Here is a 113964-nt window from a genome sequence, read left to right on the forward strand (position 1 = left end):
TTGTTCGACACAGATTGAGAACTTCCGTAAAAGACAAGTAATGTAAGTGTCTGAAAAATTGAAAATAAATTGAAAAGGGCCCAGCTTTTCTTCGCTCCTCTGATTTATCTTTTACTTTTCTCTTTATTCTTATGTACTTTAACCTATTTCAAGGAATCAGCAACTGAAGGTTTATCAGCGCAATCCATGGTACAGCAAAATCCTAACAAAGACCAAATCCTTCAGAATGAAGACTGAAAAAATTCTCTGATATGATTAAAGCATCACCCTTGTCAAGCACAGGCTAGCTACAAAAACAACTTCACTGAACAATAATGTTACTGCTTTGTTGTGCCATTCTTCTTTCATTTACCTTTACACTTAGAATATGAGCTCCTTGAAAATGCAGCTTTTCACTGGACGTATGCTCAGACAACCTCAATGTATATGAATATATGATGCCCAACAACCCTGATTTAACAAAGCATTTCAGCACATGCTTAACTTCAAGTATGTGAAGAGACTCACTGTAAATAATGTGTAATCTGAGACCACCCACTTGGTGAAGCATCTCTGCCTATATCCTTTAGCATGTCATTTTCACTTACTGGAAGATATAAAATCCCATCTTTCCTCTGGAACAAACAGTACTTGCTTATTTGCAATTATAATTGACAAACACAGAGCAGGACATTAAAAGTCTTACGTAGTTCAGAAAGCTATGCTTTAATTTCAGTTAGTCCTTTCTAATACTGGAGGAATCTTTTGAGCTACACGGAGTACCACAAAGACCAAACAAAGCATGCTTTTAAAGTTGAGGGGGGAAAAAAAGCCAGGACAGATACTGTACAATGGATAAACAGATGCTCCAAAGCAATGATTTTTGTAGGGTTTTTTTTCAGAGAAAACATTTTTTTGGCATAAACTTCAGTGCTTCCTTTGACAAATTAATTCTCATTCCAAATTCATGCTGATACAAGTTGTTTTTAACACCTCAGAATTGCATTTCTCTTCTTCTTGATTTCCCTGGCATTGATCGGTCTTTATAAATTATAATAATTTCCAAGGTAAAAGATAAAATGCAGTTTCTAAAGTCAAATGTTATTGAAAGATAATGCCCAGGGGAGGTTATTTTTAAGAGTCTAATTTTTCTTTGGTGTCTGCTGAACATTTTAGAAAATTCATAGATCCGGACACTGCATACATTAAGAGTATGATTCCAGATGCAGATGATCCTGGGAGGATTGGCAGACATGGAAATAGAGCTTAAATCATTATTACCAACCCATATTCCTTCAATTATGCATTCCACTGATTTTGGAACTCAGAGACAGCCAATACTCTCTACCACAGCCACATGATGCTGAAATGGAGATGACTGAATAATTCCCAGGGGGAAAAAAGCATCTCCCTCACACTTGGCAAATGCTAGTGATAACATGAAGGCTTTCATACAATGTGTCTCAGAGAATACAGCTCCAGATATAAGAAACAGGTGTGATAAGCAAGACATTTCTTTTATTGCAAGGGGGTCCCACTGCAGTAGCAGCATGACTTGGGCCCCAGTCTGGAAGTCAGAAAGTCTGACTTTCAGCCCTGCTTCTGTAACAGATCTGTTGGGTGACCTTGGATGCTTATTTCTATCCTTCTAAGCCCCTGCTTCTCCACTCAGTTTCATAACAGCCTGTCCACTTAGACTGTCGTGTCTCTGATGTGACAACTGTCACTCACAGTGCCCATAAATAATCTCTGATACATTTAAACTCTGTGTTGTCTGGGGATATAAGGAGCAAATTCTCATCCTGAGCTGGCTTCTGAAATATCTAACCATCCATGAAGTTATGGCTAACAAAGCAGGGGGACCTTGTAAAGCATAATGTGAGACAGGAACAGTGCATGGCACAAGCTTTCTTTACAAGTCCCATGCTGGCCCTCAAACACTTTGAATCAATCTGTTGGCAGTCGGTGGCAGCTAGAATTCCAAGCTAAAGATTTTCATGCCTGTTCTCTGGAGTAGCTGCCTGACAAAAAAATCGTAGTGCAATTTTTATGCAGCATTAAGTGCACAAGGTGCTCTCCTTAAGTAAGAAGAGTGGTGTAAATACTGTGCTTAACAAGTCCAATAACTAACAATGGCAGGAGAGGCAGTAGTTGCTTGTGGAATCAGTAAAAGAAAGAGAAGATGCTTTCAAAAACCTGCCTGATTTAAGTTTTTGGATAAATTCATGCCTTTCCATGTTTCTCTATTTCAACAGACAGTGAATTACTCTACAACTAAAAATGAAGTGAACACACAAGGGAGATTAAAGATACAGATCTTGGATGTAGTGCTGGAAAGATGAGGTTTAGGGGCTAGAATATTGTCTTGAAAAAAGGACAGCTTAAATGATTAGAAGTGACTAAAACAGAAAAATAAATTAATCATTTTAGTCAATTTGTCCTATTCACTTGTCCTAATCTTCTGAATTTTGTTCATTCGTCCATTTTAGTAATGCCATATGAAGTTATGTTTAGACCCCCCAGCTCTTTAAAAGCTCTCACCATCGAGTTACATTTCTGTATTATACATTTCTATTCTAATATAATAGGCTTCTTATGAAACCATTATAAAACCCTGCTAAGATATGAGTAGGAAAAAATACATAGGGTAGGTATAATAGGAGAATGTAGGATTCCTCTATTATGGTCTAAAACATGCAGGACCAAGAGGCTTTAGGCAATTGCTCCAGATTTAGAATTACCAAACATGGGTCTACTATGAGTTTCAGAAAGACAGCAGAACATGTTTGATTTGATAAAAGCAGTAATTCCTTTAGTAAACATGTCCTTTAAAATGTAGTTATGATAACAAGGGCTATGGCAGCATCAAAGGTCAAGGGAAAATAACCCCATATCTTGTTGTCTCCCTGCAAAATAGTCAAGTTTAAAGGCTGAGATTTTCTCTATCACCTTCAACTACAGTCCCTATTTAAGATATGAGGTAAACTAGACAGAGTCATAACTAGGTGGGATCATAACTGAAATTAAACCTATCTGCTCTATCACTGTCTAGTCCAGCCATAGTGTTAGGGAGACTTCATGTACCAGTATGTCTGCTTAGTTAGCCTTGAAGACAGGGAACAATGAAAAACTACTCTTTTTTTTTATTGTCAATAACAAATTAATTTATATGTATTATAACCACATCCGATGCATTTTCTTTAGCACAATGTCATATTATAAAGCCTCATTTTAATTTCTCTCAAGAATTTAATTTGTAAATGTCAAATAAGCACTTAAAAGTACCTGCCTACATAGCACTTGAAAAAATCCTCCATTACATACTGTACAATGCATGTCTAACTTCTGTTTTCAATATAAGCAATTCAGCAATTACTTTAACTCAGGAGAGTTAAAAAAAACATTTTCAGCAAACACAGAAGGACCAAACACCAGGAATTACATCAGGTTGTCCATATAAGTGGAAAAATAAAGATACTGAATCCCTTAAAATGTTCTTTACATGTGAGGTTTCCGTTCAAGGTAACAGAAATGTGCCTCTCCCACACAAGGGCCCTTGTTTGGAATTCTCATGCCACACTCAGTGCTGGAAAGTCACTTTTACTGCACCGTGACTTCTGCTAAACGTGTCCACAAGACATTGCACAAGGATGCCAGAAGAGAAAGGTCACAGGGACAGTCTGAATGTCTCTCCTCACACCTCCATGTATATTACAAATTGGTTGAGTAGGTAACAAGACACCTCTGAACGATCATGACCGAAAGAATTCTTTGCTAAGCTGTGCACCCAGGGTCAAAACGAAGTTTTTAAGGGAAGATAGACAAGATGCAACATCTTTTACACAGAAATAAATATATATGCCTTTGCTGTACTGAAACTGATCTGATTTTCAGATGCTTTAGTCATGTATTTAGTCATGTATTCCAAAGGTTACAATAAGACTTTAACCATATTATTCATATGATTGAAATAAAAATCAAGCAGAATTAACAAGGAGAGGACGAAGTGAATTGTATGTAAATGAACACCAGAAAAATAAAGAAGATATCTAGAAGATGCCAGAGATTTTTGAAATTTTAGATCCTGGACCAAATGGTGTGTAGGAGCTTTGCAAAGTAATCAGCACTCATGAAATGGCTGGGATCCAGCAGGCATGAGAGTTCAGAGACATGCCTCCCCTCAGACCTCAGCATATAGCCACATAAAGAGGACACAGGACACTAGACAGAGAGTCAGCAATTTCATTTCCACGTTGGACATGTCTCTGCACAGATGTCACTGACTGAGAGCATGACCTTAGCACAGTCTTCATCCATGTCTGTACCTGTTTCTCATTTCACTTCTCCCTTATCCAGCTGTTCAGACAATGAATTCTGTGGAGTGGATCTGACCTGTACTAAGCCTCACAAAGTCCGAGTTAGGGATCTGCTTGCTCATAATAATACATGAAATTATCACCAAAGGCCCTTCACAACCTGTTGAACACAGGGTCACCAACAGTCCAGCTACCTCCCACTGGCAGTAGTGTTCTGCTCTAGTATCACACACAGAAACAAAATGGATTTGCTGCTAGTTACTTGTTATAACTCTAAACATTTTTTCTCAATTAGCACTTCTTTGGGGAAGGAGTATCATGATTAAAGGGTAGCACTGTCCCCTTAAAGTCTCTTGGGAAGCCAAATTCATATTTTCACCAGAACTGCAGAAAAATGAGCAAGACCCATAGAGCTCTCTTGATCCAATTCCTGTTTTTCCTCATTTTAGGAGTTCAAGGAAGAACCATTCTCAAATATGAATACTGGTGAAAATCACCAGCCTTTCTCACCCCAGCAGTCCAAACCTTCACAGGTCTGAGAGCCATGGGACACATATCAGCATGCACAGGGACAAGGAAGCTCAAGGAACTGCTTTCTTGCAATTGACAACAATGCTTATCTGGAAAGAAAGAAGGATGAAATGGAATGGACATGCCATGGGGTCCTGAGGTGACAACAATCTTGGTTTCAGGCAGCTGTTGTCTCATTTCCTCCCAAAGCTAAGGATTCCAATTACCCAGGAATCCCTGCATGAGCACAGCCCTACTGCCAGTTCCTGGAAAGGACACTTGCCCTGCCCTTGAAATACTTGTGAGTCCAGGCCACCTTTCTATGTATGAGGACTTAGGAGACAGCCTGGGAAACTTGCACTTCATGGAGTGCACTTCTTTTGTGCACTCAAAAGCACAAATGTAACATACACAGAGCAATAAAAAAAAAAAAAAAGGGGGGGGGGGGGGAAGTCTAACAGATATTACCATTCTGAATTTCAGAAGGGGGTTAATGATGTGCAAGAAAACTGGCAAAGAGCTCTGAGTTAGGCCAGGTTCAGGAAAAAATACTTTAGTGCTAATAAGGACTAGAAAACAATCTCTGGTAGTCTTAATACAGGTTATTTTAAAACCTGTTTTCTTCACAGTGCAATTGATACAATTCTCTTGCTAGCAAATACCATGTATTATGTTAGCCTTAAGTCTTAAAAACTAAAAAATAGATTGATTGTAGCAAAACAGTAGAAGTGTAATAAAATGGAAGGAAATTAACAACAGATTTGATTTTTTTATTTGCCAGCTGATTTCTTTGTGAACCTTATTAATCTCGTGTGCTGACATGTGTAGCAATATTTCAATTATTCTCCTTATCACTATTGTGTGAAGTCCTTACACTATGTGTGAAAAATTCTGCTATAAAGTCACACAATAGGTCACAACTCTTTTGGCTGATAACACTGGAAGACTATACAAGTGTAAGGTTGCAGACTCTTCAGACCTCAAACTTTTGTCATGAAAACACTTTTGAGATTCTGCAAGTGGCTGTCTTCAAAGAAAGAAAGAAAAATATAATTTGTAGCAAACGAATTGAAATCCTAAGCATTTTGGCAATCTACATCCTTGGATATACTTTCGAAAAAAAGTGTGCTCTTTTTTGCCTTTCTAAACTCACCTGTTCCTTTTGTTTAAGTAATGTTTCCTGTTAGGAATTCTAAAAACTCTCAAGCTACCACATGATGGGTCATCCCTGCATTACTTTTTTGCTGGGAAACCACAGCAAACATGCATACTATCTTTGCAACGTGATGTAATAAAAAGTGATGCTAATTCTTTGGAGAGATAACGCTACATTCACTTGACAACAACAGGAAAATAAGGAGCTTACTAGGGATCTCTGAGTCCCGCAGCAAGAAGGGCTGGCAACCTTGCTCCCACCATGGCCACGGACGGTAACCTTGAGGCACTCCCTTGTACTGCACCCAGTAGAGGTCACTAGAGGATTTTTTAATGGCAAGACAAAGCCCTCCAACTGCAAGGGAAGAAGAGATGCACCTTGCTGAAAAGTACATCATCTGCCTAGGATTTACTGCCGGCCAGACACAGATACTGCCAGTATGAAAGAGAGAAATAAATGCTGCTCCAGGAAAAAAACAAATAGGTTTAACTGGTTACATTCGAACACAAGCAGCATTCATCCAGTTAAACAATACTGAGACTGAGCAGTGAAATGTATCTAATTTATTAAAAGTATATCTACTACCTGTGCATTTCCAGGTGCAGGGATCCCTTTCTTTCTTCCACAGCTTAACACAGTCCACAAGGTGTGCCAGAGAAATGAAGCCAAAAGACAGAAATTATCTACAATCCAGGCAGCATTTCTTTGCAGGATTAGATCCATTCCTTTAATTTTAATCATCTGATTAACTTGGTTCTCCTGCTCTAGCAGATGCAATTTGGCAGGCACCCTCAAAACCCTCCCCAGCTTTGTAAGTACCACCTAGCTAGACAAGGTTCAGACACGCCGCAAGATCCCATCTCACACTTCAACGCATTCCCTGAACCTATAAGGAAAAGAAGTGATGGATCACTGACAAGCATGAAACAGGTGCAGGGATCTACACGGGATGTGTATTGCACGTACTTGAAGGCAATTACTCTGACATTCCAGAACTTCTCCAATGAAAGCAAACTCTTAGCACAATCCATTTGCAGTTAACATTTCAGGCAATTGAGAATCTTTTTATTTTTTTCCCTTTTAATAGACAAGAAAGGGAAAAAAATTCAAGGCAATAACCTAACATGTGTCAGGGTGCATGTGCATAGAAAGGTCAGTTTGAAATGCCATCGTTCTACTGTCTTCAGTGTCTTCTGTTCCTGTGATTGCAGTGTATCTCCATTGCTCCATATCCAAACCAACACCTTGCAGGAAGAAAGTCCTACCTGTCTGCCCTTTCATATCCAGCATCTGCTCACCCGCCAACCATCAATTCCCTGATCCGAAGGATGGAAGGTGCCAAATTATTTCAACAACATGGATGTGAAACACTCAATATTATCATAAAAGTATCTTCTTTCCCCTAAAATTCCCAGAAGCAGATATACTGCTTTAGTTGAATTTTCCCAAGCAATTCACGGTGATGAAAATTCTGCATGGAAAATATTTGCTTGAGCAGACTAAACCTGGGAAATTTATAAACAACTAAAAACAAGATATTAAAACTGGAAATGTTAAGTAACATTAACCAAAAAAATCCTGCTACAAGCCCCATTGTAAGCCCAGAGAGATTTATTTCTAGAGATTAAAAAGTTAAAATCTGAGGAACAAAGCATCCTGTGGCTTATTGTCTAATAAATAAGGATATAAGGATATATGTAAGGATTGTGAAGAACCATTACATAAGGTCTCAGGTCTATATTTATGGAAGGAATCCTTATATACAAGGATTATACATATTCCATGCAACTGCTGCCCATAATTACAGTGCACCAAGAGTCATTGAAGACGTAAGAAGAAACTGTGCCATTTATTCTCTGCTTGAGTATTTACCTGATCAGAGATGAATAAGCAAAAAATATAAACACCAGCAATCTCAAGTGCTAAAAATTCACAAATCAACTTACAAATATCATGCCATCCTTTGGAAAAAGAAGTCATGAGATTAAAAAAAATTAATGACTGTTGCCCTTTCTTTAGTTAGCTTCTGACTTCTGTGACTCCAGAGCGCTTCCAAGCCACTTTTGAGTTTGTACATAGCTGTTATGTTGGGAAGGGTCAGTGTAGTGATAGGGATTTTTTCAGTCAGGAAACGCTGATATTCCCTTCTTTCTTTCTAAGAAAGACAGGAAAATACTCTCACAAGCATGGGAGCCGGGAGCATTAGGTAAAACAAAGCTACATGAAGTCACAGAATCACACACACATTGCCACATGACAAGAGAGCGCCATGAACTTGGGACGTGAAGAGGGCACCACAAAAAGGATATTGTGTAAAGCTGCACCAGGCTGAGGTTGGCAGCGCGGTATCTCATGACAGCATTCCAAGCAAGCTGAAAAGGCGCTTGGTAAAACAAAATGGACCCAAACTTGGCTGAAGTCCATTTCCAATTTCCTGACCATACCAAGGCAAGCTTTAGATGTGTTGCTTCAATTTCAAGGCTAAAGAAAGTCTTGAGGGTTTAAGTTTTACTCCAAATGTACCATGTCCCTTACAGGGTTTTGTTTAAAAAGCCATTCTTGACTAAAACTGTAAAAGAAATAGGTTTCTGTCAAAATATATAGCTCAGTATCTTGAACAGTGTTAGGGACCAGAGGAGAGTTATTTGGAGTTCATTGTGTCACAGTGATCATTTCTTCTCTGTACAAAATACTGCCGTAACTCTGGCCTCCCCTGGAAAAAGGAACTTGTAAAAGTATCGTAACCACCACAGCCATTTCCAGCACAGAACCTGCAAGGAAAGTAACTGCTAGATAAATGGTGGTAGTGGTGGAGAAGGAGGTGACAGAAGGCTCAAAGGATACAGGGAATTAGAGGACAATTAGCTATCCCCAGACCTAGTTTAACTGAACATCAAATACCAAGGGTATCCAACAGCTCTAGATGAACTAAATATTTATAAATTAGTCCTTAAACTGTTTTCAGAATATCAGCAAAAAGATAGCTTTGCACAGAAATGCTGTAAAATTATCTTCTTCAGAGTCAATGACTTGTGTTTAAACCCCAGCTCCATGATTCACAAGTGCAACTTGGTTGTTTCATATTGGTGATGCTCAGAACTATAGAAGCTCCCAGGCTCCTCTTTACCCAGTTAACTCACCCGCATTGGATAATAATTTCATGGCCACTTTTTGCAGATAGCAATTCAAGATCCAACAATTTGAATTGCATTCTGACACCAAATATTACCCAAGTAAGAGCCAGAGGGAAGAGACAGCAGGTTTGCGACCAACACAACCTTGTGACCAGCACACAGCTTTGGTTGAGCCATCAAATGCAATCCAGGTGTAAAACATGGAGCTCATTGGGATCTAATGCAGCTGGGTCAATTGTGTGGCAGTTTCACAATCAATTTACATTTGCATAAGCTAGTGCTGTTGTCAAAAGGAATTATTTCACCTTCTCACACCTACCCTGTGCCACCCCCTCCCTTGGACCAGCACCTTCAGATATCTCCGTGTGTCTGTTCAGTGCAACGGGTCAAGGACAGGTCTGGATTTTTAGTCTTCTTTTAACTTTTTCCTCACACATGAAAACAAAATGTCTCTTATTTGCCAACGTCTAACTGGAAGCAAAACTTCACATTCACTGAAGATAGAACCTAGCCAAGATACAAAGACATGTGCTGCCAACAAGTGCAAATGGGGGACAAGAGGGCATTCTGAACAAAGCACACATAAAATACGTAAGGAGCAGCTCTGTCACTAGCTGTTTTGCCATCCTGTCCAAGAGGGAAGTGGTCGATGGAGAGCTGGAGTGGCAAAGGGTGCCATCTAGGGGGCACCGACAGCAGAACTGCTCAACAGCACCAACCACTCATCATTGATGGTCAACGATTGAGGGGTTTGCTTTCCATTGAAGAATAGCTATGAAATTATTACTATTATTATTATTACTATTATTATTACTATTATTATTACTACTACTACTACTACACTGTGGTTGGGATTGAGCTTTTTTTACAAAAATATACTGTACCAAAAGACAAAAATTGTGTTTGCTTCTTTTATTACCAAAAAAAAAAAAAAAAAAATCTAGAGAAATAGTTGTTTTGAGGAAGTGGATCATTTTCTTCAATTATAATTAGGTAGTTTCAGACAGAATTCTTTTCTTCAGCAAGTACAGGCTTGACCACTGTCCTCTATTCAGTCTCTTGAGCTCCAACGTGTTCCCATTTAAGTGAATGGATGTTTTGTCATTGCTTTCACCCACAGAAATTACATACACAAGGACATACATCTGGGCAAGGTTTACCATATTTCCTGCCAACACACTCTTCTTTTCATCCTTTCCTAATCAATATAATAAAACTGCTCTTCAGATGGGCGGACTACACTAAAATCTTCTAAGGGTAGGTTTTGGTTTTCCTTTTATCAATATTAAAAGACAGGACCCAATATTTTATCCCATTGAGAAATTCCTAAAAAAAAAAAAAACACACACACAAGAAAAAAAAAAAAACAAAACCCAAAACAAACAAACCAACAAGCTGTGTGACAGTGAAGTTTTAAAAGCTTAGGAGAAATATAACTAATGTTTACATATCTGGAAGGCTCACTCTGGTGAGGTATATTACTAGAGTTCAATTAGATTGTCTTTCATCTTTGAAGTTTAGTTCCCAGGAGCCTGAAGAGCTAAAATGGGAATACAGAGCTATTTCTCCAGCTGGCAACTAGCCACCAGCTGTTCATCTTCTAAATGTATTCCTTTCTTCTCTACTGCACCACCAAAACCTCCCTAGCCTTTCTTACAGCGTTCTTAGGAAAGGGCCCATTCCAACTATCAGACTAAAGCGGCAACCATCAAGACAATGAATTAAGAGACTCTGCAGCACAAACTGGCAAAAAATCCCACCACCTTCAGTTACTATCTGCAATTCAGCATCAAGCTAAGATACATTAACACAGGCAAAGTAGCTTTCAGTCCTTTTGCTGATCTTTATGATCACTGGAAGAGCTATGTGGCAGAAACAGCAGTTTCTGCTGTCTCACTTGTGCAACTTGTTATTTTCACAATGGAAGTATACTTTCTTAAAAGAGCCAATAATATCTTCCAAACCCCAAACACTCAATTGTGGGGTTTTTTTTAATTCTCATTTTCACTGTAACACTAAATGAAACTCTCTAAAATAAAAACATCCTACTTACATGAGATATGATTTGTTTGTTTCAATATAAAGTTCTCTTTCTATGTCTACCAAGTAAAAAATTGTAGTACTTTCCTGATGACTGGAATAATTTTGAACAAAAGTGACTCAACAGATTAAGGAGTTCCAAAATTCAGTTTCTTGATTTGATAATACAAATGGAAACAGCATTAAATTTACTTTACACCAATGCTCCAGGGTATCATCTGAACACAAAAATATTCAGAATCCTTGAAAAAACTGCTCTGGCCATATCAGCACAATCAGCATACAAACAGCCACAGCACAAATTTTTCAAGTCTTTTCACAAACTGGCATGTAAAATTAATCTCTCATTCTCCTACTGCAAGTGGATTTTCTCAGTTCTTATCTAAATGATGCATCAGTAAAAATACTGCTTCCTTCAGATTCTTGCATGGAAAAAACCCATAATACAAGGAAATGTGATGTTATTTCTAAATGTATTTTGACTGATCACAGAGGCATTTTCCTACCAGAGACCCCATATCATGATGGCCTAACACCATTCTTACTGGAGAAAGGTGGAGAACAGAGCTACACTGTTAACACTCAGCCCTACAAATGTGGCACGCAGCATGTAACCACACTCTGCTCGCCAGGTAGCGGAGAGCAAAGCAGAGAGCTGCCTCAGTTCCTCTGGAGAATCTGCTCTTTCCATGGGATTCAGTCTCCACTAACTCTAGAGCTCTTAGACAGGACAGATGCTTTCAAAACATGAATCCAACAAAATCCATGTTTACTTTCTGATTTTGAAGGGTGGTAGAACCACACAACCCTTCTACAATTTCTGAATATTAAGTCCAGTCCTAATTAAACCTCAGAGTAACAACACATGCTTGCTTCTATGAACACAAAAATTAAAATATGCTAACCAGTCTGTAAGAACCTGAAGATCACAGTTGCCTGTCCCAAATACTCTTAGGGCCACAGAAGGACTTTGCCACAAGATAAGCACAGAATGGAGCAACAATGTGGTGATAACTCCAGACCTGGTGGAGGTGAGATCTGGTTAGCACATACTTGGTAATTCATCCAGACAAAAATTCCCAGTGTGGCAAACTGTGTAAAGAAGCAACTGCTTTTATGTATATCACCAAAGATCACCCCATGTTATGGGACAGATGGCATCTGCCACCACCAAAGCCCTCCCCCAAATACTTAAACTACTGTGATAAGAACTTGAAATAAGATAACAATGTTACTATTTTCCGAGTGTTATCTCAGACTGAGGAGAAGGTTAACAAAGCAAGGGAGAAGAATGTATCACTGAAAATGGACACAAAGAATGCAGAATTTATGGACCACAAGGAAAGCTTACTCAGCAACTGTGATGAAATCAGTTCTGACTGGGTAAAAAATAATTCTGGCAGGGGGAGATTGAAACCACCCACAAGTCAAGAAACCCACCGATCTAAATGAAAAGACTCAGCATGTGCAGTAATTAGTATTAGAAGTAAGGCAATCATTTAACCAACAGAAGAATAGAATTGTGCAACCAATGAACATCAATTCCTTTCTCTGCTAAGATATATAAATAGTGAAAAGTTTTGAATGACCTCAGGATCTCCACCACTGAGAAGCCATGTGTGAAAAAGGACCAATGGAATGTCATTTGATCTACAGGTGATGACTAGCTTCTACTCAACCTCTTTCTCTCCCCCTCCTCTTTTCAATTTCTATCTCTCTACCTCAAATTCATTATTAAATAAAATCCATACTATTGATTTTGGCATATGGTCTCATTTGCACTTTAATTTGGGCAGAGGCATCTCTCAATAGTCAGATCTTAACACAGCTGCAATTTTCACAGATGATAATGAAAAATTCAAGTCTACTGGAAAATACACAGAGTAAATTCCTTAACTAGCTGAAAAAAGAAAGAGGCAGTGCTTTTGGGAAAACAAAATTAATTATCCAGTTAGTTAGTTACCTTTTTCTCTTCTGTTCCAGGATCTGATTCACTGAATTTTTCTTCCTGAAAGCTTCTAGTCATCTTCATTTTCTCCACACTCTGAAAAAAGGCTGTTTTTTCTAGTCTGCTTGTGCTGAATTGTGTATTTATTTCTTCCAGCCTGTTAATCTTAAGTAGCTTCATACTATGTCCAGTTAATTTGCTGTCTGTTCTTCTCTCCACCTTAGATTCATAAACCAGTGAACACTCGTAACTTCTGATTTCTCCTCTTTCTTGGCTGTTCAAAAGAAAGATAAATAAAAGGTCTTAGTGTTATTCATGCATTTTGACTTAGAAAATTATCGTGTTGTAACACTTTATATTTCAACTCTCTCTCCTTATACTTGCCAAACCAGAGCATACAGCACTGCCTGTTCACAGAGACTGTTCTACACTGAACACCAGATAATTCAAGAAGGCTACAAGACCAATATAATTTAATTCATTCATAGAAACTATTTAGCTCAACAAAATCAATACCTACTGCTGTTGCTGCACACCTTGCTTATGGAGCACTCCTCACTTTTTAGCCATCTCAGTGGTCCCCTGCTGCTCAACATGTTCTCTTTTTTGTTGCAGTTCCAGCAAGTTGATAGGCAAGGACCCTGCTAATAAGTCCAGAAAGATTTTCAATACTAAACAAAGTAGTACAGGCATGAACACAGGCCTTTTCTCTCTCTCCCCACCATCCTGTACCATAAAAATAGGTAGTTGCCAAAATGGTGGCAATTTCTGGCCCTCTGTTGAAGGCTGCAGAAAAGCACAGTTCCAGCTGGGCTCTTCTCTGCAGGCCCTTGTGATGTGCCTGGCAAGTACAGGACGTAGGATTACCGAGGCTTGTCTAAAGTAGGATTGGTTGGAAGGCCACTGCAAGTCAAGCCTTCTCTGTAGAAGGCTTTTATTCCACAGCAAGGTTGTGGGTTCCCACCTCAAGTAATCACTTGGCTACACTTGGAATATATGTCCTTCTGAACTACTAATTTTTTTAAAAGAGTACTCTAAAATTTCACTTAGAATCTCTTTCTACACCCAGGAAATAGAGGACTAAAATATTTCTATTGCTGTTATTGCAACCCTTCCTGCACCATACTGGAAATCCAGCTACAAAAAAACAGTGCTAATGCCTTACCTCTATAAAGCTGAATCTGTTAAATCTCATTACACAGCTCATAGTTTCAATCTAACTTGCATAAACACCATAAATTATATGGTGTAATTAAGAACTTATATACAACCTTACAGTCACTGGCAGCAGAGAGAAACAGCTTTCAGTGTACAACCAAAGACCCAATTAAATCAGTTATTTTTACCCAAACACCTTCCAACAGAAAATGTTTCTCAGTGTTTTGACCCCACATCTGTGCATGTGCAGCAGATCAAATGTGTACCTATACCAAGTAACTGCTCTGCCCACAGTTAGCCCTCCAAGCTTCCCAGATGTGAAAGATGCCACATGCTATCCCATGTGACACAAGAGACAGTTGGATAATGGTGACATTTAAAGATGATGGACAGCAAAAAAACATGTAAGCTTGCAATTTTCAAATAAGCCTTCCAGAGAGATTCCTGCTACCATGTTGTTGTAGACTGTGCTGTTAATATGGGAAATGCAGGCACACCGTCGTGGGCCTGTATGGCATTCATCATCTGAAGAAGTCGTGCATCCAGTATGTAAAAATGTCCAGTCTGCTGCATCTAGCATCTCTCACCAACTTTCAAAGTTCTGACATCCCTCCCTTTCCATCGCCATCAACTTAAAGAACACTTCATGAGATTTTCTTCCCCCATTTCTCAAAAGCAGGTTTGTGGATTTTCTTAAAGGTTCTGACAATTGCAGGTGAAATACCCAACAGCTCAGTCTGACCTTCAAGCCATTATTCTACAGATCGTTTTATCTACTCCACAGCAAGGGATGATAAGATGTAATCTAAAGCTGTGAAAAAAAATGGGACACGTTTCCAGGTGCCCTCCTGCTACCTCCATGTCTGCAGCTACTCAAATTCTATGGTGATTTAGAGTGGCCTGGCCATGAAGACCTTGTGGCCTGACAGGACTGCAACCAAGGAAAGCTGATTCAGGCTCTCCATAGCTCTTCAAGGAGCACATCATCCTCTATGCTTTGATCACCAAATGTGGCCATCTATTGAGTGAGAATGACATGTCCTAATTAAAGGACATGTTTCTTCAAGCTGACCAGTGAGTTAGTTATCTGGGAAAATATTAATGGGATATCAAGCTCAAATGTCTTACTGGGCTCTGTTACCAAGCAGAGACTAGGATTGAGTCCAAATGTGATTGTGCTCTCCACCATTATTATCTCAATACATCCCTGAAACAAAAAGCTGAACAGTGGAATGTGAAATTTGTTTGCAAGTGCCTCCTCCGAAGTGCCAGAGAAGAAATCTCACCCTGATAATGTGCCACTGAGCAATGGGAAACTATGACCTTCACATGGTGTGAAGCTCCATTTTCCCCCAAAGGAGGGTGAAAACCTTTCCTCAATCATTTACATTTCCCTGGAAGATACTTTCCTCTACTTTCTGGGTCATCTTCAGCAAGCCAATTGCTCACTTCAAGCAAAATATCTTGCTTCATGAACCACATCTTCACTTACACTCTCGGAGACCACACATGTCATAAAAGCACTGCTTAGCTGTAAGCACAGGCAGTGCATACCTATGCTCTGGCTGCTTTTTCTACCCTATAGCAGCAAATCAATATATTTGCATTATAAATATATAAACAATGTAGTAATTGTTTCTAAAACTGATCAGGAGTAGAAATGGGTAGGCAAATAGGTATTAGCTGAAAAGTAGAACCCACAAACACCTCATTTCACTTTCAACATCTGAGTTTAGATTGTAATCCCTTCAGTAAGAGCTAGGTTTACATGATGAGCTGTGAAGCACTTTGCTTCAAACTCAGTCCTTTGGTATCCATCATCAGTTCAAATAAAAATTTTATTTCTGACCTGTTGGCCACTTTATAACCTGCCATTTTCAAATTTTAAGCCTGGGGGTACTGTTAGCCAGTAGCCAGACTTGTTTACCTCCTAATACAGCTGACATTAGAGTGACCTGAATTTTACAAGCTGGGAACTATTATGTCACAGTGTATAATTAAACCTAAACATATACTTTAAGAAAGAAAACAAGATGTAATGTGGAAAGAATTACCAATGGGTCAAGTTCGGGTCGTAAATTAGGATGCGAATGGTACCGCTTACTGTGCCCATCTTTGAAATACAACCTGCCCTGCATTCTGCATAACACAAGAGTTCAGTTTTGAATATCATTTTTTAAAAAATAATAATTTATTGATGTTTTTTTTCCACAGAGAATGACGTTTCCACATATTTCAATGAAAGACCAGGTGGACTCCAAGTCCAGAGACCTAGGCGATGCTGCTCAGCTCCCAAGGGCAGAAAAGCCCGGATGCTGGGGCGGGGAGCGGGCCCGGGCGGACTACAGCTCCCGAAGGGCTGCGGGCGGCTCCGCTTCCTGCCCCGGCCGCGGGAGCCCATGGAGCCGACGGAGGGCGCCGAGGAGGAGCGGCTGGTGCAGTGCCCCGTGTGCCTGCGGGAGCTGCCGGGCGCCGACATCAACCCGCACCTGGACCGCTGCTTGCAGGCCGGCGGGGCCGAGGCCGAGCCCCCCAGCAAGCGGCCGCGCCTCGCCGCCGCCCCGCCAGGCAGCCAGGCCGAGGGGCAGCCGGAGGAGACCCGCCCGGCCGCCGGGTCCCCCGTCTTCTCCCTCTTCCAGAAGGGCCGCGGTGGCGGGCAGAGCCCGGCGGCCGCCGGCGGGAGGAGCGGCGCGGGGCGGGACGAGGCCGCCGTGCCTCCGGGCCATGGATGCGCGGCCGCGCTCTGCGGGGAGAGCTTGGCGCAGAAGCTGGAGGGGAAGCCCCTGGCCGAGCGGCTGCGGCCGGACACGCTGGGGAACTACGTGGGGCAGGAGCGGGTGCTGGGGACGCAGACCCTGCTGCGGTCCCTGCTGGAATCCCACGAAATCCCCTCCCTCATCCTCTGGGGGCCGCCGGGCTGCGGGAAGGTGAGTGCGGGCGGCAAGCGCCCACTGCGGGGCCGGGCCGGCGCTGCTTCCCGTGGCTCTTGAGGCCGCTGTACGTAAAACGTGTTAATTTTCGGACTCACTGTTTTCTTCGCCCTTCTGTCTTGGTTTCTTTTGTAGGTTCCTTATGTTGGCTGATGTCCACTAGTTTTCACTTAAGATTACAAAAAACACAACCTGCCTCATGAATAAAATAGAATTGGTCCACCCCCATCAGCCCCACTCCATGCAATTTGAACTTAGGTTACACAAGGCCTCTCTTGCTTTCAGGTAATTCAGATTTTGTAACTCCAAAGTCCGTCCCTAAAACATAAGCCGTGGTTTAGTTAATGGCTGAGAAGCTGAAAACCAGCAACACAGAATCTCTAAATATGTCTAGGAAACCAGTAGATTGATACAGCACAATTTGCGAGTGCTAGGTTTGTTTTAGCCTACAAATTCTCACCCCTTAGAGAAGGCAGCACTGGTGTGGAAGGCAGGTAGCCTTATGGCTAGGCACTCATCCACCTTCAACCACTTTTGGGCTGATGGGTCTTTGTGGGATCTGACCACTGCATCTTCATGTTGTACCTCCTTAACATACCAGGGGCCATCATGAATCCCCAAAGACCCTCTAGCACAGCAGTGAAGGGATCTACAGTTGTTGTGAGGGAAGGACCAAAGGAATGCCTCAAGTGTGCTTGAGCAGTCTTTAAGATCTTGCCTTAATTTTGTCCTATTGTTCCGCGTATTTCAGATTTGCGGTGTGGCAGGGCAAACAAAATACAGTTTTCTCTGTCAGTCTAGTGTGTTCACAGCATTTAGTTTCACGTATTATATATTTATATAATTTGGTGTGTTGGCTGTGTGAGAGTATATTTGAGAAATCTGGGATAGAGGAAGTAATTAATGCTTAGCAGAGAAGTTAAGGACAGAGCAACAGCTTGCTCTTGTCAACATACTTAATTGAAAATAGACTTGCTATGTGGTGTTTGAATAATAATGCTAGTTAATCACAGTAAATAAGGAGCAGGTGTTAGAATTAGATGACTACTATTAGCAATGATGCAGCAGGTTTTTTAGGCTAGATAACACAGACCTCAAAAGAACCAACTAGTGAACTTCAGTAATTGCCACTTCCTTTAAAATAACAAAGTAATTGCAGAAAGTAAGAGCTCAGAATAGATGCGGTAAAGAAGGGCTGTTTCTGAAATCTGATTAAAGGGGAAGTGGATTGACTGAAGTAAGATGGCCAGAGAGAGAAGTGGAATTCAATTCTTTCATAAATAAGAATTCTCCTTTCTGAACGAGTAACACATTCAGGGTCTTGCTTCTATGTTTTTTGTGTTTTCCTGCCTTTTGTTTCTTGTTATCTCTGGCAACAGCATGTGCTTGCTCTTTCTTGAAGCCCTCTTTGCTCAGGAAAAAATAGCTGTAAAAGTACAGTGGTAGCAAAGCAAAGGCTGCAGAGCAGTCTCTGCAAACTGGCACTGGCTTCAGTGGCCTTCAGGTTGTGATCTGATTAATGCACCTGGCTTTGACCATGGAGGTGCTTTTTCATGAGCATGTGACAGCTTGACAGTTGTGTTCCAGGTCTTCTTTAGGAACCTTCTGTGGTCTCTTTGAAACCTTCTGAAAGTGTCTTTGAGTAATGGGCGATCTGTTTTATGCCTGTAATGTCACAGCTTTCATTCTCCTTTCATGTGACACATCCTGCTCACCCATATGCTTTACGCATAATTGTATTTAGTAAGCTTGCTTTTCACAGAGTTTAAATTCTGTTGCTCCTCGGTTGTCTGACTTGCATAATTTCTGTGCCTTTTGACCCATCGAAGAACAGTTCCACAACTCATCTGTTATATTTTTGCTCACTGAGTACTTATACTATTGGGTAACTTGTCTGCTTTCTAGGTTATTCCTTCTCGGCAGAGTTTTGAGTGTGTGTGCTTTCAGCTAGCTCCTGATGAAACATCCATTATTAGCTGAACCAGAAATTCCTTCTGCAAAAAGTTGAATTTTACCCCTTCACGTTTATCAGTATTTCTAGCATGGTGCTAGAGTTTTATCTCAGGCCTTCTTCCACATAAATCATATTGTCTGTCTGAGTTTAATATCTGAAAGTTCTATTCTTTTCTTAGATATGTCCTTGTAAAATTCCTCTCCTGACAGATTTAACATGCAAGCAAAGTAGTCTGCCTGAAGATGGAAAAGGAGATCTGTTATTGCCTGCCTATCTCACTCACTTACTATTTGAGTTGTATGTATATAATGTGTCTAAGAAAACATTTCATGAGAAAGCAACTTAAGGCTTGAAAACTTGAAAGATCCTGTGGAGGATAAATATTCTCACTGCTTCAGGACCTGGTTGGACTAATCAGCAAAAACTTCTTCTATTAAGTACAGTGCTTTTCAGCAGGAAAAACACTAAGAAATAACTGCATGCTGTATAGTCTCATATGTAACAAGGCCATATGCTAAGCTCTGCCTGTCAAAGAGCTAAAATAGCAGCATAATTAGATATGTTGGTCTAAATTCAGAAGTGCTGTGTAAGGTGGTCATACATTTCTTAAACCTCTTCAGGCTCTTGCTACCCATGGAATCTGGTTATTGCAGCCCATCTATGCCTTCTTCCATTTCTACAGCCAAATGCCATGCTAACTGATACTTTTGAAAAGGGTAGAGCAGAACTAAATGAAAAAAAAAAAAAGAACTAAACATGGAATAAATCATCAGGGCCAAATTTCAAATCAATTTATGTATTTTTCAGTCTGGACCTTTATGAAAAATTGTAGTTCAACAGACTTTTTCTAAACAAGAAGAAAATAATCTTGCATTTTAAAGTGCTATAAATGTAATCTTTCATATTGTAGGTCAAGAGCATTTTTGGAGAATTTTTATCATGAGAACAATAAAGCTAGGTATTGGAGTAAAAACATGTGTGCAATGTAACTGCTCTGCCCAAGTCAATTTTGGCCTCAGTTGCACTTGAATATTCAAAGAAACGTCCTCAAAATTGACAAAATTTGGGTATTTCCTTTGAGATCCTCTTTTCTTTTGAGTTTCCATCTGTACTGAGTCTTCTTACTTTAAGGGAACATGATCTTTGTACCTTGAATTTGTCATCCTAATTACATAGGAAGCCAAAGTGCTCTGTGTGAAAAGACTTTGACTTTTTGTTTGCATTTTTGTCACTCCGAAGTCTTGAACACAAGAGCCACTTTTCTTCTTTTAAGAAGCTGACCAGACTCAGGCCAGAAGAAACACTGCTTCAAAGAGATGCCGTGGTTATTAACTTAGGAACAGTTAGCTTGTTCATACTGACTATGCAAATTTTTAAAGGCCTGTATAAATCCGAGTGTAATGTGAGTAAGCTGTGCTGTGATTTATGGCACCTTAATACAGGGATTTAGATTTTTGCATGTCTGCCATTGGGGCACCAATTTTAGTAAAGAGTTAGCAGGGGGACACAGCGTAACTTGAGCACCGAATAATTTTGCTGCCACAGATGAAGTTTAAGCCTTATAAACCGAACATTCTGTATTTAAATACTGTAAACATTCCCTCTTATGACTGCTGCGTAACAAGAAAAAAATAGGTAGCAAGTGGCATGAACCCGCTCCTTATGGAAGATAAGACAAAGAGCATTCATGCATGATTTTTTGAGGTTCATGTGTGCACTCTAGTAAGATAAAATATGCAATGTTGGTATGAGTGCAAAACATAAAAACCCCCAGTAAGTGGTCTTTGAAGTTTCTATCAAATCTTCTCTGACATTATATTTTATTTCTAGAACTCCCTTGTATTTCTTTTCTTTGTTTGCATTCAATAAATGACTTACTGAAACACAAGTAGCAAGTCCAACACCTATTTTGGTGCCCATGTATTTTATCAGTGCTTCCTGTTTTGCTAATTCAAGTGATTACCTAACAGGCTGTTTGATTCCTTGAGTGTATTTCGTCTTCTCTTATTCATACAGCTTGGGGCTTGATTTTAACCATTTGAAGTAATGATTTCTTTCAATTGATTAGGATGAAATTTTAAACTGAAAATGCATCATGTCTTTTGCTGTAGTGTAAACTGCAACTCTGAAAAATGGGTTTGTCTTTGCAGTTGCCTGGGAGCAGTGTTGTAATGCAGTGTGCTTGGTTTTGCTTATGGCAATCTAAATCAGGAATAACTTGGAGTGGCTCTCTAGGAAGAGAACGCTGGAAGAGAAAATACAATTGTATCCATAAAGCAGTTGGAATGTAAGTACACAAATCAGGATGCAGCAAATGGAGATACAGCTCTATTTCAACAAACATTATGCAATGACCTTGCATCTGTTTATGCTTGGTTGGGCTTGGATTCTGGAAGTGCTGTAAAGCACATGCTGTGTCTCTTGTTCAGTGGCACTTACTCCTCCAGTAGTATCTCAGTGGGCTATTTGGGGTTTGAGGAACCAAACAAGATGGGTAAGAATAGCATCTGCCCTTATATAAATGCCAACTGCTGCTACTTTTGATTGTGTTTATCTGTATAGACAGTGTCCCCAGGCCATGTTCACCTGCTGTGCTGCCAATTTCCTTTAGACACGGCCTGGCTTATCTCCTGTGACGCAGTGTGGTACAGAGAACATCCACAGAGCTACATCCCAGAGAACTGCTGCCCTGTGCGGCATCCAGGGATGCTGTTGGTGTCTCCCTCAAGGCAGTGAAACAGAGCACGGCCTTTCCTGATTGCTTGGCAGCCACAATATAGTCCTGCTGCCAGCAAAGGGAGGGTTGAGGGTGAAGGGAGGCCATTGATGGCAACACCATGTAAACAAAGATTTGGAAATCCTGGCAAGAATAAAGGAAGAGCAAAAAATAGCCAGAAAGTCATGGTCAAACAGCAGCAAAGAAAATTAGGGTGCTAGTTCAGCACTGTGATAACATAGCTTAGACCCTACAAGTCTGTAGGTATCACTTGCCTGTTGTGTTTTGCACTAGGCTTACCAGTCTCTTGTCATCCCTGCCACAAACATAATTCACATTGTGGTTTGCTCTGAAACAAACTAGTAAAGTCACTTTTGGGGAAACCTAGATGCCAACTAGATTATCCCTGCTCAGGAATAATCCATGCTGCACTGCACTTGTGCCAGTCTCTGCCAGATCTGCTTTGGTCACCTAAATGTGGCTTGGCAGAGCCTACAGCCTTCCAGACTTGCTGGGAGAACCACGAAAGACCTTAGGTTTCACAGTATTCTTGATATGATCTAACCCCATGTTCTAATCCCTTCCCAGTTTTTTCCAATTCCACTTCCTCAAGTGAGCTAGGCAGTACCACTCTTCATTCTTGTAAGGAGCTTTGATGAGCTAATGTGATGAGCATAGTTTAATGGCCTGGTACAGGGCTGCAGAAATCAAAAAGACCACTTCTACTTCTGAGCAGGTAGTCCTCGAACATCAGCATCAGTAAGACTGGCTTAACTTGTACGAGCTTTTTACTGTTTTCTTCCAGCTGTGGATGTGAGGGAGCAGTGACTAATGGCAGTGCAGAGAGGAGAGAAATAGTTCATACATAAAGAGTGTTACCCAGTCAGGGAAACTTCTGGATATACAGAAAATTCTCGTCTCCTAGTACAGACACCCAGCTTACCAACAGCAAATCTGATTGACTTTTCTGCTCTCACAGTGGGAAGTGTGTGGAGCCAAGCATGCTTTGTGGGTTGCTTTTGTTTCATCCATAACTTGTATCAAAGCCTAGAAAAAGAGGTAGCATAGTTGCTGTGAGTGAGCTTGTTTGTTTGGTGGTTTTTTTGGTTGGTTGGTTGGTTGCTGGTTGTTTGTAAATCTGAGATCTTTTCAGCCGCTGGGAAGGGATATTCTCATTTGGGCTGACACAAAGCAATAGGTACAGGAAGAGTTTCAGTAGTTAAGTGTTTGTTCTGTGTGTAATGGGTCTGGAAATAAATGACCAAGGGCTAAAGTTAAGTGTTATTCATTGGTGAATAATGGTTCAGAAGTTTCTTGGTCAATATGTGTCTGTTTCAGATCAGCTTTTTATGATGTCACTGCTCTAGCTTGTCTAAACAGGTAGATCAGTAAGGTCTCACAATATTCAGCATAAAAGTTGAGATAATAGCTACAAGTTTGAATAGTTTAGCATCATAGTAGAAGAGAACTAAGAATGGTTTCTGGAAGGGGCAAGGATATTACACTGTGAGCTTTGTAAGGTGTTCTTTTTAGTCAAGTTAGCAAAAGGTTAGTTTGCAGGATCACTGGATCACTCCTGTTCTTAATTTGTGGGAAACAATATTGCTGCTCCTGCCCATAAAGAAAAAAACATGAACTAAATAAGAAACACCTGTATAATAAAAGGAGCACATTATCAACTTGTTTGGATTTCGTTTTTGTGCCTGTTATGCAGGTTCTGCTTTAGGGGTACTCACAGTGAATTGCAACATCAATGTCACTATTTTAAGAGATTTGTTTTCCACTGTAAGAATCAAACTTCAAAACTTATTTTAGCTGATGAAGGATAATCAGTGTGTTTTCTTCTGTCTTATTCTGTATCAGATTTCTAATTTTCTTCTTGTCCCTTAAATACATTGCCCGTGAGGGAAACTAGCATATGAGTTACAGTTGTTCTGTGCTAGTGCCTTCATACTTAAGCTTCTTTGCTTACATGAATTCTCCACTAGGTTATGTGTTCCTTTAGGTTGTAACCTGAAGTGACAAACAGGGAGAAAACTGTAGCTTGTTACTGACTTTTACTTGAGATGGCAGGACAAAAAGCAGTATAAAAAACCTGAACTCATGGGAGGCCTTTCAGAGGACCAGGGAAAGTTTTACATCTGTGTGATAGGCAGTTTGACTTGCTGAATGATTGATTGTGCAGAACAGAAGGAAGAGGCTGTGAACATGCCTGTCCTTGTCAAGCATTGCATTTGAAAGGCAATGTATGTTATTCTTATTGCAACCTTTGGTGACCCACAAGTTGGCAGAGGGGGAGAGGTATCTGCTGGCTGAGATCCATGCAGCAGATTTCAAGTTGATTCTTGGTTTAACAGTAACTTTCAAACAAATCTCTTTGATCATTTTTCCCTAAATTAGAGTTAGAAATACGGACTCCTGTGCATGTGTTTAAAACAAAGTCCTTACTGCTTTTTTTTGTAAATAGCAAAACTCTCTGAGTGACAGCCAGGGTACAATGTGAGTTACCAGTCCACGTAGAGCTACAAGAAGAGTAGCTGCTTTACTTTTTTTCTTCATTCTCTCACCACTGCCACTTTTAGAGAAGGAAGAGGTACATTTTCTTTTTTCATCCTCAAATTTGATATATTGATTCTTTCTGTGCTTTCAGAGATTTTTAAGGCATGGATATATCCTCTGAAGTTACACTCTGAATCAAGACCCTTTTGTAAGGAAACATGAATATTGGTTTTAATTTGGTAGCTCAGTTTCAAAGATAGTTTTCTTTTGGCTTTGGTGGAGTAGGGGTGAAATTTGCTTATTTGTTTATTTTCACAGATCTTTCTAATATCTGTCAGCTTTGCTGCAAACACTTTCCAACTATCTTTCCAGTCTTGTCCTCTGCAATGATACAAGTTGGGGATGGGCTGGTGGATTGAGCTCCAGGAAGCGAGGAAGAATCTGACATGGGATGCAAGTCTTGTATCAGGACCTGACATGACACCACTTCTGAAGGCAATCAGGAAGCCCTTACTAAAAGTAAAGCAAGAATAAATAACAATATATCCTGGTCCTTAGCCTCCCATTTTCTAACGGGCTAGTTGCGGTTTCAGGGACAAGGAGATCCATTAAATGGACAGAGCCGGGTACTGCAACACCGTTGGTAGCCAAGTGGTAGGTGCTTGTTTCTGCAGCCTCCCTGCAAGAGGATCAGGTTGACACCACCTGCTGCTTTAACCTCAGCACTTAGAATATCTCCTGAGGTGGTTTTGTTGGCACCTGTCCTAGTCCTCATCTGTTGAGGCTCTCCTGTCTTCAGTCTCCTTTGGATCCTTCTCTGATAAAACAGTGAGCTTAAAGGAAGAATTACCCATTTTCTCTAGCACTACTTTAAAATAGAGATACACTCTCTTTGGGGCATACACCTGTGTTTACTAAGGGTTGTGAAGGAAAGTCTCAAAATCCTGTATGTGATGTGTTCCAGTGTAGTAAATCTACCTAGGAGGTTGGTGGAGGTTGTGTCTGTGCTTTGGTAGGCTAAGTGAAATTATAAATAAATTTGGATTTGAAGAGGTTGTTCATAAGGACAGAAAAACAACATAGCTGCTTACTAAAAACAGCCAGTTTGTTCAGTCAGCTGCCTTTTGCTTCCCTGGGCCAGCATTTGATTACTGTTGACTATTTAGATTTAAGAGTTACATTTTCTTATGTACACTTGTAAATTTCTAATGCTAATGTTCTCATGCTTTTGTAGAAACTGTAGTCTGATTAATTTCATTTTTATGTGTATTTGAAATATAAAAGGGTTTAGTTAATAACATTGTAGCTTTTTATTTCTCACATGCAGTTGCACTGTAAGCTCTTAGGCAGGTGTCTTGGGGTAGTCCAGCTCTTTATCCATTAACATGCTCCACAAAATAACTGCACAGGGAATTGCAGTCAGCCCATCTTCTGTGACAGAAATGTATTTGGCAGAGAGTTCTTCTTCCGTGACAAAGGAGACAGCTGTCAGTGCTGTCCTTTTCAGTACTGAGGCTCACTGGGTCTGGTACGTAAAAGTGCAGGCATTGGAAATGCAGCAGAGGAATTGGCAGCTACCTCTAGCAGGAAGTTTTTAAGTCTTCTGTGCCCTAGAATAACGTGAGCTAAAATGCCTTAACTCTGTAAACTGTCAACACTGTCCCTTTGTCCAAAATATATATCTTTGTTCTTTACATATTCCCTTTAAATTGGTACTTTCTGTGTCTGAATTGATTTTTACAAAGCTTTCTCCTATTGCTGTTTCAGACTACACTGGCACACATCATAGCCAACAGCAGCAAAAAGAATGGCATGAGGTTTGTGACACTGTCAGCCACAAGTGCCAAGACAAATGATGTTCGAGATGTCATCAGCCAAGCCCAGAATGAAAAAAGGCTCTTCAAGAGAAAAACTATCCTCTTTATTGATGAGATCCATCGTTTCAATAAATCTCAGCAGGTATTGTACTACGCTGCTTTTTTAAAAGAGCCTTTGTCAGCACTTCTGTAAAATCTCCCACTTTGCCTTAAGGTGATACCTTCCTCTGGGCTTTTAATTTCAATGTTAATACTTTCAGTAGATGAATTTGGGAGAAACATAAAAATTAAATTCCTTAGATAACTTCCAACCAACATTTAATTATTGTGATTCAGGGATTTAAGTAAAAGGCTGAGTTATAGTTGACTTATGTGCCAGTCTTTATATGATACTTTTATGAGATTTTATTTTTGCAAAGTCATGTTAGTAATGTTTGCTGCATACATCTTCATTTCTGCCTCCATCTGGGGGGTAGCATTCTGTATTACCTTTACAAAGGTCTGGAATGTGAGTGTGCCAAAGGTGCGTATTTTAATGTTATCCTCTCTTCTTTGTGAGAAAAAATAAGTCATGGCATGGTACTTCATGACTTCAAGTGCAGCCATCACTTGGGCTTTTTTTCCTTTTTCCTTTCCTAGGTATAAGATTTTTTTCAGTTGTCCCATGGAAAGCTTGAATTCTGTACTACAGGTTGCAGTATTTAAATTGAACTGTTCTGTAATCTTCGTGTAGTTTTCTGAGTACAGAATTAGGCAGGGAATTGTAGCCCTAAAGGTTGATTCAAAGCTTATTTAGGAGTAGCCTCACTGTTTGTTATACTTGATAATGCAGTTTCATTATTTCTTGTGTTGCCATGCAATAAATCAAAGTCACACAAACCCAAAATTTGCGCATTTCTTTACCCTATTTCTTTTCAGCTGGTAGGGTCATTCTCAGTGCAGTCATTTATTATTAAGGTGTTGGGTGCATGAAATTAAATCATTTCCATATCTATGCAGATGAACTGCCTTGTCAATGTAGTTATTTGTCACATCAACAGGGAACCCAAAGTCTTACCAGATGCAAAAAAAAAGTAGCCTACTCACATGGGATGTTTCAGGTTGTCATTGATCGAGATCAGCTTTTTCTGCTTCCCTCCCATGCTCAGGACACTTTCCTTCCTCACGTCGAGTGTGGGACGGTGACCCTGATAGGAGCAACCACAGAAAACCCTTCCTTCCAAGTCAACGCCGCGCTCCTGAGCCGGTGCCGGGTGATCGTCCTGGAGAAGCTCTCGGCTGAAGCGATGGAGGCAATTCTGATGAGGGCCGTCAGGTTCTTAGGGCTCCAGGTTTTGGGCCAGGGCGACCAGCACGGCACCCCTGCGACTGGCAGCAGCAGCAGGAGCTCGGAGTGAGTACTTTATGGGCTGCAGGGTGTTAACGTGCACAGCCCGAGGAGCTGACTGCCTGCCAGGGAGAGAATGAAGCAGTTGGGGGGTGGGAAGAGAAACCCTAGCCACTTCTGATAGTAAAGAAAAGAAGTGGCAGCATATGGCAGGGGCGGGGGTGACAGGAGAGAGAGAATTCAAAGCATTGGCTCTCTCCATCCAAAACATAATCTCGCCGTCTGGATTAGAAGAGAATTTTATACTTGGATCCATAACTCCTGACTCACACTCTCAGGATATTTAAATCTGTTCTGCCACAGAGGATTTGCTGTGGAAGCCTGTATCTGGGTCTTTGTCATGTCCTAATGTGTGTTACTTCTTGCTACTGATTATAAAAGCATCGTGTTACAGTTAAGTGCTGGATGGGGTATCCCCTCTTAATTTGGAAGTGCCTGCCAGAAGTTTGTTGTTTTCCAAGAATTTTTTTTAAATAAGATTAGGGAGGATGATAGTGCTTCTGTTCTTTAGTTGCAGGATAAGTCCTGTGCTGTGTTTTAGGATATCCAGTGATGAGAGGAGGCTGTTGCTGTGAGACGCTAATAGATTGTTTTAAGAGAGACTTTGTTTTTCTCTGCTCCTTGATGTCCAGACAGATAAATGCATATTAAACACTTCAGAAAGTTTTGGAAAAAAACAACTTCCAGATTTGTCTGCAAGAGATGTTATCTGCCTTCTGAAACAGGAGGCTAGCAAATAAGAGTAATGTGTGGTATTGTGGTACTCACATGCAAGCTATTACACTTTCTTCATGTTGGTTCTTGGCTGCACTCCTAGTAATTTACAGTGCATTGGTATGGTGGTGATTGACAGACAGTATGAAATAAATGAGAGGGAGTCCACTTGAACTTTATCACAGAATGTAAGCACAAAGAATTGCCAACCTGAATGCTGAGGTCAGGACAGGTAAGGAAAGGTATTACTTTTTTATTTTTAGGTTACCCTGCCTCATGGTTTGCTCATTTGTAGGTTTTATGTGTTGTAGTAATGTGAATTTTAGAAGAGAAGGCAGTACTGCATGTCAGCATTAATGTAGTGGCACAGCTGTGGTAGTGGCTACACCCTGACTGGGGTTCAGAGACTTTCCTTTCTGTACAGGATTAAAGTACAAGGCATAGTTTCAGCTGCAGTTGTTTGGGTTTGGGTTTCGCTGGACTCTCCATGTCTGTAACCTTGCGACAGCTATGGATGATTTAAACAGCACGATTCTTCATCAAACTGAAAGAAGTCTGGCAGGCAGACTGTCAGACTAACACAGTTTCAGAAATCTATCCGTGGGGAGAGAGGGCCACACTCCAAAGGCAGTCATGGGAGCCAAGCCTTTAAAAATAAAAATGGGGGTTTGAATTTAGGAAGTTTTGTTGCAGTTGTGTGTCAGGTCTTTTTTATCTTTCATTATGCGATCTGGTGCTGGGCCACAATTCTTACATTCTGTTGCTGATAAGCTCAGATTTTTATAAGTCATACACCTTCCTGTGGATCTGGTTTGGATTCTTCATTGATTCCTGCTTCTTGCTTCAGTGTCCCTACCATTTCTGCTTCTTCATTTTCTCTCCACTACTCTGCAGGAGCAACTGTCTCAGCTTTTTGCTCCTTTGCCTCTATGGAACAGGACTGTCATTAGATGCAGGCAGGTAACTGTTCTTGCTGTCCTGAAGAATAAATGGAAACCACCAATTACAATTGATTTGGTTGTTAACGGTGGTGCTCACCTTTATTCCAGAGTGAGAAAAGGAGCTGTAAGGCAGCACATCCCCAAACAGTGGGGTGTACCCACTTTGAAAATGCTGCAGAGATCTAGCAGGAAGGCACAGGAGATGTGTACATTGAATTTTGGGTTTCATTTCCCATGTGAGTCTCCCTTTCCAAGCCACAGCAGTGTATTATGAAGTACTGCATGTGCTACTTGGCCTCAGTTAATCAGATGGTTTTAGTATCACATCTCTTGTTTGACAGGATGGCTTACCTAAAAGAGATTTTGAAGGAGAGGATGATTCTTTGTGGTCTCTCCTATTACCTTGAGGAATAAGGGAGGATGAATCTTCATTAGTCTTTACAGGCATCTTCTGTGCTTGGCAAGAATGCAGCCAGGTGATTCAATAGATTTCATCATCTGCATTCCACAAGGAAAGTGCTCTACCCAAAACTGTTTCCTTAGATTTTCTTTGTAGATTTTTCTTACCTTGCTTCCACCATTGCTGCAGGTTTCTGATAAGGTTAGATCACCTGGATTCTCTTTTACTCCACCAGGACCTTTTCTTACTCTAAAGCTGGAGCAACTAGCAGTGGGTGTTACTTCGTGGATATCTTTCTATTTGTTGTGTCATTATGGCTCACAGAGGTTCTTTGACAGTTTTTATGTTAATTACTGGGTTTCTTTAGGATAATATGTGCTTTTTGTTATATTTTCATCAGCATTACTGCCATCAAACTGTGCATCTAAAGTCTTCAGTAAATCAAGCTGAAAGATGGAGAAATAGGAAAGGAAGAAACATACGATGAAGAAAAGTAAGAAGTCAATGCTAAAGATGTTTTTTATTGCTGCAACTGCTTGTGCTTTCTGCAGTTTATACTGTGTCAGTAACAGCACAAGCTGTTCCAGGTGTGCACTGATACATTACACTAGTACTGTGTCAGTGGTGGAAGAAACCAAATTATTCTCTTGGCTTTTTATTTTTGTCATTCAAGTGCTGCCCTCAGAATGGTATGTCTAATTAAAGTCAGACAGTAAACTGGATGGTTGATTAATGTGTTTGAAGCTAGATAGCTCAGAAGGCACACAGCTGAGGGAAATGGAAGGAACCCCAAGTTCCTGTTGGCAAGCCCCGACATCATGCAGTTCAGCTTGTTATTGGCTGTATTACAAGTTCTGGCATGTTTTGAATTCACTGGTTCGTAAATCACAACACTGAAGGTGGAATTCCTTTGGATCTTCGGTGTTCAATACTTTCTTGAAAATTATTCCTTTATTGGAATATCCATTCAATTTCCTTGAAGGATATGAGTTGCTGAGGTGAGAGGCAATACTGGAAGACAATGCTGTACGGCAGTGAGCAGTGCATATCGCATTGCAGTATTTCAATTCTTCAACTATTTACCTGTGAAAGTTTACCTGTGAAAGTGTTGGAATCTGCCGAAGAGTGAACATAGTGAGAATAATTGCACTGAGAAAGTAAGAAAGTACTGATTTATATGGGAAAGAAGCAGTGGGTGCTTTTTCTCATGTTTTGCTCAGTAATTTTTTAAATGTTTGATCACACAGATTCTCCTTGCTTGGGCTTATATTTACTCCCTGATACTGCTTATGCTTTCTTGTCATTGGCTCAAGTGCAGTGGTGCTGTGTGGGTTTAATGGGTAGTTCATCATACATTTTGTGTTGGTTCTTGGCACAAACTCGAGGGTATGGCGATAAAGAGGAACTGGAAGAAGGATTTATTATCCTGTAGTGGTAATTTTCCATTCCTTGAGCCTAGTATATCACCTTCAGCTTAGTGAGTGATGGATCTCAGCACGTCCCTTTTGGCATGTTTATGTTTTTGTCTCCAAGTATCATTGGTTACAAGGTACCAACATTGACCATTGGCATCCAGTGGGTGTTCAGTGTTAATTTTGGAAGTTGAATAAAATATGGGATTGCCCATCTGCAAGTGTATCAGGAGCTTGGAAAGAAGTCAGAAAGCATGGGAGTTATTCTGCCTTGCAGTTCTGATGGGTGCAGAAGTAGAAAAAATGGAGGGAGTAGGGCACTTGAGCATCTGAAGACAGGATGGGCTTAAAAATGTAAAACACAACAAATGGTTTTTGGAAGCCAAGGTATTGAAATAATTGCCATCCTGATTTTGAAATTAGACTCCTGCCTAGTGAAGTTAAATCATCAGAAAATGGAATTTAAGGTCTTAATTACTCAGAAAAAAACCTCAATTCAGTTATTCTGAGTATAACTTTTTATTATTTTGATATACCGAGTGTGTATGGAGCTGAGATTATGCAATAGGGAAGCACTATGTTATCTCCAATCAGTGATTCTCATCAATGTGCTGTGCAAACAGCTTGTATGTGGAAGTTTTCTCCATTTATTCTTGTTCTTTATCACATCCTTCATGTCATGCTATTGTAGGCATGGACTGGATCAGCCAATACATAATTCATTATTTGGATTGGAATTGCCATTGCCCTTAGGTTAAAACTGAAATTTCACCATGGAAATGGACAAGGCCATTGCTTGTAACCAGATTTTTCATACTTTCTTGTGAATATTTGTTTCACTTTCTGTAATATAAATTGCTTATGTTGAATCAACAGAGCAGTTAGAGTCCTATAGTGAAACAAGAGACAGGAATACAACTCAGCTTTAAATTAGGAGATAAATTGCAAAAGTACTCTGAGGCCTCAACTTTTTTTGGGAAAGACTGTACTTCTTCCAAGGTAGTACCTGCCTTTTACTGCTCTCAATGCTTCACCTCTACTTGCAGTCACTGCCTGCAGTCGTGGTATCAGTGTGAGGAGACTACAAGCACAGGGTCTTCTCTGCAAGCAGCAGGCAAAGAGCTTAGTCCTTGAAGGTGAAACCTTCTCTCAAGTATGCCTTGCTGGTGTGTGAGAAGTGTTTGCTCAGCATGTCGTATATTTGGGATAATTTCTGTTGAAGAAGGTATTAGCAGCAAGATGTCTGTGTGTAGTGTGTGCTGTTTTTTTTAAAACAGCTTTTGCTTTTCTTGCTGGCTTTTTTAATGTGTATGAAAGATCTGGTGCACATCTGTAGTGCTTAGGGATGAATGTTGCTTCCTGATTTTCAAGGAATTTGATGCTTGAGATAATTGACTGGATAAGTCCCTGTGCAGTTGTATTGTTCTGCTTCTTTGTTCGAAGACAATGTTTGAAACACCCTGGCAGAAGCGCCACTGTATGTGTGTTAATTTTTTTTTACTAGATTCATCAAATACATGGGAAATAAGGAGATGGAAAAAAGTAATGACGAGATGCATGTGATGCATCTATTTTTGCCAGGGTGTGATTCCTACTGTCTACTCTCTGCGGCATGGGATTTGCCCCTAGAAGACATTTGTCAGCTTTCACTTGCAGTGGTTGATTAAGATTGCAGCTCTAGTAGTTCTTCCTTTTTATGTCTGGCCATGAAAGACTCATATATTAACTGCTAAATTTTTTCCAGAACCTACAGTCTTCTTCTTTCATGTGACAAGTGCAAAGTGGGTTTGCAAGGAAGAAGAGAAGGCAAGTAATGAAAATCAGTGGACACGTCTGTCTGGGAGCCCTGACGCTGCCTTTTTCTACACCACTGGTTGTAATAGTAACACATCTTTTGGTAAATGAAGTGCAGGGCTGTTGTGAATCCTTAATTATTTGACACACAAGAGCTTTATAAGAAATGGCCTCTCACACCAAGCTCTATGTGCTAATCCTTACTGATACCTGTCACTCTTGATTTACAGGGCAGCTACTAGAAGTAGCTCAGTTAGGACCATTAATGTCATGTTTTAATTCCATTAGCTACTGTCTCAAAATCAGATCAGTTACACCCTCTGCCTGGCAGCACTTTAGATGTTACCTTGTCTACATAACTGAGATTTGAGGGTTAAATCCTCAACAGGGTGCCTGTGAAACATGCAGAGGTGAACTGGTTTTGATGTGTCCCAACAGTGAGGACTGCAGCCTAGCAGGTGAAAACCTAGAGAAAAAACTTGAGGACTTTGTTGTTCTCACAGATTTTTCATGGACTCACTAGTCTCAGGAGATTGTGCGGCTGCATTTTTCAGGTCTTCCCATATTCATAGAATCACTGAATAGTCTAAGCTGGAAGGGACCCACAAGGATCATCAAGTCCAGCTCTTAAGTGAATGGCCCATACAGGGATCAAACCCTTGATGTTATCAACACCATGCCCCAATCAACTGAGCTAATCTCAGTGACTTGTTCATTTAGATTGTGATTTCAGTGGAATTTGGCCTTTTTCACGTTTGTATAGTTCTGGCACATTTAGAGCAGTAGATGGCAAGAAGAGTCATGGACATGTGTTGGGATGCAGCTTCTTTCTAGTAAGATTTTTTTTTTGTACCCCAGTGACTAAGTTGTAATATCAAAAAAAGTAGGATGCATGTGCTTTACATTGTAAACAGTCTTTCCAGTTGTTGGTTTTTAAAGAACAACTGATAGCACCTCTTGCTGTTGTTAGTAGTTAGTTCAAAAGGTTATACTAATGACTTTATAACTCACTATATTCTCTTACCTGCATTTGGATAGCTTCCTGCCTTTTCACTGTTCTTCCACCAAGGAATTTGAAGTACTAGCAGTGAAATGCTGTTTGAGTAAAACCTTGTAAAGTTCAGCTGGCTGTATCAGAATTGGACTGTGGTAAAAACCTAACCCTAGTTTTTGTTGAATTTAATGAGGTGAGGAAAAATAAGGGGGTTAAATAGATGAGAGCTCCTGCCCTACATTTTTCATGTGCAATGGTATTTAGCAGGCATTGGAGCAGGAGGAAGAGGGTGGGCCCCTGGCTCTGCAGGAGGAGTTAAGACAAATCTTAAACCCAGCTGTGTATCAAGAAACTGTAAAGACATGTCATCTCCAGCACAGCAGGCAGGGAGAGGAGCGTGATGGGGGCTAAGGGTGTGTGGTTATTCTGTTGCAGATTCCCGGTGTACATAGAGGAGAAAGCTCTGAACACACTTGCCTATCTTTGCGATGGGGATGCCAGGACTGGGCTGAATGGACTCCAGTTGGCAGTTCAGGCCAGAGTAGCAGTGGGAAGGACCACTCCTTTGAACACCACTGCCAAAGGTGATGCTGCAGATGGCATTCTGGTAACAGAAGAGCATATAAAGGAGGGTCTCCAGCGATCTCACATCCTGTATGACCGAGCAGGTGAGTAACAGTTGCAATTTCTGAGATGCAGTGTTCTCAAAATGTGATAGCTTCTATAATTCCTCTTTCTTCTCCCTTTTTTGTACCAGCTGCTCGACTGAAACAGTGGTTGTACTGAAGTTTGTCCGAAAAGTTACTTTTCCTCTACAGTGTAGTTAAGCTGGAAATTCCTTCTCAACCAGGAAGTGTAAATTAGCTGAAAGACCTATTTGCTCTCTGGAGAACAGTTAGTTATGTGGTGAAATTATTTATTATTTAAGGTCTGTGAGGGTTTCAGTGAAAGGGGCAGAAGAATTTTATGGCGACATTTTTCTGGAAGGGTTGGATATCTTCCATTGCACTTCTACTCCTCTGAAAGTCTTGGAAGTGCTCACAACCATAGCAATATGTTATGTCAAAACCTGAGCAGTTTGCTTTATTTTTAGAGTTGCTTTTTAAGGTAATGAATTCTGTAGCTTGCTTACGGCAGGCCATATAAATCGTATTGCGCTTAATGCTCCCTAGTGTGATAACCACTCTTGCTAAATTTGTGACTTGGCAATCTTAGGCATCACAGTAGTTGGCCACCAAACCATTTTATGTTATAGGGTTAAAAATCAGTGAGTATCTGATTAGGTGAATCCCCTTGAATGGATATGCTAGTTCTTCAGCAACACTTGAATGACTGTGCAGAATAGTATGAGATGATTATGCCAAACAGTATTTGGAGAACTGATTTATTCTCTTTTTTTTTTTTTTTTTGCCACTGTTTCTGATATGCTGCATTAACTGATATGCTGCAATAACTGCCACTACATTAACTGCATAAAACCTGTCATGAGAGGTTTCTTGAGGTTGGTTGTAACATATGGCCGCTTGCAGCCTTCTTGCTACAAAGAAATAATGATGACTCACTGTCAGGAGAAAGGCAGCTGGGCAGATACTGATCTAATGGCAGCTGAGAAGTCGAGAGCAGGGGGAGGGAGAAGAAAAATTTTATGAGGTCTGTGGCAGGAAGAGGTCATGATTAGAAGGAAGTGGAAAATCTGACTGGTTCACTGGTACGAGTCTCTTGCACCGTGCAGGTCTCTTGTGTGTTTGCTGTCGCCTTGTGGCCACTGTCACACAGAACTCTTGGCTGTGTCCATTGCTCCCAGCTCTCCTGCACCTTCTTGCTCTAGTAGAGATGGCACAGAGTACCTCTTCCTGAGGCTTGCATCAAGTCTGGGTAGCATGTGTCAGGCCCTTCACTGATGCAGAAATCTTTGTTGTGGTTTATTGTGGGTTTTTTGGTCAGAGATTTTCAGAGTGGTGAGAGTAGTGAAAACTCTGTTTTTCTGGATTGTATAAATGCCAGAAAGCCTGACACAGATATTGTCACAGTAGCAGGTTGCCCGAGTACGTGCCTTTTCAGGGTTTCTCTCTTCTGTGGAATAGTCTGTGCTGACCACTGACTATTGACTGCAGGTTGACTGCTTTTGTCCACAGTAGAGATAGCTGTTTGTCCTTTTAAATACAAAGGACTTTCACATGGCGGCTACTGCTGAAAGTTTGGGGTTTTTTTTTGGTAGCATGTTTTATCTAACACATTTTGAATTACAGCTGTGGTGGTGGGATCTACAGTCCTCTAAAATGCTTCAGTCTTTTAAAGTGGAGGGTCTAATCATGATAACAGCAACACACGTGTTGCATGTTCATGTAGAAAGCACCAAGTAATTGATTAGTGTTCAGAGTGTAAATATGGACTTTTTACTTTACATTATTTTTTTTTACCTTCTGCAAAATTTGCCGAATTCATGTAGTTCAGCATTCTCTTCTGTATTTTCATCAAGTAATCTAGGAAAGAAATCATTCATAATGCAGTTGTTAGGCTGTTGTTCTAATCTATGTCCAGACTTGTAAAGAAAAGGTCTTTGTGCAGATAGTTTATGCATTTTAGCTGGAAGGACAAAGAACCAACTTTAATCAAATTTCACTGCCAGCAGCTGCCTAAAGCTCTTGCAGTTGGAGAGGAAACAAAAACTATTAGTCATATTTTAGCTTTTAATTGCAGTTGTTAAAATTTTGATCCTTTTAGAAAAATGATGCAGCAACTTAAAGTTTACCAGCACATGGGCAGTGACTAGATCTTTTAAATAGAGTTGTATTGTTGCCCCTTCCTTTTACAGATTGTATCACTCTGTTAACACTTAATAAGATAAATGTCAGTAATTTCACTGTCTGTGAGGTGACGTAACTTCATGAAGTTAATTTATTCTGCAGACTGGAACACAGTTTTTCCTTTACATTCTCTGGAGGAGAAAAGAGAAGGTATCTCACTGTCCTGGGTTTGCTGTTGGGGCAGAGCTTAGAGCCTTGTGGGCAGGAATAAGTTGCTATTCCATACCATGCACATCATTGCTGGGGTAGGGGAGTGGCTTATTTGGAGTTGGATTCCCAACTGGTGTTAAATCACCACACTCACACTATAATGTTTTTTTCCAGCTCAGTTTTTTTTCTGCTGGACCAGAAAGAGAAGTCTTTTTATCTATGCTGTTGGTCTAGTCTTACTTCCAAGGCTTTCTTCTTTCCTTCATCAATGAGCAGTTTGACGTTTACCTTTGGCTAAGATAGAAAATAATTTGAGATTGGAACTGGTTTTAGTTTTGCCCACTGTTTTGTGAGTAGGAATTGTTTAAGAAACTCAAATGTTAATTATGGTCAGTGAATGAGATCTTTTCCCTATCTTCTACCAATATGACTTGAGATAAATTAGCATCTTAAACTAGCATGAAAGCTCTCATGAGCACATAAAGCAATCTCTGGGCATATGTCAACAAGATTTATGCATCTGTATATGTCAGACACTAGAAAGCCCTCTCTTCCACAAAGCCTCTTGTGTAGTATCTTGTTTCAAAAAGGTATTTGCCTTTGTGGAAACTGCATTTAAATCAAAATTTATTTTGATTCCAAAAACTCTTCATAGTTTTGATTTCAAGAGGTACCTGGAATACAGCGGAGATAGATAAACTGGTATGTGTCTGTCTCTCAACTGAATTGATAAGGCCCAAACCTGTATGTTAGCTAACCAGCATGAGAAGGCTAATAAATAAAGGTCTACTAAAAGTTCTAGTTTTTTTAAAACTGCTTTTGATATCTCAGGCTATCTATAAATTATATTTTCAGATAAAATGTAAGATCTCTCTCCAATGCACATCACTGTATTTTGTCTTTAATTGATAATGCAATGTGATTATACTGATGTATAAGTATTGTCATTGTAGCTCTGTCACCAACACTAACTTTGTAAGGAAGGAAATAGAAGGCGAAAACTAATTCCCTTCTCAACCTGAAGTCTGAAGTTCCATGCAGGTATATATATCTAGACCAAACCTATCTGCTGGATTCCTTCTGCCTCTCCAGCTGGTATCCCCATATATGACACTTTACAGTAGCCCAAACAGCATATAAAAGCCTCCAGCAGAAAAATCTGGGTGAGTGCAACCTCTGGAGATATTTAAAGGCCATCTTCCTTACTTTTAAGAGACCAAGAGATGGCTCTTGCAAGAGGATGATGCGAGTTCAGCTGCTTGGGGTTATTGCTCCCGACTCAAGTGTTATGATGGAGCACGGACGTGCTGTTTGTGTTGGCTCGAATGAGGGCCGCATACCAGGGCTCGTTGTGTGGAGTCCTAGCAAAAATAGCTGTCTGACTGCCTGTGCTTGCCGGCAGCGTGTTGAATTCCCCACTGAATCACACTCCAGCAGGAGCAGAGATGGGGGCAATGGACCTGGGAGGTGGAGGTCTTGCTGGCTACAAAAGGAGCAACTGCAGCAGCTTGGTGATTTTAGTTCTCAAACTCACTCAGGCAGCCCTTTTATTTTTCAGGGCCTACAAGTGACTGGTGTGTTCTGATGTGGCCCTCAGGCTGTAAATCCTTTTAGCCTTAGGAAGAAGAGGAATACTAACAGATGGCTGTGCGTGCAGCTAGTTGCCTTTAAAATACATACTTAGCTGTGAGCCAAGGAATGCCAGGCACTTGAAAAAATAAAAAAGGCAGATAACATGGAAAGTTTAAAAATATTGCAGCATAATACTCTTACAAGTTTGATTAAAACACATGCGTAAGAATCAAAACCAGTCGCACAGAAGAAAATTGTAAGCAGGAAAGGTTCTCATTCAGTTTTTGTAATACTGACCCCCTATTTTTAAGTGTAGCCCTAGAAGATCAGTGGAATAGCTTTGTTTCTCCTTGGAGTTCAAATCTAATCATATATTAAGCTTTAAAATTAAAAAAAAAAAAAAAAATCCATGTATTTCTTTCAGTCTTCCCACTTTTTATTTAGCAGTCTGGCATTTCAAGTGTTGTTGCAGTAGTGCAGGTGTCCACAATTGAACTCAGCATTTCTTAGGGGTCTTCCAGGGTTGTGCACTGCAATTCTGTTTTTTCCAAATTGTATGATGTTCCATCATTGTATATCCATGGCATTTCCTTTTTTCTCACCTGTGTGCAGCACATCAAACTTGTGTTTTCCTGCGCACTTTATTTTCAAGTTTTAGATGATGTGAAATTTTTTTTCTAAAATATCACTACTGTATCACTGTATCCAGTGATATCCTGTATCACTGGATTTGTCTTGTCTTTGATTCTTGTGTTGTCTTCTCAGAGCTCCATGTGTATCCAAAAGCAATGATCAGTTATTTGTATGTGCTTCTACCTTTTGGCAATTATAAGGTATTTATGTAGAGTTTTCTTCCTAACTGCTTAAAGTATCTGGGGTTATTTTTTTTTTTCTTCTGAAGGGAAGGCAGTTAGGTTACAAAACCCAAATTGTTTGCCTAGCAATGTTTTACAAAAAACAAAACAACTTCAACAAATCAGAAGTTGCTCTGTTCCCTGTTTTGCTTATGTAGTTAGGGAATGATTCACATGGGAAACCATGGAGGCACTGAAAACATCAATGAATGCTGTAACCACATATCTGTAAAAAGAACTTGAAAAAGCAGCTTATGTTTACTGATGTGATCTCGTAAAATATATTCTGTTCCCTTAAATGCATTTCACTTAATTTCCTCCTAACAGCTTTGTGTATTGCTTCTCCCCCATCCTAAACAGGAGAAGAACATTACAACTGCATCTCTGCCCTGCACAAGTCTATGAGAGGCTCTGATGAAAATGCCTCCCTTTACTGGCTTGCTCGAATGCTTGAGGGCGGTGAGGATCCACTCTATGTGGCAAGGAGGCTGGTGAGGTTTGCAAGTGAAGATATAGGTCAGTATTTGCAGTATTTCACATTGGAATACCACATTCAATGAAGATCAGCCAGGCTTCTCTGGTTTCTAAAAGTTGGCTTTTGAAAAACAAACAAACCCAAAACAGTTATATGCAGAATAGGTACAAAATACTGAAATGCTCCATGTAGTATAAAAACTTCATATATGCAAGCAGAGACCTACATGAGGTGTCATTGTGATGATTACCTATTTCAGGAAAGACAAATGTTTTTGAGGTCAGGGTTGGTGTGTATTAATATGGATATATGAATTCTTTTAAACCCTGCTGGTTGTAGGTCACCAGTAAACTTGTGCAAACAGAGAGTGTGTATTTCAGGGATGTCTGATTTTCTAATAAGTCTGGCACATGAATACCTACCCTGACCTGCAGACCTCAGGTTTGATAGCTGTAAGGCATCTTTATTTACTTGTCAAAAGTAGCAGATCCAGCATCACTTTTAGCACATGTGTGATGGGTGAAGAGTTAGGGGACCTGTGGAAGCTATATCTGTATAGCAATATTTCCCCATGTCTTTATTAATTAATTTCAAAAAGTAGGAGAATCATATGTGGTCAGCTACTGCTCAGGCTGCCACTGTGTGGCAGCAGATTCAGTCTAAATTGTACCCACAGCTTAGACTTTTTTTTGGTTTGGTTTGGGTTTTTTTGGTGTTGGGTTTTTTTTTTTTTTTTTTGTGGTTTTTTTGTGCGGGTTTGTTTGTTTGTTTGTTTTTGGTTTTTTTGTTTTTTGTTTTTGTGGAGGAGGAAAGCTTGTGGGTGGAGAGAGTGTATCTTATGTATGGTGTGGTATTGTACCAGGAATTACAGTATCTGAGAAAGCAGCTCTGAAATGTGCATGGATACCTTAGAGGAAAGGAAAAAAAAAGTTTTTAAAAAAGACATTAAGTAAAGTAAATTGACTTTAGCCTGCTTTTATCTGATCCCTTTCTGTAGGACTGGCAGATCCTCTGGCTTTAACACAAGCAGTTGCTGCTTATCAAGGCTGTCACTTCATTGGAATGCCTGAGTGTGAGGTAAATGCTTTATTAATTCACTGATTTAAAAGTTCTGCAATCTGTAAAACCTATCTGTAACTATAAAAATAAGCAGATTGCAAGGACAGTGCAGATTTAGTTACTTGTTCATTCTGCATGCCCCTTCTTTGACAATAGAACATTGTAGCTCTTAAAATAGATGCTGTAGTTTAAAATGAAAGTCACTGCATATTTATTGTTAAAATGTGATACATGAACATAGATAATTTTTCTCTGCTTTTTTCTATGACAGATAAAGTAGCTATTATTTTTAGTAGTGAAAACCATGGAGCTATGGTGTTGTTAAATAATAGTATTCATATTATAGTAGCAGGCAGAGGTCAGTTTAAAAACAAAATTCCTGCCATGCTGTACAAAGAACCTGAAAAGCAGACCTTTTCCCAAAGAACTTAAAAGAAGTAATTTAACATTTCCCTCTGCTTGTTTGCAGGTGATTCTAGCACAGTGTGTAGTGTACTTTGCCAGAGCCCCAAAGTCTATAGAAGTGTACAGGGCATATGGCAATGTCAAGGAATGCCTGAGGACACACACAGGACCACTGCCCCCTGTTCCTCTGCACCTGAGAAACGCCCCAACAAGGCTCATGAAGAACTTGGGCTATGGAAAAGGCTACAAATACAACCCCATGTACAAGGAACCTGTGGAGCAGGACTATCTACCAGAAGAGTTGAAAGGAACAGACTTCTTCAAGGAACGAGATACGTGACTGCTGTGCTCAGAATGGGTTTTGATTTTATGACTCATATATTTCTACTGGGATAAAAATTCCCCTTACTGTGTCAGCTGCCTTTTACCATGGTTGAAAGAATTAAGCCACCATGCCTTCCAGATACTTTTTTATCCTTCTGCTTTTATTGCTGTTGTTCGGAAGGTATTTTGTAAAGAATTGCAGTTAGGCAGTGTAGAAATGCAAAAATAAGCTTTATCCATATAGTGCTATCACTGGTTTAAATGAAATTAAGAAAAAACAAGAGACTTGTGTTTCTGGCTCTTACTGTGAGACAAGAAATATTACTGTGCTGCTTTTTAAAATCAGCGTCTATTTCAGATTTTGAGAATATTGTTTTCCAGAAAAATAGTAAATTGTATTCCCTCTGCTAAAATACTGTACAAAATATAATTACAGAGTAATTTTTGCTTTTACGATGTTTCAGAGACCAATTTTGTATGACAGTTATTAAACCAATAAAGGTGTTACAAATAGTGTCTATGCATTTGTTTAAATACTGCTATGACAGCAGTGTGGTTTTGAAAGTTTGATATCTCTTTAATTTTATTATCCCTACTTTCCAGAACAAGTTTAATTCATTTTGTAAGCAGAATAGTCACAAAAATGGCCAGTGGAGTGGCTAAGCTTTTTGCACCTCTCTCCAGCTGTGATATGACCCAGCCACCTGTGGATCAGCTGTCTGAAGCACACAGGTAGGTGTATTTCTTGACAGCAGAGGTATTTGTGCTGTGTGGGGATTTGTGCTGCATGGGGCTTAGACCAGAGGGGTTGCCACAGCCACACGTCTGAAGTTCATTCAGAGCAGTGTTCACAAGCGAGGAGGTTTGTGGGCTGAGAATGCAGTGCCAAGTCTAGAAGCCAACTTTATTCTGCTTATTGCTCTTAATTCTCAAAACAGATTGCTGACCCTTGGCCTTGATCAAAAGTTTTGGATATACAGCCTCCAAAACTTTGTGATTTGTATTGGAGATTAATTTTGTTGTGAGGCTCCCTTCATACGAAGTCCTGTGTGATGTAGGGGTCAAGGCAAAGATCCTGGTGTAATTGAAATGTTTCAGAAATTGAACCTTTTGCATGATTGTGTACTGTTAGAGGGTTTGACTCATATTCTTTAAACATTTCTATGTTCTCCTACCTTAAATAAGTAGTTTTTGAATGCTTCGAGCAAAGTGTTGTTCTAAAGTATTTCAACAAACTTCATTTACATACATTTGCATGCTTTTCTTTTTAACACAATTCACTTTGTTGTTCGGTTGGAACTTCCTTATTGCATGAATTAAGGGGTTAATTAATTAGATTAATATTTTTATGCTGATAATCCTCTGAAATGCCTTTGGAAGAGTAAAGCAAGGTGTGGTTTTGTCCAATGCTGGACCAGCATGTGCTCACCTTCAGAGGGCAGCACAGGTTGGCAAGGGGTTCAGAGGTGGTGCTTCATTCCTCAGCCTCCGACAGAAGCAGAAATCGTGCCACTCAGGGCAGATCCATCATTCAGTGCTGTTTAATGGGCTACCAAAATTTGGTAACAAGTTAATGTTTCAAAGCCATTGTGCCACATGGCTGCTCTCTGAGCCAAGTATTAATGTACCTTTTCCCTTCCTCCCTGTGGTAATTGGCAGCACTGGAGAGTGGCTGCTTCCTGCTCTCTCCCTGCTGCTGCTGTGCATCTCTTATATCCCCTTACAGAAGGTCATCTCCTCTCTTTGAAGAACTCCATGCTCCATTAAAAAGTCCATCAGGATCAGATGCACTCAGAGGTTAACATTTCACCCCACACCCATCTCCCATCCCTCCAGAACAGACCCAAGGCAAAACCATCCATTTCCTCTCTTGGCAATTTATGCAGTCTCCACATAGGATTGGCAATGCTTTCAACAAGCAGAAGCCAATCTCCTAGTGAAACTGCTTCAAAAGAACAAGATGAAAGAATGAAATTTAAAAATCACAGAGCACATTTCTTTGTTTTCTAGATTTTGACTACCTAAAGTTTACCCTGAGAAGTTCACTGAAGGGCAATTGCATGCTAGTATAGTGGTGTATTTATTTACCTTTCAGAGTGTAGAGCTTTAGGGAAATACCAAACATTGCAGTGTCACTAGAAAATTTGGATTCTATAAAGTAACAGTTGCTTCTGCTGCAAGGAACACCATCAAAATCCACCATGTCACTATCTCTTTTTCTCTTACAGAAGTTGTGCCACTAAGAAATTATGTAGATCATGAGAAAGGCCATGTTCAAGCCATTCCATGTTGGGGAATTCAGTACTTTGAGAAACAAATTGTACTGAAATAAGTTGTTTCTTCCAGTCGTAACATGCCCTTGTGAGAGATACGGATAGCCACAACAGAAATAACAATTAAATAATTCCCCAAATTAGTTCCATTGCAGGATTTTTTTAGAAAATTACCTAATGAATATTGTTTCTAGCATTTAACTTGTTTGACTCTCACAGATAAAAATTTGGATGATAAAGCTGGCAAGGAATTGTCTTATACTAAATATTTATGTGAAATCATTACTTGAATTTTATTTTTCTTGTCCTGTTTTCTGTGCACAATAAGTTGAAATCCTCAGTTTAACCTCTGGACTGCATTTTTTTCCCTTTTCTGTGAGCATTTTCTCTCATGTTGAGAGAAAAGCACTTGACCAAAGTGACTGCATACCATTTTCCATAAAATGACTTAAAATATAAGTGTTTATACAAGCTGGTTGTTTGAATTCCCATCTGTCCTGAAGATACATTTTCTGGCTGCTGTGATGAGTTCATTATCTGAATTGCCAGCAGCTACCCTGCATGTTCAGCATGTTTCCAGACAGGCTGCACTCTCCAGGATTTTGGCTGTGGTTTTTGTCTTTTATTGTTACTAAGTAGTCTGGAATTGCGTAGGCCTCTTAATGAATATGGCTAATAGCGTGCATTTAGATCATACCACAAGATAATATGACAGAACTAGCAGTTCACTATAGTAAAAAGAGGAAACCCAAACCAAAAGCCAAGTTCTGATTTCAATTGTACCTTTTTATCTCAATAGGTGCAAGAGAACTGGACTGGTCTTATTTCTGTAATCAACCATAATAAATCACGACAAACATCCATCTCCAATACTGGATCAGGTTTATGTACTTAACGAGGATTTTGGTCATATGTAGACACATACAAACATAGAACAGCAAAAGTATAACTACACATGCTCTGAGTTAACTCATCAGTGTCAATTTATCGCTAGCAAATTTATCTCTAGTATAAGGTGATGTAAAATGCAGAGATAACTGTCTTCCTTATCCACACTAGGGTATGTATTTCCTAGGATGAGCAATTTCAACTCTATGAATCAGACAAAAAACAGGCAATGGGTGGTGGGTGGTGGTGGTTTTTCTATCTAAATCAAAACCAAAAGGCTTTCCTAGAAAGTCTGTTAGCAGAAGTACAAAGTCTGGATTACTCATCACAGCACAGTGACAAATATTTCTCAGAGTTTTGTCTTGTTATATAAAGGCTGGTCTGCTTAGGAGAGGCCAAAATGGAGAGGAGGGGGAATCCAGCTACTGCAATCCTCTATTTCACTGGAAGAAGCTCACATGTTGTCTATTCAAACCAGCAGCCTGTTGCAAATTGGTTTTGCACAGGGTACTCAAGTACTCAACGTGCTCAAGAATTTACCAATTCCCTCCCAGAAGTTTAACTGCAGTCAGGCTGACTTTTTAATGTTGCATTCCTAAGGGTTAATATAAACCAAAGATTTTGCAAGCAGAATTTTTTTATGTGGTGCATGTGGATTTATGAATGCTGCTTTGCTAAGACTAAGTTCCTGATTTTATATTGAAACTTCTAATGTTTCAGTCTCTCATCTTGTATCTCTTTAACTCATTAAAATTACATTTTCTACCATTTTACTCAGTTAAGACATCTACTCAAAATTACCCTGCTTTGAACTTAGTGAGGCCTGTGTTCATGCAGTAGTTCTACAAAAAAAATCCTTCTCAAGAGAACAGTTGAAGCAGCATACTATTATTTAGAAATGTGAATACAGATAGCACACCAGTTTTCTCTGTTGGAGTCAGCCGTTGTCAGTCATTTGTTCTGACGAGAGCTCAGGAAAAAAGCATGGAGTATTATGGAAAAACACAACCATCTCATTGTGGGACATAAATAATGGGAGGGGAATATTGGCCGGTAGGGTTGCTGGGTTTTTTTAAATGGTTGAATGTGAAGCTGATTTTATTGAGATTCTTATTGCTGAGATTTTGGTTTGTGCACCCTCTCTGTAGAAAACCAACTTGTCTCAATGTAATTGAGTTACAGTTCAATTACTGAATGCTGATACCAACACAATAAATACAGATAGACATCAGTCTCTTCATAAAGCTGATTTGTACTATTATGCAAGGTTTTATCTTTCTTCTGATTTCCTGGTAATTGCTGCCCTAAAAGCCTTCAGTCATGTATCTTGCACACATTGACTGAGTTTCTGCAAATAAAGATAAGGACGAAACTAAAATGGAGTTTTTGAGCCTTGCTTTGCTGTCTACAGCAGCAGCAGCTTTTTTGCTAGAGTGCTGAAACAAAGCCCAGAAACTCAGAACAAACACAACACCAAAGTGCTCCAAATTTTTCCATGGGTTTTGTGCTAGTACTTTTTGTTTGCAAGGCATTGGGTTTTTGAAGCACTCGGTGCAGAGATGATTGCATTCACATCTACAGCCTACCAGAGCCTTTGCAACCAGGCATTGCAAACCAAGTTCTTGTGCCATTTCATAAAACCACAACTCCTCCTGTTCCCTGCAGGGGCAAGCAGCTCAGCTTACACTTCCAGGGGAAGCTGCTGGCTCATGCAATTATCTCTTCTATTGAGCAATTTGGTTTTCAATATTTTTACCTACTCTGAACAACTTCAGACAGCCAGTCGCATCTGCTGCACCAGTGGTTTTCTGTGGCTCTACTCTTCAGACAGTTATTTTGGTACTCTGAAATACAAAAAATTTTGCATACAAAAAATTGCCATTTTGAACAAAGGTTTAAGTAAAAGACTTTTATTTCTTGCTTAAAGACAAGATTCAAATACAGTTTGCAATTATATAAATTACTGTGCCCCATTCAGAGCTAAGGTTGTGCAGGGAAATGTTACAGTACCCAAGATATAAGTAAATAACCTCCAAAAATAAACACAGAACATGACAGTAGGTAATTACACTGACTACCAGGAATAAGGCTGTGGTACAGCACCAGAGGTTTGTGCATAAAGAGGTAGTAGAAGTCAGCTCAGTAAATATACAATCCTTATACATAAAGAGAAACATCAGGTATTTCTTGCAGATGCTCCTCTGGAAAGCTGAAGTATCTTTTGGGAATGACAGAGGTATTGGCCAGAATCTAATATTGGCAGCTTCTGAACATTCAAAAAGGCACCTAAAACCTCTAATCCCTTAAACATTTTCTTTTAACATTTAAAGTAAATTTTAAAAATCCTCTTTAAACATGTCACCTAAAGTCTTACTCATTTTTTCTTTCTCATTCAAAAGCTGTGTTGCAATTTTTCTGGCTACCAGCTTCAAGGGGTTACTTTTGTTTAAATAGCTTAATCCTTTCTCTATTAATAGATGTCTCTAAACAAATGTTATCTGACCTTCTATTTCATGACAGAACTGGGTATACCCAGCTGTTTGAGACATGCCTTTTAGTGCCTAGAACAATTTTATTACAGTATTTTTGTAAAGCAAGATTTTAAGGAAGGGATAGCTTTGCAAGAACAACCTAGTATTTATGCATAAGGAGTGACTAGATTATTAAGGAGTGACTGGTTATCACAATGGGGAGCTGTGGACACAGAAAAACCCATGTGAGGATGCATAAAGGCTGATACTGTGCTTTAAGAGACATGTATTTCTTCCAAGAAAATTTATTTCTACTGCAAGATTTTCCTTGTTCAATTAAAGATGATGTCAATTTCAAGAAAGAAGAATAAATTACTCCCTTGTTTTCTCTGGGGTAGTTTTAATGGAAAGGCAGAATCTCAGTCAAATTACTAGGAACTCACAACAGGAGGATTAACTCATTCAGGAACAAAGCTTTCATTAACAACAGCAGGAACTGCTGCAAATGGTAAGTTTTCTTTTATGGGGAAGCAAATCTGCCCAAGAAGAGTATGCTTTGTGTTGGGTTGTGGCGAATAAAGAAAAGGAAAGGATGGTCAGCGTTGAAATCCTCTTCTATGGCCATGCAGAGCATAGCAATGCCAGCAGTGGCAGCTGCAGCTTCCGTGCCTTCTTCATTCACTTCCACAAAAGCCTTGTGGACAACTGCAGAGAGGAAGAGGTCACGTGCCCCTGACATTCCTGACAGGTCAGCCTTGCCACTGTCAAATACATCCAGCAAGCCCATAGCGGCTAAATCTGATTTAAGGTCATAGCTTTCCTCCAGCTTAAACTTTGGCAAGCGCACGTGAACGTCAGCGGAATACAGATGCTCTGGACGTGTCCATTCCTGGAGTTTCTCTAAGGTAAGCTGCTTTTCCATCTAGGATTAAAAGGACAGAGAGCATTACTTATCACCAGTGTAGTATTTCATTTTCAGTAACATTTATGAGGCTTTATTTACAGAACATTATATAAGGGTAAAGCAGCTATGCAAAAATGAACATACCCACATCTTTGATAGCTAAATAGAGATAAAAAAATACTATTAAAATTAGGTGGAGTCAGTGCAGTTTTTACTTTACAAAGCAATGCAGACATTCACTTCTTGCTGCAATGTACAGAACGGAAAATCATGCACTGATAGCAAGCCAGTCTTCGTACTGTTTCATCTAACTAAATGGAATTACCTAATTAAAAACAAGTAACAAAAATCATAATCAGGGAGCCCAAAGCAGCTGGTCATTTAATGGAAAACAGTCTCACTACTTTATGGTTAAGAAAATAAAGACTTTCAAAGCTACTGAAAGACTAATTCTGTCATTAAAAACAAACAATCAAGGCAAGATAATTCTCACAGTTAATTCTGTTTTCAGTATCCATCATGGTTCATTCAGTTCAGCAGAGGATACATGAACACAAGCTACAAAATTAAAACACAACTTCTCTTCCTGATGCAGTACATCCATTTATTCTTTATTAGTGTACTAGTAGAGAGTTGTCTAAAAATACACCAAATAGATCTGGTGCCCTGAGAACACAGGTTCACTAAGGCTTTAATTTTGAATGGCCAAACTTAAAAATATTGAACAACTGCATTGGCTTAGATGGGTCACCTTCTGCAGTCCAGTGGAGTCCTCTTCAGTGTCATCAGGTAACAGGACGATCATACTAAGTTCTCTTCCATCGTAAGGCAACTCTAAAACACGGATCTTCTCTTCAGGGATGTATCCAAAATTAAATTTCTTTTTCTGATACATCATTTTTACTGTCCTTTTTTCATTCTGGATGGATAAAAGGCACAAATAGTAACAGTTAAGGAAATATTTAAAGAACTGATAGAAGACAAGTTAAAATTGCATTTATGTAAACATTTATCCTCCATTATAAAACTGATTTTTTCAGACTTCTGACTGCCTGTTTAAAACTATTTCTTTTGAAGAAATACTGAGTTTGTATTATATTTGGTTCTCCTTTGGCTTCTATAGCACAGTCATCACAGAAACCAAAACAGTTTCTTCAAACTGCTGTATGAAAATGTTAAGCCAACAAAGATCAACTCTGTTTAGCATAAAGCAGATGACTGCATACAGTAACTTGTAAAGCTGTTAACATAAGCAGAATATAGAACAAGAAGATGGGGCTTAATCAAAATGTCCTGTCATTTTAAGACTGCTTACCTAGCATCACAAACAGTTCATAGCTGCTGATCTGCTGCAGACAGAAACCCTGCTAGGTCCTAAACCATAGTTGAGAATTGTTTCTAATATTATTCTAGTAAGTGAAACAACAAATAGCTTGCTGAATATGGAAAAATATTAAAATCCATAAAAATAATAACAATATTACTAAAGTACTTCATATTTCTTAATTATTTTATCTGTAAGCAAAGCTTCACATTACCACCTATATAATTAGAACTTTTCATTAGATATGTCCTACCAGGACATATCTGTATTACCTTATTTAAGCGAAATGGTGCATCAGTGGTGTCAGCTTCTTGAAATTTCTCTGCCCAGTTCGCTTTGAAATAAATAGCATTCACCAGTACCAGCTTGGTCATGCTATCAACTGAGCCTTCAGACAGCAGATTGGGGATTTTGCCTTCAGAGACAGAATTAAAAAGAGTCACAACAAAATCATGTAGTAAGTTGATGGCATTAAAATATATATTGAGAAACTGATGCCACAGAAATACTACAAATATAAAACAAATCTATTCCTGTAATAACATGGATTTCAGTACCTGTCTCACCACTTCACCACACTTTTTCTTAATACATACTATTATAACTTTTGATATACAATGATTTGATGAAAACATAATATTGTTAGTCTAAACTGTCATATGCAACTCATCCACTCCTCATACAAAAACTACAGAACGCCCACATTAAGGAATACTGAATTTAGAAATATATATACAATATATATATGGACCAAGACAGACTAAGACAAATTCTCCAACTCGTGAGTACATCTCCATGTTTAGGCATCTCTCCTGCACTCATGGCCTGAGCACAAAACAGAATGGAAAACTCTCAGGACTTATGGAACTGGTTAAATGCTTTGCTTAGATAATTTCTGGTTCTGTTCATGTATCAAATGAGTACCCCGGGGCAGAATTAAACTGTTCTAAAGACAGCAGAGAATAAAGCCCATTCCTGCTCCCAAGATATGAAACACTGCCAGTTATTAAAAAAATACTAATTTACCTTCAGTTTTCTCCTCGACCCACTGGTTAATTTCTTTCCTGGCTTTATCACAAGCCTGAAGAAAATCAACTGTAGCCAAGTCAGCTCCATATAATTTCTGTGTATTAGTCAGGAAATCCTAGATTTTGAAACAATAAAATAGCTTTCACTGCATGCAGATAAGAAAACATCTAATTATCAGCTAGATAAGATGTACTCAGATTGTCACCAACTCTGAGGTGGGGTTCTAACAGTGTGCTGTTTGGGGGAATTCTGAAGTTAACAGGTTTTTTTCCCCACTCTTAGAGCAAGCCTCATAGTACACCAGCCATGTCTAGAGTTGATGGGGTGCTTACTGCAGGTGTTGCAATATTTACCTATCATTCTCCCGAAACAGGCTCAAGCACAGCTATGATAAAACAAAACTATCCAAAATAGCTGAAGATGGACAAAAATATCAACTTATTTCCACATAAAGTTGTAATTCCCTGGTAAAGAGGCATGTTGTTAAAAAAATATTGGATATCCCCTCCCAAAAAAATAGTGTTTTCAAAAATATTGACGTTATGTGGTATTACTCCGATGAAAATCCTAAAAAGCTGATTGCAACAGGAACAGAACTGGCTGCAACCTAAAAAGCTGGTTGCAATAGAGTGGGATGTCATGAGAATACTCTAAACTAAGAACATAGACCAGTGATTCTTCTCTTGAGGACAAGAATGGCAGAAGTGAACAGGAAAAGGGTTTGCTGTGTTACATCCTTTAGGTGAGAGGCACAGATGCTCACAGCTGTGGAAATGCACATGGCAAGTATGAAGCACTCTTGTCAAGTTCCCAGAAAAATTTAGAAATAGGCTTGGAAATAGTTCTACTTCATAAATATTCAAGCAGCTGCACTTTACCCCCAGATCCCACCACAGGCCATCCTGATGTGCACCACTGTACCTGCAGAAAGCTGTAGGACTTCTCTCCAAAGAGGCGACTGGCCAGCCGTAAGAGATAGGGTGCATTGCTTCTGTTTATATCCATTGTCAGAGCCTGGAATCTTGAATGAACATCTTCAACTTTGTCAAGGTGGAGCGTCTGAAATAAAAAGAAGTGAACTAGCTGCTGTTAATACTGTCTTAAAAGAACACATGGGGAATCTGTAGGGTAGGCCTGATGCAGCAGGGTAGGATCCAGTAGGTAGGCTGAAGAAAGAGAAAAGAAAAGGCTGGAAGCTGCTTAGAGACTTCCGTAAACCTCAAAGAATGAGTCAAACTGTCCCTCGGTGCTACGCTGCCCATGTCAGCCAAACCAAGTACTGTGATCCTGGTTTATAGGCAGTCACAGCTGAAGCTCTTGATCACAACCCCAAGTCCTGTCTGCATTTCTGAGGGCCTCTCCTCTGTGAGCGACTGGGCCCAAGAACTCATTCCCAGGTGAGGATCAAAAAGAGAGATGATACCATGGAGACTCTTGCTTTCTTGGTTCCCCCTTTGGTCCAAGGGGATGTGGGGTTGTATATTTTCAGAATATACAATCATCACTATCACAGGTGAGGTATTAAGAAAATTTAGAGCAACTACCCTTTATAATTCTATGAAAATTCTATAACTCCATAAATATATATGCACTTCATATATACTTTTAACATATATATATATATATATATATATATACACACATGTATAGATATATGAGTAAGTATTAGATTTAAGATCAAATGCATTACTGCAATATCTCTTTATCAGTACCCTCTCTTCCAGAGGCAAGCTGGCTGGGAGAAGCTGCCAGACCTCATGGACAGGGATGGCCACACCAAAGCAGGGACATTGATATTCAAACTTAAACCATGTGTTTCCCAGTAGGGAAGACTGCTGTGAAGCAGTGATTGGATTCAAAGGGAAGCCTTCTCTTTCTCTCACTGGGTATTTGGTCAGGATTTGCCAACCACCTCAGTACAAGCTGTGCTGTACAGGTGCATGGCTAAGCAAGATCATCACGGAGGCAACCTTACAATAGAATTATGATCCCGGAAATAAATTTTTATGTCCTTGCAAACAGCTCTTGACAATTGCTAATCGCTGCCTCTTTAATTAGCACTGTGTTCATAAGTGAAGTATTATGGTACAGAAACATGCCCTGTTGAGGATTACTATGTTGAAAGACATTTATTTCCCCCCCAAGTTTCTTTTGCATGATTTGTGCTGTCAGTAGGTTTATCCTAGGTGGGGCTGTCAGTCTGATTACATGAAATATGTTCAAAGTCTGTTTGAACAAGTAGTGGGGAAGTAATTTTATTGAGTAAGCACAGCAACACTCAGCAGTATAAAAAAGCTCCTCCTAAAGTCCAGAATACAAAGGTGAAATTATTCATAGGCAAATGCATGAGGATGACTGCAATGAGGAGACTCACACACCTTTTTACAGGCGTCAGCCTAACGAGAGTGCAAAAATAACAGTGACTGAGTCCCTTCCATGACGGAGGTTTCAGGGGAAACTGGCACACTCCTATGTGCACCAGTTTTGCAATTTATAAGGAGTTTTTTTTAAACTATCCTACCGACCCTAAAGCTGTGGTAAGGATAATCATGCAGACTTAGCTCCTTCAAGATATCCGAGTGCCTGTTAGTGAGAGATTGATACTTAGGTAGCATCACCATGTATCATCATAGCTTTAGATATAAAACTATAGAATGCTACTGTGATTTTTACAAAAACACACAGAAATATTGAAAATGAACATACCAAATGAACAACACCAACATACATTAGTGATCTTGTGTTATAAAGTAATAGCTTGTCAAAATGTCTCATGAAAACTTATAGAGCCTTGCTGCTGGAAGTTATGATCAATTTCAAAGGAGACTGACTAATGTAATTAGTCTCCTCTGTCAAGAATTAACTACTGAAATTAAATGAGCAACAAGGGCCATAGAAAATATAGACAGAGGGCTCTGGAGCAGGGTAGGCAGAGGGTAACTAGCTGCAGAGTCTGAGGAAAACTGAGCGTGCATGACAGAAATCTTGTCCTGAACCAATAAAAATACCCTCATTTCATCTTCCCTCCTCTAAAACACAACCCCTTTTAATGTAAATAAAATGTAAAATTAATGACCATTTTATTTTACTAACCTTCAACACCTGGGCTTCAGTATTACCTTTGGCCCCCAAAAGGACCATGGCCAGAGCAGCAGAGATACTGACAGGAGAAAAGAAGACATTTCCTGTTGGGCTGGCCTCACTAAACCTTCTGAGCAGATCAAGTGCAAATCTGCTGTTGGCATTGAACAGGCTCTCCATGGTTATACCTGAAGAAGAAAACAGTTGATAAGGACCCTGGGAAACATTCTTCAAACACCTTGTCTAACCTTGTGTGACTCACAGAGTAAAGACTGGATTAAACTGGATGCAGCTGCTTACAGAAGCAAGAATATTGTTGTCAGAGCACCTTATTCTTAAAAAAATCAGTCACATTGAAAAAGCAGGGGATTTTTTCCATGTTATTTGTGTGTTCCAAACTTCCTTATCATACTAACTTTATAGACATTATTTTTTAAAAATTCTTTTCCTGCAGATTTGAAATTGGAAATATATGTGGCGGTAGGATTGCCAAAGTCCCGCACCCTCACAGACCCAGCACATGGCAGGGCTCTCCCTCCTACAGCATTCCCTCTGCTCCTTTACAATGCTCAGGGACATTCAGACACCTCTCAGTAACCCTCCTGTCTTCATGCCACAAATCCATGCCCCTGAGCGGTGTCAACCCTGCCAAAGGCTTGCGTGCACGCTGACTTTCAGCGTCAGGAGCACGGAGCTGCTCGCCACATCCAGGACCACCGGGGCTGGGTGGCCCTAAAGGCACGGGCAGGGAGCCCGGCGTTCCGGGGGCTGCAGGGACACAATCGGGGACACAAGTGAAGCGCAGAATAGGCAAAGCGGCAGGGTTGACACTGAGCAGCGATGCGCTTCGGGGAGATGCTCACGAGCAGGCTGAATGGCGCAAAAGAGCCGGGTCAGGCGCAAAACCCCACCCAAGGGCCAGTGGCGGCACCGCTGGATGCTGCGCCAGCTTCCCGCTCGCCCAGCTCAGAGTCCGGCTGCTCTGTGCTTGCTTGCAGCCGGAGTCTTGATTTGTTTCTTTCTCTCCTCTGGACGCAACTGCGTGGAGGATTTTATACCAAAATTTGGGTGTTTCCTGCACAGTCTTTCTACAGCAATTGCAAATTATCGCTACCGGCTTCCTCCGTGCCAGACAGATAAACACCCGGCAGCTTTGCGACGTACTTACCGAGCTGTAGGCTAAAGACCACCAACACTCCTAAAAATACCCAAACCCAAGCCCCAAGGCGTACTTTCACTTTCGTTTACCTACACCTCACTGCGCCAGCCTTTCACCCAAACCAGCTGTTGGACAGTGCCCACCCCCGATGCCCGAGAAGCGCCCCCCTCTCCGCGCAGACCCCGCCCGCTGAGACGGACGGAGAGGAAAAATTTCCCCTTCTCGTCCCGTCACCGTCCCTTTCCCGTAGGATGCGCCGGGGGCAGGGACGGGGGCTCCCCCGCGGAGCCCCAGCTCAGCCAAGGGCCGCTTGGCCGCCTACCTGCAGGCTGGGATGGGACGGATCGGAAAGAGCCGAGCGGAGCAGTGACACCGCGGTGTCACCCGCGAGGACCCCACCGGGGCGGGGCGGGGCGGGGCGGCCGCTCCCGTCCGGGTGTCCCCGGTTTCCCGGTGGAGAGAAGAGGGAGCTTCGGAAGAGGGACTAAACAACAACCCCCACCTTGCGCCAACAATAAGAGATCCAGGGGTTTTAGACCCATGGGGCAAGTGCACCCCTTGCGCAGGGAGGCTCCTCTCTGCATTCCCACCCTGTGTCTCTATTTACACTCATCTTTTATAAAGTTATTTCACTTTTTTTTTTTCTTTTTCATTTCAAAGAAACTAACTGCATGGGGAGTTTTCTGTGGTTTATCACGATCTTCGTTCTCCATCAGTCCTTGGTCTGGCTCCCAGGGCATCCCCAGCTGTACTGCCCATATTGGTTTCAGGTGCATAGCTTTTAACTGCAGTGTATGGCAGGCATCCTGGTGACAAAAGTGTTGGGTCTCATCCCTCTCCCCTGCACATAATGGTTTTGTTTGCTTCACCTGAGACAGCTGGGTTACTGTGCACTGAATAAAGGATAGGCCCATCTAGCACCTTTTGGATAATGTCCACCAAGCCTTGATGTCAACCTGTGCAAAAAACTAAGAGGAAACATTGCAGTGCTTCCCAGAAAAAAATTGTTATCTAGGGACCCCATTGGTATCCTTTGAAATACCTTGAAATCCTTTCAAGGCCAACCACTAATTCATAGTGGCCCAAGTAAACACCTCGGGTTTCACTATCCAGAAAAAAATTGTGTTTCAGCAAAGAATTCCAAACAAGATACACAAAAGCGGGTATTGCAAGAAATAATATTCAGAAAACTGGTTAAAAATATGCAATATTAATAGTAGCAAAAAGAAACAGACCTCTACAGCACTTAGAGTTCTTTCAGTATTTCAAAAACAGAAAGTGCAAAAAACATCCCCGTGTCAGGAAAGCTGTTTCAGCTTTGTCTTTGGTATTCTAAAGTTAGACTACATTCTTGTTACAGGACTAGAACCAGGTGAAAGATAAAAAACTCAAGATCTCCTGTGGTGATGGTTCTCACCATAAACACCCTCAAAGGACATCTGTTGCAAAATTGTTCTTTTCTTAGTTTTGGTCCAGTTGTTAGCCAAAACCCCACATCTACACAACAAGCTCAGCAATACTTAGAAAAGGCTGTCAAAGACACCTTTCAGCTCCAGGCAAGGTATCAAGGCACTAAATGGATGAGTCTTGAAGATAAAAGGGGAAGGAAGCTACAAATGTGCTCCAGCCTTGTCATAAACAAAAGCAAAAACTTCACTCCCATGAGCTATCACTGCCTGACTCTACCTGGTGGACACCAAAAGTGAAGTCAAGGACAGAAGAAGTACTCATGGAGCAAGTGGGATGGTCCTTGTGTCAGCAAGAACCTGGAGACCCCTGCACACAGGCACAGGAGGGGTTGGACATGGCAGGTGCTCTGTTTGTGTAAGCAGCTCTGTTATTCCTGCCAAGCCCAAGATGAAGATCACAGAAGAGAGTGCAGGCACAGCTGAAAGAGACAATTAGTACAGAAGAAATCACCTTGTTCTAGGGAAATGTAAATTTATTTTGTGATGGCACATATGCAGCCAAGACATCTCCTCCTTAGGGACAGCAAAATCTGCCACAGAACAAAATGCTGGAAGTTTTGTTGTGCCGGATGAAGAAGAGGAAGGGATGATCAGCAGTGAATTCTGGAACTATCATTGCACAGCACATCATCATCACTGCAGCTGTGGCAGCAGCTGCCTCAGTGCCTTCTTCATTGACTTCCACAAAGGATTTGTGAACCACTTCAGAGAGCACCAGCTGGTTGCCAGATGAGATTCCTGAGAAGTCTGCCTTTCCCAAATCAAATGCATCAGGCATTCCCATGCCGCTCAGAAGCGGTTTCAGATCATAATCTTCTTCCAGTTTAAATCTGGGTAAAGACACCCTCACTTTGGTAGAGTCCATCATTTCAGGATTGATCCAATCTATTAGCTTCTCATATGTAAGTTCTCTTTCCAGCTGAAGAAAAAGTCCAAATTTACTTAATTACAATGGGAATTGAATCAGTGTTACAAGCAAAAGAAGTGATTATGGGTTTTGTTTATATAGTGCATAGGATGCATCTTTTTAAACCTGGTTAGTGTGTCTTAAGCCAGAACTGTAAGTCATACCTATCACTAGAGAATACTGGCTCCATGAAGATCATTACCAAATGTTTGTTCTGGTAGCTATAATAGGGATCAATCCCCTCCATGTAATGTTTCCTTCTACAGAACATGTTTAATTGTTTAGGGTTTTTAAAAATTTTTACTTATGGGACAGAAAGGAACAGAAGAATAGCTAACAAGGACCCAAAGAAACCAAACCCAGTTTCTTCTATCTCTTTACCAAAAGAGTCAGGTCCTTCAGGTCAGTCAGCAGCAGCATGAAAACAGTGTGTTCACAAAGGCCCTTTGCAGTCAGTCTTAGAAAGCTTTATTCATAAACTCCTTGTCCAGAGTGCCAAAGAGATCAAACTTGTATCCCAACCTACCACAAAAGAGATCCTGTCCTTTCCTGTGAGCCTCTTTCCAGGCAGTGAGCTACACACCACCTGCCACCTGCTCAGCACAGAAGGCCTACAGGACAAGCCACAGGACTTCCAAAGAGCCCACCCAAAATCCCCCTCTCCACATTCCATCATCACCTTACTGTGCCTTCACCACAACCACAGCTGACCTCTGCTCCTGAGCAGGGCCAGCTCATCTTCCAGAGCCTCTGCCTAAGGGAGCAGCACACAGCCTGAGCAGCACTGACATAGCAGGGGCTGTCACCTTGGGCACATGGAGGAGAGGGACATTTCTCCTGGCCTTGAGCACCAGCCACACAATTGCTCTGGAACTGAACTGCAGATCTCTGTGCTATTCAGACTTTCTTCCCTGGAAGGATTCAGGCTGTCTTTGCACTCAGCTCGACAACTTACTCTTTCCAAGCCTGTGGATCCATCCTGGATTGCATCAGGGAGCAGGATGATCATGCTCAGTTCATTACCCACATATGGGAGTTCAAGGATTTTGGTCTGGAAATCCCCAATGTAGGTCATGTTAAAATTTGCCTCCTTGAACATCATCTGAACAGGTTTGGTCTCATTCTAGAAATGAAGAGATGTCAACAGTTAGTGCTGAGCTTCTCTGCTGGTCTCAAACTACAAAGCAGGCAGCAAGTTACTTTGGGCCTTTTAGGATTTGACCAAAGAGAACTGATCACACACCACAGAGTGCAGCCCTACCACTGCCTTTTGGAAAGCATGAGGTACAAACAGTGCATGATATTCCATAACAACTCAAAAGGAGATTATTCATAAACCCTATATCTGTTTTGGTGTTGCATCTTGAAACCTGGTTCTAAGCTTGCACAGCTGCAGGGAATAGAAAATGCAACAGTGACTCTGGATACTCCTGCCAGCTTTTTCAACACATTCCAACAGGGAGAGAGCAAGTGGCAGGAACCGAGTCACTCCACCAGTCTCTGAAGTGCTGTCAGAGAGAGTGTTTTGCTAAGCAAAAACATTCCCTTATTTAAAAGTTATATCAGCACTTTCAAATATTCTTGGATTTATTTCACCACTACAGGGAGGGACAGTTTCCAGACAGCCATGAGGGCTTCCATTTTCCATAATGGTTGCTTCAAGCAGGTGAATTAAGGAAGGCACATTTACCATTCTTGTTCATGACTCCTGGAGACCAACCGAGGGCTGCACAGAATCCTGAGGGGCAGCCATGGCCTGCCCATGCCAGGGGCCAAGTCCTCCTCAAGAGCACTGACCTACTTCTAAAATCAAGACTGCAGAGCATGGACTTCTTAAAAAGATATTTGTTTCCATTTAATTTGGATTGGTTCAGGGACAGATATTCAGCCGAGAAGCTCTGACTGAAGAAGACTTAAATTCACAAACTCTCACACCTGTCTTTGTGCTATATGAAAGGTTCTAGTAATTACGTGAAAAGTTCAGAGAAACTCAGCAAAGAGATACTTCCTATGAAAGGGAGGGGGCATAAGCAATCTCATACAGCCTATCTAAGGTAACTGTGCTTGAGAGATTTAATTTCTCCTTAAAGGTGTTCATTTCAGACAACAAATATCCACCTAACAGTGTATTGTCAGCATTTTAGAACATCATACCTTATTAATTTGGAATGGCCTTTCTGTGGTACTCTGTTTGTTGAACTGCTCTTCCCAATTGCCTTTGAAATAGATGGCATTCACCAACACAAGTCTGGTCAGGGAATCGAGAGTCCCCTCTGCCAACAGGTTCTGAATTTTACCTTCATGACACAAAAGAAAAAAATCACATTTTTTTAATAGTTGGAAATGTATCTAAATATTATCCAAGATATTATCTGCTCTGCAATTAATGAACAATAGAGAAGAGAATTATGTACCAGACACAGCAACAGCTCATCATCTGAGTTGTCTGAATTCACAATCCTATACCCAGGGCTAGGTGTTTACCCAAACAATGGCTGCCATTAAACACAAATGGGCACTTGGAAAACCACTCACCTTCAGTCCTTTCCTCTACCCAGCCATTGATTTGTTTCCTGGAATCCTCCCAAGCATGCAGAAAGTCCATCTGTTCCAGGCCAGCATGGTAGGACTTCTGACTGGACTCTGTAAAAGACTAACAGGGACATTCACAACAGATTTTCAGCAAGAGATTTACTCTCATTCACACAGATGATTCTTGCATTCTCCAAGGAAATCTCCCTGTTTCCCTTCCCCAGCTTCATATACAGCCCTTAAAGTTCTCACTGACAAGTTCCTACGAGGATTTATACCACTTATTTGAACTAGCAATCGATATTAGTGATATGACTTATGCACTCTACAACAAACTTATACACTTCATTGGCAATAATGGGCCATGGTGTTTTCCTTGTTTTTATTTTGTGCTTCTGGGACCTGACATATGATTTTATAAGTTTGCTAATAAGATTTTGATAAGAGATACATCAACCATTTGTCCCACAACCAAATATATGAATGGATCACAGAACCATCAAGGGTAGAGAATGATGGATTTTACTCTGCTTGGCATCACTTCTCCACTCAGAACACAAATTATTTAAAGAAGATTCTCCACCACATTTGGACACCAGGCTCTGGCAGAATCTATTGCACTCCTGGCTCTCAGCACAGAAAATCTGGAAGGCAAACCCCAAAGCCTGCCTTGACCTCCAGAGGAAAGAAGTAGCAAGTACATTATCCTAAGAATCACAACAAATTTAACGGCTACTTACTGGAAGAAACTCAAAGGTCTTTTCTCCATAGAGCCGGTTCGCAGTTCTCAGGATGTATTTGGTGTTTGGATCATTAATTTCAGAGAGAAGGGATTGATACCCATTGTGAGCATCCTGGACATTGTTCAGAGAAAGCACCTGCACAAAGACAACATCCACAGCTGTGTACATAACTTCTCTAAACACACTTGCTACAGCATGATTGATTTTAGATTAAAATTACATTTAAGTTAAATACTGTGATATGAAGTCACGAGAATTTTTCACCACACCTCCCACATCCGGAGCTTATCATGCCAGGCATATCTGATGTAACCAGCAAGATGCTGGACAAATCATAAATTAGGGAGCAGCAGAGTAACAAGTCCTGATTTTCCTTCCCTCAAGCCAAGTGCTACAGGATCACAGAATGGCTCAGGTGGGAAGGGACCTGTGGGGACAATCTGCTACAAAGCCCTGCCCAAGCAGGGATACCTAGAGCTGGTAGCTCAGACTGTATCCAGATAGATTTTGGGTATCTATAACTATGACAACAACAAAGGTTTTTGAGAAATTTTTATAAAGTACATGGAACAAAATATGAGTTTATACTTCTCTCCCACTTTACAAAGGAAGAAAACATCCAAGCCAAAATGACTGCTCCTGCACTCAATACTGTCACTTCCTGCATAAAACACATACTAAGAGATATTTGCTCTTTTTATCAGCAAATTTTTCAAAAGGAGTAAATCAGGTTGCAGTTACCAGGTTGAAATGTAGACAGTAGGATTGTAAAGATATTTTTAATGTGCCTGACTTCATTTCCAGAACATGTGTCATATGATTTTAAACCCAAGTAAGGAAGGAAAAGAAAATAATGTATGTAGTGATCTATTGATCAATAAAATTACTCCAGGGACATCCTAATTACATAAAAAAAAAAAGATCAGTCTCAAAAATCGCAAAAAACCCTGCACAAACTAAATCCAGAAATATCTTCATTTCATACTGAACAAAGCTCAGACGAAAAAACCAAAGAAAACAGGTTCTGTTTACACACACACCAGAGGAAGAGCTCTGTTCTCTCACAGTTTAAATCACACTGTGCTAAACCACAGTTTAGCAGAAGTGCATGTCACAGACTGGAACACACATCTGTTTCTCATATGATCCCATCAAATGCAATCCACCTAGTTTATTTTGACCTACCTTGCTTATTTGGGCTTCAGTGCTACCTCTGGAACCCAGCAAAACCATAGACAAAGCAGAAGAAATACTAAATGGTGAAAAGAACACATTCTGCCCCCTTTTCTTCTCACACAGCTTTCTTAACAGGTCCACAGCAAAAGTGCTGTTTGCTGCACAGAGGCCTTCCATGCTTCCCAGCCTGGGACATAAAACACAGAACGAGAATGGATCAAATTTATTTGAATACAAATCAGTTGTTTCTTTCTTTTAAACTTCCCAGCATAAACTAGGCAGCAAAGGTTGGAAAATTATCAGCTCAGTGGAGACTGATTTGGTGCCTCAAGCACCTGAGATCCCAAACTACACATTTGAGTTATTTCTGCAATTTACAGTCTGCTACTGGATTTCAATCCCATACCTACACAGTGTGACATCTTTTGAGGTGACCAAGCACAAGAGCATTTTGTTCAGGACTTCCTGAAAGAAGTTTCTCTTGACTTCACACACAGAAAAGAATTTCCTGTCATTGGGCCACAAATGACGAGCCAAAGTTGGACTTCAGAACAGCAGAACTGCCAGCTCTTACCTTCTGGAAGTCTACAGACCTTCAGCAGTACCTGCAGCTTGCTCTGCATGTGCACGCTCGGTTTCAAATCTGCCAGCAAGGCTGGGAGAAGCCAGCAATTCTTTGCCTACTAGAAACAAAACTAGCAGGAATTCATTGTCACTGCAGCATTCTCTTGCCAAAAAAAAAAAACCCAAAAAAACCCCATACAATCAAACCGAAAAGAAGCACAATAAGAAATCCCAAACAAACTGAAATCACCAACCATATTCAGCAAATATTAATCACATTATAATAGGTCATTTCTTCCCCACAAAGCCAACAACTATACTTATCACTCCATGTTAATGGTACTATATACAAAAGAAAAATCCGTTGCATTATAACTGGAAACTGGAAGGATTTTGCTGCCATATCCACGTTAAAGTTCTTCAGACTCACAGACACTGCACACCCACACATTCACTCACACAGCAGCTTTCTTCTTAAAGCAGAACCGTCATGGCTGTCTGCTTCCTTTCAGACCCAAACACGGGGAGGAGTTTGCATCAGAATTTACGAATTTCCTGCACTGCCCGCACACAGAAATTCCAAATATCACTGTCAGCTCCCTCCGGCAGACACACAATCGGCACGGCGGCTCTGCAATGGTCTTTTATCAAGATCTGTGATGAAAGAAACACCAGCAGCTCCCGAGCCAACATCTAAACCAATTCCCCAGTGGTGCCTTCACTTTCCTTTCCTTACAACACCCGTGCGAGCCCCGCACCCTCGCTGCCCGAGAAGCGCTGCGATTGCGGGAGGCGAGGAAACATTTCGGCGTTTTATGCCGACACCGCCCCATTCCCGTAGGATGCCCCCCGGGCGGGGACAGGCCGGAGGCTGCCCCGATCCCCTCCCACTCGCGCAGCCGAGGCCGCTTGGCCGCGTCCCTGCCCGGCCGGCGACAACCGCGGCGACAGCGCCCGCCCGGGCCGGGCCGGGCCAGCGACACCGAACCCCGCTGGGCTCCGCGACAAGTCTTCTCCTCCTGCCACAGCATGACAAATACGTGTATAATTTAGGATTGAAAAAGGAGAAATAGGCGCATGCAGTGCTTACACTTCTTTTATTATTACAGGAACAGGACCCACAAAACGCATCCTAATACAAGGAGAGCTATTGCACCTCTGAGTTTGGTATTCTACTGGTAAACTGTGGTGTCTAAGAAAATATTAATAGGATAAACATATAACAGTAGCAAGAGAAAAAATTGAAATTAAGACTTTGTCATTCAAATATTGCATAGGTAACATGTACCCTTCTGTTAACATTCTTTATTAAAGGACCAGAACCAGGTGACCAGGAATAAACCTAGTTGTCCTGGGGTGATGAAATAAAGGTACTCGCCCCACAGATACCTCACAGAGACATCTGGTACAAAAGCAGACTTTCATTCCCATTCTTGCCTAAGTGCTGGTTCAATTGTTAGCCAAAAACCCACATCTATGCAGGATGTTCAGTAATACCAGGAACAGGCTGCCAAAAACTCATTTCAGGCATTGCTCCAGGCAATGATACATTGCTCCAGGCAAGGTATCAAGGCACTAAATTGATGCATCTGGAAGATAAAAGGGGAAAGCAGCTACAAATGTGCTCCAGCCTTGTCACAAGCAAAAGTAACAACTTCACTCCCATGAGCTGTCACTGCCTGACTCTGCCTGGTGGACACCAAAAGTGAAGTCAAGGACAGAAGAAGCACTCGCAGAGCAAATGGGATGGCTCTTGTGTCAGCAAGAACCTGGAGACCCCTGCACACAGGCACAGGAGGGGTTGGACATGGCAGGTGCTCTGTTTGTCTAAGCAGCTCTGATATTCCTGCCAAGCCCAAGGTCACGGAAGAGGGTGCAGATACAGCTGAAAGAGACAATTAGTACAGAAGAAATCACCTTGTTCTAGGGAAATGTAAATTTATTTTGTGATGGCACATATGCAGCCAAGACATCTCCTCCTTAGGGACAGCAAAATCTGCCACAGAACAAAATGCTGGAAGTTTTGTTGTGCCGGATGAAGAAGAGGAAGGGATGATCAGCAGTGAATTCTGGAACTATCATTGCACAGCGCATCATCATCACTGCAGCTGTGGCAGCAGCTGCCTCAGTGCCTTCTTCATTGACTTCCACAAAGGATTTGTGAACCACTTCAGAGAGCACCAGCTGGTTGCCAGATGAGATTCCTGAGAAGTCTGCCTTTCCCAAATCAAATGCATCAGGCATTCCCATGCCGCTCAGAAGCGGTTTCAGATCATAATCTTCTTCCAGTTTAAATCTGGGTAAAGACACCCTCACTTTGGTAGAGTCCATCATTTCAGGATTGATCCAATCTATTAGCTTCTCATATGTAAGTTCTCTTTCCAGCTGAAGAAAAAGTCCAAATTTACTTAATTACAATGGGAATTGAATCAGTGTTACAAGCAAAAGAAGTGATTATGGGTTTTGTTTATATAGTGCATAGGATGCATCTTTTTAAACCTGGTTAGTGTGTCTTAAGCCAGAACTGTAAGTCATACCTATCACTAGAGAATACTGGCTCCATGAAGATCATTACCAAATGTTTGTTCTGGTAGCTATAATAGGGATCAATCCCCTCCATGTAATGTTTCCTTCTACAGAACATGTTTAATTGTTTAGGGTTTTTAAAAATTTTTACTTATGGGACAGAAAGGAACAGAAGAATAGCTAACAAGGACCCAAAGAAACCAAACCCAGTTTCTTCTATCTCTTTACCAAAAGAGTCAGGTCCTTCAGGTCAGTCAGCAGCAGCATGAAAACAGTGTGTTCACAAAGGCCCTTTGCAGTCAGTCTTAGAAAGCTTTATTCATAAACTCCTTGTCCAGAGTGCCAAAGAGATCAAACTTGTATCCCAACCTACCACAAAAGAGATCCTGTCCTTTCCTGTGAGCCTCTTTCCAGGCAGTGAGCCACACACCACCTGCCACCTGCTCAGCACAGAAGGCCTACAGGACAAGCCACAGGACTTCCAAAGAGCCCACCCAAAATCCCCCTCTCCACATTCCATCATCACCTTACTGTGCCTTCACCACAACCACAGCTGACCTCTGCTCCTGAGCAGGGCCAGCTCATCTTCCAGAGCCTCTGCCTAAGGGAGCAGCACACAGCCTGAGCAGCACTGACATAGCAGGGGCTGTCACCTTGGGCACAGGGAGGAGAGGGACCCTTCTCCTGGCCTTGAGCACCAGCCACACAATTGCTCTGGAACTGAACTGCAGATCTCTGTGCTATTCAGACTTTCTTCCCTGGAAGGATTCAGCTCGACAACTTACTCTTTCCAAGCCTGTGGATCCATCCTGGATTGCATCAGGGAGCAGGATGATCATGCTCAGTTCATTACCCACATATGGAAGTTCAAGGATTTTGGTCTGGAAATCCCCAATGTAGGTCATGTTAAAATTTGCCTCCTTGAACATCATCTGAACAGGTTTGGTCTCATTCTAGAAATGAAGAGGTGTCAACAGTTAGTGCTGAGCTTCTCTGCTGGTCTCAAACTACAAAGCAGGCAGCAAGTTACTTTGGGCCTTTTAGGATTTGACCAAAGAGAACTGATCACACACCACAGAACACAGACACCACACTGTCCTTTGTAAATAACAAATATCCTGATATTTTCTTTTTAATTATTATTGCAAAAATGTTTTTGAAGATTCCTTTAAGGTAAATACATGTCCCTACCTTTTTGTTAACTTAAGAACTAGTGACAAGTACTAAAGTGAGCTAGTAATAAGCAGGGACATTGTCCTTCACAATAAATGAATAAGTTATTTCAATTTACGTATTGTTAGTCTGTCTGGTTCCAAGTGCTATAACAAAGACTTAAAATATTTTAAAATGTATATACTAAAACTACCAAGAAAGAGTATTCTTTTGAATTCTTAAAAGTCATAAGGATATTAATAAGCGGAGAGATTTTATTCTCATTTTCATTTTCTGCTATCTTATTCCATTTCCACATGGAGCATCAGCTATTATTGTTTACATCATTATTTTCCTTCTTCTCAGTTTCACTGCTTTCTCCTTTCCCTTAATAAGATTGTCACATAAGTAGCTTTTTGTTATTAAAGTAGTGCCTATTAGAATAATGCCCAGAGAGAATATGGCAGAAATTATTTTGCAGAAGCAATGACATATAAAAAGGTTTGAAAAGCAAAAGGAAAGCCACACAGCAATAGAAAATCATCCAGTGAGTCATAAGAAGTGCAAGAGTCACAGAAATAATTTCACAGGATGTTGGAAATGTTCCTGGGATGTCAAAGTAACTCTTTGTTACTTACTGAATAACATGTAAAATAACTAGCTTAAGGTTTCAGCTTACACCTTGCATTTCCAGGTGTTCACAGAGGACAAGGTGTCAGGAACCAAGCCAGTCCAGCAGTTTCTGAACTGCTCTTGTACAGAGTATGGGGTGAAGAGTAACATTCCCTTATTTAAATGTGCTAGTAGCACTTAAGAGGCTTGTTAGATTTATTTCACCACTGTGGGGAGGGACAGTTTCCACACAGGCATGAGGTCTTCAATTTTCCTCAAAGAAGGCTTCAAGCAGCTGAGTTAAGGAAGGCACATTACCCGTTCTTGTTCATGACTCCTGGAGCCCAACCCAGGTCTACAGGGGATCCTGAAGGGCAGCCATGGCCAGCCCATGCCAGAGGCCAAGTCCTCCTCAAGAGCACCAATCTACTTCGAAAATCAAGACTGCAGAGAACACAGGTCTTCAAAGGAAATTTGTTTTCCATTTATTCTGGATTGGCTCAGGGGCAGAAATGAAGCAGGGAAGCTCTGACTGACGAAGACTTAAATTCACAATCTTTCACACCTGTCTTTGTGCTATATGAAAGGTTCCAGTAATTATGTGAAAAGTTCAGAGAAACTCAGCAAAGAGAGACTTCCTATGAAAGGGAGGGGGCAGAAAGAATCTCATAAAGCCCACCCAAGGTAACCCTGCTTGAAAAATTTAATTTCTTTTTAAAGGTTGTCATTTCAGGCTACTTCAGATTAATGGTGTATTGTCAGCATTTTAGCACATCATACCTTATTAATTTGGAATGGCCTTTCTGTGGTACTCTGTTTGTTGAACTGCTCTTCCCAATTGCCTTTGAAATAGATGGCATTCACCAACACAAGTCTGGTCAGGGAATCTAGAATCCCCTCTGCCAACAGGTTCTGAATTTTACCTTTATGACACAAAAGAAAAAAAAATCACATTTTTTTAATAGTTGGAAATGTGTCTAAATATTATCCAAGATATTATCTGCTCTGCAATTAATGAACAATAGAGAAGAGAATTATGTACCAGACACAGCAACAGCTCATCATCTGAGTTGTCTGAATTCACAATCCTATACCCAGGGGTAGGTGTTTACCCAAACAATGGCTACCATTAAACACAAATGGGCACTTGGAAAACCACTCACCTTCAGTCCTTTCCTCTACCCAGCCATTGATTTGTTTCCTGGAATCCTCCCAAGCATGCAGAAAGTCCATCTGTTCCAGGCCAGCATGGTAGGACTTCTGACTGGACTCTATAAACGACTAACAGGGATATTCACAACAGATTTTCAGCAAGAGATTTACTCTCATTCACACAGATGATTCTTACATTCTCCAAGGAAATCTCCCTGTTTCCCTTCCCCAGCTTTATATACAGCCCTTAAAAGTTCTCACTGACAAGTTCCTACGAGGATTTATACCACTTCTTTGAACTAGCAATTGTTATTAAATCAAATGGCTCACGCACTGTAGTACAAACGTCTACATAAATTCATTTAAAATGATATGGTTATTTTTTTCCCCTGTTTTTATTTTATGCTTCATGGACGTAACATATAATTTTATAAGTTTGTTTATCAGTCTCTTGCTAAGAGATACACCAACCATTTCTCCCACAGCCAAATATATGAATGGATCACAGAACCATCAAGGGTAGATACTGCTTTGCCATGTTCAGATGATGTGTTATTTAAAAAAGATTCTCCACCACGTTTGGACACCAGGCTCTGGCAGAATCTATTTCACTCGTGACTCTCAGCACAGAAAATCTGGAAGGCAAACTCCAAGGACTGTCTTGACCTCCAGAGGAAAGAGGTAGCAAGCACATTATCCTAAGAATCACAACAGATTTAACAGCTACTTACTGGAAGAAACTCAAAGGTCTTTTCTCCATAGAGCCGGTTCGCAGTTCTCAGGATGTATTTGGTGTTTGGATCATTAATTTCGGAGAGAAGGGATTGATACCCATTGTGAGCATCCTGGGCATTGTTCAGAGAAAGCACCTGCACAAAGACAACCTCTGCAGTGCTTGCACAAGTCATAAACTAGGGAGCAGCAGAGTCAGCAGTCCTGATTTTCCTTCCCTTAAGCCAAGCGCTACAGGATCACAGAATGGCTCAGGTGGGAAGGGACCTGTGGGGACAATCTGCTACAAAGCCCTGCCCAAGCAGGGACATCTACTGCCCGTAGTCCAGATGGCTTTTCAGTATCTCCAGCTATGGCAACAACATAAGTTTTTGAGAAACTTTTATTAATAGTAAATAATTTTTAAAAATACAGGTTTTTACTCATCTCTCACTTTGCAAAAGAGCCCAACATCAGAAGCTAAAGGACTGATCTGCACTTAATTTTGTCAGGTCATATGTAAAACACATGACAAGCACTACTTGCTTCCTAAGCAAGTTTAAAACAAAAAAGTGTAAACCATGGTAACAGTTTGATATTCAGTTGCTGTGGATTTCTTTTTTTATGTGTCTGGATAAGTTTTGAAAACATATATCGTCTGATATTAAGTCCAAACAAGGAAGCAGAAGGTAATATTTTATGGAGCTAGAAATTGATCAAGCTAAATTAAAAAAAAAAAAAAAAAAAAAAAAAAACCAAAAAACAAAAAACACACATACCTCACAATTACATATTAAAGAAGATCTGTCTCAAAAATCACAAAATCCCCACACAACAAAACCCAGGAAACTTCATTTCATAATGAAGGAATCTCACACTTCAAAAACAATGAAAATTGATTCTCGTTAAACACACCCCAGAGGAGGAACTCTGCTCTCTCACACCATAGTGACAATCACAGTTCAGCAAAAGTGCATGTCACAGACTGGAACACACATCTATTCTTCATATGTCCCATCAAATGCAATCCACCGAGTTTATTTTGACCTACCTTGCTTATTTGGGCTTCAGTGCTACCTCTGGAACCCAGCAAAACCATAGACAAAGCAGAAGAAATACTAAATGGTGAAAAGAACACATTCTGCCCCCTTTTCTTCTCACACAGCTTTCTTAACAGGTCCACAGCAAAAGTGCTGTTTGCTGCACAGAGGCCTTCCATGCTTCCCAGCCTGGGACATAAAACACAGAACGAGAATGGATCAAATTTATTTGAATACAAATCAGTTGTTTCTTTCTTTTAAACTTCCCAGCATAAACTAGGCAGCAAAGGTTGGAAAATTATCAGCTCAGTGGAGACTGATTTGGTGCCTCAAGCACCTGAGATCCCAAACTACACATTTGAGTTATTTCTGCAATTTAAAGTCTGCTACTGGATTTCAATCCCATACCTACACAGTGTGACATCTTTTGAGGTGACCAAGCACAAGAGCATTTTGTTCAGGACTTCCTGAAAGAAGTTTCTCTTGACTTCACACAGAAAATAATCCCCCTTTATTGGGCCACCAGAGCCAAAGTTAGACATCAGAATGGTAGAAATACCAAATCTTACCTTCTCTAAGTCTACAGACTTCCAGTGGTATCTGCAGCTTGTTTCTATGTGTGCACGCTGTGTTTTAAACCTGCCAGGCTGGGAGAAGCCAGCAGAATGACTTGGCCTACTAGATAAAAGAAGGAAAGAAAAAAATTTATTTCACCTGCCAGCATGACAGGTGACTGCCATTTCCTGCTGTATTACAAAGAAAAAAAAAATCAAAGTTCATTTTAGTTCCATTTTATTGCCTGCAACATGGCAACGCCCACAATCATAAACCGTCATACTCTGTTATAGGCAGTGAATCTGAGATCCACTGCTATACATATATCTGCTTTAGGCAGTGAATCTGAGGTTAAACACCACACCTATTAAGTGAGTAATATGTACTAGAATACTGAGTTGACTACAGATAAGTATCATAAGTCATAATAAGATAAATGCTGATAGCTTTTACTATCTCTGTCTTTTGTTCTTCCCTTTAGGCAGGGCCTAGTGTTGACATGTTGCTACCAAATACAAAACCAGCTCCTAATTCATACTACTGATTCATTATATTAGACAGAGAGTTGAAAAGAGCAAGTTTCCACATGCATGCTTTTCAAACCAAGAAAATTCTTTGCTAGCAGCTTTACTATAAACAGTAGCAATTTTATCCTATTTCTGTTCTCCCATAACTTGAAAAAAGTACAACCAAAAAACAAGCATACTGAGATGGAAACAATCCTCCCATTGTGTCTGAATGAGTAATTTATGCACGTCACAAAATAAAGAAGAGACACATGGCATTCACATTGGTTACACTGAAGACCAGAATTTTCCTACTACCCCAGTATCTGCAGATTGCTAACAATAAGGTTTTTTTGACCTCCTGGTCAAAACACACAGGAATAGTGACACCAACAGGCAGTTATTTTCTACAAAGTGTCTGTAGGGCTTCCCCAACAGGCAAGAATTTACAGAAAAAAGGACACAAACTGACACTATTTGCCTGCCTGAAAACCAGAGGCATTTAAATAATATTCATAAATATCATAAATAATATTCAACTGCTGGGACACAAGGCTAGGAATTACATCTGCACAGTCAACTATGCTTTCTCTGCAGCTCAGGAGTAGCAACATAACTACGGACACCCTCCTCATCAGAGACAATGCACAATTTGGAATCCACAGTTTCAGAGACAATACACAATGACCACACTTTAAGGAACAAAAAACCTCACTATAAAAGTACATATTTGTCAGTCAGTTGTAAACTGCTGCAAAGCCCTCAGTGGTCAAAGGGTTTGCTGACAGCAGCTCATTCCTTACTCTCTCTCCCTATGCTCTGCAGGTCAACAAACTTGTGTGGAGGTTTTGTATTCCTACCACTCTGAATTTGAAGTGTATATTCTCAGCAATTGACACCTATGCTCCAGGACAGTCTTTACTGACCCAAAGGCTGTATGTAGATCAATCAGCAGACAACAACTGCAGGGCCTTGCCACGGGGAACCATAACAGTGTGCAGCTCTCCTCCAGCCCGCAGCCCAAGAGACACTTCCCACAAAAACTACGACGTGGATCAGTGTCCAGCAAACAAGGACACTTCCCCACATTGTGTCAGCTATATCAGGAGTCTCAAGCTGACTCTTTCCAACTCATCCCCGGAGGGAACTCAGGGCGATGAGCACCAGACCATGTCCATCTCCACAGACAAATCTCTGTCCGTGGCACAGACAGCCCTTTTTCCCACGTGATGAACCAAAACAGGTTTCCTTGAGGGAAAAGGCTTCATTTAGGATTTAGAGTTGGGAGCAATATCAAAATACTTGCAGGGCGAGACCGCGGACAGCTCTTGGTGATGTCCCTTGGCATCACAGCTCTCCCTGGGACGCAGGGAATGACACGGCCCCGCTGCTATCAGGCTCCTGACCCCTGTGCCTCTGCAGGGGCCAGGAGGGGCAGGGAGAAGCCTGACACCGTCCCAGCAAGCTGAGGCACAAAAAGCCAAAAGTTTGGCCCTCCCTGGAGGGAAGAGTTCCTCTTCCGCCCTCGCCACAGGCTTGGCCTGACGGGAGACGTCGCAACCCCGCGGAGCTCCCGGCGCTCCCACAAGAAGCGTTCCAGCCCCACCGCCGCGGCTGCAGCTGGCAACAAGCAGCGGTGTTTAGGGAATGTCACGAAAGAGGGAAGAAAAAAAAAGAAAATACAAAGCACAGAAAAAGCAACGCCATTCAGCTCGACTTCCTAGAAAAACCCGCAAAACAAGAAAACCCTAAAAAACACAGGCACAGGCTTTCCCGTGTGAAAACCTTCAGGACAACGCAGCAGCGGCAACAGCAACGCGGCCGCTGCACTCACCCCGCCGGCCGCCGCGCTCCCTGTTCCCGGAAGCGCAGCTGAGCAGAGGGAAAGGACGGGAGCCCGGCCCTTGCCGGGATCTAGGCAGAGGCTAAGGTGCTTTACCCTTGGCCGCCGGGAACGGGAGGCGACGCAGCCCTTCCCGGTAAAATGGCGGCCCCCCCCCGCCTCAGGGAGTCCTGGCAGCCGTATCTCCCCTCCCCTTGCAGCTCCGCCGGGCACGGCCCGTGTTTCTCCACCTGTGCCTCCCTCTCGTGGCAGAGCTGACAGAAAACACCCCAGGTCCATGAGGGTTATTAATTACTATTACTTATTTCTGAAGCTAGGATTGCTTTGAGCCAAACTGAGATGTTGCTGTAGCCAGACACCGTACGGGCTTAACCCTTTCTCGCATTCCTGAGGGTCTGAGTGAGGAAAATAGCCCATAGAGAGGTGTACTTTAAAAAAAATATATTTTATTAGAAGGAATCTGTGGAGCAACATGAGAGTTATTGGGAGCTGATGAAGACTTGGGAGTTGGGATGTGGAAGGAAAGCAAGGGAATGGCCACAGGGTGAAGGCTGGGAGGATCTGCCTCCAGTAGTAACTCCAGGGCTTAGTTTAGGGCTAAAAAAAAGGAGCTGGGTCTGATTGCTGCAGGCTGGGGGTACATGCTAGGATCACATCAGGATAAGTGGCCCTCATCATAAGGGTAAGGAGAAAGATTCTGGCAAAATATACATGTGCACAGTGCTGTGAGTGGGAGATAGAAATGCCATGGTGATACATAGTGATAAGGACATGATGGCCTGATCCAAATGATAGCCAGGATTGCTCTGTGGGTGCAAGGCATTGCACAATCCCTGTGGCACTGCCACAGCTGTCCCTTCAGCTTAGGAAGGAGGCATTGGAGGAGCTGTGCCTCAAGCACCAGGGTCGGTGGTCTGATGAAGAAGGGGTTCAAGTCCTGCTCCCCCGGTTGCAGAGAGCCTCAGGTTTGGGGTTTGCCTCTGTGCTAGCAAGCAAGCATCTCCTGCTCTGCAGTGGAGGGACTCACTGACTAGGGTGAGCAAAATCTGCCAAAGAAGAGGATGGTTTGTGATTTGTTGTGTCTGATAAAGAAGATAAAAGGGTGGTCAGCTTTGAAAGTCATTGTTGGGACTCTCGATCTCATCATCAAGACACCTGTGGCAGCTGCTGCCTCCGTACCTTCTTCATTGACCTCCACAAAAGCTTTGTGAATAACTTGTGAGATGAAAAGATCCTTCTTCACTGACATCCCTGTGAAATCAGCCTGACTTGGATCAAAAGCATTTTGTATCCCCATGCTGCTCAGAGGGGATTTAAGGTCATAATTTTCTTCCAGCTTCAACTTGGGCAGGTATAGATCCACTTCAGCTTTCATCATATTGTCTGATTTGGTCCATTCAGACAGTTTCTCATATGTCAGCTCTCTTTCCACCTGCGACGAGTTGAGGAAGAAAACAGTTGGGATGTGAAGGACAGAGACAAGACATGCACAGACCAATGTCTTATTGCTCATCAAAAACATGTAAAGCAAGACTCAACTACCAGCAGTGACTACAGATGGAACATGTATCATATTTAGAGGGCATGATTTGACAAAGTGCTGAGTGACTTATACTCCTATTTATTTTCTTAAAGGTGGTGAGGTGTAGACCTGAAGCCTTAGAGTAGTTTGTCATTTTTTTCTCTGGTGTGAAGAACATTGCTTTTTTTTTGCAATGCATTACTTATAATAATAATAATAAGTGCTTAATGTGTGTGTATATGGATAAATTTTCTCTTAGTAGTGATAAATAAATGGGATGCATAGGAACTAAGGTACAAATAAAAATATTTGCCCTGCTCTGTTTAGAATCTGAACCTGGTCCTGGCATAGTCATGAGTTGCTGTTGGCACCTTCTGGGTCAGGGTAGTCAGCACATAGTTTGAGAAAGCTCACCACAAACTATCATCTGGAAATCCAGACTGACAATTATATAAACATTAATTAATACAGCCCTCAGGAGAAGATAACTCTAGGGCACAGTGATTCAGAGGTGATCCTTGCTTTCCCTATGCTATCCTGGCAATAGGAAAGAGGATACAAAATAGTCTAAGACAGTTGTGTGGACATAGGTTTTAGAAATACTATGTTTGTAATGTTATTGCATGTCCTGAATCCTAAACTGAAAATTATGGTGTTACAGTTTCTGAAACAAAGTATGAGCACATCAGAGCTATTCTAGTGTAATTTTGAAGCTTGTTTTTCCTCACTCTTTTAATCTCTTTCTGTTACTGTTTCATGGTGTATGTGATGCAACAGTAGGTCGGCTTTACCAGCTCCAGGCCAGTAGTGTTATCACCGATGTCATCGGGAAGGAGAACGAACATGCTGAGTTCATTTTCCACATATGGCAGCTCAATGATTCTGAATTTCATGGTGGTTTCATGAAGTATAAAAAATTTATCTTTCAAAAACATCATGTGTACTGGTGTAGTCTTGGTCTGGAAAAAATTGAGACATAAAAATTACCTTACACATTAAAAGTATGATAAAATTTACTTGCTTCATTGAACTGAAAACAAGTACAAGATTCAGCAGCATCTGGATACCCAGGACCCTCTTCTTTAGACAGTATCACATACACCCCCTTTTCAAAGTCTTGGAGATCTTTATAAAAATTTGTATAAACACACAAGCTAAATACCTACTAACTGAATCCCATGTAATGTATTTCTAAATTTAAAATAAAGATTAAGCTTTGATAATCAAGTAACTCTCTTTGCAGGCCTTGGTATTCACCCTGTGAATTAGACCCTTTCTGGCACCGATATGTTTGGTTTACTTGGTAGTGGGGAAGGTGCAGGGATGGCTTCTGTGAGGAGACATCAGAATATGCCTCTGTCAGGCAGAGCCAGTTTCAGCTGGCCCCAGGACGGACCTGCTACTGTCCAAATCTGAGCCAGTCAGTGATATTGGTAGTGCCTCTGTGGTTATGTATTTAAGAAAGGGTAAAAAATGCTGCACAAAAGCAGCTGGGAGAGCCGAGTGAGATGATGTGGGAGAAACTGTCCTGAAGACACCCAAGTCAGCTAGGAAGAAGGGGGAGAAGGTGCTCGAGGCCCTGGAGCTGAGATTCCCGTGCAGTCCATGGTGAAGACAATGGTGGTACAAATATCCACCCTGCAACCTCTGGAGAACCCATGCTGGACCAAGCTCCTGGCAGGACCTATGATGCTGTGGAGAGCAGCCCTTTTCTGGCATCACCTGTGACCTCACAGTGGACTCAAACTGGAGCAGTTCTTGCAAAATTGCAGACCATGGGAAGGACTCACATTGGGTGTGAAGGACTTTATCCCATGGATAGGACCCCGCACCTGAGCAGAGGAGAAGTGTGAGGAGGAGGAAGGGGCTGTAGAGACAACACGCGATGAGCTGACTACAATATTAGCCAATTCCCAGTCCCCTGCACTGCTTTGGGGCACAGATGAGTCATAAGTGAAGTTGAAGGGAGGGTGGGGGAAGCACTTTCTGTTTGGTTTACTTCACTAATTTTCTCTGAGAATTGGCAATAAATTCATTTATTGAAGTTGAGCCTGTTCTGCCCATGATGGCAGTTGGTAAATGCTCTCCCTGTTCTTTCCCTGACCCATGACCTTTTCATCCTATTTTTCTCCCCCTACCCTGTTGACAAGGGGCAGTGATAGGGAGTCTCAGTGGGCACCTGGTGGCTGGCCAAGGTCACCCACCACAACCATCTGCTATGACAGATCCTAAAATTGCACACGTAGTGCAGTAGGTTTCGAGTACAGAGTCACATCAGTTGCTTCACACTGTCTGGCATACAAAAGGTATTTGCACCCGTAATCTATGTCAAACAAAATGTTTGTTTCCATTGACAATTAGTTTTGCTTGCTTTTGACACAGTCCAAAAATATGTGTGCAGTCAGCTACTGGGAATTGTCAGTGCGTGATCATTTAAATACTGTGAGCTCAATGAATAGGTCATCTGAATGGATCACCCTCATACACTCAGCTAAAATAAAAAACCCTGTGAAAATTCCCTGTGAGGTTTGTATGTGTGGGAAGAACAGCTGGATGAGATCCCATGATTTCAGGGTGCCAAGAGCAGAAGCGAGCTCTAGGTGTGTAAACATTGCTCTCCAAAGCAACCTGGTCCTGTTTGAAAATGGTATTTAGAGAAATTTCTTCTGTTCCTTAAGCTACCTTCCTTAACTTACTTTGCTTAGCTTACTTTTTAAAAATTAACTTTAACTGTTCCCAAGTATTTTGATACTAAGAAGTTATAAATTTAAAATCCAGTTTTCATGGATATGCATAAATAAGACAATGCTGAGTTATTTTCACAGTTGGTGTTCTCCCTGAGTTTATACCACTTTCTTGGCTATACATAGTGTTGCAGTGGCATATGAAATACAGGTGAAGTATTTTCTCCTCAGTAATAGACATATTGACATAGGACAACAGGCATATCGACAAGGAATTTACCTTGCTTATTCTGAAGGGCATCTCAGAAGTATTTTTCTCCAGAAATTTCTTCTCCCACTTTCCTTTGAAATAAATGGCATTTACTAGGACCAACACAGTGCGAGAATTGAGAGATCCTGCAGGCAGCAGACTCTGTATTTTCCCTTCAAAATCAGACAAAGATATTGTTATTTCAGTGTGACTGCACAACTTGTCAATTTTAATTGTTCCTTGTCTGTGCCCACCTCTCTTTCAAAAATGTTCACATTGGGAGGTTTTTTTTACTGTATGTATTTATGTTGTACATATGGTAAAAATGACCTTTTGAAGTATCTCTGTATCCTTTGTCCAGAGAAGTTGTGGATGCCCCATCCCTGGAAGTGTTCAAGGCCAGGTTGGATGGGGCTTTGAGCAACCTGGTCTAGTGGAAGATGTCTCTCTCCATGGCAGGGGGCTTGGAATGAGATGATTCTTAAGTTCCCTACCAACCTAAAACCATTCTATGAATTCTCTGGTTTTCTTTTAAATTATAGTTTTTGGAGTTTTGGTAGTAAATGGCATTGGAAAGTGGGTAAAGCGGAATAGCTTGGATTTTCTGTCAAGTTGGTTGCAAGCAGCTGGAGAATGCAGAAGTAAAACCCTCACTAATCATTGTGTAGCCACAGAGTATCTACCTGTGCAGGCCTTCGAACAGCAATGATTCAGAGGAGGCTACAGCGTAAAGAATTCAGGGAAGGACCTTGTAAGGAGCAGCAGTTAGGCTGGAGAGAGGCATTCTTCAGACTGTTTAGCTGTACTTTACTCATCACCTCCCTGCCCTGAGTTTCCACCTTTTATGGATTCTTGGCTGCGAGAGCAATAAATGTGGAAATACAAAATATTTGGACAAGAAAAAAAAAAAAAACATTAGAATGATACTTACTCTCAGTTTTATTTTCTACCCATGAATTGATCTGTGCTCTGACTTGTTCTGCAGCTCTCTTAAAGTTTACAGCTTGTGGCTTTGCATTGTAATAGCTTGTAATGAGTTGCAAGAACTTCTGAAAGATAGGATTAAAGAATGTGCTTATTTAGTTAAACTTGAGTTATAAAAATATTAGTAGTAATCAGTTTAACAAATTATACAATCCACTAATACATAATTTAAGAAAACTTGGTTTATATGCAGTAACCTTTATAATAAGGCCTGATACATTCTATTCTAAATATTAAGTAAGGACAGATCAAACTTCAGTCTCAAGGAAACTGATACTTCAAATTTCTGTGTTTGAAATCAAAGGTGGAAATTTTTAGTTTTGAAATATCCATGAAACCTTTACATTTTTTTAAATTTCTCAAAATGACATTTTTATATAATTTAAATACTATTTTTTCCTGCTTTATGAAGTACTATTCAGTACAAGATGGAATAATAGTCTCATATAAAGTTGAACAAAGGCTTTTAGTTTGCTTCAGAGGTGAGGAACCTGCAAAAATTTGTGAGGACAATAAAAAGAATATTCTGGTAGAATAAAGTCATGGCAGAAAAGCAGAATTAACGTTTCCATTGCTGTCTGCTGTGAAATCATTCATGGAGATTCCCAGCAGGAAATTCCCTTGATTCTCTGTAAAGCAAATGTACATGAGATTATGGAGAAAATGAGTAATACACATCTAGAAGGACAAATTGCTGATTACTCAGGAAACCAAACAAACTCCAAAATCAAAGAACAGTAATCTCATTTAAAACCCCCTTCCAAGGACCTGGAAGATGATTAATACAACATCAGTTCTGAAAAGATTTCAGAGATACAGATAATTACAAACTCATTAGTCAGTGTGGGGCAAATGAACAGAATGGGTGTAGTGGGTGTATGGGTTAACGTGACTTATTGGAGAAGTGCCAACAACATTTTGTAATAGGAAATTGAAAATCACAAATCTGTTGGAGTTTTCTGAAGGTGTTAGGAAGCATTTGGGTAAAAGGACTGAGCCATTACAGTCTTTTTGGGTTACCAAAATGCATTTTGTGGGACTTGTCACCAAAGGCTGAGCATCCATGGGACTACAGAGATATGTCTCATTTGTTTAAAAGACTGGAAACCAAGAGTAGGAGGAAAAAACATTCACAGTGAAGGGTTATTTCTGCTGGAGTACCACAAGGATGTGTACTGGCATCTGTACTACAGTATTTTTTCTATAAGACCAAAGTCTAGATGTTTACATTAAAATATATATATTAACATATTTATAGGTGATGCAGTAAAGTGTAAGATATAGGAAGTGATTGTTACAATTTAGGAATGAGGTATTGAAGCTGTAATGGACAGGTGCATGAAAAAACCTGCCTAATCATGGCCAAAAATACAAATGAAAATTTAGGAACTATGAAGAAAAGAGTAGGCAACAAAAGAGAATTTTCCATAATGGCACTTTATAATGCTATAGTATGTCCACTCTCTGAGCTTGCAATGCAGCTGTGGCCTCCCTGGTCTCAGAAATGCTACAGTAACAAAAATACAGACACAGGGGACGAGGGTGACCAGAGATTTGGAGAAATGTCCTTCAGAACAGAGATGAACCAGCAGCAATGCCAACAGGCAGCAAGCTCAGAAAGTCCAGGTGCTTCCTGCAGTGTATAGCTCAGCTGTGGAAATCCTGGTGGTGAGGGCTGATGTAGATTCAAAAGACAAGTGTGCAAAGTCCTGAAACAACAGCTCATCATGGTCACTTTAGACATGCCCTCAGGTTCAACGAGTCCCCGAGCTGCAGATCAGTTGGTGGCCACAGCAGATTCTAGAGAAGAATCACTGCACAGTTTTCTCATGCACTTGCCAAACTATTGCCCACTGCTGAAAACAGATGGACTTCTTGCCTCCCCAAGGCTAGCCCTCTGTGGCTGTCCTCGTGTTCTCACTTAAGCCCCAGTGCTATCATTTGGAAATTTTTTATTGTCTCTATTGATAATCACTCTTAATGTCAGCATATTCCCACATAAAGATGTTCAACTCACAGGCAGTAATGGGTAGGTCTTTTCCTCATACAGTCGGTTGGCACTCTTCAGCAAGTAAGTGCTTCTGCGTTTGTTGATGTCACATAGGAGCTTTTTGAAGCCAGAGTGGATGTTTTCTGCTCCCTCATGCTCAGGATCCTTGGAAAGAGACACAATTAATATGGATTTATTCTTTTTGTCTGATGCACCTGCTTTATTTAAATTGTTCATGTTGTTTTAATTAAAAAGGAGTTTCAGGGAATGAAACTTTTTTGAGAATGTTGCATGTTTGCAGCACTGTGTATAACTAGATAAATGGGATTCTACCTGTAGGGCAATGATTTATTTCTGCCGTGCTTTGTAGGCATTTGGGGCATCATCTGATGGTGCACCAAGGAAGCTGAGTTTCCTCATTTTTGTCATTTTCAGGCCTGATTTTCAGTTTCACAAGACCTTTCAGTTTCTCAAGGATCCATTAATGCAGCCTGGCAGCTTTTGAGAAGGTGTTCTACCCTCACAGAAACGAGCGTCAGGGACGGACTTACCAACTATTCACATTTTCCTGTTTCACATGGGTGTTTTCTGTTGCTGTTTGGATTTTGGAGAGAGCTTGTTCTGGATGTCAGTGTTGATGGTTTTAGGGAGGATGAGGTTGCTTGCCAGCTGTTTCCAGCTGTTGCTTTGCAAATGGAGGAATGAACTGCTACATGTCAGCTGCTCCCCACCAGCTGCCTGGATGCAGCGTCCTCCCCCATGTCATGTACTGTGCCCTGCATGTGAGACACGGAGAGTCTCTGCCACTGACTCAGGGTGACTCGTCTGTCATTCCTTGCTATGATCTTTTCTCACTCATGCTGAGACATGGGCTGCCAGGAAGGACACCTAGGAAAGAATTTGGTGGCCAGAGGACGCAGGATAGCAGAGGCTGTTTTTTTCTCAATGGGATGGAAACAGAAGAAAGAGGCAATAGGGGGAAATATCTGAAGGAAAAGATTAGACAGACTTTGGTACAATTTATGAAGTCAGTGAGTTGCTAAAATGAATGTGAGCACAGTGATCATCTTGAAGAACCATCTCACACCATCAAGGGACAGAATGATATAATCCCCTTGCACTTTTTATTTTAAGTTAGTCTAATTTAATTTCTTTCAGCTGTCTTTTAGTTTCTGTGCTGAAAAAAACATGGCTTGTTTGAGTGTAATACTTTTCAATGATTAGGGAGTTAATTTGTTGAAAAATATCTGGACCATTTCTCCTGCTGGCAAGTCTCTGGGGAGCTGATGAGCAAGGGTGATCAACACACATTACCTTAAAGGGGAACTTGTCTGCCTGATGTGTCTGTGCATACAAAAGGAGGAAGAGACTTAATTGGGTAGGGCTGGTATCAGGTGTGAATGCTTATCATTACAGAACAAATACCCCAACCAACCTGAAGGTGATAAGAAATGGAATTTTCCAAAGCATATTAGGACCAATGATTTTTTGATATTTCCACAGCCCAGCTAAAACCAAGTGAGACAGTATTATGGCCAATCAAAATGCTGTTAGTGTCTCAGTTCTGCTTTTGAAAGACTGAATTCATGAGTTTCACAGTCATATTACCTGTTATTTCACTTTTTCTTTATATAGTTCTTACTGAACCAAGACAGTAGATAATAGACTGAAAACAAGCAGATGTTAAAAGCCTAAAGCAGTGGTTGCACTGGACTATCCCATTCTCTGAGATTTTTATCTCAGAGTCTTTTGTTGTAATAAATACCATCTTTCTTTTCTTTGGTCTTGCTGGAGAAGGCCTTGTTGTCTCAGATGAACCTTCTTCTCTTGCAGTCTGGTTAAAATGAAGAACCTGTGATGATGATGATAAATGTTCATAAAGACAGCTTGTTTATTTGAGATTATTATGCCCAGGGGTTATAAATGTCTTAATTTTGTATGGTAAACCACCAGCCATGCCCAAGACAGTCTGTTGAAGTTATTAAGGACCATTATGTTATATGTTATTGAGGACATTGATTAAATCTCTCTAACTGTATCATTACTATATAGAATTTGGCCACATGGGCTGCTTAATAATAGATCAGTAATGTGATTGGAACAGGCTCCCCAGGGAGGTACCCACTGCACCAATCCTGCCAGAGTTGAAGAAGTGTTTGGACAATTCTCTCAACCACATGGTGTGACTCCTGTGTCCTGTGCAGGGCCAGGAGTTGGCCTCAATGATCCCCATGGGTCCATTACAACAGTATATTCTATGACTTTCTGATGTTTTCAATACTCACATATCTCCATTATTCGAGGAAGATTTACCATTTTTATGGACTGACTATGTCACAAACTGAGATTTATGCTTCTCCTGTGCAGCCAAACATACGTTCAGAGAGTTTGCTACCTTCTGTATGCAGTATGACAAAGCAGATATACTGCTGCCAGAACTAGCTGAGGTCTAGAAGCAGTCGTATCTTACTCAAGAGATTATCTCCAGATTTCCTTCCTCTAGCATATCGTACTGCCATATTAATTTTTTTTTTAATAAAGGTGTGTCCTCATTACTTTTTGGGCATTATATTAGGTTAATTATTCTGTTCAGAGGGCAGTTAAAATGGAATGGAGAGCTCCAAGCAAGGCCAAGAGTATCCTCTAATGTCAATAACTTCTCATTGATAGACCACTTGCAATGCTCTGTGAACTGTAAGTGTAAGCTAAATGTAGGGTTGGTGGAGAGCAGAGATCTTGGAAATAAAGTGGAAGTGATCTGCCATAGTGTTGGTACGGAAAAGAGCCCTACTCATGCTGTCAGCATTGCAGATCACTGTCCTCCCATGTTGTTCCTTGCTGTTCTCCATAAGTAGAATAACAGTGCAATTTATGCAGGAACCCCCTGAAGGTGAGACACAGCTAATTTCAGGGCTTACCTCAGCCATTTGGCTTGCAGTGTCACCTTTTGCACCCAGGTGGACCATGGCAAGAGCAGTTGCAATACTCCAAGGAGAAAAGAAAATGTTTTGGCCTTTGGAAGTTTCATTCAGCTTTTTGTAAAGGTCCAGAGTGAAGCTGTTGGTTGACACTGAGAGAGATTCCATTGGTACACCTGAGACAAATGAGTGTCAGAGAGAGGTGGTGACTGCCCCTTCGCTTCTTTTAAAAAATACGAAGCTGCCAGTGGGAGATTGCCTGCACCTCTCAAAAACAGTCTGAAGATACCTCTGGGTAAAAAAGTATTTTACCCTGGGTAAAACACTGTACAGAGACCAAGTACAGTCAGCTAGTAGGTTTCTTTCTAAGACCTGCATTATTTTTTCCTTCCTCGTCACTTTCAGTGTCCTTGCCAGGTTTACTTGTTTTTCATCAGTTGAGTACAATTTTAGCTAGAAATGTTTTCAGAGTTTAGACTTGTTTCAAAAATGTATTTGCTCTTTTCCTTATTTTCGTAGAGTTACTCTTCAATTCTGAGAGAGTGAAACAGAATCATTTCTCACCATGCTACTTTGGGCTTTTTTTCTATTTGTTTAAACTTCCTCTAGTATTATTTTCTGCTGAAAAAAGCTGAATTCAGGTGATTCACTACAGATATATCCTGAAGACTACTAGAGAGATACAGATTATTACATGTTCTTGGTATAGGTAAACCCATATTTGGAAGCTGTAGCTGGATTTGCTAATTTCTGATTTTCAAGAAAATTCTTTTATCTTACATACAACCCCAAATAGTTCCTCTTTTAACCAACAACAAATTTTCTCTGGTTTCCTGTTGGTTTATCCTGCACATTTTCCATCTGTGTTCTGCTTCTTTTCCTAAGTATGTTTTTACAGAACAAAACCAAAGAAAACAAATAACAACAACCCCAGGATTAAATTAATACATGGAACCAGAACAAACCATTTTTTGGTCCATGTAATACCTTGATAAATATAAGGACAAACTCAGACATTTCCATTGTCTTCATCAGAATAAAGACTAATAAAACATTTGGTAAAGTCAGTGTCAGATGACATCAAGTAAAATTTAAGCATTAGATCAACAGCAACTGGGCATTTAAATCCATCTTCACCCGCAATTTGTGTGGTTAATCAAAAACTGCAGTCTTCAAAGCAGGCTGCTCCCATGAAGTGTCAAAGTGGAGCCTCTGAGGTCCTCAAGTTCTGTTTTTAAAGCTTCCTAGAGCTCTGCAACAGCTTTGAAGCATTCCCAGGAGTGCTTCAGAGGTGAATGCCATGCAGCCTAAGCATTTTTAGGTCCTTCAAATCACATATCCTATTGCTCTTCCTGGAGATGCTGATAGTCCCTGGTGATGAAGGCACCCTTCCTACAGGACAGGAAACTTTCTGCCCTCCCAGTCTCTATAGGTTTTGCCCAGCCCTGGTTTGCATTCTGTTCACTGTGCCTCACCACAACATTTTCTTAAGGGCTACACTTCATAGTAAAAAATAAACACTCCCTTCCCCTGAATGTCTTTCATGCCATCATTTAACCACTCAGTTCCAAAGAATTTTAAGTGAATTTTTAAGACTTTCAAATGAAAGCTAGTTATTTTGTTACAAATATCCAGTTACCTGAAATCCCGAGAGAGAAAAGAGTTAAGATCTGTCTTCAGTCAGGGTCTGTGGCGGTCTGTGGGGCAATGAGTATTTTTGGAAATGTAGAAATATTTGCACCTCCCTTTTCTTATCTACATCCTCTTCTGGTATTAAATGTGCACGTTCCCTCATTTATTCCCAGCTCTCCTCTCTATCACCTGCTTCAGAGATGTCCTCAATTCAAGGTCACTTGAATGTGAGGTCACAACCTTGGAGATTGGCCCACAAAAAAGTAGGAATTGCAGAAAATAATTCAACCACACTGCATTGCCAACAGATACAGTGAAATAATTTTACAGCTTCCTTTTCTCTATACCAACTGGAGAAATTAATAGAAACGGATCTCAAAACTATGGCTAAAAGGGAGTATTGAAATAGCTTGTTAATCTCATTGATCCTCTTGTTAAATTTGAGGGGAAGCATCTAAATACTTGTAGACCTCAGGTCACATAAAGCCCTTATTTTGTACAAGGATATTTTGCATTTTTGCTTTTTTATTTTTTTAAGAAAACACATCACAAAGGAAGTTCAGAAGGTATTTACACAGTCGCCTAAAATAAGTGATGAAATAAGAGTGAATGCTGGGCTCATTTGAACTGGTAGATGTTGTTTTTAAAGACTTCTGGTCCTAGCAAAGTCAGTGAAGGTGCTTTAGAAACCTACATTGTACTGAGCTTACTATCCCTCTCTGATGGACTTAGAGAGTTTGAATCGTCCACCAAAAGCTGAAAAGCTACTTGGAAACTCTGCTTGTAATGATTTCTTTTACTGAAACTGTCATAAAAGAGCAGGGAGCAAAAACGGGAGAATGTGTAAAACTGGATATCAGCAAAGGTGTAATGTAAGATGTACAAAAATGTTTTACTTTAAACCCATGTAATTCTGATCTCAATCTGTGTAACCCAGATTAAATTGTATTGGTAAATTTCATTTGTGATCATGATCTGTCTTTTCTGCTACATTCAACCTTAGTAAAGAATGGCCCCTGCCGACCAGTATGGCACATGCAGAGTAAACAAATTACCTGCATGCTGTCAACCTGTGTAGAAAAGTATGAAGTTCATCTTCAGTATGAAGTTCATCTTTTGAACAAGGATTATATTTTAGTGCTTTTATACACTTAAAATCTGACTGCTGCATATGCCATGCAAAGAGAGAGTTGTGTGCCTTCCTTTCTTCATACCTTTTATTTTTAAGTGTAGTTTTTGTGCCTTGCATGTTCATCTTATTTTCTTGCTTCAGAAATGTATTAGGCAATTTTGTATTTACTTAAGAGCTTAAGAAATGTTTCTTCTGTGTATCTTAATTTGCTGTTGTTTGGTTTTTAGATAAATTCATAGAAAAACAAACAAACCAAAAAAAAAAAAAAAAAAAAAAAAAAAAAAAAAAAAAAAAAAGCAGTTAGTGGTACTACAAGCTACAAAGATTGGCAAAAAATGCAGGAAAATGAAGAAAGGGTTCCCAAACTGTGTAGACACTCTTTGTGGTATATACTAGCTGCTGCAAGATCCTGTTTAGTAAGAGACATTGGAGTTACACAAGAGAACACATTAGCCAAAGAAGTGCTGTTGGTTTTGCAGTGCCAGATGTAAACAGTGAGAGCAAATAGTGAATTGATGCAGACAGAATGGTGGAAAAAAAGGTTTCACTGCATCACAATACCTGACCTATTGACTTCAAGTGGATTGACCTTTGACAAATGGTCATTAAAAAAGTTGTTTTGATAAAATCAGTCATTTTCCTCTGGCATACTGAAGAAGAAATTTGGTCTTTTTTGAAGCCATCTTTCATTCCTATCTGGCTCAGCAGGGAGGTTGTATATTTCTGCTTGATTGATTACCATATTCATGTATCTGTATCTTGTAAATGATCCACTCTGAGTAGGCCTTTTGGGCATTTGTTGAAGATGAGGTCTCTTGCAGTTATTGCTAGTAATAAGCAGCAGAATTTAAAATCAGTGTTAGACTAACTCTAATTATGGATTTTTGCTCTGCAAAAAATCCTATTCAGCTATATTGCGTAGGAAGAAAATGAGATCAAGTATCACATCTGTTGCAATAGAACTGTAAAGACAGGACTATAAATTACACCTGAAAAATGGGGTTCTTGAGCCTGTTTCTGTTGACAAAATAAAACATTTAAAATATGGATGCATTTGCATTGCAGTTAGAAAGCAGTAGGGGTTTATATGTCCTTGTCTTGTACACTAACAGTACACCAACACTGTAAATTTTCTTGGCTTTATTAATGTAACCTATGTCTACCATTTCTGCTTTTCATGAATTCCATCTACCACAGAGGTGCCAGGGATTATTTTATGAATCTAAGATTGGTACTGGAACACAAACCCCCTCTTTTTCATTGTAGGATAAACTAAAAGCATGTTAATATGCTGCATTTTGACAAGCATGGAATCACTAAGAGACAAGCAGTCCATGCTCACAACATCTTTGTGTTGAGGCTTGCTCTACCAGTTTCCATTAAGTACTTCTTTCTTTAGTTTTCAAAGTTACCATGACTTTTCAAAGAGGAGTTCTTGGACCTTAAGTTGGAAATTTTGATGATCCAGAACAAGGCTTCTTGAAAACAGTTATTTGGAAATGCAGCCACGGTGCACCTGTTACTTGACTAATGCCTTACAGGATGTAACAAAGAAGGAACCAGGCTCTTCTCAGAGGTTCCCATGAGTTTTGCATGGCCTGTTTTTTTTGGTAGCAAGGGGGCCACAGAGGTGGTTCCTGTGAGAAGCTGCCAGAAGCTTCCACCATGTCCAGCAGAGCCATTCTCCGATGGCTCTGAAGATGGACATGCTGATGGCCAAAGCTGAGAGAGGTTGGTAACACCTCTGTGATAACATATTTAAGAAGAAAATGAAAACAAAGTGCACACAGTTTTTTGGGGTTTTTTATCCAGAGAAGAGGAGGAGGTGAGAACATGTGCAGGAAACAACATGGAGACACCAATGTCAGTGCAGAAGGAGGGACAGGAGGTGCTCCAGGCACCGGAGCTGAGATTCCCCTGCAGGTTGTGGTGAGACCATGGTGAAGCAGCTGTGCCCCTGCAGCCTGTGGGGATCCATGGGGGATGCAGAGATCCACCCGCAGCCCGTGGGGGAGGTGCTCATGCTGGAGTGAGTGGATGCCTGGAGGAGGCTGTGATCCTGGGAGACCGGGTGGAGAGAGGAGGCCCTGCTTCCAGGTTAGAGCAACCTGTCCTTGGAGAACTGCACCCCATGGAAAGAGAGAGACCCACGTTGCAGCAGTTTTGGGAGGATTGCTGCTTGTGAGATTGGAGCCATGCTGGAGAAGTTCACAGAGAACTGTCTCCCGTGGGAGGGACCCCACAGTCTCACAGGGGAAGGACTCCTCTCCCTGTGCAGTAGAAGAAAACCCCAGGTGATGAACTGACTGAAACTCCCATGCCCCATCTCCCTGCATTGTTGATGGGAAGGGGGAAGGGGTTGGGGGAAGAAAAGGTGTTTAAGGGTTTATTGTATTTTCTATTATCCTCCTCTGATTTAGTTTGTAATAAATTCACTTTGTACCTCTAAGCCAAGCTTGTTTTGCCCTTGGAGTGTTTTCTCATAGTCCTTATCTCAATTCATGACCCCTTAATCAATTTTTTTTACCTCTCCTCTGCCCAGCTGTGGTAGGGGAGGGTGAGTGAGCAACTTTCATGGGTGCCTGGTGTTTGGCCAGTGTCAAACCACGACAGATGACAAGAGGCAATGGGCACAGACTGATAACATGATTTTCAATCTGAACATAAGAGAGGATGAAGATGGTCGCTTATGAGGATGTTCAAACACTGACATGGTTTGCCAAGAGAGCCTATGTATCCTGCCTTGGTGGAGACAGGTATTCAAAATCCAACTGGATATTGCCCTATGCAACCAGCATCAGTTTAGCCTGTTTGCATAGTGGGTGGGACCAGATGATCTTAAACAGCCACTTCTGCCCTGACAATTCTCTGTTTCTGGAAGGGTTAGCCTGACCTGAGACCCAGATGCTGGTTACCATGACAATAATGCAGGGAAGCATAAATGAAGCAGCACCAGTGTTGCTTGCAGTAGATGACCTCTGCAGCCCTGGATGGGTTCCTTTTCTTCTCTTTCACACTTTTCACTTGTATTCCAAGTCATACACTGGAATGTGTACTCTTCAAGGAAAGCTGAGACTGGGAGTGGCTTGGTAGCCAACCCAGCCTGTTTGACCTTTTGCATCTCTTGCCAGCTGGCAGTCACTGTGCTGTAGTTCCTCTGAGAGCCTCAGAGATTCTGTTTTCACTCTTCTTGGTTTTCACAGCCTTCACTTACATGTTCTTCCACACCTAAAGAAGAAACTTCTCAGTAAAGCTGAGTCAATAGCACACATCTGGGCTGCACTGGGGTAGGCCCTGAGGGACAGACATCTAAATCCTGAGCTGTGGCTTACAGGCAAGGGAGGGCATTGATTTTAGAAGCAGTACTTTGTACAGGGAAGAAGATGCGGATATAGTTTGTTGAAGTGCGATGTAGTTCCAAATAGAATACCTTCTGGAGAGGTGGAGTGAGTTGTAATTATAGGTGGTGTAATTTTGTTGAGAGTAAATGCTTTTACGTACCTCCCTCCTGCGTTCAGATCCTGTTTTCTTATGTAATGTTCTCTGACACATAGCTGGACTACCACAATGGCTGCAAAACTTTATGCTATTTCTTATGGCCACAGAAATAGCACAACTGCTGCCCTCCAAAGCTGTCAGAGGGAACTGATGCTGCCAGTACAGCATGGCTTGTTCATTGTTGTACATGGGTAAGAGGAATGTGTGAAAAGTTCATTTTTTTCACATTGCTTGCTCACTCCTGAACATGGGCAAAAGGCGTATTTGGAAGGTGCTGTTCTGGGACATAGCCTCTGGTTAGACTCCTTATTTCTTGTGTGTTGTGAAAGGTATGTTTGTAAATGCCTGGGATGACATGCAGAATAACAATGTTTGGAGGCCTATTTGAAACGTAGTGAAAATAAGACACCAGTGTGTTAAAGTTTCTCAGCTTTGTCAGTTGGGATGGTGCAGTAGTTGATTTGGAATGACAAGAATGGAAACATGCTCTAGCTGTGCACAGTACTCTAAGAGAACCAAGTAACTCAGTGTCTTGAATAACACAAACACAACTTCATTTATTTTTTAAAATGCAGCTCATGGTAAAATAATAAGTACAGCATCAATCAAAATCAAAATTTCACTGGTGTTTCTGTCAATACCACAAATATCTTTGCTGAGATGCACTCGCAAGGTACAAATCAAACATTGGTAAATATTACAGGTGGCAAGGAAGCTTTGCAGGTATTAACCAGGAAACAGGTATAATTAAGTAAAATTAAAAAGAGGAAGCAGATTTAAATTCTAACAAGTTTAGATTACATATCAATAAAAGATGGCAAGAAGGCAATCCTAGTAGTTTTCTTAGCATTTTTGCTGGTTGGAAATCTCAGCAAACTTAAACTAAAAAAAATTAGAAAAATGAGGGGAAAATGCAACATGATTAGAAGTCAGCAATTTAATATTAAGGGTTGGACAATTTTCCCTCATAGTCTTACTTTTTCAGGAAACTGAAAGAGCAGGAGAGATTGAATGTGATGTGCCTATACACATGTAGTGAGATGGGATGGTAAGGGGCATTCTGAGATTATTCTGGATTTGTATTAAATTTTGTTAATTTCCAACAGTCATTGAAATTTTAAATTGAGGTTACGAAATAGCATTGTAGTACAAATACAGATTTCCCAGTGAGGAAAAGAGAGCAAAAGAGAGCATACAGATTTCTACAAGTTTGTGGGTTTTTTTCAGGGTTCTTTTTTCTCTCTTTGAGAGTCAAGAGAATGAACTGCATTTCCCTTGAAGTCAGCATTTGACATAGGGCTAGATGATGGCCTGTGTGCGGAAAGCTTTTAAGCCTCCACCTTACTTTTAAACAACAAATCCAGAAGAGCAGATTTGATAAAAGGGAGCAAAACTCTGGGTTTTTTTTCCTGTTTAGGACTGTCTCGTTAGGACAATAGAAAGAAGCAGTAGAGGGGTGTTCTTTGGTGGCTCAGGATGGTTTCTGTTTGCTGCCTTCTTTGAGGGGGGTTGGGTGTAAGGAAAAGAATAGGCACTTCAGTACAGGTGGCCACATGGCTTAAGGTTGAGATTTTAGCACCACAGTTCACATTTTTTCCACTGAACAGTGAACCTTGGTTGCTGTCTGAGAGCAAGTAATAATTCATTCTAGAGGAGAGCAGAATCTACCAAAAAAGAGGATGCTCTTGGATTTGTTGTGTCTGATGAAGAAGTAGAAAGGGTGGTCAACCCTAAATTTCAGAACATGGCTAGTATGTCCACTTGTTATATCTATAATGACAGCAGTAGCAGCAGCTGCCTCAGTGCCCTTCTCATCAACTGCAACAAAAGACTTGTGGAAAACTTTGGAGATCGCTATATCATTCTCAGTCATTCCACTGAAATCAGCTTTGCTGCTGAAGGCACTGTGCATTCCCATCCTGATCAGATTATCGCTGAGGTCATATGTCTCTTCCATTTTGAATTTAGGTAGGTACAGATCTACAAGAGTCTTGGTCATCTTCTTGGAATCAGTCCATTCGGACAGCTTCTCATATGTCAGCTCTCTTTCCAGCTATCATTTAAGAAAGAGAAGGAATTGGGTGTTTGCAGGGAAAAACAATTAATTAACTATGAATTAATCAATTTTATGGCAATGCAATGAATTAAACATTTTAAATAGCAAATGTTACATTTAGCTGAAAGCATGAAATAGAAATTGGTTTTACTGATGATCAGAGACAAGGTGCACAACAAATATTTGAGTCTTAATGCTGCAAAGTTTTAAGCAGTGCCCTTTCCAAATTCATTGCAAAAGAGAGATGGGAAGGGCATTCAACACCTGCCATCCCCCATGGTAGTTTTTCCTTTTTTTTTAATTCAGTCCTGATGTGACTAAAATTGCTGTGTGTCACATGGTTTGGTCCAGTTCTATAAAAACAGGTGTTAAAATTATTGCATATATTTCTTTGACAGCTTTGAAACAAAATGCTTCTGGCAAAGTCTTTCACTACCACTCTGTGTCCTGGGCACTATGTCACCAGGGTTCAGCTCAGATCAAATGGAGGAAAGCAAAGAATGGTATAGACTCCAAGAATTTAACAATCCTGGAATTATAGTGACTACAGTAGGAGATCTCATTATTGTAGCAAATGCAGTCTCACCAAAATCCTAGTTTTTCATCGAGCGGACAAATGGTGGGAGGGGAGGGGGGGGGGGGGAAAGAATGAGAACAATATGGAAATAAACTTCCAGGCCATGGAGAAAAGGTGTCATCTCAGGAACAACCTGTGACTTCTTGGTGGTGTCTCTCCTGCACGTGTGAGGAAGGGAGATTTAACCCTTACAGATCATGTAAAATTGGGTGTCAGTCAAGGGGGCTGTTGAAGAGCTGAGCATCTGATTATGCACAGTGTTGCCTCTCTTTAGTTCCTACCAAACTAAGAGTGCTCAGCATGGAAGAACTTTACTGGGATTAGATAAGTATTAAGGAAAATTAATTCAGCTAGCGGAGGAGGTCAAACACCATGATAGCATGTCCTCAGAAAGGGAGAAGTTATTGATATTATTGTCAGCCTGCCCTTCTTTTTGTTTAATGACTGAGCAGTAATAGAAAATGGTTGTACCTGTTCGAGACCCGTACTGTTGTCTTTGATGTCATCAGGAAGGAGGATGAACATACTGAGTTCACGTTTCACATATGGCAACTCAATCATTTTGAAATTCATTGTTTCCATGATGAGAACTGGAAATGTTTCTCTGATGTACATCATCTTTACAGGCTTGGTCTTGTTCTGGAAAGTATTTTTTTATAAGTAAGAAATCATTCATTGAATGGAAGGGTGATAATGTCTCAGTGCAGTGCAAGGAGAGGAAATTTTATAAGAAACTTTTAAAACAGTGATTTATCATCCATTTTCCAAAGCTTTTCTTGACTGGACAACATTTCTTATCTTGGTGTCTGTCCCAAAGCTTTTGTAGGGGGCTGAACAGAGATATTTTTCTCTTCTCCCCAAAAAATGCCTAAGGAGGAAGAGAGTTAGAAATGTCTGCAAGGATTAGGGGCATGAAGAAGGTGTAGAATATGGCCATACAACACTCTGGCAGAAAAACAGCTGTGGTTTAAGAGGATGAGTGTTGTGCAGCTTATCAGTGGTCTCCTCTCTCTGAGGAGGTAAAAGGTGACCAGCTGATTGATTGAGAAAATATAACGCTAGTGTGAGAGCAAAAGTGAGAGCAAAAGGGCTCATGATGAGAGGAGTTCCTGGGAAGCAGTCAGGTTGTCAGGAGTAAGTAACTTCTATTAACATCTGTCTCCCTTCATTCAAGGAAGCAGACCATGTGTACATGCTAATCGTAGGGTACACTTTGTGGAACATGATTAGAAGTCAGCAATTTAATATTAAGGGTTGGACAATTTTCCCTCATAGGGAAGTTTGTGGAAGTTGCACAGAGTTCTTTAACTGTGGAAGTTACACTTTGTGGAAGTTGCACAGAGTTCTTTAACTGTGAATTCATTAACATCTCTTCTGGATTCACGCCATTAACGTTGCTTCTAGCCTCACGCAGCCAGGCACCAGTTCAGGGCACCCTGCTGCAGCTGTGTTTGAGCAGGAATGATTGTGCCCAGCCTGGTTGCACAGTGCAGAGGCCTGGTGCTGTACTCATCCATGACATGTAGTTCCTATCCATGAAGACTGGACTCTCAAAATCATGTTTTTATAATTTTGTCAATTTTAGCACTGCTTTACTGAAAGGTTTTAAATGTCTGTAGTGATTTTGGAAACAGTAGCTGTTATCTGGAGCTCACTAACATTTACCTGAGCACATCCTAATGTTTCAGTGAGCTGAGAACTTACAGATTTTGCTGCAACCAGCTTTTCACAGGGTCTAGTTTCCACAGGACTTATGAAATGGAAAGATTTCAGCAATAGGTGTTGTGACCAGATTGTTTACAGTAAGAAGGATACTAAGGAGGAACTTACCTTGCTTAGTCGGAAGGGTTGCAGCTCTGTATATTCTGCCTTAAATTTCTTTTCCCATTCTGCCTTGAAGTAAATGGCATTTATCAGGATCAGCTTGGTGGTGTTTGTCACATCTCGTGGACTCAGCAAATTCTTGATTTTGCCTTTTGAAAGCACAAGAGTCAGGTTTCAATGTAGCATAGCACAGTGAGGACATGTTGATCAGTTTTTCTCTCAGTTCAGCTTCTTAGTAAAAAGTTCATGCCTCAATGCCCTGCTCCCTGAAATGTGCCCCTGACATAAATCAATGCAATTCTTTATACTCTCCAAAGCTGTTTGACCTGTCCTCCTGGCTGACAGGGATTTACTCCTTCTTCCAAAACTGTCTCAGCTTCATGGCAAGCAGCTAGAAGCAGAAAGCTTCACTGACTGGTTACACCAGGCTGAAGGAGGAGCCCCTCTGCCGAGTGCAGGGTGGTACAGCAGGGCAGGCATCCCCCACTGCCCTGGATCACTCTGGTAGGCAGAGGTGTCTCTCCCCTCTGTCTGCTCTGCCACTGGTGCCTGGGTGCAGCACCAGGGCACAGTTGTGACTGAGGACCAGCTGCTGCAGAGCACAGTGGAGTCAAAGGGAATCTCCTCAGGGAGCCCAATGAGGTCCAGATCAGGTGTTTGAAGCTGCTTAAGTGTGCTGCTCTTTCTCTGTCCTCCCACCATATCTCTGCTCACTGCCCACATCCACATTGGGAGGCATGACCTGGCTGCTGCAGTAGTACCTGGGGAAGCAAGGGCACTTGCCCAAAGGAAATGGCAGACTGACTTTGTGGGAGAATAAAGGTGTGGGGATTGAGCCCAGCTTACCCTCAGTTTGTTTTTCAACCCAGGTGTTGATTTCCTTTCCTGACTGTTCTGGTGCTGTCTTAAAGTTAACCTTCTGTGGGTCTGCTTTGTAGTAGTTCTTACTGAGCTGTATATATGTCTGAAAAATAACAAAAAAGTGATCAAAAAAGTTTGGAACTAGAGAAATATACTATTTTTAGTCCCCAAAGGAAGTTGTTAGCTCTTATACTTGATAGATTCTTGGATCCAGAGGACTGCAGGATCTTGATTGTTACTTTGTGCTGGACTGTGGGTTAACAAGTGAGAAATAACCAAAGAACAGAAATTTCACATCTTTTGTTCCAAGGTTTGTCTGGAGAAATGAGGAAGGCTGTGTGCATCCTATGGATGTGCTTATTTCAATTTCTGATTTACAATTTTATATACTGGGGGTTCCAATACTAATGGCACATTTCATGTGAAGGATTGTAGGGATCTACAATACAGTCAAAAGGCAATGCATCCTTAAATTCTGTGAGCAGACTGAACTGGTATTTTCCAGTTAATCACTGGAGTCCAGAGCTCCTATTCACAGTATTGAAGGTCAGCTTCCAACCTGTTCTATTAATGGCAAGTAATTAAAAAGAGAAATATTTTTGCACCTTTTCTTCCTCTTCCCTGAGATTTAACTTACAGGCAATAATAGGAAGGTTTTTTCCATGTAAATGCGGTTGGCACTTTTCAGGGAGAAGGTGCTTCTGGGTTTGTTGATGGCAGTCAGGAGCTTCTTGAAGCCGGAATGGATATCTGCAGCTTGCTTGTTCTCAGGATCCTTGGAAAAAGAAACCAAACATTCAGCAATTTCATTTGTGCATGAAGCTTTCAAAACATGCTAAGCAATGTGTATAGGAGAGGGATTTGGGTTCCTCTTCCTTACTTTTTATTTTCTCAAGTTTACCACCACTGCAAATTTGCAGAGCTCTGTTCATGACTGGATTAACTGAATTGTCATATAACAAACCTTCCAGACTATCCCAGTGACTCATCCTTTCAGCTTCTGAGAGTCTGAGTGAGTGAAAGGAACTGAACATCATCCTGTTGTGAGATATGGCTGGGGTTTGTACTTTAAAGAGGAGTGGAGACAATAAATGCTGGACTCCTAAATCTGTATCAGGACATTTTGATTCTGCAGGTTCTTTATCATGGAATTTCAGTTCAAATAGTTACCAATTTTCTTCTCTTTGGTCTCCCCCGAGAAGGTCTGGCCACAGAAGAAGAAGCTTCAGCTCTTGCTTCCACAGTGAAATGAAGGACCTGCAAGCAGAGATTTCAAAGATAAGAAATAGGCATGAAGGACCTTGTGAAACTTAAAGTCAAATGGGGATCAGATGGTTGTCATGTTTCTCTCTTTGTGATAACTCACTGTGCTATCTGCTGCTTAGGTGATGAATCAAAAGGATGCTGAAGCTGTAGTGACAATAAATCCCATGGAATAACAATGAATAGCACCATCCCCCTTCCAGACCTCCAACACTGTGTTCTTATCTACATGTTGCAAGGCAAAACTCCCTTCCACCACTGTTTCTCCCAACAATAGGAATGTGTTTGTGCAAATCCAAATGGTTCTCCCCACGATAATAGTACAAAAGTAACCTACCTCTGCCATCTCAGTTGCTGTAGTTCCTTTTGCTCCCAGGTATGTCAGAGCCAGAGCAGCTGATATGCTCCAAGGGGAAAATAAAATGTTTTTTCCCTTGTTGTTCTCATTCAGCTTGTTGAAAAGATCAATGGTAAAGTTGCCAACTGATGTGGAGACCACTTCCATTTTTACAACCTGGAAAAAGTGAACAGACAGAATTGTATTATTTGAATGTTTAAATTCTTGTAAATTTTCATACACGGTACCCATTAGTGAGAAATGTTGCACGTGCAAGACAATCCATTTAAAACTAATATCATAGTTGTATGTTTATCTTCCACACAGATACTGTTTGCCACCTGTTAGCAGCACCAATTTCTTTTAGTTTTTTTCCCTTTTTTATACAGCTGCAGTTTTCTTTGTGATTCTTTCTGCCTTTGATTCCCAAAGATATGTAGATTTTTAACCTCTTCTTTTCCTTTTTGTCCTTAACTAATGATTTAGCAAAGCAATGTTCCCAGGGGAATTTATATGCATTTTTAGTGCATTGGTTCACAACATGTTTGAGTTTCCCATTACTACATTTGGATCTGTATAGAATTGACAGCTGATACTGCGAAAGGATTTAGGCATAATTTTTAGGCTCATTTGATTTTCCTTGCCAGCGACCTATTCTGAGTAGTTTCATGAACAGCAAAGCTGTTGTTTCCATTTAGACTTACGCAGCTTATTCATTGTGTGTACCTACCACCCCTTCTGTATGTTCCAGCAATTTTATTTTCCCCAAAAACTGTCAGATGCCTTGAGGTTATGAGTGCTCCAGGCTTTAAGATATCTATCCAGTAATAGCTGCCTCATGTAATTTACCACTCAAGAGACCAGAAATGCTTAGATTATTATTGTTGTTGTTGTTGTATCTACGGAATGGAGCAACAAAAATTGTGGGGCAATCTTTGATGTCTGCAGTTATTTATGAAGTGTTTGGTTTCCAAACAACTACATTCTTTCTGGCAGTCAGTATGACCTCAGGACCATGTCTGTACCACAGAGTGATTTTCTTTCCTTGGAGAACACAAGCAAGAGAGCATCAGGATAGGAATTTCTGGTTTCAGCTACTGAATACTCCTCCAAGTCTCTGGTCTGATAATGTGCAATGCTGTGCCTTCACCTTAAGTACAGAATTCTTTTATTAAAATGAAGATTTTACTTGTAATGCAGTCACTGCCCTCAGAAAACTTCCCTGCTTATGAATAATTCTGCCCCAAATTAGCAGTTTTCCGTAGGCTTACAGCATTATTTTCTTTAATGGTTGACATTTAGAAAAACACAAGGCAAGAATAATGCATTATAACACAAGTATATTATCATTTATCCATACAGTCACACATGGCACAGATTGCTTTTTAAAGACACCATAAAAATTTACTTAAATTGATTTAAATATTTACCTTTAGTCCTGTGAGAGAGAAGACTTAGGTCTTGTCCTCAGTCAGGTTCTGCATTTGTGTGTTAAGTGACTTTCCCTTTCCTTTTTATCTACATCCACCTACCCAAAGTTGCCCCCACCTACCCAAAGTTCCTTTCTACCACATCCCCAAAAGATCTTATGAAATATTGTCTTTTTTGTTGACCTGGTCACTTTTCAGGTTTAGAGATTTCAAAAGGACCATGGAATAAAAATCTCAGGTCTGTTTTTACACCACAATAGCCTACTGACAGGATAGCAAAGCAAGTTGCTGATTCCAAAGGTTTTCTGGTGTTGTGGAGATAATTGCTCTGTTGTTTAAAATAAGTGACTTTTAAAAAGGTTACACAATACTTGGTTTTGGCTTCTGGATTTAAGCAGATATTGAGGGTCTGATTCTCTTCTCTGTGACTCCTGAGTTTCAAATGCAATACCTCAGCATAAAACACCAAGCTTAGTGATTGAATTGGACACTGGGTGTCCAGCTTCAGACTGAAGATCATTAGGAACACAGACAGAGGCAAAGATGTGAAGGAGGGTAAGGGATAGACACCCCACTGGTTGTGTTGGTGAAGAAATCTCATTGCAGTCATGGCTAGGAATAATTTGAGACAAACACCACAAAACCCTGAGTTACTGCACAGTAAGGAGGAGGACAAGAATTGAAACAACCCTGCTGGGAAGGCTCAAGCAAAGACAAAGAGAAACAAGAGAGGTAAACATGGCACAAGAGCTGTCACTTTGAAGTCCCAGAAGAGAGACAATGATGGAAGAAGAACATGGTGGCAACAACTCTAAGACCCTAGAGGGCAGGGGAAGGTACAGGAAAGGAAGGAAATTGTACTGTGTGCTAAGCATTTTACTGCAAGCCTGATTACAGGAATACAGTGGGTCAAGAATTCAAAAAAATGTCAAAAATCAGTGTTGTGCAAGGCAGTGAAGAAATGCCAGAAATTAAACAAGTGCTAGTTATAGTGTGGTAAGTCCTCCAGAAATCTGGATAGGAGAAAAGTCAACTGAATGGTTAGGTGGTGAGAAAGCCCAAGCCAGGAGACTCCCAAGTCCCAAAGATATATATACTGTGAGCAAGATAGTTGCCTTTGCTAGTCAAGATGCAAGGAAGCCATACAAGGTGAGAAAGGGAGATGGCAAGGCAGAGTGACTTTTGACAAGAGAGAAAAAAATCACAGATGTTAATTAAAAGGGGCATCCAGAGATCAACCTCCTGATTGGAGCAGGGCCATGAGTAGATAAGGTTAGCCATAGCCCTTCCAAGGATAAAGATTCCACAACATTTCCAGCACTGCTGTTCACCCTGGGAAAAGGTTGTTCACTAATGTACAACTCACTTTTCATGTGTTGTGGCCACTGCCACTCAGTAATGATATAGCACTGCCAAAAAGACATCAACTATGTCATCTTTGCAACCATGCTTAAAATACTGAAGGAGAGAGAAAAGGTGACTCACATTTCCATTGACTTTAAAGGCCTGAGTGAGTTTGTGTTCATGTTGTCATAGTTTTGTTCCTCCTTCCAGGTGTGGCTTTTCTGTCTTTATTCCCAAGGCATATCAGGAAGTGTTTAAGAGGTTTATCCATGGGGACATGCTGCTCTTCCATGAGGTGAAGGAGGGCATGGCAGAATTGGACCTGAATGCACAGGGATCCAGTCATGTTTCATGACTGAGACAGGCAGAAGGCATTTCTCTTGGGGCTCTATAGGTATAGTATAAAGCATGTGCTTCATAACAATTTTCCTATGTTCCTTTTCCTATGTTCCCAGAGCCAGAAGGGACCCTGGGAGCAGCTGACCACTTGAATGAAAAGAGAAAGGATGCACGGACAGTCAGCAGTCTCTGCCAGGTGAAGGGAGTCCTGCTGTTTCAAGAAAATGTGTTTGTAGTAAGATGCTGTTGGTGTGTGCAAGTCCGTTAAGAAACCTGGTTATTTGCTGTCTGTTGTGAATTCATATAGTCAGGAGCATTCCCTGCAAACATGCATGACTGATCAGGACACTCTCTTAGGGGAAAGAGCAGTGACAGGAGTAAATATAACCTGGGAGATTCACATTCATCTTCCAGAAAGCACTTATGGCCATTAGTATTACTTGCATTAGCTTTAGACTTGGTTCTCCCATTTGATCCTGTCTCAAACCAGTGAATAAGTGGCAAAGTAAAATGAGAGCAAAGCAGTATAGTGCTAGGCTGGAAATAGTGTTGTAAGGGTGAAAGTTTACAAAGGAGAAAGTTGTGAGGCACATGTGTTTTATTTTCCTAGTTCTATAGTGTTGTTAAATATTTTCCAATCACTGTGGGACAGAGATTAGAAAGTACATGTGTTAACCCCTTTTTGAGAAGAAAAAGAAGCACCAGTATCAGGAACAAAGGTGATTTGGCAGGTTTATTTCTTTGCCAGTTCTGCCATGCTGCAGAGTTGGTAAAAAACTGACAAGAATGTGGGTGAGTAGCCTGCCTTGGTGATCAGCATGATCTGAAACCAATGGAGATGCAGCAGCATTCTGCAAGGAGATTCTGCTTTGTGGAAGTTCTGGTTCACAAAGTGCTGAAAAGACACAGTAATGTTCTTCTTTGCACAGTTCGGTACTTAGTGTCTAGTGCTAGCATTTTGGAGTTCTTTGTCCAGGAAAATGAGCCAGAGGCATAATTTTGAGGCTATTTTTCATAAATACTCTCTTGTAACATTGAGAGATTTGTCAACAGTTCAGGAAAATTAAGAAGCGCGCAGGCTATTGAGGTGTTCCTTGTGGTGTGTATTTAGTTCATTCTTGTTGTTGCAATACCTTGTTTAGTAATTGAGTTTCTAGGGCGAAGAAAACCTTCCGAAGAAGAGGATAGTATTGGTCTTATTGTGCCTGATAAAGAAGAGGAAAGGGTGATCTGCCAAAAAGATAACAGTAGCACCAAGACTTCGTGATGCCAGTGTTGCAGAACTGGCAGCTGCTGCCTCTGTGCCTTCTTCATTGACTTCCAGGTAACACTTGTGGAAAACTTGTGACAAAACCAGATCACCAGTCTTGGACATTGCTGTGAAATCAGCTTGACCTTCTGTGAAGGCATCTTGCATCCCCATCCTGCTCAAAGTAGATTTCAGGTCATATTTCTCTTCTAACGTGAACCTGGGCAGATAAACTTCCATGTTCATTTTCTCCATTAGTTCTGGTTTCGTCCATGTAGACAAGTTTTCAAAAGTCAATTCTCTTTCTAGCTGCAGTAAGTAAAAAGAAAATTAGAAAATTAAAAAATGTTCAAAAACCTGTGCCCTAAGGGCTATTTCTTCTATTAAATGGAGAACTTTTCAAGAGGTTGTAAAAGTACAAGAAAAACAGTAATGAAACAGCAGTTCAGAGATCTTTTAAACTGAAGGGGAATGTTGTTCTATGGTATATCAATGCAATATTTGAAATATTCTCAGTAATTGTCAGGGAATATAGCAGAGCTACCATAGTCTGTTTGTTTTTCTGTTCCTAGGACTGTTTTCCCCACATTTGAGAATTCACTGAAAAGAGCTTTCCTCCACCCCCCCACACAACACCTTAAAAATGAAAATTTCTTAAGGATTTGTTATCCAAAGGCAGAATCAGGCTTTTTACAGAAGGTGGCAGTGTCCATACATATTAGTTCTGGACATCCTGGAACATAACAGAGGCTGCCCAATTTTTGGTGGGGTTTTTTTTGGTGTGTTTTTTTTTTTTTTTTTTTTTTTTTTTTAATGAAATCATATCTGTCTGAATTGGTGTGGACAGTGGATCTCAGCAGGGTTGGTTTTGTGGCCTCATTTTTGTTCTGCTGGAAAAGGGGTAATCTTATGGGGTTTGGGTTATCTGTTTCCAGGACTTACGAACTTTAGCAGCCACAGACATGCTGGCTTCCAAGACTAAGAAATCTAGTCTGATCATCAAGAGCTTCAGGCTCACAGTAGTAGACCAGATTTGGGATTTGGGATTTGCTTTACCTTGAGCCTAATCAGTATCCTACTTCTTAGAATCATGACTACACAGGAAACATGTGACTTTTACCTCACACATGCATAAAGTAACTAAATAATGACACTCTTCCTTTTTCACAGTATTTATCTTCTCTGTTTTTTTACCTTTTGTAAGCCAGAGATGTCACTTGGTAGAAGGATGAACATGCTGAGGTCGTTATTGACATATGGAAGCTCAAGAACATCAGCCTGAACTGATTCTATGTAGTTTAAGTTAAATTTATCCCTCAGGTACATCATGGGCACTGGTTTAGTTGTATGCTGCAACAAATCAAATGGAACATTTTACATTTGTACTCTGAACAGTAAAAGGACTGAGTTAAAGTAGCACAGTGGATGTTTATTGTATTTACTCTACAAGCTGCCCAATGTGTCTCAGACATCATGGGTAGGACACAGAACACAGGATCTTCAGAGGATCCCTGCAAGACACTGGAAAGACGCTGGGAGGCATGGCATGCTATCTGAGCTGTCTCAGATTACATCAATTGCAGGAAACTATATGCCACTCTGCTGAATGGTTAAAAGTGAAAATGTAAAGAACTAACCCATGCACCTCTTTTTTTTCCTGCCTTTGGAGAATGGAAGCTTTTTTGAAGTCAGCTTCTGACAATTTACTTGTGCCTCAGGGCCTGGTATGTGTGTGCAGTTTTAGTGCTGAAAGTGTGGTGAAAGAAATATACTGAATACACTGTATACTTTAAATGAAATAGCTATCCCTCCACATGGATTTAAAGGGTGACAGGATTTTTCCCTCCCCCTCCTCTTCCCCCATCTTTTCCAGGTTTTTCCACCTGCAGTGTAAGAAATAGGGCAGTATATTGCCATACCATGTTTATTCTGAAAGGCCTTTGCCTGGTAGCTGCAGCTTCAAACTTCGTTGCCCAGTTTCCTTTGAAGTAGAGTGCATTTATCAGGACTAGCCTGGTGAGTGAATCTATGGACCCAGGAGGCAGCAGATTCTGGATTTTACCTAGGGAAAACAGAGGGATATTCACACATCTGTGCAGTTTCACTGTTTCAGCCTATGTGCTGGCAGAGTTTCTGGGGATATAAACCAGGGAAATTTTAAGTGCTGCCATAGTTTGAGATTATATATATTATATGTTATGTATTAATAGCTTGAGATTATTTGCAGATATGTAGTTACTGGGGTAATCTTGATTTACAAAGAAGAATAAGCCATATTCCTCACACACTGAGAGGGAGGACACTAATTCTTGTAAGAGCTTGTCAGTAGATGAGTAATTTAGGAAAAGTCTGATTTGTCTTTCTGAGGTGAATTGTTTACCTGCCATGGGCCCCTTGGGCACAGAGAAGCCAAAATTACTCTTTTTTGATTTGGAGAGGAGAGGCTGGAACTCACCTTCAGTCTCTTGTTCAACACTGGAATTGATGTCTCTCCTGATTGCATCTGCTGCTCCCACAAAGTTGACTGATTGTGGCTCTGCACTGTAATATCTCTTGGCTAAAAATAAGTATTCCTGAAGTGCAATAGAGACACCTGATTTAGGTTTGCTGCATGCCAATATAAGTACTACTACAGCCAGAGATAAAAATTACATGGGCACAAGCACAGTGTTTTCTCAAAGGAACAAAGTATTTTTTAGTGGAAACACTCAATTTAAACATTCTCATCTAACTACATCTACAAATCACTCTGAGATTAGATACACGTCCCAAAAAACTAAAATTTTAGTGCCCAAAGTCTAAGGAAAGGTATCATAGAAAATGTTAATGTTAAGGATAATAACATAATTTGCAAATTTAGCAAAAATATTTAAAAATATATGGCTTATGTTGCCATAGGTAGATCATGAAGATTAAATGACACTGAATAATCTGAATAAAAATCTTACCTTACTGAAAGGCAATGATTTTTCTCCATATAGCTGGTTGACACTTTTAAGTAGGTAGTTTCTAGTGGGTTGGTTGATTTCAAAGCTGAGTGCTTTAAATCCAGTATGGATATTATCTGATTTGCCAATCTCTGTCTTGGAGAAAGAGAAATAAAAAGGACATTATTCATCTGTTCAGTAAAGATCTTGTTTTTTTCCTTCACACAGATCCAAGTAAAGTATTTATCATTGGGTGATCTGTTACCTATATTACAACAGAAGAGGTGCTCTAAACTGGACATCCATTGAAAGAATAATTTTAAAGTATTAGAAGTTGCAGGTGCGGTACAGACACACATAGACAGTGTGTGGGTATCTTGGAATGCAAGTGTTAAGAGCCTGAATTATCTAAAATATTTAAGGGTTTATAAGTGGATATTGTGAAACTTTGAATATCCAGAAAACAAAAGTCAGAGAGTAATTCTTAAATAATGCATGAGATTTGGCTCTATCACTCCCTTAATTTATGAAAGTAGTGTTACATGGAAGGTTTGCCCCTAAATTTCTTAATGTCTCTCTTAATATTATGTGGTTTGGGGTTTTTTTATGTTTCAGTAATTGCAGAAAATTCTCCATATTGAAGTGACAGGATTAAATGAATGTGGGTTCAGAGCTTCCAATGAGCTCAAGAAAGAAGCTGTGAATTAGTAAATTAAAAATCTGCACCTGTGCTGTATTCATCTCATCATTATATCAGAAACAGAGGCACAAACAGACTTAAATCTCCAAAGTGTTAGAACCTATAGCACTACCCATGGCACTAACCATAGCACTCTGTAATTCTTACAGTGAGGGCAAGTGTTACTCATGAGGAACAATCCCTTTCCTGTTCATGCAGTGCAAATGAGATGTTGACATAACTCCTAAAATAAATCTTCCCACCATGGGAATTGGCTGTAGGATGCAGATCCATTCATCAAAACTAGCAGGGGGTTTTGTGGGCAGACTGCAGAGAAACAGCTCATGCACCTAAAGAATAAGGATGACGGGAAAGAGCAGGGAGAAGAGTTTGATATCACCATCTTTGAATTGTCATCTAGGAAAAAACCTTTACGGACTCAGAGGGATTACTTTTGCTCTTCTGCACTGTTCTGCTATGTTAAATTACATACAAACTGGGACAAGATGACTGCCAGTATGGCAAAGGCTTATCTCAGGAATAAAATTATTCCCGTTTCTCTTAGATTTATTGCAGGCAACTGGTCTACGTTGGAAAATCCCAACACGTAAATTTATATTGTTAACTTCCCAACTGAAATGGAGGATAATTTCTGAAACATACCAAGAATAGGTAGCCTGGAAAAGTTAATGTTCTTATTTTCTTTGTCTTGATGCTGCAATTGAATGTGTGGAAGAGCATCTCTTTTCTTGGGATTAGCTCTCTGAGGTAAAAACTGTGCTACCATTTGAATAGTAATAGTTGAGAAAGAAATCTGTCCTCAGAGCTAAAGGAAAAAGATCAAAAGATCTATTGATCATCAAATGTTAAATTTTGCAAATTTGAGGTTAGATTATGCAATTCTGTGTAAAAGGGGGAAGCATGCAATAAGTCTTGCATTAGGTGAAGATATCACACAATGCTGCACCAATTAATTTTGTACACTACATCTGAGGAAGGCAAACATAAGCAAACACAAATGTGGAAGGAAAATACAAGCAGGACAAAAGATGGCCATGCCCATAGCTTGATCACCAGCTTGGGTGAGATACCTTCTGGAAACATGCATGTCGATTTGATAGAGTCTCTTCTGTTCTGGAGTAGACATGCATTCTTATGGTTGTGGTGACATTTTTGGCTCCTTCAGCTTTGTTAAAGTGAAGCACCTGTAGCGGAAAAAGCAATAAGAAATGCAACAATAGAAAATTTGCTGTTTTGGTGAAATTTTTCAGTTACATCAAGGGGCCTGGTAATGAGGACAATCAAGCTCAGATTTTATTCTTGTGTCCAGTCCTTACTGAATATGAAATCTTTGTCTAGGTCTCAATGCCCGTGTGTACAAAATGGCTTGTGCAAACTAAGCTAAGGGCTGCAGGGCAAAACTATAATTAATCAAGTACCTGACCTTTGTTGAGGGATCTGTCTGCTTTTAGTTATGCCCTGGGATGACCTGTTAATACCTGGAAAGAGCCAATTACCCCCAGATGGAATCTACCAAAGGAGAAGTCTTAATGGATCTCTGCTATGTGTCAAAAAAGCCTGAAAATTGTGCAGGCAGTTCCATGCCTTTCTTTGGACTTGTTCACCTTACCCAGGCTACAAAGGGGTGCAAACAACCTTGGAACACTTTCCAGAAGAGCTGAGTCTTTGGTTTTGTTTTGTTTTCCCTTCATCCTAATAGAAGATCACTCCTTTTTTACCCTACTGGGTCTCTTTTGTCCTGTACATCAGGAATTAGATCACTGCAGGTGGCACAACTTCTGCCTTAGCAGAAGCAAACTCACAGGCCTCCCCTCCTACAACAGGAGCTAGGTGCCTGCATTAGGTGTTTGGTAACCATGCATTGGGACTGTTCTCACTGTCACCTGATGACACTATGAGCTTTGAACAAGTGTGACTTGGCAATTTCAGTCAGTAATTTTGCCTCTAAAATACATACCCCAAAGAAAGGGTTGTAGTCTCAACATAGTTTTTCTCTAATTTTGTAGATGCGGATTTAAGTTTAGCAAAGTGTAAAACTTGAAATAACTCAAAACTCTACACATAATATGGCTTTCCTCTGTTTCAGCACAGCAAATTCCTGGTATGGAGGACATTACTCGAAGAGATCAACTCTTTCAGACAGGCACTTTTAGAAGCCCAGACTCACCTGTGCCATCTGATCTGCTGTGTTGCCTTTGGCTCCCAAATAAACAGTAGCCAGGGCAGATGAAATACTCCAAGGAGAGAACAAAATATTCTTGTCATCATCCTCCTGACACTGCTGTTTGAAAAAGTCAAGAGCAAAGCTTGTGTTTGCTTTATTCAATGTATCCATTGTCGTGAAGCTGCACAGAAAGACAGAGAAGATGCGATTAATTGCTATGATTATAGCTATGGCTATGATTGCTATTTGTTTAGAGGTTCCTCTTCACTGTTTGAACTTTTCTGTGGTTAAAAGGCTTTCTAAAATTGCCTAAATGAAGAATGAGGAGCATTAACTATTATAAAGTCACGTAGAGTTTAGTATGTCCTGGGAAAAAGGATACTAACAGCAACAGCTATCATTTTTAGGGATGAACCAGACTCTAGCTGTGTTTCATATTTGTTCACCAGGAAATTTATTGCACTGCCCTTTACAGCATCTTGGAGTGACAGTTGATAGTGTTATTTAGCAAAGCCTGGGCTAGAGACCACCAAGAAACTGTCTCTTATGACAAATGTTATGCTTCAATTTGTTCAAGAGCTTTTTGATGCTTATCTCTGTTATGAACAAATACTCTGGTAACAGGAGCAGTCAAACTATTCCTTTAGGTCAAGACAAAACTCTCCTTCCTATACTTGAGCAAGCACTGCCCCAATTATTATTGCATGCTAAGCATCCTGAATTACCTTTCTGACTTTTAAAAATGTCCTGAAACCCTGTCTTACAGCACTAGCCCAGATCGTAGCTTCCCAGTTCTTCTGCAATACAAGCTTTCTATATTCAGCAGACCACAAAGGCTGCTATATGTTATTTGCCTTGCAGGTTTAGCTGAGGGTTCTAGTCAGGGACAAAGAGTTATTTTGGTTGGTATAGGATGGCATTAGAATAAAAGATAGTTTGTGACCATAGTAGCTTGCAAAACAGGAGCTAAACTGGTAATTCTAAGCACTAAACAACTAAACAACTAAACAACTAAACAACTAAGCATAAGAACAAACTACCTGACTTAGGCAAACACAGTGGTTCTTAGTGTGCTGTGATAGATATGCTAGTCAGTGAGCTTTAGAAATTATGGAACTCTCAACAATAAGTTGCTCTTCCTGTATAATTTTAAGACTTCCATCTTCTAGGCTATGCCTGTGCAATCTTAATTATTTTCCCAAGCATTAGTTGTTTCCAGTTCAGATACCTGCTTCCTTTTTTCCTATTTGTCAACAAAGCAACATCAGCCAAGAATAAGTAAAATTAATAGTATCTAGAAGTCATTACAGTACCTTGTTTTGTGCAGGGAGAAACACTGCTGCTCTGGATGTTTCCAAGGTTTCTGCAGTTCACATGAAGGGTAGGATGGATTTATAGTGTGCCTGGCCGGTTCTGCAAAGGTTCTTATGACTCATGACTCTGCAATGAAATATGTCCTATAGGCCACATCCCTGTGGAAGGACTGAATCACCTCAGAGTAGGATGTGAAGTGATGGTAAGAATGATACCATAGAAGAATTTTACAAAAGTGACAGCTTAAGTATTTCTATAAACACTTTTGTGGCAACAGGCTAGTAACAACTTGAACCCACACTACTTTGAACAATCTTTCCTTTGTGGTTTGGAGAGCTTAAAAAAGGCAGTCAGTGACCTACTTCTTCTATGGTTTTTATTACAGAATTTATCTCTGAGAAACAGACAGACAGACAGAAAAAAAGAAGGGACTTCTTATGTGTGAGTTTTTCTACTGCCTGCTTCCTTCTGAGAAAGTATTTGTCATTACTGGTGGGTTTCTGTTTTGGAAAAATGGGTTTTGTTAATCTTGGAGGATTCTAAGACTGTACAGCCAAGGAAACTCTGTAACTGTGAGATAGGGAAGGTTAAGACTCAGACACCAGATCCTGACTGTATTAGCAGTGAGCAACATCACTTGAACTTAGTGTGGGTCTTAGATTAGACTTCATTTCTATTTCCCCACCCAGTCTGGAAGCTGTTTGACCCATGTAGCATGTCAGAGATCTATTCCTTATTTTCCATTCCAATAGATTAATATTCTGTCAAATCTTCTTTTTCTTCTTTCCTGGGCTACTAAAATACCTCCTTCCCTGATTTTCCTTGCAATCATGGTGTCCCTTCTGTAGTCCTTCCTGTATCTGTCCATCCCTACTCTGACTCCTAACTGAAACACCCTTTAAAATCCTACCTTGCCCTTTATTTAATTTTTTTCTCTCTGCACTGTTGATACCTCCACCTTGAAAACCTGAGTAGGAATTGGATACCTCCCTGACACTGAGCAGGACTCATTTACAAGGTCTGCTTCCTCGGCATAAACTGCCTTTGGAGAGCTTTCTTCTGGCCTTCTGTCTGTGAGCATACATTTAACATGGATTTATGCTGTAGGGCAGAAGTTTGCATGAAGGACCTCATAATGAGGGATGAACCATGGAAATACCTGAAAAATTTGGTGCAGGGCATAGCTGAAAAGGATTCCTTGACAATAGTGAAACTTCTGTATCAATGTAACTTGGGAATTGAAAGCTTTCCTAAAGTTTCTTTCCTCCCTTTAATTGGATGGTGTTTTCCTGCCCCTCGGATATTTTGAAATGGTAGCTACACAAAAGGGGCATGTTTCAGTGTGAGTTGTAATTAGGTGTATCTATTATGTTTTACAGAGAGCAGTATAGTGTAGGAGAGGTATTCACTGCAGAACTAATTGCGCCCATAGCGCCTGGGAAAGTTGTAATCTGTTTACATTGGCCTAAATGGTTTCCAAAGCATAAATGATTTGAGTAATCTTTGCAAATTTAGCCCTGTTGTTGAAGAGTGATAGATACCCTGAAAAGACTTCATCCCTTAGAGCAATTAGTGTGGATTTTCTGGTTATAAAGCAGGGTGAACTTAATTTAATAACTAGTGCTACTTCTTGCAAGAAGTGACTGCCTTACAAGAAGTGACTGAGGTGTTTTGTTTACACAGAAATGCTGGGTTAGGCTGAATGAGAGGTTTGTGCTTTTGCACATGGTTTTACAGCTACCTTTTTAGAACACCTCTCAAATGGCATGGATGGTGGTTAGGACATAAAAATAAGAAAAACATACTGAGTAACTAAAATTATACTGATCTCAGAAGAGAAAATATGCTTTATAAAAGTGATGGGTTGATAATATCTTCTAATATCTATTTAAATTAGCATCACTGGAGGACACAACTCACTTCATGGTGCTACTGCTGACTCAGTAGCAGTGGTTCCCCCACTCCTTACTAAGTCAACACAGCAGCACACTAGGAGACTTATATTTGTGTTAGTAGTATCCTTTCTGTGGGAAGTAAACCTGTGGCCCCTTTGACTGCAGTCATTCATGTTTCCATTTGGTTAGGGCAAATATTGGCAGGCTACATAAAGGCATTTTTTTTTCCTCCAGTTTCAATGTAATTTTGCACACGTCATTTTGTCTACACAGTGTGTTGCTCAGCTCATTAGTGCCTGTGTTCAGGACTGGGTGATATGTTTGATATCTGAACAGAACATTATAAAGTGCCCTATGAAGTTTCTTAAGGGTCTTGAGAAAAAGACTTGATGTCACCGAAAAGTGGTAGCTTCTGCTCTCACACAGTATTTTTAGGATACAACTTTCCATGACTAGTTTTCATGCCCATTGGTAGCTTATTTTTACTATCAATTCTGTATAGCTTTTGGAAATCTTGGAAATCTGATTTAATTCGCAACATGTTCTATATTTCAGGTAGATCAAAAAAAAAAAAAAAGAAGAAGAAAAAGGGATGTTTGAAGGAAAGCTCTTCAGTTTTGGAGGAAAGCTCTGACATCCTCAAGTATTTTTTACAAGTACAAGCACTGTTTATTTACTTGGCAGGGAAGAATTTCTGATTCACCCAGCAGAGCACTCTATTCAAGTGTTTGACTCTGGCCAGTAGATTTTAAACATTAAAGGATTTAAATTACCTCCAAACCTTTAAAAAGACTTTAGGAGATACAGGAAGCATAGGGAGGAAAAGAGTTTTGAAATCTGCGAATATTTTAATCCCTTTGTAGGTGTGATGCTTTTTTTTTTTTTTTTTTTTTTAATCTCTGTGTGATTTAAATTTAAAAACTGTAAGGAGCACAGGGGCACAGAAATTGAGAAAATAGTAGGAGTGATAAGCGCTCTACTCTGCATTCGTGTGGCCTCCCCTTGAATACTGTGCGCAGTTTTGGGCACCACAATATAAAAAAGACATTGAGCTATTAGAGACTGTCCAAAGAAGGGCCGAGAGGATGGTGAAGGGCCTTGAGGGAAAGCCGTATGAGGAATAGCTGAGGTTGCTTGTTCTGTTCAGCCTGGAGAAGAGGAGACTCAGAGGAGACCACATTGTGGTCTTCAACATCCTCACAAGGGGAAGTGGAGGTGCAAGTACTGATCTCTTCACTCTCGTGACCAGTGACAGGACTTGAAGAAACAGCATGAAGCTGAGTCCAGGGAGGTTTAGGCTGGATATCAGGAAAAGTTTCTTCACCCAGAGGATGATTGGACACTGGAACAGGATCCCCAGGGAAGCAGTCACAGCACTGAGCCTGTCTGAGTTCAGTGAGCATTTGGACGACACTCGCAGGGCACATTGTGTGGCTCTTGAGGTGTCCTGGGCAGGTTTGGTTCAATGATCCTCATGGGTCTCTTCTACCTCAGCACATGATTCTATGACTAGAAACATAACATTTTCTGTGCTAAGGAGGGCTCTTTCCTGGGTGATAACTCCGTCATAGTGTAACTGAGAGCATGGCATGAGCTGTACCTAACATTGCCAACTGAAAAAAAAACATATATGCATCACCTAGACTGATTATACCAGATTTTGGGCTGTGCTGTAAAGGAATTTTATGTGTGATGGTAAGTTTTTAGCAAACTGATATCTCAGTTCTTAAGTTAAAGAGATATTCATTCTTTGAGTATCCTTTTTCCCTTTAAAGCTTTGGTCGATAATACACGTGTCTTTATTTTGAAACAAAGTAGATAGTGATCTGTTGTGCACCTCTTACAAGTAAATTTGCAAGCATTCCCTTGCCAAGCAATCCTTGCTGACATACTCTAACACTATGCAAAACCTTATGAGTTCCCAAAGGGTGTGGTGAGGTTCCTGTATAAATATTATTGAGGCATTTTGTTCCACACCTGCAGAGGCAAAGGTGTGGTAAAATTTGACAGTCCCAGCAGAATTCCTCTTACTTTAGTATTACTTCTACATGCTTTAGCTTTGGCACTGTAACTAATAAAGGCAATGTTTGTCCTAAGAAATTCTGCTCTGGTAAGAAGCACAGCACTTCTGATAAAGGACTGATTTGTATATCTGAAATGGGGCAGTTTGTCTGTGAATAAATATGCATACTGTTTCCACACATACAAGGGTGCAGTTTTCCTTTGAATGACTCAGGTGGTGAGCATTTAAAAAGTATCACAGGTCACAGATGACACCAGAAATATGAAGAGTGGCCTTAATTTCTCAGCCATGATACACAGTTCTGCATTATGAGTCATGATGCATGTGTGGCTTGCGTACACTTTGGCTGAAACGTGTCATTTTTCCAAAGAAATCTCTCAAAGGGTGGAACTGTATGTCAGCTACACAACTACTGAATCAGAAAGCTGATCCCATTTTCTTCTTTCAGTACAATAGTGAAGGATGTGCCACATTATGAGGTGAACAATGTGAATATCAAGTATATCAAGTCAGTATATCTTCAACACACATTTCTAAATGGGTGCCCATCCTAAAAAGGAGCCTTATGTCAGAGCAGAATGTAGAGGAAAGACTCTCTTTTAAGAAAGACATTTAGACATTTGCTCTGTTTTTCATACAGTTTGATTGCAAATATTCTTGCTTGGTGGAATGGCCTGGAGTTTCCCAAGGCAGTTGGTGTTTTCAGGAGTATCATCAGGAGAATTTTCCCAATAATCACTTGATGAAAGTGTACAGAAAATCTTTGCTATTCACTGATCTGCTTGGCTCTTGCTGCCCCTTCATAGTTTCATGCTTTTTAGGCTAACCTTAGAACTGACCTAAAATACCTGGTTAAGTGCACATACAGCAGCATTAATGCTTTGTCCTGGAAGAGGGAGACTCCAAAAATGAGGGCTTGGAGTGGAATTTCCCCTTTGGATTGACAAGGACCTTGGCTAAGCTGTAGTGTCATAAGCATTACTTGAACGTGTCTCATCAATGCCTTTGCCATTGCATCTTTGTATCTCTCACATTCCCAGCCTGTTGCAAAAAGGATATAAATCTCTTGAGACCTGATGTCCTTTGCATGGTTCAAGTTGGCAAGCTTTTCACAATCAAGGAGAAATTAATGACCTGATACATGACAAGTAATACAAGATGATCTCATGTTCATTTCTGCTCTCAGGTAAAATAAGATTGAAAGTTTTCATTTTGTTCTTCAAACTTTTGTTAGAGTGGCAAAGTGTGAACTTGCAGGGTATTACACAGAGGACCTTCTTTAAAACTATCCTGATGACTATCTGCTCTTTACCAAAGCATTTCCAAAGTCTTATGATTCAGCTGTAAGGAGATCTTCATGGCTCTATTATCTTTTGTACTGATATCTGTGGCTGTTTTAGCTCTTTGAAAGCCAAAAGCAGAACTCTCTCTGTGTAGTTTAAAACTAATGCAGTAGTCCCTTTCAGCTGCTTTAGTGTATCACCCTTACTTTTCTAGACCTTTGGCTTAATATTCCTTAATATCCTTTATCTTTTTTAATATCCCTTGCTTCTGTGGTTGCTAATCCCTTGTCTGGGAACACAGACAGACCAACACATAGGTCAAGACCAATTTGAATTCAGTGGAACAGAGGCAACATCAGGCTAAGGAAAGTTACCAAAAGCTGTGCAAGGAAGGCAGAGCAATGGCTCTCTGTTAGTGGCTGGAGGTAGGGGCTCTCCCCCCACCTCATGCAGATGCAGCTGCGATGCAGCATGGCCTCTGTAGCTGACACAGCACAATTTCATAGCAGATGGTCCCTCCAGGCAGTAGGAGGGGTAAATTGTCCTCCCACTTTCTTCCTCTCGCTGACATTTCTCCTCTTAGAATCAAGCCTTGATTCCAGCCCTGCCCTCTTCCCTCATTGCCCACAGAAGTAGAGATTGCTGAAGGGCAAGGAGGAAAAAGGAGGGCATGGTAAGGGTGGGGATAGTCAGCATCTTGGGGAAAGATGGTTAATGAACCACATCCAAGGGAAATGAAGCAGAATGAAAGAGAAAAGAGGGAAGAGGAAAGAGGAACTGCTCCTGCATACAGCCCTGTGAAGTTCAACAATTCCTCCTCTGCCCACTTTGATCTGTAATTCCGTTCCTTACAAAAACACATCTGGCACCTCACTATTCTCCCACTCATTGGCGTCTTATCAAAGCCACTAAATTGGAATTTTACCTGTGTGACTAAGAAGTCAGCCTTCCTTGTAAGGATTTTCTCACCTCTAGGAACATTTTCCTGTTCTCTGAAGGTGCCACTAATAGAAATTCATTGTTTGCTTGCTGTGGGATGTTATTGCTAGCATTTAGAAAAAAATAGGAAAGTGATGAATGAGTTAAAGAAATAAGAACACAAAATTAGCTTAGATTTTTTTTTTTTTCTGGGAATAGAATGAAATTTGAGACCATTTGTTCCTTTCACAAGACAGCTGGACTATATAGTATTAAACTTTTTTTCTTGGGAAGTTCAATACTGTAACAACGAGGAAATAGAGGCCAGGTGCAAACAATATCCCAGTGACAGTGCCATAAAATAAAATGTAGATAAAGTATAAATTATGCTTCTGGACTAAAAATGTGTAGCATGAAGCTATCTATTATTTCACTTTTGTTCGTAATCATTGTTAGGAATGATGGAATTTCCTAGGAATTACCTGTTCACATGGTTGACTAAACACTCATTGGGATTTTCAGAGGTGTTCTGCATTGGCTCCAAGAGGTTTAAAAGTCAGGGAAAACAGTGAGATCTTTGTGGACTGGACATGGGAGAATCAAAATGAAGGAACTGGTGGAGCTCATTTTCACATGTGGCCAACTCCCATTTGGTGAGAGAAAACTAAGCTGGCTAGATAGTCTACACTATTTCTACATTAGTAATATTTGGATTTATGTTTAAAATTAAGTCCTAGCACTGGGGATTCTCCAAATTTAAAGATATGCAGCATTTGGCTGGGAAGGGC

The 113964-nt window shown here is 40.6% G+C and overlaps 7 protein-coding genes across 8 annotated transcripts; 1 reads left to right on the forward strand and 6 right to left on the reverse strand.

Annotated features, from left to right (window-relative positions):
- The first annotated feature begins 16493 nt into the window (after window positions 1-16493).
- On the forward strand, window positions 16494-41961 carry WRNIP1 (WRN helicase interacting protein 1). The gene is made up of 7 exons (XM_053997298.1): window positions 16494-17168; window positions 26108-26299; window positions 27306-27550; window positions 34235-34467; window positions 39543-39698; window positions 40655-40734; window positions 41186-41961. The coding sequence occupies exons 1-7, from the start codon at window positions 16554-16556 to the stop codon at window positions 41459-41461; spliced, it is 1797 nt and encodes a 598-aa protein (XP_053853273.1). The 5' UTR covers window positions 16494-16553; the 3' UTR covers window positions 41462-41961.
- Window positions 41962-46500: 4539 nt separating this feature from the next.
- LOC128814527 (leukocyte elastase inhibitor-like) lies at window positions 46501-54977 on the reverse strand. Its single transcript, XM_053990454.1, has 7 exons — window positions 54897-54977; window positions 53428-53603; window positions 51256-51393; window positions 50332-50449; window positions 49578-49720; window positions 48733-48900; window positions 46501-47999 (listed from the first exon to the last, which is right to left on the reverse strand). The coding sequence occupies exons 2-7, from the start codon at window positions 53593-53595 to the stop codon at window positions 47598-47600; spliced, it is 1137 nt and encodes a 378-aa protein (XP_053846429.1). The 5' UTR covers window positions 53596-53603; window positions 54897-54977; the 3' UTR covers window positions 46501-47597.
- A 1346-nt stretch (window positions 54978-56323) lies between these two features.
- LOC128814534 (serpin B6-like) lies at window positions 56324-62388 on the reverse strand. Its single transcript, XM_053990465.1, has 7 exons — window positions 61976-62388; window positions 61411-61588; window positions 60223-60360; window positions 59486-59603; window positions 59105-59247; window positions 57906-58073; window positions 56324-56962 (listed from the first exon to the last, which is right to left on the reverse strand). Exons 2-7 carry the CDS (start codon window positions 61576-61578, stop codon window positions 56558-56560), a joined length of 1140 nt encoding a protein of 379 aa, XP_053846440.1. The 5' UTR covers window positions 61579-61588; window positions 61976-62388; the 3' UTR covers window positions 56324-56557.
- Window positions 62389-63045: 657 nt separating this feature from the next.
- Window positions 63046-69815, reverse strand: LOC128814525 (serpin B6-like). Its single transcript, XM_053990439.1, has 7 exons — window positions 69728-69815; window positions 69170-69347; window positions 68139-68276; window positions 67419-67536; window positions 67036-67178; window positions 65277-65444; window positions 63046-64350 (listed from the first exon to the last, which is right to left on the reverse strand). The coding sequence occupies exons 2-7, from the start codon at window positions 69335-69337 to the stop codon at window positions 63946-63948; spliced, it is 1140 nt and encodes a 379-aa protein (XP_053846414.1). The 5' UTR covers window positions 69338-69347; window positions 69728-69815; the 3' UTR covers window positions 63046-63945.
- A 2510-nt stretch (window positions 69816-72325) lies between these two features.
- On the reverse strand, window positions 72326-84083 carry LOC128814519 (heterochromatin-associated protein MENT-like). Its single transcript, XM_053990425.1, has 8 exons — window positions 84050-84083; window positions 82411-82586; window positions 81258-81344; window positions 79520-79657; window positions 77450-77567; window positions 76549-76691; window positions 74376-74543; window positions 72326-73494 (listed from the first exon to the last, which is right to left on the reverse strand). The coding sequence occupies exons 2-8, from the start codon at window positions 82576-82578 to the stop codon at window positions 73093-73095; spliced, it is 1224 nt and encodes a 407-aa protein (XP_053846400.1). The 5' UTR covers window positions 82579-82586; window positions 84050-84083; the 3' UTR covers window positions 72326-73092.
- Window positions 84084-89202: 5119 nt separating this feature from the next.
- LOC128814511 (heterochromatin-associated protein MENT-like) lies at window positions 89203-99315 on the reverse strand. Of its 2 annotated transcripts, none has more exons than XM_053990412.1 (8): window positions 98506-99315; window positions 95591-95767; window positions 95161-95247; window positions 94628-94765; window positions 93976-94093; window positions 93136-93278; window positions 91777-91944; window positions 89203-90725 (listed from the first exon to the last, which is right to left on the reverse strand). In XM_053990412.1, the coding sequence occupies exons 2-8, from the start codon at window positions 95756-95758 to the stop codon at window positions 90315-90317; spliced, it is 1233 nt and encodes a 410-aa protein (XP_053846387.1). In that variant the 5' UTR covers window positions 95759-95767; window positions 98506-99315; the 3' UTR covers window positions 89203-90314. The 2 variants fall into 2 exon arrangements, with proteins under 2 accessions (XP_053846387.1, XP_053846377.1); XM_053990402.1 differs by lacking the exon at window positions 98506-99315 and adding an exon at window positions 97021-97071.
- Window positions 99316-99410: 95 nt separating this feature from the next.
- Window positions 99411-107317, reverse strand: LOC128814503 (serpin B10-like). Its single transcript, XM_053990391.1, has 8 exons — window positions 107057-107317; window positions 105747-105924; window positions 104650-104763; window positions 102901-103035; window positions 102408-102525; window positions 101872-102014; window positions 101147-101302; window positions 99411-100261 (listed from the first exon to the last, which is right to left on the reverse strand). The coding sequence occupies exons 2-8, from the start codon at window positions 105912-105914 to the stop codon at window positions 99857-99859; spliced, it is 1239 nt and encodes a 412-aa protein (XP_053846366.1). The 5' UTR covers window positions 105915-105924; window positions 107057-107317; the 3' UTR covers window positions 99411-99856.
- Between the last annotated feature and the right edge of the window lie 6647 nt (window positions 107318-113964).

This window comes from Vidua macroura, chromosome 1 (genome assembly GCF_024509145.1).
Source record: "Vidua macroura isolate BioBank_ID:100142 chromosome 1, ASM2450914v1, whole genome shotgun sequence".
In the NCBI taxonomy this organism is placed as follows: Eukaryota; Metazoa; Chordata; class Aves; order Passeriformes; family Viduidae; genus Vidua; species Vidua macroura.

Excerpts from the sequence above, each read along its gene's own strand:
- LOC128814519 (XM_053990425.1), bottom strand. The coding sequence starts at position 82,578 with ATGGAATCTCTCTCAGTGTCAACCAACAGCTTCACTCTGGACCTTTAC. Across the intron at positions 74,544-76,548 it reads TGCCCTTCAGAATAAGCAAG|ACCAAGACTACACCAGTACA; the intron begins GTAAATTCCTTG and ends AATTTTTTCCAG. Across the intron at positions 73,495-74,375 it reads ACACTACTGGCCTGGAGCTG|GTGGAAAGAGAGCTGACATA; the intron begins GTAAAGCCGACC and ends AACTCGTCGCAG.
- WRNIP1 (XM_053997298.1), top strand. The coding sequence starts at position 16,554 with ATGCTGGGGCGGGGAGCGGGCCCGGGCGGACTACAGCTCCCGAAGGGC. Across the intron at positions 17,169-26,107 it reads GGCCGCCGGGCTGCGGGAAG|ACTACACTGGCACACATCAT; the intron begins GTGAGTGCGGGC and ends TTGCTGTTTCAG. Across the intron at positions 39,699-40,654 it reads GTTTGCAAGTGAAGATATAG|GACTGGCAGATCCTCTGGCT; the intron begins GTCAGTATTTGC and ends CCCTTTCTGTAG.
- LOC128814534 (XM_053990465.1), bottom strand. The coding sequence starts at position 61,578 with ATGGAAGGCCTCTGTGCAGCAAACAGCACTTTTGCTGTGGACCTGTTA. Across the intron at positions 60,361-61,410 it reads CTGAAGCCCAAATAAGCAAG|GTGCTTTCTCTGAACAATGT; the intron begins GTAGGTCAAAAT and ends GTCTTTGTGCAG. Across the intron at positions 59,248-59,485 it reads GGTAGAGGAAAGGACTGAAG|GTAAAATTCAGAACCTGTTG; the intron begins GTGAGTGGTTTT and ends TGTGTCATGAAG.
- LOC128814525 (XM_053990439.1), bottom strand. The coding sequence starts at position 69,337 with ATGGAAGGCCTCTGTGCAGCAAACAGCACTTTTGCTGTGGACCTGTTA. Across the intron at positions 65,445-67,035 it reads GGCCATTCCAAATTAATAAG|AATGAGACCAAACCTGTTCA; the intron begins GTATGATGTGCT and ends CTTCATTTCTAG. Across the intron at positions 64,351-65,276 it reads GATCCACAGGCTTGGAAAGA|CTGGAAAGAGAACTTACATA; the intron begins GTAAGTTGTCGA and ends CTTTTTCTTCAG.
- LOC128814527 (XM_053990454.1), bottom strand. The coding sequence starts at position 53,595 with ATGGAGAGCCTGTTCAATGCCAACAGCAGATTTGCACTTGATCTGCTC. Across the intron at positions 51,394-53,427 it reads CTGAAGCCCAGGTGTTGAAG|ACGCTCCACCTTGACAAAGT; the intron begins GTTAGTAAAATA and ends TTTTTATTTCAG. Across the intron at positions 48,901-49,577 it reads CACCATTTCGCTTAAATAAG|AATGAAAAAAGGACAGTAAA; the intron begins GTAATACAGATA and ends TTATCCATCCAG.
- LOC128814503 (XM_053990391.1), bottom strand. The coding sequence starts at position 105,914 with ATGGATACATTGAATAAAGCAAACACAAGCTTTGCTCTTGACTTTTTC. Across the intron at positions 104,764-105,746 it reads CAGCAGATCAGATGGCACAG|GTGCTTCACTTTAACAAAGC; the intron begins GTGAGTCTGGGC and ends TTTCCGCTACAG. Across the intron at positions 101,303-101,871 it reads GGCCTTTCAGAATAAACATG|CATACAACTAAACCAGTGCC; the intron begins GTATGGCAATAT and ends GATTTGTTGCAG.
- LOC128814511 (XM_053990412.1), bottom strand. The coding sequence starts at position 95,758 with ATGGAAGTGGTCTCCACATCAGTTGGCAACTTTACCATTGATCTTTTC. Across the intron at positions 95,248-95,590 it reads CAGCAACTGAGATGGCAGAG|GTCCTTCATTTCACTGTGGA; the intron begins GTAGGTTACTTT and ends CTCTGCTTGCAG. Across the intron at positions 94,766-95,160 it reads GACCAAAGAGAAGAAAATTG|GATCCTGAGAACAAGCAAGC; the intron begins GTAACTATTTGA and ends TCTTTTTCCAAG.